This window comes from Dama dama, chromosome 21, assembly GCF_033118175.1.
Source record: "Dama dama isolate Ldn47 chromosome 21, ASM3311817v1, whole genome shotgun sequence".
NCBI classification, from domain to species: domain Eukaryota; kingdom Metazoa; phylum Chordata; class Mammalia; order Artiodactyla; family Cervidae; genus Dama; species Dama dama.
This window is the reverse complement of record NC_083701.1, coordinates 10,023,639-10,167,817: the sequence shown is the minus strand read 5'-3', so window position 1 is coordinate 10,167,817 and position 144,179 is coordinate 10,023,639. Positions and strand designations below refer to the sequence as shown.

The window sequence follows — 144,179 nt, the reverse complement described above, 5'->3', positions numbered from 1 at the left end:
AAGTGATATCTGTAATGTGCCTGGCATGTGGTATTCCCTCAAATGCAGCTTTTCTTTTTGACTAAAGCTCAGAATAGGTCAGTGACTCACCCAAGGTCACCCAAGCAGGAACTCTAAATTTTCCAATTTTTAATGCTGGCTTCCTCTGACTGTGCCAATTATAGCTTTCAGGCAATCATCTATTGTTGGCTGTGGACAGTACCAAAAATAGAACAGGTACTGCATGTTTATCTACATCTATATAGATGCATTTTGCATGTTCTTTGTTTAGTCTCCTTTCATTCAACAACAAAAAAGTTACATAAAAATTGTCAGATGTTTTTCCCAGTAAAAATGTACTGCCCAAATCCTCCTTCACATTCCATGATGTCAACACTAGAGGTGACAATTAGATCAGGGAATTAAAGGGACTCATTACACCTGTGGAAATTTCCATCCTGATTCTACAAAACCTGCTAAGTTATTCTGCTCCCAGGACATGGTCTATTTCCCTTCCAGGCTATGAGTCCACTCTTCCATGGACTGAGCTAGAGGGCCCCCCCAAGACCTCTTAAGATTCTAGTTTAGTATCCATTTCATTTAGTGGGCAACCCATAAGATGCTCAACTTCCTTGGCTCCTTTAAAAAACAAAACAGGGCTGATGTAGAAAACAAAGGGCAGTGAGGAAGAGAAAACTCTCACTGGAGCAGAGAACTGCCTGATGACCATGAGTCAGCAGGGTACCAGTGTTGTGTAACATGAAGATATGATGCTGAAATAAGCCACAGCCTCTGAGAACAACCACAGAATCTGGAGCTGCAAGGGACCTTAAAGCAGCTTTTTTCAAAAAAAAAAAAAAAGCACAATTTTTTTAACATGATCCACAATCAGAAATACCTTTTACAATTGAAACCCAATACATGTATATAAATAAATATATGAATAAAACATCTATGAAATAATTATTGTAACCATGTGATACATTCTAATGCTGCCTATTCTAACCCATTCTGTTCTTTCCTGCTTCCCCCCAAATTAAAATTTCTCCAGATGCTCATGGATCACAACATGTACTTTGGGGGGAAAAATTGATTTGGAGAATATTTCATCCAACCCCCAGTGCAATGCCCATGAAAATTCTGACTCATATCAGTCTGAGGTACTCTTTAATAATGTCAAAGTTGTTCAAGAAACTTGAGTTTACAACAATAATACAGCAATAAGAGTATTCACCTACCATTTTGAGTACTCTCTAGTGATACACACTAGGTCCTATACTTGTACTCCCTATCTGTACACTATTGAATCCTCACAGATGGTTCTTCAAAGAAGTCTATTATCACTTCCATTTTACAGTCAAAGAAATCAAGGGCTCCACCAAAAGCTAGTGACTTCTCCCAAAGGACCATCTAACCCATCTGGAGCTCAGTTGCTGACAGGTGAGAGGATACTGGGCAGTAAAGCTTTTGCAGCATTCACTTTACCCTTGTTGTTCAGTCGCTCAGTCACGTCTGATTCTTTGCAATCCCATGGACTGCAGCACCCTAGGCTTCCATGTTCTTCACTATCTCCCTGAGTTTTCTCAAACTCATGTCCATTGAGTCGGTGATGCCATCCAGCCATCCCATCCTTTGTCATCCCCTTATCCTCCCACCTTCAATCTTTCCCAGAATCAGGGTCTTTTCCAGTGAGTCAGTTCTCTGCACCAGGTGGCCAAAGTATTGGAGCTTCAGCTTCAGCATCAGTGCTTGCAATGAATATTCAGGACTGATTTCCTTTAGGATGGACTGGTTGGATCTCCTTGCAGTCCAAGGGACTCTCAAGAGTGTTCTCCAACTCCACAGTTCAAAATTCTTTGGCGCTCAGCTTTCTTTACAGTCCAACTCTCACATCCAAACATGACTACTGGAAAAACCGTAGCTATGACTATATGGACTTTTGTCAGCAAAATGATGTCTCTGTTTTTTAATATGCTGTCTAGGTTTCTCATAGCTTTTCTTCCAAGGAGCAAGCACCTTTTAATTTCATGGCTTTACCCTTAGATTTCATTTTACCCTGGCACTTAACCCCTTTTGGTCTTGCCCCAGTTTCTGTATCAGAAGTTCATAAGTATGCAGACCCAGGTCTGGTCCTAGATGATAGCCCAGATCCAACCAAACACCTCTGGAACTGTGTCTTCACAGTTCACTCCTCCATTTCTAGCCTGTCAGCTTTTGTTGTCGTCAAAAGCACAACAGATAATCTGACTTACCTTGCATCTGAAGCAGAAAAGAGGAAAGGGAAGGTAAAGGGCTTTCTCGTCACTATTCTTAAGCTGGAAGACTTTGTTCTGAAAGACCTCAGAATTCATCATTGCCTTGCATTGGCCAGATCCTAGTCACCAGCTCACCTGGGACTAGTCAGGTGGACACATTGCCACTTGCCCAAAATCACGATTCTGTTAGTAAGGAAGGGCCCATAGCTGTTGGGGAGGTAGCTAACAATGTCTACTACTGTGGCTTTTGGGGGCATGGATCTTGTTCACTCCATCTATCTCCCCAGTTTCTCCCAAGGTTGAAGTCCCATTCAGATGCTACTAAGCTTTTTTAGTCCTTCCTGGGTACCACATCTTGCTGACTTTAGGTCCTGTACTCTTGTTCTTCCCGTTGTCTGGAACATTCCTTACCTCACACCCATCCTCTTCTGCCTTGCTCATCCCTACTGCCCTTGAGGATTCAGGTCAATATCCTCTTCAACAAGAAACCATGTTTGATCAGGGTCTGGGTGAAGGGTCTCACCTACCTGCCCTCTGCTCAGCTGACATTTACTGAGTTCAGAGGTCTCTGCCTCACCTTTCCTGTGCCCTCAGTCCCTATCAAGGTTCCTGGCTTTTTATAAATATTTATTGAGTAAATGAGCAAAAGTCACATTTATTAAGCAGAAAGGGCACTGCATTTTAATATCATCTATTTTGAGTATGAGTATGAAATATTCATAAACCACATAATGCAATTACCAGAGTATTTATCCCAGTTTTATTCCACTGGAAAACAAGATTGAGAGGGATCAAGTTACATGTTCAAGGCCACACAGCTGTGAAAGATAGAGAGACAGGATTCAAATCCTGGTCTGATTCTAGAACCCAGGGATTATCCAGTCCACCACACTGCTGCCCAGTAAGAGACACATTGACTCTAGACCTAATTCATGGCTGGACCTAGAGTAGGAGTTAATGCATATTTTCTGTAGAGGAGCAGATAATAAATATTTTAGGCTCTGAGTGACATACAGTCTTTGTGGTAACTAACCTACTCTGTCGTTATAGCTTGAAAGCAGTCACGGGCATTATGGATAAGTGTGGTTGCGTCTCAATAAAAATTCATTTGCAAAAACAAGTAACAAGTAAAATTTGATTCCCAGAGTATAGTGTGAAGAGCCCTGATCTAGAGTAATTCAGTTTCCTTGACTTAGCTTTGAATTCTTCATCAATAAATTGGTTTGAATTTGATGCAGCTTAGGTAGTTTTCTACTCTGAAATGCAATTATTAATTATTTTTCTGAAGCCCAGAAACCATCTTGTTTTACTCATTTTATTAGCAATAAGAAGAATAGAATATAAGGCTTGATTTAACTAGAATATAAACACAAAAATTAATATATATGCTCTAAAAAATATTAAAAAGAAATCTGCAGAGTGAAGAGTTTAGCTAAAATAAACTAAAAGCACCAAGAAAGGAAAAGTGTAGCTACATATATATTTTTATGTGAGACTTTTTTGCTTGGGCAATTTTAATCTACTGGATAACCTAATATTTCTTTAAAATACAGTCTTTCTATGTTTAGCTTCTACCATCTCTTAGAATATAATAAGTCCCATAATTCTCATCTATAAACATGGATTCTTGCTTTTAGAAGTTTGCAATTCACATGTGAAGAAATGGTTGTGAATATTCATTATAAATCTTTAGAAATCCATAAATAAATATTTACTCACATCATAGGATTGTTGCAGTAAGTAAGATGACATAGCTGGCACAAAGCCTGACAGAAAGGAGATATCCCATACATTGTGATTTCTGTTGTGGTTATTCATGTTACTAAAGCGACTTTTATTTGATATCTATGGGAGAGGCAAGCTCTTGTTCATTAGAGCCTTAACTGGGGGACTTAACAACAGGCGGACAGCTTTGCTTCTTGGGGATTATTCAGCAATATTTAAATATTTGGTTGTGACAATCAGGAGTGTTTCTGGCGTCCAGTGGATAGACACCAGGTATGCAGCTAAACATTCCCCAATGCTCAGAACTACCCCCACCCCCACAACAAAGAATCACCACCATTTTTTCTAGTGATAGGGAGTAGAAACTTTGCACTACAATAACCCCTGTGCCTGGCACAGTTCCAAACATAACACAGAGTAGGCTGTCAGTAAATGTTTGAGACTGAATGAATGGAAAACTGAATGGATGAAACCAGTCACCATCATGATATTATTTCCCTTCTGCCTTATACTTTGCTAAGGAAAACTGACTCGATTGAATCCAGACTATTTAACTGATAAATATACACTAGACTAATTGCTTCATGTCAGCTGAGACCCTTTATGTATCATTCAAAGCTAAGTCTCCAATGTATGGCATAGTGATGACACATAATAGATGCTCGATAGGGAATGAATAAATGAATAATCAAAGAATCATTGAGGGTAGTTCCCTTTGCCTATTCTACTAAATTCATACATTTCAATATTACTTATTTTTATTTTTTTTAATTTTACATTGGAGCAGAGTTGATTAACAATGTTGTGTTAGCTTCAGGCATAAAGCAATTGACCATTACTTATTGAACTTGGCCATGTCCCATCTCTATACTTAGAGCTGAAATGACAGTATTTCTTTCTCACCCTCCATCCCTGTCCCACCCCCAGCCCCACCCTCCAAAAGTAGATTTGCATGTCCACATAAAATTTCATGTCATTTGCTGTTTTTCCACAAAAGGAAAAAATATCTGTGCAGAAAACCCCAGCAGCAAAGTACAGCGTGGCTTGCTCCACACTGACAGGCTGTGTGCATTTTTATGGGGTAGAAATAAATACAGAGATAATTATGCCGAAGGAGCTGAGGCAGGAGAGGCAGGAATGTCTGCTGAACATGTCAGCACACAAGAACCAGAGAACTGCACTGAGCTCCAGGCAGCAGAGGAGACTTCTGGCCCCTGAGGGATGAAATGAGTGTTGTTTGTTGATGCAAGAGGCGATGACTACACAAGGATTTTTTGTTTTCTGGATTTTGTTTTTGTTTTAAGCCATTGCCTTCAAGGAAGGAAGAGAAACATTTAGAGAAGCATCCATTCTAAAATCTCTCCTCTGAGAGATTCTTTCCCAGGAAATATTATTCTTGGATTTATTAACCCTTGGTTACCTGCAGCTATCCTGGAATCCATAATGGTTATATAAGGCTGTTTTTTCAGATCTCTGTTTTCCTCTGGACATCTGTTATTAGATTCATGACAAAACAAACAAAGAAGAGTTAGTAACCACATAACCACTGCTCTGGAACACTTTAATTATATCAACTAATGTTTTTGACTACTTGCATGCGTGTTCAGTTGCTCAGTCATGTCTGACTCTTTGAGATCCCATGGACTGTAGCCCACTAGGCTCCTCTGTCCATGGGATTTTCCAGCCAAGTATACTGGAGTGGGTTGCCATTTTCTTCTCCAGGGAATCTTCCCGACCCAGGGATTGAACCTGTGTCTCCTGTGTCTCCTGTTCTGACAGGTGGATTCTTTGCTACTGCACCACCTGGGAAGCCCTTTTGATTACTTAATGTGTGTTAAGTACTGTACTTAAGAATTGGGCCTCTATTTTCTCCTTTAATTGGAAAAGCAACCCTATGAGGCAGACATTTTTATTGACCCCATTTTCCAGGTGAAGGACTGAGCCTTCAGGAGGTTATTGGACTTGACTGAGTGTGGAGGCTGGAACGTCAGCAGTTGTAATCTCACCTCCCATTGCTACTTCAACCACAATTCAATGGGACCACTGAAAACATGGGTGCATTTCATCCAGACAACTACCTATGTGGCTTTGGGAGAATTATTAATAGTTAGCTACTCCAGTCCTCAGGCTTCCCAGGTGGTGCTAGTGGTAAAGAATCGGCCTGCAAATGCAGGAGACATAAGATATGCAGGTTTGATCCCTGGGTCGGGAAAATCCCCTGGAGTAGGAAATGGCAACCCACTCCAGTATTCTTGCCTTGGGAATCCCATGCACAGAGGAGCCTGGTGGGATACAGATCATAGGATCACACAGAGTCGGACACTACTGAAGAGACTCCACACACACACATGCACTCCAATCCCCAGATGCTTTGTCTATAAAATGGAGTTAGGAATGATAACCATCCCCTCGAGACACCATGGAGGTTACATATAAAGAGTGTAGCTCAGTGCGTGTCACATGTAGAGTAGGAAATATATGGTCACTCCAATAATGCAATCCCACTACTGAATTTCCTACTATTTCACTTTATAGATGAGAAAACCAAAGTCAGAAGTGGGATGTGACTTTCCCAAGGTCACAGGTCCCAGTAAAGACCATTCAAGGACTGAATCTCAAGTCTCCCACCTAACATTTAGGGGTGCTTTCTGCTGCACTTCATCTCATCCAATTAAGTAGAAATCTTTCTGTCCTCACACGACAGGAGCCACGTGGAGGTAAGCAAATCTAAAAGCAATTGGAAAAAGTGGTCCTCAGCCCAACCATCACTACAGATATTGACAAGCCATTTAAGTGACATTAAGCAGCTACACTCCATTTTTTTTTTAATTCATTCACTGGAGATTGATCTGAGTGCAATAATAAAAGGGGAGAGCAGTTGATAAGGCACAGATTGAATTGGAGTTCTGTCTCTTTATCAGAAAAATTCCAACAATATCACTACCTAAATCATTCTGTTAGTCTCATTGGTGAAAGTGAAAGTCGCTCAGTCGTGTCCTACTCTTTGTGACGCCATGGACTGTACAGTCCTTTGAATTCTCCAGGCCAGAATACTGGAGTGGGTAGCTGTTCCCTTCTCCAGAGGATCTTCCCAACCCAGGGATCAAACTGGGGTCTCCTGCATTGCAGACAGATTCTTTACCAGCTGAGCTACCAAAAAGCTGGCTAAAAATTCATCATTCAAAAAACAAAGATCATGGCCTCCCATCACTTCATGGTAAATAAATGGGGAAACAATGGAAACAGTGAGAGATTTTATTTTCTTGGGCTCCGAAATCTCTGCAGATAGTGACTGCAGCCATGAAATTAAAAGATGCTTGTTCCTTGGAAGAAAAGCTATGACCAACCTAGACAACCTATTAAAAAGGAGAGACGTTACTTTGACAGCAAAGGTCCATCTAGTCAACGCTATGGTTTTTCCAGTATTCATGTATGGATGTGAGAGTTGGACCATAAAAAAAGCTGAGTGCCCAAGATTTGATGCTTTTGAACTGTGGTGTTGGAGAAGAGTATTGAGAGTCTCTTGGACTGCAAGGAGATCAAACAAGCCAATCCTAAAGGAAATCAGTCCTGAATATTCATTGGAAGGACTGATGCTGAAGGTCCAATAATTCGGCCACCTGATGTGAAGAACTGACTCACTGGAAAAGACCCTGGTGTTGGGAAAGATTGAAGGCAGGAGGAGAAGAGAACAACAGAGGATGAGATGGTTGAATGGCATCACCAACTCGATGGACATGAGTTTGAGCAAGCTCCAGGGGTTGGTGATGGACAGGTAAACCTGGCATGCTGCAGTCCACAGGGTCACAAACAGTTGTACACAGCTAAGCGACTGAACTGAACTGAAATCATTCTCTCCACAGGATAACGTGGAAGGATCAAGCAGTCATGAATTTTGAAAGTAGACAAAGCCTTGTAACACACCGAGCAGGTTATGTGACCTTGAGCTAGTGTCCTAGGTCCTCTGACTCTCTACACACCAGTGTAAAATGAGGTGAAATGCCCTAAAATGAGGGGAAATGCCCACTTGACAGTGTTGGCAAGGAGTCAGATGAGAGTCTAAAACACTTTGAGAGCAGTAAAAGTCAGGCTCTGAAGATGAACAGGCATGAGTTTGAATCCTGACTCACCACTTCTTCGCTATGTGACTGAGAAAGGCACTTCATCCCTTAAACCTCTTAACCCTCATCTCTAAATTACCATATTAGTATCCACATCATAGAGTTGTTGTGAAGATCAAGTGCACTGATAGGCATGTAAAGAACTTGATAAGTTGCCAGGCCAAAATTTAGGTGTTTGATTGTCAGGAAGCATTTAACAGGAGGCTTCCTGTGTGCTGTTTTGGATCTGTCATGAATCCTCTGTTCCTTATTAATTCCTGAATATCCAGAAATTAAGAGGAGAGGCAAGCCTCTCCCGCGGCTGAAGAATCCATGCATTTCCTTTGTTAGTTTTTCCATACGGTGAAAAGTAACTATTTATGACCCTCTTTTGATATGGATCGCCTTTTGGACTTATGGCCTCTATTATTCCTTGCTTCCTTGGTAAACTTGTAAAGTCTGGTCTCTTGATCTTTATCTAAAGAAGCTACTAGTATATATACTCTTACAGAATTCAATAAAGCACCCTTGTTCCATCAGAGCTTGGGTCCCTGTGTCTTTCTTTCTCTCTCTCTCTCTCTATTTCTGGCTGATTCCCTGGAGTGTGAAGGCCGGCTGCGTGACCCAGGGAATATTAGCCTCTTTCCTTCTTTCACTTTCTCATCGTTGACTCCAGACCACCAGGTTCTGGTCCATTAAAGGACCCCAACAAGTGGCGCCTGAACCGGGACCTGGTACGCATGGCAGATTCGGAGGGAGTGACCTCAGGGCTTATTGAAGCCGGTAAGTACTAAGACATGGGTCATTTGGCTGGAAAGCCCCCTCACTTTTCTACTTTATTTCATCACTTATTTAAAGTTCAGGGACTTTCAGTTTCGCACCAGCGAATAGAGGCTTGCCTTCAGACAGTGGTTGAATGCAACCCTTGGTTCCCTGATGAAGGTAGTTTTGATTTAGAAATTTGGCATCTAGTCAAACAGAATGTTGAACGAGCTGCCAGACAGGGAAAAAATATTCCGATAGATTTCTGGCCCCTATGGGCTTTCATTAAAGCCACGATTCTGCCATTTCAAGGTAATTCTAGCCCTCCTGATATTCAACAACAGGCAGAACACTTATTATGTGAATACGAATTAGACAATGAAGCCTAACAAAAGGCCCAATTAGAACAACATAAGATATTTCAAAATTTTCCTACTAACCCTGCCCCTGTTTCTCCAAGCGCTCCTCCCCTGCCAGCAGGCACAAATCCCCAAGTCTCTCCCTTGATAGAACCTAATGATTCTGGCAGTGTCTCCCTTTAGTCACCTTTTAACATTAAAACCAACAACACCTTTCTGAATAACAATAATCTACCTCCTTTGTGACAGAGGCTCTCTGAATTGCTGGTTTTGCAATCGCAAGTCTCTGAAGCTGATGGTTTCTCTGCCTTTACAGTTTTAAGAAATGTTGATGCTCAAGGACAAATAATACCTTAATATGACGGTATTAATATTTTTCACATGCAACAAATTAAAAAGGCTGTAACTATGTATGGCCCACATTTGCCTTTTACTAGAGAGATTCTAAATGCTATGGCATCTTCTAGTGGAAACTTTATTCCCTATGATTGGCAAATTTTTAATAAAAGCTCTCCTTAATCCAAGAGAGTATCTTCAGTGGACAATGTGGTTTCAAGATATAGCCAGAGATCATGCTAACAAAAACGCTCAAGCTGGCACTCCCCGAAACCAAATTACTTTTGAAATGTTAACTGACATCGGACAATTTGACGCTATAAAAGCTCAAATACAGTGCCCTCCTTTCTTGCATGGACAATTAAAAACAGTGACCCTTAAACCTTGAGATAAAATTACTCCTCAAAAAAAAGAAAAAAACCTACAGGTAGCTACACTAAAATGTTGCAAGGACCTAGTGAAAATTATGCTGATTTTTTAGCTAGATTAGAAACAGCTATTTCCTGTACTGTAATCGGAGAAAAAGCTAAAAGGCAACTAGAGAAATTACTTGCTTATGAAAATGCAAATCAGGAATGTCAAAAGGCTGTAGCCCCAATTCGTGAGACAGGGACAATTTTTGATTATTTGAAGGCTTGTCGCAATCTAGGATCAGAAACTCAAAAGATGCAAATGCTAGCTAAAACAATGGTTGCTGCTTTGAGAAAGAAAAATGAAAGATGCTTTATATGTGGAAATAAGAACCATTTAGAAAGGGACTGCCCTAAGAAAGCTAAGAAAAAAAAAAAAACCTCCAAAAGTCTGCCCCTACTGCCATAGAGGAATCCATTGGGCCACAGAGTGTAAATCTAAATTTGATATTGAAGGAAAACCTATTCTGGAAAACTCCAAGCAGGGGACCCCCCCACCCTTAGGTCCCCTTCAACAAAAACCAGGGGCAAATTCCATCTTTTCCCTCAAACCCTCAACATCCAGCAGTGCTGCCGTCGATATACCAGCCCTAAATGACTTTCTCCTTTACCCTCAAGCAGTCCCCTCTAGAATACCTACTGGACTTCTTGGGCCCCTGCCCCCACAAACCTTCAGTCTTTTACTTGGCCAATCTAGTTTGACTTCTAAAGGAATTACTGTTCACCCTGAAGTAATTGATTCAGATTGTATAGGGGAAATTCAAATTATGATGTCATCTTAGATTTTACGGCAATTTAAAAAGGGGGGAAGGAGAGGGTAACAGGCAGGAAGGCCAGGGGTCTTCAAATGGAGGAAATAGGCTACAAGTGTCAGACATTTTTATCTCTCTTAAGGGGCAGGAAGAAACAAACTAGCAATTTTTTTTTCCTTCTCTATACAAATGTAAAAGGAGGTTTCTCTTAAAATACTGTGTTTCCATAATGACACCTGGTTTCACTTGAAGTTAACTATTCTCAAACCCTGAGTTAACCAATGCATTTTTCTTTTGGAAATGTTTGTCTTAAGCTATGTCAATGTGCTATACATTTACCCCAGACTCTGTCTTCAAGTCGGTTCTGCCTAATGGCTCAGAACCTACTTGACAAACCAGTATGTTATACTCAGATATTGTTCCCCTAATCTATGTAAACAAAACTATTTGTTTGGTAATCTGCCCTTCTACAAGATTCAAGTCAAACATTTTATGGCCTGGGATGAATGATCTGGTGCCAAGATTATCACAAAATGCAACTTATGGATGAGGGGCCTGGTGCCATTCTGAGTTTTAAGACATTCCTTTCTTTTCATTAACAGACTGCTAGTGACTATATAACATCCACCTGAAGACTAGCAGGGGGCACTCTTTCTGCCTCCTTCTGATGCTGATGTCAGAAGCTTTCTCTATCTCCTTTACACTTTAATAAAACTTTATTACAAATAAATCTCAATTTGAGAACACATTACAAACTTCTACCAATTTCCAAATAGCTTTTCTGAAATATTTTGTAGAAATTTCATTTCATTATCCTTCTGGTAAGCTGTGGAATTTCTCCAAAAATACTAAATGTATTATTTATCGCATTATCATCTCATAGCCTATACCACAAGCTGAGGTTTTTTATACTGATGGGACTAAAAATGCCAAAGCTTCATTCTGGTCTCTTAAAGAATATAAAGTTTTTATACTAAATTTCATTCTACTCAACAAAATGAATTATATGCTCTTATTCAAGTTATTTGTCTACATCCTTACCCCATTAATATAGTCTCTGATTCTATATATTCAGTTTTTGTATTAAAAAATATAGAAACCTCCACCATAAACTCCAATCAACCTATTATTCAACAACTCTTTTTTGAACTACAATCTGTTATTAACGACTGCACTTCTCCCATTTATATTACACATACAATCTTTATCTATTAAACATATTATAGGTATTCCTTATTATCCACAGACACAAGACATTGTCGAACAAGCACATCACACACTAAAGTTGCAAATAAAAAAATTAAAGAAGGGGGAATACACAGTAACACTACTGTCTTCCTTATCTAAAGCAGACTTTACTAGATTCCAACATAAGATATTTTCTAAACCTATAACTATTGTTAATACAGCTTTATTTGTTTTAAATTTTTTAAACTTGCCACAAGGAGATATCTTGACAAGAATAGAAATACATTTCAAGGAACTGAAGGATACTTCTCTTCCTCTGCCCATTTGGTATCAAGACGGGTTCAATAAACAATGGAAATCTGGGAAACTAATCTTACAGGGAAAGGGATATGCTTGTATTTCCCCAGATGGATCCAACAAACTCACGTAGCTTTCTCCTCGGAAAATTCAACCCAAGGGGGCCCCCAGCATTCAAAATGGAGACGAAACAACCAGAACCCCAGGAGGAAGAAATTCCAATACAGGCCATGGCGGCTCTAAAGATCTCCAGGAAGCACCACCCTCGGCGGCATCAGCCTTATGATCTCCCCACTTGAGGACAAATAAAAACCCTTACTAATCAAGTGAAACATCTGATTTCTCAACAGGAAATGCCTCAGTCCTGAAAACCTTCTTATCACTACGCTGGCTCCGTTGGCCTGCACGACCCCCGCTTGAGCTGGATTAACAAATCAGACTTAACTGGGCTTACTAACCCGACCTGCGTTTATTACAGGTCAGAAAATGGACGGAGAAAAGACCGATCATATCAACCAATGACTCCACCCATATGCCCCCTCCCTGGAACCCTCACACCCTGGGGGGGAGGGAAAACTAATTAACATCTCTTTAGGCTATGAAGTCCTTCCATTGTGCCTGGGCTCAGGGAAATTATGCATAAATGTCAGCCGACAAACTTGGGCTTTCGTCCTGCCTCCAAAAGAAGACCTTCGGACATTGCTTAGAACCATGCTTACACTACTGAAACTTTAGGGAAAGAGTTAGGGAAAGAACAAAAAGCATTATGTATTATGCTACTTATGTGGCTTAAAAGGCTACTAACACTACGATGAAACATTACCATGACAAAGGACTTCTTGGCTGGCTTGACATCCCCTCATCCTAGAATCATCATCGATAAACAGAGTGGGCCTAAACAATGGGACATCTGGAAACTTGCTGCCAGCATCGAAGAACTTGGGACTTGGACTGGACATTTCACAGGGAGCAGTCATGGTCACAGTAACTATTTCTTTCACTATAATCAGTCATATTTTATACAGGCCTGTGTCCCGCTTCCTTTTGTTATAGCCAAAGGAAATTTACAGTTTAATAAGACTTTACGTTCTGTAACTTGTATTAATTGCCAATTTTGTGTTACTCCTGTTCATTTCAATCATAGTACCTACAACTAGGAACAAATCAAATTTCATTTACATGATAATGCCTCTCTGAATGTACAATTACTGCAAAAGGAAATCTTTGAAACTTTTTCTAAATGTCTGCCCTCTCCCATTTACTTGGAAACTTCAGTTAAACAACTCACTGATCAATTATCTGGGTCAGACCCACAAAGTTGGTTTCAAAGTATTACCCACAACATCAGGTCTGGGACTGTAACTTTGGTGATTGTCTTGGTGATTATATTTGTTGTTTATTGTTGCCTTTCTATAAGATTGGTTAATACTAACCAAACTCATTTGGTCAGGACCTTTTTTACAAATATAATAAAATAGGGGGAATTGTCAGGAAGCATTTAACAGGAGGCTTCCTGTGTGCTGTTTTGGATCTGTCATGAATCCTCTGTTCCTTATTAATTTCTGAATATTCAGGAATTAAGAGGAGAGGCAAGTCTCTCCGGGGCTGAGGAATCCATGCATTTCCTTTGTTAGTTTTTCCATATGGTGAAAAGTAACTATTTATGACCCTCTTTTGATATGGATCACCTTTTGGCCTTATGGCCTCTATTGCTCCTTGCTTCCTTGGTAAACTTGTAAAGTCTGGTCTCTTGATCTTTATCTATAGAAGCTACTGGTATATATACTCTTACAGAATTCAATAAAGCACCCTTGTTCCATCAGAGCTTGGGTCCCCGTGTCTTTCTCTCTCCCTCTATATACATATATATCTGGCTGATTCCCTGGAGCATAAAGACCAGCTGCATAACCCAGGGAATATTAGCCTCTTTCCTTCTTTCACTTTCTCATCATCAATTCCAGACCACCAGGTTCTGGTTCATTAAAGGACCCCAACATTTGATAAATTCTAACAATTTAGTATTGTAAATTATTTACCATCATAATTTTTTACTGAGCAAAAAGGCTGCTGGCAACCTCTGAATTGATCTGCACATTCATCCATCAAGTGTGCATTGAGTAACTGCTACACACTAGATTTTGGGCAGGATTTTGCACATCACCTTCAAAAAAAAGATTGGCAATCACATTTTTCAAATCACATTTGAAAAAGAAAAGAAATAATATAGAATTCAGGAAGACACAAGAAGTTCTTACATTCTTGAAGAACTGTCAAACAAAGAGTTTAGTTTTCGTTTCCACATTTCCATAGAGAAAATGAAGACCAAATCATGAAAAATTAGAAGATAGAACATTTTCTAGAGATACCAAGGGATACCAGAGGATGAGATGGTTGGGTGACATCACCAACTCAATGGGCATGAGTTTGAGCAAGACCTGGGGAAAAAAAAAAAGAAGATAGAACATTTTCATTCATAGAAGAAAGATTTTTCTACTGATTAGACCCATCTAACAATAGGACTATCAAATCTTGAAAAATAGAGAGGTTCCTATTATTGGAAATAATATATTATTCATAGTATAAATAATAATTTATATTTAATACAAATAATGAAAGTGAAAGTCACTCAGTCATGTCTGACTCTTTGTGACCCCATGGACTACACAGTCCATGAAATTCTCCAGGCCAGAATACTGGAGTGGGTAGCCTTTCCCTTCTCCAAGGGATCTTCCGAACCCAGGGACCAAACCCAGGTCTCCCAAATTGCAGGCAGATTCTTTACCAGCTGAGCCACAAGGGAAGCCCAAGAATACTGGAGTGGGTAGCCTATGTAATTATGATATATTATATAATATATAAATATATAAATAATATAACATAATATTTCATTGTCCTCCATCTCCTGTTGATGGGCATATTGGGTTTCTAAACATGTCATGCCATTTCACAGGCATCCCTGGGACTTACACATGTCCCTCTGCCTGAAAAGATCTTCCCCCACCACATACACCTGGTCACCTCTGAGCCAAGGTTTGAAATTCTTGGGACCCTTCCCCAAAGTTATCCTACTTTCTGTGATTCTGTTAAGAAATTGTACATCCTCAACTAGAGTACTTTCACAGTTTTAATTTTTGCAATCTATGCCATCCTCATTTGATTATTTATGGGGGAGTAGAACTATGTCTCTTTCCATTTTATGTCACTTTAAGTGCCAATACTCTGTACACATAAGATCCTTGATCAGTTAAAGTGCTGAATGATAAATGGTAAATTACTCTACCTTGAGAACATCAGAGAAGAAAGAACATCAGAGAAGAATCATCTTAGATCATTTCTACATGGGATCTATGTCAGTGAAGATAGACTAGCCCTTTGCTGAGAAACAAAGAATCCAAGATCTGGAATATTAACCCTACTATTAGTTTATTTCTCTTTCACCCAGGATTATCTGTAGGTTGGGTACCTGTCCAGGTAACCCCTCTGTGCTGTGACTCCCAAAAGAAGGTCTCCATGGTCTTCATGGCAAGAAAACAAAGATGGGAAAATCTCAAAGGTGTGGTTTTTTTGTTTTTGTTTTTTTTCTGTCTATATTATTTAGAGGTAACAAACTTCACTTCCACTCACATTTCTGTCCAGAACTAGCTTCATGGCCTCATCTAATCCCAAAGGGAACTTGGAAATATACGTTTCCATAGACCTCAAGGGAAGAATAAGACACAGGATTTTTTGAATTCAAAAGTATAATCTCTGCACATGGTCATTGGGAGAGAGTAGAAAATATTTTTAGAGTATTATTAATGTTTGTCGTTCTTCAAAAATAATGCCTCTGAGCATTAAAGTATGTACTGAATTTATTCAAATTTCAGTTTATCCATGTACTAAATATTATGCAATAATTTAAAATTTTTTAATTTTAATACAAAAGTGTTATAAAATAATATATACAGCATGTCTTCAGTTTTCTCAAAGAGTAATATATGTGTGCACATACATCAAAAAGGCAGAAAGGATACATACCAATGACTCAAGTCTGGTTATCTCCAGAAGGTGGTGTTATATGTGTTTCCATTTTCTTCCTTGTGCTTTTCTGTATATCCTATTTTTTTATAAGAATGAATTATTACTTTTGTTATCAAAAAAAAGGAATTTTTCCTCCCAATTTACTAAAATAAGGTACCTGCTGAGCCAAGTAACTATTAAATCACTCAAGAGTGGAATTATCTTTTAGAGCTTTTTGTTTCCATACTTCTGTGGATTCATGAAATCCACACAAAGAGAGCAGGGTTTTTGCCTTCTCCTAAAATGACAGGTCTAAAATAATACCCTCTGGAATTCAGACTTCACATGTGAGAAATGCCAACCCTAAATTTAAGAGGAAAAATCACCAGGTTGCAAAAAACAGTACAAGCACAGGCCAGCTGCTGGACGAGTGACCAGGGACCCAGGGTTCAGTTGCCATCAAACCCACCCAGGAAGGCATTTCTGGAGCCATGCAGAAAGATCAGGATCTCAGGTGTACTTTGAGACAAGGGAAAAGAATACAAAGAAAGGCTGAGTCTATCCTCAACCCCCAGTTGAGGTTCTCCTAAGAGAGAAGAGACTCACAGTCTATCTGCTGCAGCTCCTTCAAAACACAGGTGCAAAATAGCAGACTCAGAGAGGTGCTGTGACCTGCGCAGGGTCACACAGCAAGCTAGTACCTCAACCAGAACTAGAATCTCTGTTTCTTGGCTCCCAGTTTTCAATTTGCCTTGGTTTGTTTGCATTTTCCCATTACGTTTTACTACTTTCAATAGCAGCCAAAAGTTAGATGACCTGGTCCTTGTGCAGACTGCCACAGTCATCTCTGAGACTTTGGACAGAAGTCCAGTTCTCTTGGCCAGTTAGGGAATAATAATATCTGCCCTACTGACCTGAGTTTATTGAAGGTGAATTGAAATAATGGATCAGAAATTACTTCTAAACGTTGAAAGAGAGACAGAAAGAAAGAAAGGAGAGAAAGAGGAAAGGAAAAAATGTCAGGGGAGGAATGAGAAAAGGAGAAACAAAGAGAGTAGGTTATTATTATCAGAAATATGCCTATTTTCTCTTTTTTTTTTTAATTAGTTTAATGCCAGCTGGTCAGGGTGGTATGGATACCTGAAATAACAGAATTAACAGCTTTGTGACCTGAGTATGCTGGTAAGCCAAAGAGTTCAAAGAATTCGACTCAAAGTAATGAGATGCTGCCAAACCGAAATGCTTCCTCACTGTTTCGGACTTAAATTCTCATCACCTCTTGCCTCCTGTCACCACAGGAGTTATTTAGCAAATACAGAGCTCTCCTTCTGAGTGTGTAGTTGTCCTGCGCAAGCTTCCCAGAAACTCTGGTTACCATTCCATCATTCCATTTCTCAGAAAGCCCCACCCACCTTCTGTTCCATGTAAAGTACCCTGTCCTCGTCAGGCATAGCGGGAGCTTAGCTAAGTTCCAATTCACTGGGTAAGGGATAGAACATCATCTTCTCAAATATTTAGGGTCATATAACCTTTTCTTCATTCTAGGCTTAAAAAAAAAAAAAAATCATTTATCTTTGGCTGTACCGGGACTTCATTGCAGTGCCTGGGCTTCTCACTGCAATGGCCTCTCTTGTTGCAGATCAAGGGCTTCAGTAGTTGCATTATAGGGGTTTAGTTGCGCTCCACATGTGGAATCTTCCTGGACCAGGGATTGAAACCATGTCCTGTCCTCTGCATTGGCAGGGAGATTCCTATTCACTGAGCCACCAGGGAAGTCCAAGGTTGTATAAGTTTTATTTTCTGAATTCTAGTCCCAAATATTGTTCCATATACTCCTTCTATAATTTAATTTTCATATGCATGCTTCATACAATTTGTCTTATTTATGATGAAATGATCTCATGCATTTCTTTAGGAATGCAGTTTAAGTGACATTTTGGCAACATAATAGCTACAGGAATGCAGTAGCAGTCTCTTTGGAGCAGTATTACAACACCATGTATAATTTACCTAAAGAATATTATTTTAACCAGCCAATGAATGTTCTTAGGTCCAGAGCCAGAAACCCCACAGTTAAGAAGATTTAAAACTAAGTTTCTAACTTACAGATGTGTTGGTTTGATCCTCCAGGAAACATGATAACCTCAAATCACTGAAGAGAAGAAAATGCCTGGAGAGGTTACTACTGGATCAAGATTTTCAGGCCAAATCCTCACCCAAAACTTGATCTCCAAAGACAGGATCACCTCTAAGAAGAAGATTCAGGACCAGATAACAGGTGACTTCCTGAGAAGAATCCAAGTTTCTTCCCTGATCAGTACACAATTCTGATCTTGTTTCCCTGGAGACTTTATCTAATCTGACTCTTACATTTATCTTTTTCATTTAAAACTGTGGACTGAATGGTGGCCCCAAAACTGATATGTCCTTGCCCTGGTGACTGCAAATGTGACTTTATTTGGGGAAAGGGTCTTTATAGATGTAATTACGTTAAGAATCTTGAGGGCTTCCCTACTGGCTCAGTGGTGAAGAACCTGCCTGCCAACGCAGAGCCCTGGTTGATCCCACAGGTTCAGTCTGATCCCTAGTCTGGGAAGAGCCCACACGCCTCAAAGCAACTAAGCCCATGGGTCACAACTATTTAGCCCGCGCTCTATAGCCTGGGAGCCACAACTATTGGAGCCCGTGGCCCTAAAGCCTGTGCTCTGCAACAAGAGAAGACACTGCAATGAGAAGCCTGTGCACCATGACTAGAGAGCAGTCCCTCACTCGCTGCAACTAGAGAAAGCTCACACTGCAGTGAAGACCCAGTACAGCCAAAAAATAGATAAATAAATAAAAAGAACCTTGAGATGAGCTCTTCCTAGGCTACCCAGGCAGGTCCTAAATCCAGTGACAAGCATCCTTAGAAGAGACAGCAGGTGAGAAGATGCTGAGAGAAAGACGGAGGCCGTGTGAAGACAGAAGAAGAGATTAGAGGGATGCTGTCCCTGGAAAATCCCATGGACGGAGGAGCCTGGTAGGCTGCAGTCCATGGGGTCTCGAAGAGTCGGACATGGCTGAGTGACTTCACTTTCACTTTTCACTTTTATGCATTGGAGAAGGAAATGGCAACCCACTCCAGTGTCCTTGCCTGGAGAATCCCAGGGATGGGGTCGCAGAGTCAGAGAAGTGACTTAGCAGTAGCAGTAGCAGTCCCGAGGAAAGGAACACCTGGGACCACCAGAAGCTGGAAGAAGCAAGGAGGGACCTTTCCGTAGAGCCTTTGGAGGGAGGCTGGCCTGCTGACCCTTTGATTCTGGACTTCTGGCCTCCAGAACTGTGATGGAATGTATTTCTGTTGTCTTAAACCACGCAGTCCGTGGTAACTTGCCATGGCAGCCACAGGAAACGTAACACAACGTGGGGCCCCAGATCCGGCAGAAAACAGGCTGAGTGGTAAAGTCTTGTACTTGAATTAGAAAAACAGAACTGGGTAGCCTCTCTCCAAAAGCTCCCAAAGTATGTCTCAAAGGTTTTTACCTCTGAATCTGGCATCCAGGACTCAGCAAGGAGCATCTAATTCCAAGGTCCTGAGAATGAACATAGTTACTCTGAGTCAAAGTGCCAGACTGTGGTTCCTATCCATCCGGAAAGCAGGCAGAGGAAAATGTCTGCTACCTCTTTGCCTGGGGAGAAGAGATTCCTAGCAGCCAGGAGACGCAGAGATTCATGAAATGTACATTTCTCTCAAGTTCTTGGTGAAGGTAAAATAAAAGCCCCAGATCTGGCTTTGGAATGAGCAGTCAAACAGGCAGTTATATTAGGAGGAATGTGCTTTTTCTCTGAAACAATAGATAAATAAATCCCTTAGCAAGAGCCCCAGGAAAGCTTATTACGTTCATAAAATATTTTTCTTTCCATTTCAGTGCTTGGTAAAGATGAAAAATAGAAGACAAGTGGTACTTCACTGCTTGTTTTTATGTGTGTGAACCCCAAAAAATATTCTGTAAAGATTCAATTTTTAAAAATCTATAAAGTTTCTGAAGGAACTTTGTAGTCTGAAGTTCCCTGGTAAAAAGTCATAATTTGGGGGTGATACAGAGAAGGCTTGCAGAATTGCTAATTAAAGAAATCGGCTAAAAAGGAATCATGCTTCCCTGAAACGGTTCTGAATCATCAAGTCTGGGGGCTGAAGAAGGGACACAAGAGATCATTTTGTCATCTCCCAAATCAAACGGTAAACCAGAAAGATCCTCATCTGTTCTTTTCCATGAGCCTCCAGAAAAGAATTTTCATTCTCCCTTGGTAGTACAGCCAGTCAATGAGTCACTGAGTCAATATTGAGCATTTATTTAGCACCCAGTTCGATATTAATTGGAAAGAATAAAATTGTTCTTGGCATGACTTGGGTAGGCAGGAGAGATGAGACATTCTGGGAATTCAGCTTAGTAAAATTTCTCAAGCTTTAGTCCTCGCCGTTCCCAACTCTCCTCATTTTATTAGCCTCCATTCCTTCATCCATTAAATGCAGATAAAACATTGCTCACTTCACACGGTCAATGAGAAACTTACAAGAAAAACATGGGCTTTGAAATCAGACAGCCTTGACCAGGATTTAGATCCTAGCTTGATTCTTTTGTTATTGGTGTGAAGTGGTCACATCTCTGACTACTTCTCAGCCTGGTTCCCCATGTGGAAAATGCGTGATTGAAGTCCCATGAAGGGCTGTTGTGAAAATCAGAGGTACTTTACACAATATGGAGTATTTACATCTAATACATGAGTTACAGTTGTTAATGAGAATGTTGCTGCCAGATCAGTAAACAAAGGATGTTTCAGCAGATTCTTTACCAGCTGAGCCACCAGGGAAGCCCAAGATTACTGGAGCAGGCAGCCTATCCCTTCTCCAGTGTATCTTCCCAACCCAGGAATTGAACTAGGGTCTCCTGCATTGCAGATGGATTCTTTATCAACTGAGCTAAGAGGGAAGACCAAAACAAAGGATGTTTCAGCCATCAAGGCATGGTGCTGCCCCAAACTGTGCTCCCTGAGGGGACTCAGGATAGAGAAAAGTAGGAAACTGGCTCTAGAGAGTGAAGGTACAATCAAAGGAATGATTCCAGTGAGCCCAGACTCTTTCTTCATGCCTTACCTAGAAAAGTACTAAATTCATTACCCTGAGCTATCTGTTTTCTTTTAGCTAACAGTAATCTTTTGAAGCTCTGACTCCCCCATCTTTGTTGCAAAAGCTCCTATATATCCAGGCTCCTCTTAGAAGCAGTCCCTCAGTGCTCTCTGAGACACTGTGTCCCAGGCTAAGTTCTCAGTTCTGCCTGTCGAGTGAAACAACTCTCAACTTTTAGGTTGTGCCTTTTTTTTTCAGTTGACACAGCTGCTGTTGAACGCACTTCATTAACTGTGCATTCAGAATACATTTTAGGAATAGCTGGCTCCACCCAAAGCCCCCATTGGCATCCCATGCAATTGTTGCAGTGAGAGTCCCAACTTGGTTGGATGTCAGCGTGAGTTTTTTTTCTTCCATCACTGCCCATACCCCTCCTCCTCAGTTCTCAACCCCAGTGGACACCTTGAAGCCTCTTAATGCTGGCCTCCCCCTGCCTACCTGATGAAGCATCAGATGGGACAGTGGCAGTCTGGCTCTGTGCAAAAGAAACTCACACGTCTTTTGAAGCCAAACAGTAGGAGGATAAGTCAGCTGCATCATCAACCCTGCATCACCAAGCCTAGAAGTTCTTTCCTGCTCTCTTTCATCTGGTCTCATAAACTCAGGCCAGATCAACAGGCCCACTGCTTAAGCAGACAGCCAACCAGGGCAAAAGATGCCAGGCTTTTCCTCTCTTGCCAACATCCCTGCTTCTATGAAGATCCTCTGGAGCCCTGTACCACTAGGAGCAGGGAGAAGGGGTGGGGTGCAAACATTCCAGTCCTTTCAAAGCAAAACTTGATTCACCTTTAGCATTGTCTTCTTACAGATGCTGAGGGCTCCTTCCTCTTGCCCACCATTTTTATTTATAAAGTGGGAAAATGGTGGGTGTAGCAAAGACAATGGCAGGTGTGGTAGGTCCAGTTGAGCAACCTCTTACTTTTCTTCTTTTTTATAGTTAATTTACTATGTTGTATGAGCCACTTCTTACTAAGCCTGAAAGAGATGTCCAGGCCCCCAATTCTGCTGGCAACTTAGTGCTTTTCTCTCTTTGTGTTTTTCTTTGTTATCAGCTTTGGGTCTTAGCCACCAATCTTCTCAGAATCCTTTGATGCCTGACTCATTCTTATTGCTGTCAAGAGATGTCACCTATGTAGACTGGACCCAAGCTCAAGTCCTAAACATTGCGGTGATATGGATATTCTGCTCCGGAAATAGAAGAGGGATAAACATGAAGGGAAACTGATCAAAGCAGTTCCTTAGATGTTCTGACATTCCTGTTTTTTTACTAAAGATTCTTACATTTGATATTCCTATTTCTTATAAGGTTAGCATTACAAAGCAATGTTCTTTTTGTCCAGATAAAGAATACATTCAGGGCTAACATATTTGGTCCCAAGTTCACAGAGACACTTGGATTCTTTTCCATTGTCTACTTCTTGGGTCAGTTTTAACAAATTTGGGTTGAGAAGCTATTTGTGGGCAATTCTTTTTACGAGTCAATAGATTGCCTGGTTTACCAAATTTAACTTGCTTACTTTCTCTCCTGACGTTCAAGTCCTTATCTCTCACTCTCTGATCAAACTGCTAACAATTATTCGAACTTTTCCTTATTTGAAGGCACTTTCCTAGACCATCTCAGAAAGTTCTAGAAACCTAGATTTGTGCTACTGTACAGGGAACTTTGCTCAAGGTTACATGGCAGCCTGTTTGGGAGGCAAGTTTGGGGGAGAATGGATACCTGTATATGTAAGGCTGAATCCCTTTTCTGTCCACCTGAAACTATCACAACAATGCTAGTCATCTATATCCCAGTATAAAATAAAAGGTTAAAAAATAGATTTGTGCTACTATAGTACTTTGCACATAATTGAATTAAAGCCTGTTTGCCTTGATTTTTAGTTACCTGCCCATGTAGCTCTCTGCTGCCACAAGAGTGGCGACTGGTTACCAGAATATATACCTGTTACCTAGCATGTGCACTAGGGCTTCTAAAAATATCTGTTGAATGGTCCTCCTTGTTGAAGAGAAATTCTCATCAAGAAAAATCAAAGCCTTAGTTACATCAAAATACATTGAGTTTCAATTTCTCTGTCATGGGAAGAAAATAGAGTACTTTGATGATATCGATTCTCTACAAAGGCCTGCTGTTTTTCACCCAAAACCCTGCACTTTTATGGCTGCTTAGACATTGATTTCTGGTGAGATATTCAGTTTGTTTGTTTGTTTCCCAGCATGACGTGTTGATGGATCCATATTAGGCCACACTGTCCTGGCTCTCCTTTCCTGAGAATGGACTTTCAATTGCTTCTTTCGATCACTTTGACCACCTCTCCCAATCTTCATGAATCATTTACAGTCATTGCTAGTGGTTGTCCCAGCTGGACCTTAGGGAAACTGAACTGTGCTGATTAAAATGCTTCCCACTTAAAATGTACCAAGATTTCCCCAGGCCACACTAACACAGTGATTAAGTCATGGTCATCCTAACACTAGTAGAATATTTCTGCTCCACAAATTCTTATGAGACTCCCATCTGATTCAAATTCCTGCCCACCCAATACTCCTGCGCATCACTTAAGAAGTCTCAGATGTTTGCAAACATACCCTCTGGGTTGCCAGGAGGACCCATCACCTTCCTCCTCTCCTGCTCTGATGTGTCCTATTGCTGCTGGTCATGAAACCATCATGAAGCTGCCTCATGTCCTCTGTGGTTCTGCTAACACCACTAAAGAGGGGCGTGGGGGACCGCTCTTCCATCTAAGAAGAGAGCTAATTTAGCAGGTCCCAGGTGGCTGAGACTGCAGTGTGCTTGAGAGTAACATGTGATGTGAAAATGCCCAGCTCCTGTGCCACTCTGTCACGGCAGCCGCCAAGCCTTAGGGACTCCACATTTTATGATGTTTGATGTTTCATATGATTTTATGATGTTTCAGGTTTTATCCTCCATTCCCTCCCCCTAGGGTCGGGTGAGAGTGTGGTAGCGAGGCCAAGGACAGGCTGAGTGGCAGACATGGGCACTATTCAGAATGACCTTGAACTTCTTTATAAACCATTTATTCCAGGCAAAATCCTTTGTCCAAACTCTGTCTTTGCTTAGAAAGATGTCGGCCCTAAGAGACCTTTAGTCTGTTTGGACAATACAAGGCTCATGGGTCCATTCAAACAGCCTTCAGACATGCCCATATAAATCTGCATCATAGAGCTAGTATAGTCTGAAATCAAGCTGATGTCCTCTTCACATTAAAAAGCAGAGAACTAGCAGCTACACTTCTATGTTGTCTCTTCCTAGTCTCCTATTTCTGTACATTGCCCTGTTCACAGATTATAGATGACATTTAAAAGTGTTCTGTTTCTGGGACCGTCGTCACCTGTTTTACTTCACAGATGAGGAAACTAGATACCAAAGGCAGACTGTGGTCTTCCTTGATGCCTAAGATAAAGGTGAAACAGTTTAGGTTAAATTTGCCATTGTCCAGTTCATAAGTTGTGTCTGACTCTTTGTGACCCCATGGACTGAAGCACGCCAGGCTTCCCTGTCCTTCACTATCTCCCAAAGATTGCTCAAACTCATGTCCATTGAGTCAGTGATGCCATACAACCGTCTCATCCTCTGTCATCCTCTTCTCCTCCTGCCCTCAATCTCTCCCAGCATCAGGGTCTTTTCCAATGAGTCGGCTCTTTGATCAGGTGGCCAAAGTTTTGGAGCTTTAGCTTCAGCATCAGTCCTTCCAATGAATATTCAGAGTTGATTTCCTTTAGGATCGACTGGTTTGATTTCCTTGCAGTCCAAGGGACTCTCAAGAGTCTTCTCCTGTACCACCGTTGGAAAGCATCAACATAAGAACTATTTTGGACACATTAAGGAATGTGTCCTTAATGTGTGTCCTTAAGGAAGAAGGAAAAACTAGGTCTGACCACTGCCTTTCATAAAATTGATTACTGACAGAAGGGAGCGAAGAGAACAATGGAGTTAATTCTGCATTGTATCTTTATGTGGAATACAAGGCCACTTCCACGTGGTAAAATCAGAGGGGACTCACCATCATAGGCATGGAGAACAGTGGATAACAAACTTGTGTACTTTGCGCTTCAGTATTTGTGTGTATGAGCTAAACATCTGAAAGAGATCTTGAAAACTAATACTGGAGAAAACTGGAAAATGGAGTATGAAACTTTCTAAGCTCTAAGAGTTTGTGAGTTTTACTAACAAATGCTATAGGCTAAGAAATGGCCTTTCATGTTTTCCCTTTTGAATCTGTACTTACAAGACTGTTAGCAATTTTTTCCATATAATAAGATGTCAGATTCCTAAGAGCGCTTGACAACACCCATCTCCAAGGACTGTTCCTCATTGACCATGGTTGCAACTTAATCAAATTAAATCTGGGAGGAAAATATACCTTTTTTATCATCTGTGAGCAAACATCTACCTAATGACAGAGCCCATGTAACATTTACACATAGATCTAAAGCACTAGCATCTTGGGGGAAATGATAGAAAATGAAGAAGGTCATTTTGGTTCATTACATCAGATTCTTGCAAAGCTTCAGAGACTTTTGAGCTAATTCTACATTTTTTACATTTACCATTTCACTGCCTAACTGCATTCTGTATAGCCATATGTCTTTACTTTAAGACCCGTTTAAAAATTGCAAAACATCTTCTTATGAAGCATTACACTTTATACAGAAATACAAAGCAATCAAATAGCTTGTGGAAACATAGAAACGCATTATATTTCAAGAAATACCCCTACAATGCTGACTTAAGAGTGCTTCAAAACTCACTTTACGGTAGTCATTTTGTGTAGGAATTTTGAGTCCCAATATTCTTATTTTTTCTGCCCTTCACCTTCCAGCCTTTGATAATATATAATCATTGATATTATTGTTTTGGCAAACAGGTAATACAAGTCACTTTCTTACTGTGATGGCACTAGGGTCAAATGAGATACATATACACATGATCATTTTTGAAGAAGGGAAACATTGCAAGCTTATACTGCTTGGTCTAGGACAGGAAGGAGTGGCCGTCTAACCAGTGTCCTGTGGGCATTTCTCTGGGGCAATCTTATCTTCTGGGCCTGTGATTATCTATCATATAGTCAGGACTTGGTGACTGAAATGTGCTTGTGGTTGGTTAGCAGGTGCAACAGTGATAACAAGGAGGACTTCATGGGAGGTGGGCTAGGCGCCATGCATGCATGCATGCTAAGCTGTTTCAGTCATGTCTGACTCTTTGTGACCCTATGGACTGCAGCCCACAGAACCTTCTGTTCAAGACATTCTCCAGGCAAGAATATCGGAGTGGGTTGCCATGCCCTCCTCCAGGGGATCTTCCCGACCCAGGGGTCCCACCCGAGTCTCTTATGTCTCCTGCATTAGCAGGCGTGTTCTTTACCACTAGCACCAGCTGGGAAGCCCGGGCTAGGCACCAATGTGGCATCAAAACCAACATGTACGCAACCTGGAAATAAAAGAGGAGTCCTCAGTGTTTTCCATTCTTAGACAGGAAGACATTGAACACCTACCAGCCAACCTTCCCATCTAGGTCCATTGGTTGACACTGAGAATTTCGCATCTACCCCAGCTCCAAAAGCATAGAGAGAATACATCTGATCTGGCCTCTCTCTTTACTTGTTACCCACAGGAGGCCGTGAGATTAGAAAGAGCGTAATATGTTTTAGACCATAGCTACCCAGATGGCAATAGTAGCCTCCTAACTCATCTTCTGCTATGCTTGTCTCCCTACAGTCTGTTCTCAACATCCAGAAAGATGTTTTTAAATATTAAGGTATTAAATCTCAGCTCTGTTCAAAATCAGTGATCAGTGCAAAGAAATAGAGGAAAACAATAGATTGGGGAAGACTAGAGATGTCTTTAAGAAAAATTAGAGATACCAAGGGAACATTTCATGCAAAGATGGGCTCAATAAAGGACAGAAATGATATAGACCTAACAGAAGCAGAAGATATTAAGAAGAGGTGGCAAGAATACACAGAAGAACTATACAAAAAAAGATCTTCATGACCCAAATAATCGTGATGGTATAATTACTCACTTAGAGCCAGACATCCTGTAATGCGAAGTCAAGTGGGCCTTAGGAAGCATCATTACAAATAAAGCTAGTGGATGTGATGGAATTCCAGTTGAGGTATTTCAAATCCTAAAAGATCACGCTGTCAAAGTGCTTCACTCAATATGCCAGCAAATCTGGAAAACCCAGCAGTGGCCACAGGACTGGAAAAGATCAGTTTTCATTCCAATCCCAAAGAAAGATAATGCCAAAGAATGTTCAACCTACTGCACAATTGCACTCACCTCACACGCTAGTAAAGTAATGCTCAAAATTCTCCAAGCCAGGTTTCAACAGTACGTGAACTGTGAACTTCCAGATTTTAGAAATTCAAAGCTGAACTAAACTCAGTTCAAGCTGAATTTAGAAAAGGCAGAGGAACCAGAGATCAAATTGCCAACATCTGCTGGATCACTGAAAAAGCAAGAGAGTTGCAGAAAAACATCTATTTCTGCTTTATTGACTATGCCAAAACCTTTAACTATGTGGATCACCACAAACTGGAAAATTCTGAAAGAGATGGGAATACCAGATCACCTGACCTGCCTCTTGAGAAGTCTGTATGCAAGTCAGGAAGCAACAGTTAGAACTGGACAAGGAACAACAGACTGCTTCCAAATTGGGAAAGGAGTATGTCAAGGCTGTATATTGTCACCCTGCTTATTTAAATTATATGCAGAGTACATCATGAGAAACACTGGGCTGGATGAAGTACAAGCTGGAATCAAGATTGCTGGGAGAAATATCAATAACCTCAGATATGCAGATGACACCACCCTGATGGCAGAAAGTGAAGAAGAACTAAAGAGCCTCTTGATGAAAGTGAAAAAAGAGAGTGAAAAAGTTGGCTTAAAGCTCAACATTCAGAAAACTAAGATCATGGCATCTGGTCCCATCACTTCATGGCAAATACTTGGGGAAACAGTGGAAATAGTAACAGACTTTATTTTTCTGGGCTCCAAAATCACTGCAGATGGTGACTGCAGCCATGAAATTAAGATGCTTGCTCCTTGAAAGAAAAGCTATCACCAACCTAGACAGCATATTAAAAAGCAGAGACGTTACTTTGCCAACAAAGGTCCGTCTAGTCAAGGCTATGGCTTTTCCAGTAGTCATGTATGGATGTGAGAGTTGGACCATAAAGAAAACTGAGCGCTGAAAAAATTGATGCTTTTGAACTGTGGTGTTGGAGAAGACTCTTGAGAGTCCCTTGGACTGCAACGAGATCCAACCAGTCCATCCTAAAGGAAATCAGCCCTGAATATTCATTGGAAGGACTGATGTTAAGGCTGAAACTCCAATACTTTGGCCACCTGATGAGAAGAACTGACTCATTTGAAAAGACCCTGATGCTGGGAAAGATTGAAGGTGGGAAAAGAAGGAGATGACAAAGGATGAGATGGTTGGATGGCATCACCGACTCAATGGACATCAGTTTGAGTAAGCTCCGGGAGTTGGTGATGGAAAAGGAGGCATGGCGTGCTGCAATCCATGGGGTCGCAAAGAGTCAGACATGACTGAGTGACTGAACTGAACTGAACTGAATAACATGTGCTCATTGGTAAAGAATCTGCCTGCAATTCAGGGGACCCCGGTTTGATTCCTGGTTGGGAAGATCTGCTGGAGAAGGGATAGGTTACCCAATCCAGTATTCTTGGGTTTCCCTTGTGGCTCAGCTGGTAAAGAATTCACCTGCAATGCAGGAGACCTGGGTTTGATCCCTGGGATGGGAAGATCCCCTGGAGAAGGTAAGGGCTACCCACTCCAGTATTCTGGCCTAGAGAATTCCATGGACTGTATTGTCCACGGGGTCGCAAAGAGTCGGATATGACTGATTGACTTTCACTTCACTTTTATGACATGTAGGATGTTAGTTCCCTGGCCAGGGATTGAAACCACACCCCTGCTTTGGAAGCGCAGAGTCTTCACTGCTGAACCACCAGGGAAGTCCCTAGAGTTCCTCCTAATTTCTTGCAGTAGCCTCTACAAGGCCCTCCATGATCTGGGCCTCTGTTGTTTCCCTGGTTTTATTTACTCTCTCTTTTCCAGTTACCATGACATCCTTGTTCTTTTTTAAATATTACATACCTGGAACTTCCCTTGTGGTCAAGTGGTTAAGACTTTGCCTTCCAATGTAGGAAATGCACATTGAATCCCCGGCCAGGGAGCTAAGATTCCACATGCCATGGGGTCACAAGGGTTGGACATGAGTGAATAACTGAGCACTTGTTAACTTATAATTTTAGAGTCATTTATTCATTGATGTACCCTAAGCACTTGAAACTGCACCTGGCACACTTGTCAACTTTGAGAATGAACTCACGGATGCATGAATGAAAGTAAATAGGAATTTGTGGATAATGGGAATAGCAATGAGGCAGGAAGCAGCCTGGGGAGAGAAGTGTCCAGTGAGAAATGCCTGGGAGTAGAGAAGTCAAAAGATTTAAAAAAAAAAGAAAAAAAAAGGGAGGGGGAGGCACATAAAATTAAATGTCCTATTGACAGAATCACTGAACTACAGCCCTCTGGTGGATGAAAAAAAAAAAAATGATTGAGTCTTGAGAGTTCCTTGGACTGCAAAGAGATCAAACCAGTCAATCATAAAGGAAATCAACCCTGAACATTCATTGGAAGGACTGATGCTGAAGCTGGAGCTCCAATAATTTGGCCCCATGATGCAAAGATCCGACTCCTTGGAAAAGACCCTGATGCTGGGAAAGATTGAAGAGACAAGGAGAAGGGGGCGACAGAGGATGAGATGGTTAGATAGGATCACCGACTCAATGGACGTGAATTTGAGCAAACTCCAGGAGATAGTGGAGGACAGAGGAGACCGGCATGCTACAGTCCACAGGGTCACAAAGAGTCAGACACAACTTGACAACTGAACAACACCAGGAAAGAGTAACTGGAATAGCTTTCAGCTTTCAAAGTCCACCAGTGAAACAGTGTGGCCAGATACACACCTGGGAGATCCAAGTCAGCACAGGCAGAGAATAAAAGGACAAACACAGAAACAAAAACTCTAGTTCAGAGGCCAAGAGTCTTCCAGGAACAAAACCTCAGAGGCAGGAGTGATTGGGCAGATTACAGATCTCTAGAAATCAGCTGAAATCAGTGGGCATGGAGGGAAGCAGAGGAACTGACCACCCGTTGGGAGGTAGGGGCTGGAGATAACTGATGGCAGGGGACCTCACCCTGGGTGTGGGCAGGAAAGTCCAGGGCCTTTGTATATTAATATTGGTTATATTGTAGTTCTCAACTGGGATAGAATGCATAGAATGTTTAGGAAAGTATAGAATGGCATGTGATCGCCGCAGTAATCTAGAACTGGGTCTACCAGTGAACCTTCTGTCCACACTGGGAATCTGGGAATCCTTCCCACCCCTCCCTCTCCTTCTCCCCACATCTAATACTGGGGACAAAAGAGCAGAAACAGCCAAATAAGAAGCTTTGGACCCAGTTTATAGACCTTCCCAGGTAGCTCAGTGGGTAAAGAATCTGCCTGCTAACACAGGAAATGCAGAAGATTCAGGTTCGAACCTGGGTTGCAAAGATCCCCTGGAGGAGGGTACGGCAACCCACTCCAGTATCCTTGTCTGGAGAATTCCAAGGACAGAGGAGTCTGGTGGGCTGCCGTCCATGCGGTCGCAAAGAGTCAGACACGATGAAGGGACTGAGCACCCATGCACAACACTATGGGTCTGAGTCACAGCTGCTCCACTTTGCCCTGTACATCCATGGACAGTTTATTTCACTTTCCTGGAACTCTTTTTCCACATCTGTAAGTGGGGATTATAATAGTGGCTATTTTATAGGATTGTTCTAAGGATAACATGTTAGTATATGGAAGGCACTCTAAGCCAGGGTATACGTAATTCCTTAATAAATAAGAGCTAGTCATCTCATCAGTGACAAAATCCTGCTAGGCATTCCTCCTTTTTTGGATATTTATTCATTCATTTATTTGGCTGTGCCTGGTCTTAGCTGCGGCATGGGCAATCTAGTTCCCCGACTAGGGATCAAGCGAAGGCCCTCTGCACTGGGAACTTGGAGTTCTAGCCACTGGACCACCAGGGAAGTCTCTAAACATGCTTCTCAATAACCTTCTTTTCCAGCTTTATCAAGGTATACTTGACAAATAAAAATTGTATGTGTTAGCACATTCACATGCTTATACTTTATAAAATGATCACAATCAAGTGAACTAACATGTATATCACCTCACATAGTTTTAAGATGAGTAAGTTCTGGGACTCCAATGCAATAATATATATATTAGTTATATTATATTATATTATTATATAATATATATTATATTATATATATTAACTAATATATATATTAGTTATATTAGCATATAGTTAATATATACTAGTATCATAGCTAATAATACTGTGCTGTATATACTTGCAATTTGCTAAAAGAGTAGATCTTTAAGTATTCTCACTATACACATAAAAAAAGATCTCCAGGGGATCTTCCCAACCCAGGGATCGAACCCAGATGTCCTGCATTGCAGGCAGATTCTTTACCATCTGAGCCACCAGGGAAGCCCATGATAACTGGAATGGGTAGCCTATTCTGTCTCCAGGGGATCTTCCCAACCCAGGGACTGAATCGGGGTCTCCTGCATTTCAGGTGGATTCTTTACTAGCTGAGCTACCAGGGAAGCTCAGACACATAAAAAAGATAATTTAATTGTTTTACAGAATGTGTCCCCTCCACTTCATCCAGACTATCTTATTTCCCTTCTCATTCTGTTGCAATTCACCCTTCATAACAACACTGTATCATTTATCTGTAGAACAGGTCCCCAGCCAAATTAAAAACAACCAAGGATTCCATGTTGCCTGAAAAGGCCACAAAGCTTTCGCAATTTCATGGCCCCAAAACTCCCAGTTTTCTCTCCTACCACAGCCTGTCTTCTAAAGATACTGACTTTTTTCCACGTGTTTGTTTTCTGGGCCAGCCATGCCCTCTGCCCCCACTTCCCTCACTCGGTAAGGCAGTCATCTATGAAGGCATGTTCCCAGGAAGGCATGTTCCCGGGAAGGCATGTTCTGGGAAGGCATGCTGAAATCTTAATGAGAACTCACTGGCAAAAACTTCAATTCTAAGAACTGTTTTCTGCTTCATTCTGAAGTAAAAGAGGAGAAAAGGCTGGAAGCAAATGCACATTCAGAAATTGCTTTTAACTGGTGATTTCCAGGCTCTAAGAGCTGTTTACTACCTACGGAAGGGCAGCCCTGACCAACCTCTGTCTTACCTCCCCATCTCTCCTTCACCTGCCAGCCTGCAGCTCCGGAGAAGTAGAAGATGTCCCTCCCGGCTTAGCAACTGCACAGCTGCCTCTGATTCTGAGGGGAGGGGCTAGGCAGGAGCCAGGAAACAGTTGAACAAAATGCATCAGGACAATAAGGAACATGCCGATATCATGATTGTTGGTGCGCGTGCGTGTCTTTCCCACTCTCAGCTCTTTGACAGCTGCCCAGATAAAGCGTGATCGCAGGAGCGCACGCACAGAGTGTACGCGCACAGGCGGGGCGCCGCCACTCCCTGCCCCGCTGTGTGCGGGCTGCTGCTGTCTGCTGTCTGTCCCTGATCTCTCTCTCACTGAAACGGAAATTCCCTGCGACTTGGTCTTTTGTTCTCTATTATATATGGATCCCTGGGTCAGGAAGACCCCCTAGAGGAGGGCATGGACACCCATTCCAGTATTCTTGCCTGGAGAATCCCGCGGAAGGAGGAGCCTGGCGGACTACAGTGCATGGAGTTGCAAAGACCCAACGCAACTGAAGCGACTTAACACACATGCACATTGTACACCGAGTGGACAGCATAGGAGTAACACAGAGTAGGTTCTGGACAAACATTTAATAGATGGATGGATGACTGAACAACTCATTAACATCTAACAGAACTTTCCTACTCCTTAATTGCACTAGCTTAAGTCAGGACTTGGAGAAGGCAATGGCACCCCACTCCAGTACTCTTGCCTGGAAAATCCCATGGACGGAGGAGCCTGGTAGGCTGCAGTCCATGGGGTCGCCAAGAGTCGGACAGGACTGAGTGAATTCACTTTCACTTTTCACTTTCATGCACTGGAGAAAGAAATGGCAACCCACTCCAGTGTTCTTGCCTGGAGAATCCCGGGGACGGGGGAACCTGGTGGGCTGCCGTCTATGGGGTCGCACAGAGTCGGACACGACTGAAACGACTTAGCAGCAGCAGCAGCAAGTCAGGACTTAAATCTTTTAATGAATGAGTGATGAATGGATGGATGGATGGTGGAAGACCTCACTAAACAAAATCAGTAGAAACTGTGCAACTTCCTAACTTCACAGTCTTAAGTCAGGACTTAATACTCTGGATCTCAGTATTCTCATCTGTGAAAACCTCACAAAAGCACCTTAAAAGAAAAAAATTTACAAAAGAAAGAATTAAATCTCTTCATACCTCCATGCCCAGTTCTACACCATCATCTCTCTGGAGACTTGAATTGTTCCTCTGGACAGCATCTGATGGGCCTCCAGTTTCCATTTCCATTTCCTATGTATCATTATCACGAATGATCACTGTGGTCCAAGAGTGTGCTGCGAAGAAGAACAGAATTTAAAGATTGATTGATAGGCAGCCACGTGAGAGACCAATGAGGGCCAGAAGAGAGCAGGAGAAACACATTAAGGGGGCATTAGGGGCACTTTCTGACAAAATCAAGAAAATTCACAGAAAGAAAGGAAAACAAAGAGATAAAAAAAGAAAGTGGTAAATACAGTCAAACCCCCACACTTCTAAGGTGAACAAATTATGCAGGATGCCAGAGGAGGGTCTCAGGACTCAGCACAGTGGAGCAGAGGGATCTCGAGTTGGTCACTCGTATCCTAGTTGAAGGGGAACAGCACCACCCAGTGTTCTAAAGCCTGAACCCACTCAGCTTTTCAACATTTCTCATGACTAGAAGAATTTGAGAATCTCTCAGCTAAAACATATTTGGGGCTGAAATATAAACAGTTGATTCACTGCCAAGTGCAAATGATGCCAACATTCATTTAATTCATTTTATGCTGGAGAGAGGGAGGATGGATTGGGAAATAAAAAAGAAGATAAGAGGGGCTTGAAAGTGAAAAGTGAAGTCAGTCATGTCTGACTCTTTGCGACCCCATGGACTGTAGCCTACCAGGCTCCTCTGAGCATGGGATTTTCCAGACAAGAGTACTGGAGTGGGTTGCCATTTCCTTCTCCAAGGAGAGGGGCTTGAGGGTTCCAGTTAATACAGCCCTGCAGAGATGGCAGAGAAGGCATTCAACACAGACAGCAGGGTTCAGAGGCTTCTAGTTTTGCAGAGGTCTTCCATTCAGCTGGAGGAGGATAAACAGGAAGCATGTACTAATCTACCAATTGTGCTAAGGTGTAGGGGGCAGGGGGGAGACTATGTAGCAATCCTCACATGCTCAGCGCTGAGTGGTGATAGACTCTGTGACCCCATGGACTGTAGCCCACCAGGCTCCTCTGTCCATGGGATTTTCCAGCCAAGAATACAAGAGTGGATTGCCATTCCCTTGTCCAGGGGATCTTCCCCACCCAGGGATGGAACCCACATCTCCTGCATTAGCAGACAGACTCTTTAACACTTAGCCACCTGGCAAGCTGAACAATCTCTGAAACAGAAGCAAATGTGAAGGTCTGTGGGAACAGAGAAGGGAGCAATTAACTAAACACCAGAAGAAGATGCCAGATAGCCGGAGTCCTCATCTCAGCTTGACTATTTCCCTGCGGGTCCAAGACAAGTTACCTTAAACCTGAGCCTCAGTTTCCTCTGTGAAAACAGGGACGGTGATAATGACCATAGCTCACTGCAAGGATTAAACAGCTTGATGTGTCTGAGAGAGCCTAATGTGGTGCCTAATGTCTACAAACATTTCCTACATGTGATTGCCTATTACGGAAGAAAGTGCAGACAGGGTTTCATTGGAAAAGCAACCTCCGCAAAAAGAGAAAGACAAATACCATATGATATCACTTACATGTGGAATCTAAAATATGACACACATGGACTTATCTATGAAACAGAAACATGTTCATAGACACAGAGAACAGACTTGTAGCGGCCAAAGGGAATGAGGGCCGGGGAGGAATGGATTGGTTAGGGATTAACAGAGGCAAACTATTATATATAAGCTGGATAAACAGTAAGGTCTTACTGTATAGCACAGGAAAAAGTATGCAATATCCTATGATAGAAATTATGAAAAAGAATGTATGAGGACTTTTCTGGTGCTCCAGTGGTTAAGACTCTGTGCTTCCAATACAGGGGGCATGGATTCGATCCCTGGCCAGGGAACAAGGATCCCACATACCATGTGTCATGGCTAAAAGAGAAAAAAATAGAGAGGGAATGCATGTATCTGTGTAACTGAATCTACTAGGCTACATGGTAGTCAACATTGTAAATTAACCATACATCAGTAAAATAAATTTTTTTCAAAAGTGACCTTTGGGATACATCCCAAAGAAGCTGATGTTCCATTTTCTAGGGTGAAGAACTCTCATCCTCCTTAATTAAGGGCATAGTTCAAGAACAGTGAGAACCAAAGTGGCCGTTCTTCCAGCTAGCTGGATACAGGACTTTTGCAAGAGGTCAGTGGGTGCCAGCTGTCACAGGCAGGTCACCCAGACTTCCCAAAGAATCAGCAGATTACCCCCAGGTGGAGAGAGCAAACACCCTTCCCTGAAGATCCGCAGATTGAAGCCTCCAGTCTGAGCTTGTGTCCCAGAGGCTGTCTCACAGACTGTGGCCGAAAACTCAGGTCAGAGTGGTACGTATCACAGACAGCAATAAAAACCATCCTTTGGGAGGGCGATCTGCTGCTTTTCGGCCTCTAATAGACTCAGAAAGCATTGTTACTGGAGAAGGGGAGGCTTATCCCGTTCCAGAGATACGGCTTCTCAAAAGCACCGGTGTTTTCCTGGCTGGTGGGCAACACAGAACAGATCTCTCAGCTCTCACACTGGAATTTGCAGATTCTTCTAAGTCCTGATCGACGATCACAGCAGCGCTTCAGGTGAAAGGAAATAGATGTCTGCGGTGAGAATGAAAAGCTTTCTTTCCCTCCGCTCTGCTCAGAGGAAGGAAAAGCCTCGGCTCGTCTCTATACCTCGCTTACAGCGCCACCTAGCGTCCCGAAGGAAGTGCTTTCCTACACGGGCGATATTTTCCCTTTAGGAGTCTTGCGGAGTCCGAGCTCTTCACTTTGCGTGATAATCTCTAGGTCCATCCATGTTGCTACAAATAATATTACTTCCTTTTTATGCCTGAGTAGTATCCTACTGTATATACATACCCCATCTTTATCAGTCATCTGTCCTTGGACATTTGGGTTGCTGCTATGTCTTGGCGGCTATAAATTGTGCTGCTGTGAACACTGGGCTATGTGTATCTTTTCAAATTACGGTTTTCTCCAGACGTACGCCCATTAATGAAATATCAGTATCCTATGGTAGCTCTATTACGTGTGGAATCTAAAAAATGTATACAAATGAACTTATGTACAAAATAGAAATAGATCCACAGATGTAGAAAACAAACATAGTTTCCAAAGGGGAAAGAGGGTAACTGTGGTGAATTGCTAACCCCCAGTACCTCTGATGTGACTGTCTTTGGAGATAGACTCTACAAAGACGTAACTAATGTAAAATGAGGTCACGTGGGTGGACCTTAATCCAGTGTGACTGATGTCCTGATGCACAAGACAGGGTCAGGGCCGGTGCACTGGGATGACCCTGAGGGATGGGATGGGGAGGGAAGGGGGAGGGGAGTTCAGGATGGGGAACACATGTACACCCATGGCTGACTCATGTCAATGTATGGCAAAAACCACTACATTATTGTAAAGTAATTAGCTTCCAATTAAAATAGATTAATTGAATTTTTTTAAAAAAAGAAGAGATTAGGACACAGAGAGGAGACCATGTGAAGACACAGGGAGAAGTCAACCATCTATAAGTTAAGGACAGAGGCCTCAGAAGAAACCGACACTGCTGACACCTTGATCTTGAACTTCTATCCTCCAGAAGGGTGAGATAATAGATTCCTGTTGTTAAGCCATCAAGTCTGTGACACTGGATCGTGGCAGCCCTAGCAGAATCACACACATGTGTATCTTTCCACACCTTTCTCTTTTCTTTCATGTGTACTCCTACCACATATGTACACATAATCGTGAGTTCATCGACCGTTTTTACTGAGTCATACGATGCACGTTATTCTGCAAGATGCTTTTGCCACCAAAAAAAAAAAAAATGCATATTGCAAAAAATCAGTTGATGTCAAGCTATTATTGATATGTTTCCTAATCTTTTAATGCATGTATAACTGACACAAATATAATTTTATATAAATGTGATCGTATGCATACTGGGTTTGGGGAGGCTTATTTGGTTGGTTGGTTGGCTTTTTTAGTGTGTTTTCTTTTCTTCCATTTTTATCTGAGGCTTGTTTCACCTTCTCTTCCTTCATACTCAAGAGAAACCAAATTAACAACCTCAAATGGGTCATTGTTCCCATACTTTTCTCTAAGCCATGTCATCCTTTTAGTGCCTAAGTTTTGTCATGCAGGACTCCTAAGAGTTGATGGCTGTAGCACATAGTTGTGGCTTCATCCCAGTAGACTGATTCCCATCATATGGTTCGCAGTGGATCCTATCTATTCCCATGGCCTCAGGGGTTGAAATGAAAGTCCCCTCCCTGCCTCCCTCACGCATATAGACATGGCCCAAAACCTGGACTGGAAGAAACATGGCTGACAGCACATGGACTGAGATACGATTGCATTTGTGTGCACCCAAGACACCCACTGGAGAGTCTCAGGTTTGACTGGAAAAGTCAAATTATGCAGTGGCTGCTGGACACCCTTAATAGTAAGTTCAACGAAAACCACTTTTATCTCCTTTATTTCAACTCCCTGCCCCACATGTGCATTTAGATGACAATATAAGAACTAGGCAACTAGAATGCCGGTCCTTAAAAACAGCTCAGGCGTGCTGATAGCAATCCGTATTGTCTCCAATGACAGCAAAACTGCAGACCCCAGGGTCTGTGCCCTCATCAATCAGCAAAATATAAAGATAGGAGGAGTGGCTCCCATTTGTCTCCCCTTCAGAGAATCCAGTTACTGAACCACCTCTGTTGACCTTTAAGGTGACCCGCCTTCAGCAGGCAGAGGCAACACGGACCAGAGAGATTCCAGATTCGACTCGAGAAGGGAGCAGGGGCTTCCCGCAGAGGGTGGCCCCAGACGCACGCCATTCAGAAGACGACTCTGTGGTCCCTGGACTCAACGCTCTTTGGAGCCACACGTCAGCATGTCATCAGCATGTCTGTGCCCTATCCTCGGGTTTTATTTTATTTCCAGAAACTCTGATCTCACCTCTTTTCCCAGCTGTTAGACATAGGTTCATCTGGGCTCAGACATGCTAGAAATATCTTTCAAATAGATAAGCCTCAAGGTTTTTATCTTTCAAAGGAGGCTCTTGCAAGGCTTAACTGAAAGCAAGCCCATAAAGTGCTTTGCATAGCGCCTGGCTCTCAGGGGTAAAGGTGCAACAGAAGATCCCTGGGTTTACAGAGGTGGAGACAGACAGGAGAGTAGAGGGTTTCTCGAGCCTGTGGTCAAGGGGCTAATGTCTCCTTCCCCTGGTAAATCAAGAATGTGATGAGATGGCATTCTCATCCAAGCAGTCAAATTCCATTTCTAGTGCATCCTTTTACCTCTTTTTAGCAGAATCTTGATGAATTATAGCCATTCATATCTTACCAGAAAACCTGGATTGCACAAATTTGACAATCTGTTCATCTTTTGCTTCAGTCTCTGCTAAGAGAGACAGTGTGTGTGTGTGTGTGTGTGTGTGTATTCTTTTACAAAGTCCAGGTTCTTTACCTTCATTGCCTCACTGAAGGGGGTAGTAAATCCTCATTCTACAAATGAGGATAAAATGTTACAGTGTTAAGGCAGCGCTTCTTTCTCTCTTTTGCTGTAGTTTATTAGTATCTAAAATTGCCTTATTGGTTTATATGCTTAATTATTCACTATTTTTCTCACCTACTAGACTATGATCTTTTGCATCTCTAGCACCTAGAACAGTGTCCTAGAACCAGGACATAACTGGTGTTCAATAAATACCTATCAAAAGAGAAATGTACAAGGAGAATACACCTTTCTGAAAAGATTTGACCAGCCTGAACCATAGGGAGCAACCCAGGAGTCCCAGGTGATACAAAAAAAAAAAAGTCACTAAGTTATTGGATATCTATTAAAATCTTGAACATGTGCTTTCCTGGAAAATTACTTGACTCCTAGGAAAATATTAAAATCCTAAGTTTTACTGTAATCAGTTGATACCACTTCCAAGTGATGTAGACTCCTTCTTCCTACACATTTTATCCCTACTACCAAGACTCCAACTAGAGAACAGAAATAAATATTTAAAAACCATCCCTGAATCCCAACATACTCAGAAAATTCTCTTTATTCTTTTATTAAATTCTTGGAGTTTTTTTTTCATTGTTGAACTGTAGTCCAATTTCATATTTGTTATTTATGGTGCAATAATATCACAGTAAGATCTACAAATATATGTATGTGTGCGTGTGTGCTCAGTCATGTCTGACTCTTTGTGATCCTATGGACCATAGCCCACCAGGCTCCTCTGTCCATGGGATTTTTCTGGCAAGAATACTGGAGTGGGTTGCCACGCCCTTCTCCAGAGGACCTTCCTGACCCAGGGATGGAACCCATGTCTCTTGCATTTCCTGCATTGGCAGGTGGGTTCTTTACCAGCTGAGCCACCGGGGAAGCCCTACAAATATATATATACACAACCTAAAACTATGCTTGTGTCTGGTTTGGAAAGGTATGTTCAAAAGTATCCTTTGAGATATCTTTCTGAGTAAAGTTGCTGCAGGGCTGTACTCTCATTATTGTGGTTTGAGTCCTTATTCTTACTCACATGATGGTGAGAACATATTGATGATCAAGATGATCTTAGGCCTTTGTGCTTATAGAGAGATGCTCTCATTGAGTGCAACAGCACTCAGGGAATCACTATAAGATATTTGGTTGTTGAACTTCCTGCAGCACACGATGGCAATGAAGGATTTTCGGCATCTTTTAAATATTCTAACCGTCTCTCCTAACACTTGCAAACTACCTTTTAAGGAATACAGGAAAAGATAGCTCTAAAACCAGCTACAGTTTTTAAGAAGAAAAACATAGTTAAATGGGAGTGGTGATAAAAATTACACTAAAGGCTCCCTTTACTTCCTATGACATTTTAATCACACTCAGTTTTGTTGAGCCTGAAATTGGAAGCCTGGTAATTAGCAATTCTCACAATACTGATTTACTGCAAGGCACAAGAAATCCTTGGCCTATGACTGACCAGTCTATAGGGACACAGGCAGAGTTTCTGGTTTTTTCTTTTTTTTCTTTCCTCATCTTTGGTGTTTCCAAAAAATTCTGCTTATTAATACAGTGGGAAAGAATCTCAGAGGACATGCAGTTGATATCCTTCTTTTAACCAATGAGGATGCTGGGGCAAAGAAGGATCTTCTTAAATTCAAGAAGCAGGATGGACTCACAAGATGGCAAGAAATCTTTTTCACTTCTAGTTGTTAAAATGATAAAATAAATTATAATAAAATGACTCATATTCTCCTTCCTACTCAGTAGACTAGTTTCATTCATACTTGCATAAAGATTTGTGTAATCGGCATGAGAGGGATGGTTGTTTTCTCTTTTTATTCATTTTTATTGGAGTATAGTCACTTTACAATGCCGTGTTGGTTTCTGCTGTGCAGTGAAGGGAATCAGCTCTGTGTTTACATATATGCTGTCTTTTGTGGATTTCCGTCCCATTTAGGTCACCATAGAGAGTGAAGAGGACTTCCCTGTGCTCTTCAGTGGGTCCTCATCAGTAGATTATTTTCAAGAGAATTGATATGAGTTGATCTTGAGATTAGATGTGGGGACAGAGGAAGTCAGAGGTTGCAGATTTCTGGGACTCTGGAAGGGTAGCCTGACACAGGTAAACACCTGAAGAGTCCCATCAGCCCAGGAAAGAATGCAGTCTGATTTTCACAGCCTCCGTTTCTGGAAGGCTCAGCCGCATGACTCTGCTCCACCAGTCAGACTCACCAGTACATCATGTCTATTCTAAAGCTGAGCAATGGGCATTTATTGTCTTTAGAAAGCAGTGGTGATATGAATCAATTTTAGTGCCTGGGAGAGAGAGAGCTGTGACTCAGTATAATGGCTCCCTGAAATTTGTAAATTCTTCAGGCAAAATTACTGGAGTGGGAAGCCATTCCCTTCTCCAGGGGATCTTCCTGACCCAGGGACTGAACTTGGGTCTCCTGTATAACAGGCAGATTCTTAGCCATCTGAGCCACCAGGGAAGCCCTACATTACAGACATGAGCATCAATAAAATAATGACCACACCAAAAAAAGAGAGAGAGAGAAAGAAGAGGCCACCATGAAATTTATTTTTCCAGAGAGCTCTGGGAGTCAGGTAGTAGAGTTTCAAGCATGCAGAGGCTAGCATGTTGCATCCGTGCCCAGGCATGACAGTAGGGGGTTCTACTGTACAAGCTTTGCTTTGTGGCTTGAGTGCTCTTCCTCAGTGTATAGCTTCCAAGCCTGATTCTTGTGCTTTCCTGGGGTATCCCAGGGCCACCTGTTACTTTCACACACCTTCCTGCTCACATCTACAGCAGTCGCGTGGCAACTGGCCTCCAAAGGTAACTCCCCTAGGAGCTGGTGTTGACTCTGGTTATCCTTGTGTCTCCCCCAGAACAGTATGACACAAAAAAGAGCATGACTTCTAAATCTAAGTTATGAGAATCCTTGTAGCTCTGCCTACCCCGCTGGGAATGCTCGCACACTAAAAGGTCCGGTTTGGAATGTAGCTGCCATGCTATGAGAAGCTTAAGCCACATGGAGAAGTTCTGTAGAGTAAGGATTGTTGTTTAGTTGCTCAGTCATGTCCGACTCTTTGTGACCCCATGGACTGTACCCACCAGGCTCCTCTGTCCGTGGGATTCTCCAGGCAAGAATACTGGAGTGGGTTGCCATTCCCTCTTCCAGGGATTTTCCCGACCCAGGGATCAAACCCACTTCTCCTTCATTGGCAGGTGGATTCTTTACTGCTGAGCTACCAGGGAAGCCCATAATCAAATTAAAAGGAAGAGACTTCATTGTCCCTGTTGAAAAGAAGAGTAGAGATTTCTGTTTATCCCTTCTTTTCCTTACAACATTTACTTTTTGGAAAACTAAATAAGTCTTTTTGTCAGCTTTACAACAGAAGCATGCTTTTCTTATGGACCTGGGAGCTGTTTTTTTCAACATACACATCAAGATAAATAGCACATCTCCTCCCACGTCCCCAGTTTCTGTGAGAAGGTAGGATCCTGCCTTGACTGGACACCTTGCTCCAAGCTGCAAAACAATCTCCTACCATAAAGATATCAAAAATTTGTTATTTCTGTGGATAAAGCCAACTGGCTAATCCAGATGGTCACCCCAACCACCAAGTAAAGTTAGGATGAACTATGTGTGATAAATGGTGCCTTGAAGTCCTCTGACCTGAGGACTTGTTATAGTTTATAATGAGAACATGTATACACTCGGCTATATCTGCTTGGCTATCTACAAGGGTGAGATTTCTTTGTGTCTCCGCAGTCTCTAGCAGACTGCCTCTGATGTGTCCATCACAATCTGGTCTTTTAATGTTTATTTGATACTGAAACTTTTCTTTCTCTGCTACCTTTGTGGAGCAGTTTTCTGGGTGGGGAGAAGATTCTGGTTTGAATTATATTTCCCAGGAGTAGGCCCTCTGTCAGTCTCTGAGATCCCAGATGACAGCCAGCACCAAGGGTCAACCATGGGAGTGAGCCATCCTCAGCGTCCAGCCCCATAAACCCACGAAGAATTGCAGCCCAGCCGATATCTGACCATGATTACATGACAGACTTCAAGCCAGAGCCTCCTGGCTGAGCTCAGTCAATCGAACCATGAGTGATAACAATAAATTAAGCCACTAAGTTTTGGAATGGTTTCTTAGACAGCAAGAGATAGCCAAAACACTTAACTCCTGCTGTTGTAACTAAGGACTCTAATTGATACATGTAACCTCTTCTCTTCTTGTGAGTGGTGAATATCTTGGGAGAGGGGGATCCATCCATCTCTGAACCCTCCTTCCTTGAAACTGGTGCTATTTTTTGCACAGAGGAGATACCAATACACTTTCCTGCTTAAATTGCTTTTTGGACAGATTGAGGTTTAAATAAAATAAAAACAACAAATTGGATGCAATACGTGTCAGTCAAACTGCACTGAATATTTTGATCTAACAACTGCTTCTAAAATGCATTTGCTTCTGTTTGTTTACACACTCCACTAAATATGTGATGTTGATAATTTCCCTACAGTTTAAAGCCAATACACATGAAATTATGTTTAGGGAATATCAAGCCTTTTTTTTTCCTTCCAAAACCACTTCTGAGCTCTGCCTTTTGTTCACTGTGCATTTTGCTCTTCTGTTCGCTTCAGGCGACACCATTCTGGGCTCTGTGCCTGCTTTTTTCCTGTTTTAATGGTGTGATTAAAATTTATTTGTTGGCCATAGGGGCCTTTCACAAACATCCATAGAACATTGTCAAGATTGAAAGCAAATGATTAGGGACAAAAAAAAATGCCATCTGCAGGGAAACCCATTGTTCTTTTTCTCTGGAGCATCAACTTGTTTGTGCTACAATTATTGGATTATGTGTCTGCAGATGCGTGCGATCTCTTGTGATTTGACTTCCCCACTCTTTTGACTCTCAGGCTTCAAGATAAAGGCAATCCCAGACACTGTCTTAATGCTCTTTCTGGGACTGGTAAGTGCCTGTTAGTTGCGATGTAAACTGAGCTTTAGAAGCTTAAAGATTCTTTCCCTGGTGGTTCTGGATCCGTCCTGACATGATTAGCCCTCGACAGAGAGGTTCAGGCTATGCAGGCTCACAACATCCCCTCCCTGTCCCTTCCCCCATCCATGTGTAAGAACCTCAAATGGCTGGAGCCAGCATTCCATCTACCTGCAGAGAAAGCACTGTCTGTCAGAAAGGAGGGAAAGTGAGGGAAACCAAACAACAAACTGTTCCTAGCAACCACTGCCCGTCTGCTGTGCTGAAATCACCAATTTCCCTGTTTTTCTTAGAACCTGTGACAACCCCTGATGACTGGGGTTGGGATGTCAAAAGGACTTGAACAATTTGGAAAAGTATAGTAAAAGAGGGAGGTCAGGAGGATTCATCCACAGATTCAACAATTTCACCTGTAAAAAGAGAAAAATCTCAGCATGCATCTTCCAGGGTTACTGGGAAGCCTAAAAATGTAAGTCAACCTAAGAACTTAAGCAACTCTCCAAGGACCATGCCAGGCTCCTCAGGCAATCAGCGTCCCCTTGGATGCTGTCACGCCCAGAGCAATGCTGGGGGTGAGGCATCCTGGCTGGGTCACTATGCTTTAACACTGCCAAGTGTCGAGCTACAAGAGAAAAAGGAGGGGGAAAGAAGCAGAAGAGAAGGAAAGGAGAAGGTACAGGAGGGAGAGAGAGGCGGGAGAGGAAGGGGACCAGGACGGGGAAGAGCCTTAGAAACAGCATCCTCTGAGGGACTACAAAGCACCAAATCATGAGAACGGAAGTGCATCCTGATTAAGGAACCAGACTTTGTTCATTCAGCCTCACATAGTTAATGCTTATCTTGTGACCAGCGTGGTCCTTTCCCTCTTAGAATTTACGGTATAGCAGAGATGACAGCTAATTTAAAAGGTCCCTGCTGTACAGTGAGTTACGATACGACAGTGGAAGAAGAAACGGCTCTGATGGAATAGAGCAAGGGGCAGGGAGATAGTCTTCGGTGAGTTAGAGGGAGGGGAGCGCTGTCTGGGAAGGCTTCCACTTACCAGGAACCAGGAATAAGGTACAGGAGAAACTACTTAGAGTTGCCAAGTCTCAGTTGCTCATCTGTCAAACAGGAGTTATGACGCTACTTACGTCACAGGGATGCTATAAAGAAGAAATGTGACAATCTGTAAAGTACTTCATCAGGATGTCCCTTGGGCAAGCAAGGAGTTCAACCTGGTGGCCACGGGGCAAATTTAACCTCCCGCCATGTTTAGTCAGTGATTCAAAAGGAAATGAGGTGGCCATATTTAAAAACTGGGACATTTCCCAGGAATCTGTATCTCCAGCTTCTCATGAAAATCACGGAAGCCCGGCAACTCTGCTCTCGTATTCCGTGTGGCAGAAACTGGCTGGAATTGAGGAACAGCTGCCCTTCTGGGCATGGGGTCTGGCCTCAGGTTGGCCATGCCCCGGGCTCCCTTCTCTCACCTGTGTTCGCTGCCCACCCTGCGCTCTTCTGAAATGACCCCTCAGATTACTAAATACAACGCAGATCCCTCACCCCAGCTTTGCCCCTCTTCCTGCCTTTGCCCTCTTCATTTCAGCAATCCTGAATAACCTACATCTGCCCCATGATCTCTGGGCAAAAGTGCCCTTTCTCCTGCTGTTCTTTCTGCCCAGAAGAAGAAGCATCAGTTAACTCTTACTGAAGTGGATTTGAATTCTGCTTTCAGGCATGAAAAAATTCGCTCAGACAAAGCCACGGGACAAATGGCACACCATCCTTGGGGTAGTTTTAGGCTATACACTCAAAAGAGAAAAATGGGGCTGACCGTATTACAAAAGGGGGAACATTTCTCCCAACACCTGTTGTTTCCTTCCAAGTGAAGGGAGCTCCTTCATGGTGTGACACCTGGATTCTCCCAGCTTTCACTTACTCTTCCCAAGGAAAGAATGAATTTGGGTGAGTTTGGAAGAAAGAACTGGAAAGGCCCCACCCACCCTTTTATCAATCCTTTTCTTCTACTTGCTGGTGTGCCTCCAGAAAGCGTATGTCTTGCTCTGCCTCTGTCCTGCGGGAAAAGAACCTTCCCAGCAAGGATGCGTTCTAACTTCACTGAGTCTAGATGGGTAGGCCTGAATGGTAGATTATTTGCAGAAAATGGCTGTAAGTATTCCTTGTCCTGTGCCCAGCCCTGGTAAGTAGTTCATACAACTTGCAGGATAAAGAGAGCTTGTGTGGCAAGGCGAGAGGACAGCTGGGAGGTGGCAGAGTTGGGACAGGGGTGAGGGCATCCACAAGCTATCTGGACAGCACCTTTCGATTCTAAACTCCTTTACTTCTCTGCCACTTTGAAATTTTAAAGTCCCAATCCTGTAGAGGACAATCTTCAGCCTTTGTTCACCTAGCATTTGACCTCTCCACAGAGGAGACAGAATCTGCCTCCTAGTCTGAAATCTGAAATCCTGGACATGCCCTTTGCCACCCTCGCCTGCAGCAAGAGGACCCTCTCCACTCCAGAAATGCTGTTTCTAGAGAGTCATTGTGGAATCTGAAATTAAAAGATCACCCTAACCACAAAATTTCTATCAGCAGGACTCTCCACTCCAGAAATGCTGCTTCTGGAGATTCAATGTGGAATCTGAAAATAAAAGATCACCCTGACCACAAAGCTTCTGCTAGCAGGACTTCTCAATGACTTATTTATCATCAACATCAATGATAAAATACATTCAACATCGTTTTTTCTTTTCTTTTTTTTTCAACAAGAACCTTTTCTTTTTTTACAGTGAGAGAAGAAGAGCTTAAGCCCTGGGATCCACTGTGCTTATCATATACCCCATCACCTAAGGATTCTTGATCTTCTAGAAGAGTGGGAAGGCTTCTTGAAAAATCAATCTTCATGCCAGTTGGGCTGCCTTGCATGGCCAACTTGCAGTTATACATATAAAATGTAGGATATGCTCTGAGCCAGACAGTAATTCACTGGGTGTTTTTTTCATAGCCCAAATACATTGCACTCCACACCCACAACTCAACTTTAATGGTTTTAGAAAACTCAGTGTCCAAGAGAATGTTTCCTTTAGGAGACACAGAAAGATTTCTTTGGATGGGGCCCTGACCCACTGCCTACACATTCTGGCACCTCTATTAGAGGAATGGGAGGAAATGAGAGGTAAAGTGTTGGTTAGGATGATAAATTCTGATCAGCTGGGGAAGCTAGGGAGGTGGAAGGCTGTGTTTTGATCTCGGGTGGTCTCCTGTGATGGCTTTTAGTAGTCCTGCCCTGTCTAGTGACAAAGATCAGTGGAAGATAATAGCAACCCCAGGCAGGTAGAACACAAAGAACCCCTACTCTGCAGGGATGAACATGTGGGTCAACCCGCCAGGTAGAAGACTTCAAGCATCTGACAAGTCAAAGAAGTCAAAGGCAACCGGAAATGGATAGAAGAGAGGTCTTAAACTGACAAATGCTGACTGTAGCCTTATGAACAATTACTATAGTTAGTTCTCAGTATGTCCTGGCACTTTCTTCCTCCTTGACTTGCACGTACACAGACGTATTGACTAATTTTCTTCTTTCTTCTGTCTCCCGCTATGTCAAGTTCACAATTTATCTTCCTAGAATACAGAAAGCTTGAGATGGGATGGTGACTTTACTAAAATAAAAATGGAAAATAGATGCCCCAGACCTGGAGCTGAAGCTAGAAATGACTTCATGTTGGTTTCTTTGAAGGAGGAGATGCAAAGTATTTTTTATTTTATGAAGGTTATCTGCATTATATGAGATTTTGTTTGGTCATGTGTGTGTGTTGATACTGTAAATTTGGGGGAAACAAAACAAACATGTTAGTGCAGAACATTTAAATGCCAGACATTTGCCTTGATTTTTGGCTGCCCAGCATCTACACCCAGCTTCCTACATGTGGCGTGTCTGCCCCTGGTAAGGCAAAATCCTTGTCCCACTAGAATCTGAAAATGCCTACTATTTGTTTACCCATTTTTCTTCTTGCAATTGGGCATGTGACCTCCACCTTTCCTACTGAGTATACCTGCACAAAACTTTGAACCAGAAGGTAGTGATGGAAAAGAGGCTTCGCTGGTAACTCAGCTGGTAAAGAATCTGCCTGCAATGAGGGAGACCTGGGTTCAATCCTTGGGTTGGGAAGATCTCCTGGAGAAGGGAAAGGCTACCCACTTCAGTGTTCTGGCCTGGAGAATTCTATGGACTGTATAGTCCATGGGGTTGCAAAGAGTTGGACACGACTAAGCGACTAAAACTTTCACTGAATCTATGCTTGGATGGGCGGTGACACCAGAGGCAAAAACAGCAACAGTCAACGTAACGCCAGTGAAGATAATGACCAGTATTGCCAGCAGCAGCCCAGGGATGCTTCAGGCTGGTTCCTGTGCTTTGGGTATTGTCCCTGGCTGTAAATTCTGAGCTGAAACCTCAGGCTTTCCTAACCATTCTGAGAGTTACTCTATTATCCTTAAAAAAAAAAAATTATGCATTTGGATGCTCCGGGTTTTAGTTGCAGCATGTGGGATCTTTAGTTGAAGAATGCAAGATCTAGTTCCCTGACCAGGGATCGAACCTGAGCCCCCTGCATCGGAAGCATGGAGTCTTAGCCACCGGACCACCAGAGAAATCCCTCAATTATCTTTTAAAGAATTTGCTTTATGCTTAAATCAGTCAGAAGCAGTTTCTGTTGATTGAAACTCTAAGCCATAAATTGATAAATATCATTCATCCAGTGACTATTAACTGAACTCTTACCACACACCAGACACTGAAGTGTAGAGAGCAAATGTACTACCCCCCAGTAGAGAGCAAATGTGGATATGGTTCCTGCTTACAGAGAGCTTAGTCTAGAGAGGTAAATATTCATCAAATAATACTGAAGATACATTTGAGTCTGATTCTCAATCAGAATATGTCTTTTCCATATTTATAGTTCCTCAAAGTCCATGACACTATCCTCTCCTCACACTAAAGTGAACTGTTATTTCTGAGTAAGAGGGAGGTGAATGAGAACAACTGGCATTTTCTTCTTTACACTTTTTGGCACTTTTTAGATTCTTTAGAATTGGTAAATATGTCTTTAAAAAATCTATCTTTTCTATTAGACAGACTATACTTCATTTTTCAACTGGAGTCATTAAAATATGCAAAGATTTTTGGTTAATGCAATCAAAACTATTTTCCACTTCTCTGTATCATTATAACAGCATTTAGAACCTGTATTCTGTTTATGGAAAATTACACCAAATGAATTAATTAAATATAGCTTAATGTGATTGGAAAGATGTGCTTTATTTTATTGTGAGCACAGTTACAAACCAAGAAAAGCAGGTCAGGTTATGGTGAGAACAATGTTATTGCACATTAGAATAAATAACCACGGAGGGAAACTATTCTCAAAAAATTTGCAAATAAGTTCGGTAATCTGAAAACTGACTTATTAAATGTCTAAACTGTGGAACCTGCTCAGTTATGTAAAATGGTATCACTTTGCCACCATGGTGAATGAACCGTTATGACAACAGAAATTGACGCCATTTCTCTCTCTCTCCTCCCTCCCCCGCCAGCTCATTCTTCATGCTGTGTTTGTTTATCTGAGTCATCTGATGGTCCCTTGTGTTCAGACTTCTGCATCCCACCAAGCTTTCCCTCTCTGATGCCATTTAAAAGAGTATAAAATTTAGCATGGTTTTGGACGATTAGCTTGAAAGAAAGTTTAATAGCAAAAGGGGAATTCTACTTGCCACATTTCATGAATCACTGGGGTTTTCTTTGGCCAACAAATCCCTTCTTTGGGAAAGTAGATTCCTTCTTCATTTTGTTTCCTCTATTCCTGCAGCCTTCTTTCTTCCCCACCTAATTTCTCCTTCATATGTATGTAAACTGCTCAATCCACTGGAGAAGGGATAGGCTACACACTCCAGACTCTTGGCCTTCTGTGGTGGCTCAGCTGGTAAAAAATCTGCCTGCAATGTGGGAGATCTGGGTTCGATCCTGGGTTGGGAAGATCCGCTGGAAAAGGGAATGGCTGCCAGTATTCTGGCCTGGAGAATTCCATGGACTGTACAGGATTGCAAAGAAACCAACACAACTGAGGGACTTTCACTTTCACTGTTACCAGTGATCAGTCACCCATCATCAAACTCAAGGACCTACTCCTTTCCCTACTGGAGATTTTTATAAATTAGCAAGATTGCCTTCTTCCTTAAAAACGTAAAACCCAAATCCTCTGAGGTCAACAATGTGAGGGAAAATTTTCACATGAAAAGGGAAGCTGGACTTGGAAGCCCTCACCATTTTCCTCTGAAGCTCCCCTTCCTCTTTGTAAGATTCTTGCTCACGACTTCTTGTCAAAACCACCACGAAGCTGGCAGGATTGAGGGAGGGATGTTACTCAGCTCTAAGCTTTAATACTCCTTTCCTCATCTTCCCATGACACCTCATATAGGCTGTTCACTTATGCTTAAGGAGCTAACTTTTGGCTTTTTCCCATTATCAACAGTTAAAATTCTGGATGAAAAGATGGACTGATCTAGGACACAGTGTTCCCAGGGTCCTTGTCTGGATGGAGGCGTTGGACTGCCCACAGATTGACTTTTATTGGACAGATGCCCATCTTCAAGAAACCCAGTGGTACCTCATAAGTTTGTCACCTGAAACAAATCCTTTTAAAACATTCTGTTCCTCTATACATCAAAAACATTTTTAGTAACCATGTCATAATCAACAAAAATTAAATGCAATATTGATTATTTACTTTTACAGCAAATAATTTGAAGGAAAGATTTTTCAAATTATTGTTTGAAACCCATAAACTGGTCTATTTATGAACTAAAATTTGTACTTCTTGGCAATAATATGTATTGCAGCTCACTGTCTTAAAAGTTAAACAAATAAAAACTCCAAGTCACCCCATAAAACTAAAGTAGTTCAACTTTGTTTCCCTTTTTTTTTTTTAACAGTCATGGGAAAACATTGTTAATTTCAATTCAGCTATTTAATTTCAGGGTTATCTTGTGCCAGAGAATCTGGAGACAAGAACTGAAGCAGAAGAGAGCTGGGACAAGTCAGAACTACTTTCATCTGACAGTGAGTTCAGAATGAGTCTGCATTTTTAAAAAATTTAAAACAGCTATATCCATATGCATCAAGGCTCACTTTCATGATTGGGAGGTCTTCAAAGTGACTTTCACAGGGAATATTACACTTGTTAGATGATAAATAATACAAATTACATTACCTGTAAATGATTAGAACTCACAGTAATCACAGAATTTGAATAGAACTTAGACCAACAGAAGACTTTTTCATACCATTTTATCACTGACATTATTTACAATAGTGATAATAGAAATCTTGATTTGATTCTCATCTATATTAACATGGTGATAATGAAAAGCATTTGGCCTTGGAGTACAGAACGAAGCAGGGTAAAGGCTAACAGAGTTTTGCCAAGAGAATGCACTGGTCATAGCAAACACCCTCTACCAACAACACAAGAGAAGCCTCTACATATGGACATCACCAGATGGTCAATACTGAAATCAGATTGATTATATTCTTTGCAGCCAAAGATGGAGAAGCTCTATATGGCCAGCAAAAACAAGACTGGGAGCTGACTGTGGCTCAGATCATGAACTCCTTATTGCCAAATTCAGACTTAAATTGAAGAAAGTAGGGGAAACCACTAGACCATTCAGGTATGACCTAAATCAAATCCCTTACAATTATACAGTGAAAGTGACAAATAGATTAAAGGGATTAGATCTGATTGACGGAGTGCCTGAAGAACTATGGATGGAGGCTCTTGACATTGTACAGGAGGCAGTGATCAAGGCCATCCCCGAGAAAAAGAAATACAAGAAGGCAAAATGGTTGTCAGAGGAGGCCTTACAAGTAGCTATGAAAAGAAGAGAAATGAAAGGCAAGGGAGCAAAGGACAAATATACCCAGTTGAATGCAGAGTTCCAAAGAATAGCAAGGAGAGATAAGAAAGCCTTCCTCAGTGATCAATGCACAGAAATAGAGGAAAACAATAGAACAGGAATGAGTAGAGATCTCTTCAAGAAAATTAGAGATACCAAGGGAATATTTCATGCAAAGATGGGCTCGATAAAGGACAGAAATGGTATGGACCTCACAGAAGCAGAAGATATTAAGAAGAGGTGGCAACAATACACAGAAGAACTATACAAAAAAGATATTCACAACCTAGATAATCACAATGGTGTGATCACTCACCTAGAGCCAGACATCCTGGAACATGAAGTCAAGTGGGCCTTAGGAAGAATCACCATGAACAAAGCTAGTGGATGTGATGGAATTCCAGTTGAGCTATTTCAAGCCCTAAAAGATCATGCTGCACTCAATATGTCAGCAAATTTGGAAAACTCAGCAGTGGCCACAGGACTGGAAAAGGTCAATTTTCATCCCAATCCCAAAGAGGGATGCCAAAGAATGTTCAAACTACCACACAACTGCACTCATGTCACACGCTAGCAAAGTAATGCTCAAAATTCTCCAAACCAGATTTCAACAGTACATGAACTATGAACTTCCAGATGTTCAAACTGGATTTAGAAAAAGCAGAGGAACCAGAGATCAAATTGCCAACATCCTTTGGATCATTGAAAAAGCAAGAGCATTCCAGAAAAATATCTACCTCTGCTTTATTGATTATACCAAAGCCTTTGACTGTGTGAATCACAACACACTGTGGGAAATTCTTCAAGAGGTGGGAAATTCTTCAATAGATGGGAATACCAGATCACCTGACCTGCCTCTTGAGAAATCTCTATGCAGGTGAGGAAGCAACAGTTAGAACTGGACATGGAACAACAGACTGCTTCCAAATCGGGAAAGGAGTATGTCAAGGCTGTATACTGTCACCCTGCTTATTTAACTTATATGCAGAGTACATCATGAGAAATGCCTGGCTGGATGAAGTACAAGCTGGAATCAAGATTGCCAGGAGAAATATCAATAACCTCAGATATGTAGATGACACCACCCTTATGGCAGCAAGTGAAGAAGAACTAAAGAGCTTCTTGATGAAAGTGAAAGAGGAACATGAAAAAGTTGACTTAAAACTCAACATTCAGAAAACTAAGATCATGGCATCTGGTGCCATCTCTTCATGGCAAAAAGATGGGGAAACAGTGGAAACAGTGACAGACTTTATTTTTTTGTGCTCCAAAATCACTGCAGATGCTGATTCCAGCCATGAAATTAAAAGATGCTTGCTCCTTGGAAGAAAAGCTATGACCAACCTAGACAGCATATTAAAAAGTAGAGACATTACTTTACCAACAAAGGTCCATCTAGTCAAAGCTATGGTTTTTCCAGTAGTCATGTATGGATGTGAGAGTTAGACTCTAAAGAAAGCTGAGCACTGAAGAATTGATGCTTTTGACCTGTGGAGTTGGAGAAGACTCTTGAGAGTCCCTTGGACTGCAAGGAGATCCAACCAGTCCATCCTCAAGGAAATCCAGTCCTGAATATTCATTGGAAGGACTGATGCTGAAGCTGAAACTCTAATACTTTGTCCACCGGATGTGAAGATCCAACTCATTGGAAAAGACCCTGATGCTGGGAAAGATTGAAGGTGGGAGAAGGGGACGGCAGAGGATGAGATGATTTGATGGCATCACTGACTCAATGGACATGAGTTTGAGTAGGCTCCGGGAGTTGGTGATGGACAGGGAGGCCTGGCATGCTGCGGTCCATGGGGTTGCAAATAGTCGGACACAACTGAGCGACTGAACTGAACTGAACTGGAAAGTAGGCACACTTTTAATTGGTTTTATTATTGCTGTTAAGTTCTCTGTAAAGAATACATCCCTTGGAGTCTGCATCTGCAATGGAGCACACCCTGCTGCCTGGAGGTATGGTAAACCAATGGAGAGAACTTCTCCAATCCTTCTATCTATTAAGTAAATCTAACCTCTACTCTTATCTACTCTTATCACCAGAATCCTATTCATTTCCTTCACAGCACTTATAATGTGTAATGATGTGGTTTTTGTGTGCACTTATTTACCATCTATCCGACCACATTGCAGTCATCATTACTTAGTGGTCATGTGTCCCAGCACTTTCTGGATATCTGACATATAGTAAGCACTCATATAATAAGTCATTATTCTGAGGTTTAACAGAATCGTGATTTATTTCCCCTTAATGGTTGGGGAAAAGGAGGGAACAAGACAGGGGGACAAAGCCTAAAATGCTGTGCATGCTCAGTCCTTCCAGTCACGTCTGACATTTTGTGACCCCATGGACCATAGCCCGCCAAGCTCCCCTGTCCATGGGATTATCCCAGCAAGAATACTGTAGTGGGTTGTCATTTCCTCCTGCAGGGAATCTTCCCAACCCAGGGAGTGAACCCACGTCTCCTGCAGCTCCTCTATCGGCAGGCGGATTCTTTACTAGTTAGCCACCTGGGAAGCCCTCTAAGATGCTGGGGTAGGTCTAACTCTTCTTCTTTTAAACTAAATGTTGGAGTAGAAAATTCAAGACACAAAGAGACCTAACAGACAATTCAAAGTGTTATCCACAATAGCGCTCCTTTATACTCCAGTAAAAACAACGTCACACGTATGACATTCACAACTTCTGATATTGAAGAGGATAAGTTAAAATTTTATGTAACTTCCTGCTCCTTCGGCCTCTGTAACTCAGCTTGCTCCTTGCAAAGTCTGGATCAGGTAGGTCTCAGAAAGTGGGGACTCACAGTACTAGGAACTGGGGCTTATCTCACTCACCCTTGTCCTGCTCTTTACAATTTTACAATTGTCCTGCTCTTTACAATTGCCCAACCCCTGCAAACCCGAAAACCCACTTAATCATGCCTGTTGGTGTACAAAAACTCTGTAATCCCTTTGTTCAGGGCTCGAAACTTGGAGTGTTAACTCCTCTGGGCCCGCCAGCATAATAAACCTGAGTTCTCCAACTCTCCAAGTGTGATGCTTGGTTTCTCAGGTACTGGTTTCTGCAACAGTATCACTGACACTGGTTTCAGCCCCCTGCTTGTGAGACTGTTTGTTTTTTTGTCCAAGTAGATCTGCTGCTCTCTTCCCTCATTTTGCTGGATATAGTATGTTTGTCTGCAATGGGATTTTTTTCTTTAAAGGCATAAAATATTCTGCCTTTATTTCAGTGACTAATTAACCACACCACACCACACCCCCACCGGCACCCCCTCCCACATTCATGATTTAAGGTAATATTAGCAGTAATATTATTTACTTTATAGTTTTTCCAGTAGTCATGTGTGGATGTGAGAGTTGGACCATAAAGAAGGCTGAACACCAAAGAATTGATGCTTTTGAACTGTGGTGTTGGAGAAGACTCTAGAGAGTCCCTTGGACAGCAAGGAGATCAAACCAGTCTATCCTAAAGGAAATCAGCCCTGAATATTATTCAATATTAATATTATTATTGGATATTAATAATACCCAATATTATTATTGGAAGGACTGATGCTGAAACTGAAACTCCAATACTTTTGTCACCTGATGCAAATAGTTAACTCATTAGAAAAGACTGTGATGCAGGGAAAGACTGAAGGTAGGAGGAGAAGGGGATGACAGAGGACGAGATGGTTGGAGGGCATCACCTATTCAATGGACATAAGTTTGAGCAAGCTCCGGGAGATGAAGAAGGACAGGGAAGCCTAGCATGCTACAGTCGATGGGGTCTCAGAGTCGGACACAACTGAGCAACTGAACAACAATATTATTTAATCATAATGTTATTAGCTTATTTGAAGCAAATTTGAATATGTTATGTATTTATTTGACAGCGCTGGGTCTTAATTATGGCATAACTCTTAGGGGTGGAATGTAGGATCTATCTAGTTCCCTGATCTGGGCTGAACCCTGGCTCCCTGCACTGGCAGCATGGAGTCTTAGCCACTGGACCACCAGGGAAGTCCTTGAGGCAAATTTAATAAGCACCTTTCTCTCTTGTCTGCACAATCCCCCCACAGCCCCACTCAGTTGCTCCCTTAAAAGACCATAATGGCAGTCTATCAATGAAGATTTCTCATAGGAACTTTATATGCATTGCATATACCATCAAATGCAACATTTTAAAACATTTTTCTGAGAAAGATGAACACCGATATCAATTCAGTTCAGTCATTCAGTCGTGTCTGACTCTTTGAGACCCCGTAGACTGTAGCACGCCAGGCTTCCCTGTCTATCAGCAACTCCCGGAGCCTACTCAAACTCATGTTCACCACGTCAGTGGTGCCATCCAACCATCTCATCCTTTGTCATCCCCTTCTCCTTCCGTCTTCAATCTTTCCCAGCATCAGGGTCTTTTCCAATGAGTTGGTTCTTTGCACCAGGTAGCCAAAGGATTGGAGTTTCAGCTTCAGCATCAGTCCTTCCAATGAATATTTAGGACTGATTTCCTTTAGGATGGACTGGTTGGATCTCCTTGCAGTCCAAGGGACTCTCAAGAGTCTTCTCTAACACCATAGTTCAAAAGCATCAATTCTTCAGTGCTCAGCTTTCTTTAGAGCCCAACTCTCACATCTATACATGACTCTTGGAAAAACTATAGCTTTGACTAGACAAACTTTTGTTGGCAAAGTAATGCCTCTGCTTTTTATATGCTGTCTAGGTTGGTCATAGCTTTTCTTCCAGGAAGCAAGTGTCTTTTAATTTCATGGCTGTAGTCACTGTCTGCAGTCATTTTGGAGCCCAAAAAAATAAAGTTTCTCACTGCTTCCATTGTTTCCCCAAGTATTTGCCATGAAGTGATGGGACCAGATGCCATGATCTTAGTTTTCTGAATGTTGAGTTTTAAGCCAACTTTTTCACTCTCCTCTTTCACTTTCATCAAGAGGCTCTTTAGTTCTTCTTCACTTGCTGCCATAAGGGTGGTGTCAGCTACATATCTGAGGTTATTGATATTTCTCCTGGCAATCTTGATTCCAGCTTGTACTTCATCCAGCCAGGCATTTCTCATGATGTGCTCTGCATATAAGTTAAATAAGCAGGGTGACAGTATACAGCCTTGACATACTCCTTTCCCGATTTGGAAGCAGTCTGTTGTTCCATGTCCAGTTCTAACTGTTGCTTCTTAAACTGCATAGAGATTTCTCAGGAGGCAGGTTAGGTGGTCTAGTATTTCCATCTCTTGAAGAATTTCCCACAGTGTGTTGTGATTTACACAGTCAAAGGATTTGGCATAGTCAATAAAGCAGAGGTAGATGTTTTTCTGGAATGCTCTTGCTTTTTCGATGATCCAGCAGATGTTGGCAATTTGATCTCTGGTTCCTCTGCCTTTTCTGAATCCAGCTTGAACACTGATACAGGCAGAACTTATGGGAAAACAATAGTCAATCACATCAGAACTGTTTATCTCTTTCTTAAGAGGAGGGTTTCCCTGGTGGCTCAGATGGTAAAGAATCTAAGTATGAGTAAACTACACCATGACTAGAATTCATCTTCCACCCCATGAAAAAAGAATCGATACGAGATCTTGGCTTCCCTTAAAATTGTTGAAATAGATGGAAAACGTGACTCCTCCCCCAGAGGGCTTAACAATTTTTTCCATAAAACAAACTCTTAACTCCACAGAATCTCCCCTTTACATCTCCTATTGGGGCTCTGAGCTGTTCTTCAGCTGACTCTGTGCTGCCTGTAGTTAAGAGCTTGGGTTTGGTATACATAGACCTGAGTTCAAATTCCAGGGCTATTTAAGTGCCTGTATGAATTTTGAGACCTATTTAATCTCTCCAAGCTTCAGTTTCTTCTATTAAAATCAATGTGGGATATTCATGCTTATCTACTCAGGGGTTTTGTGAGTATTTTGTCTGAAATTACATGTAGCGTACATAGTACAATACTGGGTACATACTAAGATCATGAACAGTTATACCTCCTGTGATTAATTTTATGGTTTTTTTCAGTGGTCATGTACAGATGTGAGAGTTGGACAATAAAGAAGGCTGAGCGCCCAAGAACTGATGCTTTTGAACCGTAGTGCTGGAGAAGACTCTTGAGAGTCCCTTGGGGTGCAAGGAGATCAAATCAGTCAATCCTAAAAGAAATCAACCCTGAATATTCACTGGAAGGACTGATGCTAAAGCTGAAGCTTCAATACTTTGGCCACCTGATAAGAGCCGACCCATGAGAAAAGACCCTGATGCTGGGAAAGACTGAAGGCAGGAGGAGAAGGGGGTGAGAGAGGATGAGATGGTTGGATGGCATTACCGACTCAGTGGACATGAGTTTGAGTAAACTCCAGGAGGTAATGAAGGACAGGGAAGCCAGGTGCGCTACAGTCCACAGGGTAGCAAAGAGTTGGACATGACTTAGTGACTTCACAACATCGAAGGATGTTAGCTATGTGCTTACTCAGTTCACTTCGGCTGAGTTCAGTCGTTCAGTCGTGTCTGACTCTTTGAGACTCCATGAGCCCCAGCATGCCAGGCCTCCCTGTCCATCACCAACTCCCAGAGTTTACTCAGACTCATGTCCACTGAGTCGGTGATGCCATCCAACCATCTCATCCTCTGTCGTCCCCTTCTCCTCCCACCTTCAATCTTTCCCAGCATCAGGATCTTTGTAAATGAGTCAGCTCTTTGCATCAGGTGGCCAAAGGATTGGAGTTTCAGTTTCAGCATCAGTCCCTCCAATGAATACTCAGGACTGATTTCCTTTGGGATGGACTGGTTGGATCTCCTTGCAGTCCAAGGGATGCTCAAGAGTCTTCTCCAACACTACAGTTCAAAAGCATCAATTCTTTGGCGCTCAGCTTTCTTTCTTTTATATGCTAACTAATGCTAGCTAAATGCTAGCTAGTAATAGGGGTTATGGGGCAGATAACTAACCGACCTCAAATTTGCCGGCTTAAAATGAGTTATTTAGCTCATGTCTCTGTGTGTTGACAATTTGGGGTGGTCTCAGCTAGGCGGTTCTTATGCTGGTCTTGGCAAGACTCACTTCTGACTCTTTGTGGAGTTGGAGGGTCAGTTGGGGCAGGCTGACTTACAGTGGGCTCATCTGGAATTGTTGGGATCACTGTGGCCTCTCTCCTCCAATGGAGCCCAGGCTCCATCACATTTTCTAAGTCTCTGCTTGCACAGTGTTTGTCTCGGTCACATTGGCCAAAGCAAGCTGCAAAGCCAGTCCAGAGTCAGGACTGGGGAAACAGAGTCCCAAAGCCAACTGCAAGAGTGTGCACACAGTCAGAGGAAGGAAGAAACTCAGGACTTTTCTCCAAGACACCACAAAGAGCCTCTTCTAATACTTTTATTTATCTGTGTTTGCTTCTTGTCTCTATGTCCTTCATGTTTATTATCCTCCCCACTTCTTCCTTTCTCTGTCTTCCTCTTTCTCCCTCTCTTCTTCAAATATTTATTAAGCATCTAGTGTGTTTCATGTAGAGAGAATACACCAATATATACTGTCTAATTCGAGTTGTCTTATAAAGGATCTCATTGCCTACAGTGCCTCTATGTTTAAAAGAAGCTTTTTTTCTCTGTCTCCTTGTAGCAGTCCCACTCTAACACCCTGTGTTAAACGCTAAAGCTAGCTAGCATTTTAGTAAATAACAATGAGAGATAATGCTTTTCTCTAATTGTTTAAAATGATAGTGTTTCTAAGGAAGGGTTACCAGCTGTTTTGTCTGTTATAATCAAGAACTCAACCTTATTATCTCAGGATTTTGCTCCCTATCCATTTGCAATTCTCTTTATAAAGCACAGATGACGGTGACATTTGGCTCATGGAGTGTGTGCCTCACACGCCGTCCTAGTTGGCGCAGAGACGGGTTGTGAATGGCCTTCTGGATTAGAGGCTCATCCTTCATTTGTTCTCATGTGTTTCCAACCTCTTTGGCAACGACGGAAGTGAGAAAATTACTCTGGCATTCAGGGTGCTGTGTTCTTAAAGGCATGAGCTTAAATGGCAACAGAAATAGCCTGATGACATGTGTGGCACGCATGGGTAGAGCCTCACTGTACTTCAAGTCTTTGCTTTCTTTTTTTCTTTTTGATGTGGACCATTTTAAAGTCTTTATTGAATTTGTTATAATACTGCTTCTATTTTGTTTTGGTCTTTGACCTCGAGGCATGTGGGGTCTTAGCTCCCTGACCAGAGACTGAGCCTGCACTCCCTGCATTGGAAGGTAAAGTCTTAACCATTGGACCATCAGGGAAGTCCCTCACCTCTTTCCTAAGAGAATGGATCTCCACCTTGGTTGTGCATAAAAACATCTGGGGAGCTTTCAAATTAGGCCCACACCCAGGCTCCATCAGACCAAACTACATCAGAATCTGGGAAGTGGGATCTGGGCGTGGCTAGTTTTTAAAAGCTCCCCTGGTGATTCGAAAGTTGGGTCAAGGTTGAGAACTACTGCCTTGAGGGGACTCATAAAATGTTACAACACAGAAATCTCTCTTGATTTTGAAATTGAGGAAAATTACGTCCAAAGAGGTCAAAAATCCTCAAAAGGCCAGGTAAGAGGGAAGGCAGGATTCAAACCCAGGTTTTCCAAGTCCAAAGTCTGTGTTTTGATGCCTCATAAGAACGGGAAAACCCTGAGTCACTATTAGGCGATGGTAGAAATAGAATGGAATGAAACAAAACAAGAAGGGTATATTCCTGATACAAATATTTAGTGATAAAGAAAACTAAGCAATGAGAGCATCAAATTGCATCATTATGACCTTTTGGGAACAAACTTTTGGGAGAAGTAAATAACTTAACATCTATTTCCTATAAACTGTAAATATGCTGGCAAATACCTTTCAATACGCAAATGCATGCTAATTAAAAGTGAATCATCTCAGTGTCTGATTTAGAAATTGGAACAAACACTGGGCTAAACCTAAAGCGGAGCTATTTTGAGCAATTCGGGCTATAAGCAAATATTCTGATAGGATGTCGACAATGATATTTTTAATACCATTTGGATGGATATTATTCTTTCTGGAAGAGCGATCTACGCAGAGGCTCATCTTTGTGTTGGCCCCACACAGTGTGTAAGAATCAGAGCTGGGAGGTGTGGGGACACAGAGATCGATAAATCCCAGTTCTTACCAGTCCAAATTCGGCTTTAAGAGAGAAGCACCGGCACAGAGGGGATGTGAAGGGTATTCACGGGAGGTTCAGGACAGGCAAGCACCCTTAGCTCAAGTACTAAAGAAGGTGGTGGCAGAATCAGTCCTCCAGAAATTGAGGATGAGGGGAGGGGTGATACACAGGCAGAAGCCGACCCAGAAGATTTAATAGGGAAAGAAGGTCTGTTCAGTAACACTGTTACTGGAAGCCCACCTGTACTAACTTGGAAAACACTTCGGCAAACACTTAGGCTTAACACTTAGGTTATGTGATCCGATATCCGTGATATCATTATTCCTGACTTTCAGCTGTCCCTTCCTTAGGATCTTTGGCTGCTGACTTTATTTCTGGCACTGATACAAAACCAAAAGACCAAGAGGGAGTTTTTTAAAAAACCAAAAAAACCAAACTCATTATGGGTCAAACGATTCAGGGCCTCTGGGATTTGTATCTTTTTTTGCACAATGTAAGCAGAGATGTCTGTCATTCAGCAGCGTATCCTCCTTTGCCTTCTGGGGCACTGTGCCCTCTGGATCGCCTCCATCTCTGTCATTCTGGCTCCACTCTCCCTCGGCAGGCTTTCTCTGACTCCTGCCTTCGGCTTCTGTCCCTGGGCCAAAGATTTCCAAATTTCTCTGAGATCCCTCTGCCTGCCTTCCACCTGGTATGTCAGCTGCCTTCAGATCTATTCTCTCGGATGTTTCTCTTGGACATCATCTCAAGCTTAATACGTAAAAGAGAAACTCACATCCTCTCTTCACACCCCCTCCCTAAAGCAGCTTTCCTTCCCAAGCTGTCTCCTGCTCTTCCAGCCCCATCCGTTTCCTTACTCCAACCTTTGAGTTACATAACTAACAGATGCCTCCCTTTTGCTCTCAAGTCAGCAGCCAGCAAATGCCAGGGAGTCTGCTTCTGCAGTAAGATTCAGCCCTTTCCTTTTCCACAGCCACCAATACTTCCTTCTGTATAAAAATCGAGGTCTCCCCTCCATGGTTCCTCTGCCATGCTGTCTGGTCCATAGAAAGCTGTTTCTGATCATGTAATGCTATTGTCCTTATAAAGAACCTAGATTCTTAAAGGACAAGTTCCATGTTTGCATGTAAAGTTGTTCATTAACTAGTTCTATTGTACTTGCTTTATTTTTATATCTGTTGAATAAATATGCATTTTATTTACATAGTTATTAAATTAAAATGCTTTAGATGCTTTCGAACTGAGGTGTTGAAGAAGACTCTTGAAAGTCCCTTGGACTGCAAGGAGATAATCCAGTCAATCCTAAAGGAAATCAATCCTGAATATTCATTGGAAGATTGATAGTGAAGCTGAAGCTCCAATACTTTGGCCACCTGATGTGAACTTACTGGAAAGGACCCTGATGCTGGGAAAGATTGAAGGCGGGAGGAGAAGGGGATGACAGAGGACGAGATGGTTGGATGGGATCACTGACTCAATGGACATGAGTTTGAGCAAGCTCCAGGAGATGGTGAAGGACAGAGAAGCCTGGGTGCTGCAGTCCATGGGGTTGCAAAGAGTTGGACAGGACTGAGCGACTGAACAACAACAAGCCCCCCTACTGCACGCCAGGCTGGAATACAGACATAGAAACCAAGTATGATTTTTGCCATTTTCTGAAATGTGTACAGTCCAGAGGTGGAATATAAGCATGTATAAAAGTTTAATTAGGATTCAGTGAATAAACTGCTGCAGTAAAGGTGTCCTGAAAGTCTGGGCAAGGTATCTGGGAGCAGGAAAGATGTTACAGATGATAAAAATATGCAGCAAGACATTGAAAGAAAACCAAGTACTTGGTAATTTGGCCTTTACTGTTAGCAAGAAACAGTCTCCTACATACGGATTGTACACTCACTCTCCTCTCATCCACTTCCCTGACTCACTTTAAATTGCCCTGTACCCTCCCCCAGTCTCTTTAAGAGCTGTCCAGGTCTTTGCTAATTCAATGTTTTTTTGCTAATTCTGCTTTTTCACAAGTCCACCTCAAGACAAACTTCCCTCAAGCCCTGCCCGCTCTTAGCTTCACCTTCTTTCTCCTTTCCGTACTGCACAACATCATTTCTTAACCAGAATGTTGGCACTACCCTCAAAGACAAAGAATTTCAAAGTTAAATATGTACTTGAATCACTCTCATGTGTGATTCATCGGGTTTAGGTAGGAAGGCAGGAATTCGATTTTTAACAGATTCCCAGGTGATTCAGGCAGAAGAAACAATCCTGAGTCACTTTGAGAAACACCGTTTCAGACCCCTGTGGGCCTCCTATTTCTTTCTCCACATAGGCTGTCCGCAGCTTATGAGGACTAGCAAAGCCAAAGTGGGTTGCTGAAGGTTCTGGGCTCCAAGTACCAGCTCAGGCCGTTGACTATTAGATACATCAATTACCAGTGACATTCAGAGAGTCAGGAAAAATGACTCAGTCGAGTGGACAGAACCTCTGTCTCTGGAGGAAAGTAACTCCGGAGGCAAGAAATCTCTGTGAAAGTCATCCGAGGAGCAAGAGGAAATTATATTTTCTGTCCTCTCAAAACAGACGCAGCCATCGCCCCAGAGGACCTCCGGGCGTCTCAAATAAATCACGCTTCCAGAGAATAAAGGACGCACTGCAAGTTCAAGGGCTTAGAAGAGAAAAAACCTAAGGATAGTAGATGCATTCATTCAAGGCCATCCTGCTTAGCCTCACAACCTCATAAACAGGTGCAACTGTTAAGAAAAAAAAACGATGCTAATGCACCTCGAGTAAGGGTTCGTGAAAACGAATGTGACACAAACCACTCCTTTTCAACAATAAAACGAGGTCCGAGGATGCCCAACGCGCTGCGCAGTCCTGCCGCGCGTCCCCAAGTCCGCCCAAGCCGCCCCTCCCACCTCCGAGTGCCACCGCCCTGCGGGGGGGGGGGGGGGGGGGCGGGGCCGGGACGGCGGCGACGTGCTGACGTCAGGGCGTGGGGACGCCCCGGCGTCGTCCGGCGCGGGGAAGCGGCGGCGGGGCCGGCTGCTGCCCGTTCAGTCTGCGTGGTAGCGGAGGTCCGCGTCGGCTTCCTCGGCCTTTCGCCCTTCCCCTCGTCCCGGCCTCCTTGGCCCGGGCGGCTGGCCCGTCGTGATGTGGTCGGCGCGCCCGGCGCGGCCCCGCTGAGGCTCGGCGAGGCGGCGAGCGCGGCTCGGGGTCACCATGCCTACCCGTGAGTGGCCGTCCGAGGGCCGGGCCGGGCCGGGTCGGGCGGGGAGCGTTGGGCGCGCACTCCGAGTGTCGCTGGGCCGGGGAGTGCCCGCTACCGGCCGAGTTCGTTTCGTTTGGGCTTAGGGTTCCCCGGGAGTGGGCGGGCGGAGGTGGCGGCGGCGCGGGAGGCCGTTGCACGGAGCAGGAGACCGAGGTCCGAGCGCGGAGGGCGCCCGGCTCGGAAGCGGCAGAGCTGCCAGAAGCCAGCCTCACGGGACTTAAGCGCCCAGCTGTTCCTCCAGCAAAGCGCAGGGACTTCCTGCAAAGGCGGAGAAGAGCTCTGCCCCCATCGCCATGGCCTCCTCACTTCCTCGAGGACGGGCGTCGCCGGTGGGGACGCCCCGACCTGGCCCGGAGCGCTTCCCCGCGACGCCCCAGCCCCGGCAAGCCTGGGCTTTTCCTCTGAGACACGTCCCGGTGGTTGAAATAGGCGCGCTCCTTGGGGAACTTTGTCAGGCTCGGGTGCCCCGTGGTGTTGGACCATCGGGCTTAAGATCCACTGGGCAGCAGGTTAGAAAAGGAGGGTTTAAGGTCCCCTTCCCTAGACACGTTGAATGAGACTCCCGGAGCTGGGGCCCCGGAATCTCTGTGTCCTGCGTGTTAAACGGAGGGATTCTGAAGTTTGAAAATCGCTGGACAGTTGGAGGCATTTTGGGCAAACAGGGTGTATATACTACAACACTGCCAAAGACCAATTTTTCAACGACCCCAGAGACTCACCAAGTAGTGATTCTTTAAGCCCAGCGGCCTGGCTTAGGTATGTGCCGACTAGGGTAGTTACAGGTTTAGGATGCAGAGGAAAAGCATTGATGATGATTGATTTGAGAATTTTTTTCGGGTAGGGCTCTTGTGAGCAAGGTGTTTCATAGTGTGGAATCCTGAAACACTTGCCAGCATGTTTCCAGTTAGCTCGTATTTCTTAGAATTCATAACGTTTCCTAATTGTCTTTATTTTTGTAGATACATGGAACACTGGATTTCCAGGTCAGCCTCAAATGCTTATTTTGTCCAGTGGTGGGTAAAGAGGTGTTATCTCCTGATACTAGAAAGGTTTATATATTGCTGTTGCAGATGTTTAAACAGTCTTGATGTAAAGATGACTAACAACTTCTCCTGTATGTGTGGGTAAGGTGGGTCTTGTTCTCTTTAACACACATTTCCTAACCTTGATCTTCTTGGGTTTTGTATCCAGTATGTATGTCAACAGGCTTCCCTGGTGGCTCAGTGATAAAGAATTTGCCTGCCAGTGCAGGAGAGGTGGGTGCCATCCCTGGATGGGGAAGATCCCCTGGAGGAGGAAATGGCAACCCACTCCGGTATTCTTGCTAGGATAATCCTGTGGACAGAGGAGCCTGGTGGGCTGCTGTCCATAGGGTCGCACAGAGTTGGACACGACTGAAGCGACTTAGCATGCATGCATGCATTGGGAAAGGAAATGGCAGCCTGCTCCAGTATTCTTGCTAGGATAATCCTGTGGACAGAGGAGCCTGGCAGGCTGCAGTCTATGGGGGGTTGAAAAGAGTTGGACACGGCTGAGCATGCACAAGTTCCTATGTCAGCAGTTTATATTTTAATTTTATTCGTCTGGACTGGAGGAATATCCTCATCACTGTTATTGTCAATTTATTGTTCCTTAAATTCATGTTCATGTTATTCAGTGAATTAGCGCTATGCTAATCTACACTCCAGTACTCTTGCCTGGAAAATCCCATGGACAGAGGAGCCTGGTGAGCTGTAGTCCATGGGGTGGAAAGAGTGAGACATGACTGAACAACTCAACCACCACTATGAATCTACTTTCTTAGAAAGCAAAGGGTGGGGAGGGGACACCTTTCTTGACAGTTAGGGCTTCAAGTGGAATTTATTGGTAAAGTGGCAGTTACTTTTTTTTATTATGTTTTGGGGTTATCTAGCCTCATAGAATGGACATAGGAAACGTTTGTTTGTTTCCTTAGTCGTGTGCTTTACAGTGCAGAATGACACAAGGATGAGCCACGGTGTACTTTGCATAGTTAAGAATACAATATTCACGACCTGATTGGAAGGAAGTGAACTACTTTAGTTGCCTGTCATTGTTAATATTTATTATGGTACGGTTTCTGTGATTGCTTCAAAGTATGATACTGATTGGTGGTACCCAAGTGAAGTCAGTTGTGTTTGTAATTGCCTTTGTCTCTCTCTCTGTGACCAGAACCACCAAAATCACTGGGGTAGTGCAGTGGACATTAGTACCTCTCAGAAATTCTGCATGTAGAATAAGTAATTTCTGCAAAATCATTATCTTGTTTAGGGATTTTTTTTAGGGAGGAACACCTACCCACCCCAATAAAGGAAAGTTTTTCTTTTTGGTGTCAGGCAAGACATATACATGTCAGAGGCTCATGTATATGCTCAGCTAGGTAATTCTTAAGGGTTTAGTGGGCTTCGCTGATGGCTCAGAGGTTAAAGCGTCTGCCTCCAATGCAGAAGACCTGGGTTTGATCCCTGGGTCGGGAAGATCCCGTGGAGAAGGAAATGGCAACCCGCTCCAGTATTCTTGCCTGGAGAATCCCATGGACGGAGGAGCCTGGTAGGCTACAATCCACGGGGTCACAAAGAGTCGGACATGACTGAGCGACTTCACTCACTCAGTGAAATGTAATGCTTTTCTGTAAAATGAAAAGTGTTGGAGATGATCACTAGGGTCTTTTCAGACTCTATAATTCTGTCATAGAATTTTTCTATTCCTGCTATTTTGTTGCTTACTTGGCATGTTGATTCTCTCAGTCATTGAAACCAGAATTGGTGAGTAGAATCTAGTGGAGCATGGCACACCCATGAAGGCAGAGTGACAGCCTGTCTCATGAATGTTAGCAGTCACGTCATTGCGGTTACTTAGATCCAAAAAGGTCTTTTTCAGAAAGCAGCTACCTGGAAGGATGTCTGACAGGAAGTGACTGCAGCACAGGAACAATTCTGTGGTCTTGTCACTCTGTAGTCAGGCAGTAGTTTGCAATAGTCACTAAGCACAGATTTCAGGACTATCTCACTAAGCGATCTTTTCAAACCTACAACCCTGTAATTTGTCATGTCATTTTTCTAAAGGCCTTTATTTCGTCCTCCTCTGATCCAAGGACCATTAAGAAACATTTTGATTGTGAGGATTCTCCAAATTCTGAATCAGAGTTTGAGTGGAAGACATGTTAAAGCTTCTTAATTCCAGTCGTTTTATTTATTTTATTTTGTGTATTAGGAGACTGAGACTCAGTGAGTTTCAGTAACTTGCCTAGAGTCAGAGGTAGAGTAAAACCAGGACTTGAACACAGATCTGGGGGTTGGGTTGAGGTTAGGGTTCCTATACATAATCACAATGAGCATAGATACTGTTTATTTTTCTGTAGCTAAGCTGATAATAGTTTATCTTTTCAAAAAATGTTCCCTGGAGTTACACTAAGGCAAAAATGGTCTTGGCCAAAATTTGCATCAGATATGTGAACTTATAAAAATATTTAACAGTTTTGTCTTTGCTTCTGTCTTGTCACCGGAATCTGAGGGAAGAATACTGGGGATCCCAGTGGTATGCTAGGTAGATTCTTGGTTATTTAAGTATAGACATAAAGTTTTTAGTAAACTACTTATATGAAAGGGACCCCTCAGCTGACAGATAACTTGTCTTGAAACAGTTCAGTAAAATGTCCAATTGAATGTGCTCTTTTTTTTATATATGAAAACCTATTGTATATTGGCTAAGGGAAATTGCAGTCTTAATCATTCTTTGCTGTTAACTGTACTTTCAGTGATTATTTGTGGTTAATGTGTTCTTTTCTCATTTAGATTGGCTTTGATATTTGGCTGCATATGTTAGGCTGTGGTAATGTGGTCCATCAATGTTTGGTTTTTTCCTATTGATGAGGTTAATTATATTTGACTTATTTTTCAATCTGTTCTTATGAAATAACTGCAGAATATAGATGAATTGTGACATGAGGGATGAATGCCGTTTGAAGTGTTTTTGTTTAGAAACATAAGCAGACTTGACCTGCCCCTGGAGTGTGAGCATTCTGTCTGTTCCTTCTCTCTCCCTCCCTGCCCCTCACCCCCTCCTCTCTCTCCCACCCAGCACCTGTATATCCTGCCGGAGTTACAGCTGAAGCGTTCTCTCTCTCACAGCAACCTCTGGCCTGACACTGTGTGGCTTACTACCAGAAGTCATCTGTCCCCACTCCTGGGGACGTGGGGCTGCGTTGAAAATGAAATAGGTGGTGGGAGATGAGACTGGACAGGGAGGAAGGAGCCAGAATTTGCAAGATTTAATATGCTGTGCAACTAACGTGACTAAAATTGTCTTCCAGCTGTCACACTCACAGGTAGTGGCTGTTTTGTAGGCATGTTAGCAGTTTCCAACTTACTGGCTACTTTACAAAAACTTAAAATTTGCTCTTGGTAATAGAAGTTATTTATGGAGTGTTGATTGTATACCAGACAGTATACTTTGTGCTTTACAGGAATGATCTTAAATTTAACTGTCTCCCACATTGAGGAACGTCCTATGTGACCAGTTACAGAAACTAAGAGATTGGTTCAGGGAAGTCAAGTAACAGCCTAATGGCAGGAAGTGTGGAGCTGGGCTTGGAGCCGGATGCCTGTGACTTTGCAGCGCTCTGCTCCAGCGCAGCAGGGGTGGAACCTGCCGTCAGAGCCTGTCAGTTTCTTTTAACATGGTCTCCTCTGCTTAGCACTCTGCCTGATCACGTCACAGGTACCTGGTCGGTATTAACTTAAAGAAGGAACTTGAACTGGAGTCAGAGAAGTGCTTCTTTAGATATGATAACTTGAAATAACTTTTTTCCCCATAAAAACTGTTCTGAAAGGTTTTATAGCTTATGAGTAGATTCTTAGCAGACCTGTCTGAAATATTTGCCAGGCCTGAGACAAAGAGTACCAGTGAAGGCCTGCAGACATAACCTAAGTTGGGGTTTCTCAGTTTCTGCTCTGTTGACGCCTTGGGCTGGATCATACTTTGTGGGGCAGTCTCGGTCTGTCCTTGCACTGTGGTTTGTGTAGCCGTGTCTCTGGCCTCTCCCCACTAGAAGCTAGTTGTAGTCCCGCTGTCCTGAAGTGTGACAGCCGGAAATGTCCTCACACACTGCCATGTGTCCCCCAGTGTATGGGGGCTCTGTCCCCGGGTTGAGAATCTCCGGTCTAAATACTGAGTGTCACTGACGACGCTGTGCCCACAGCCTGGCCTGCTTTCCCATGCAGGGCCCTGCAGTCTCCTCCCCAGAGATGACCTCAGGCTGTAGGCGCAGGCGGTCTACAGGCCCCATCCAGGCAGCTGTGACCTCTTGGGTTAGGGGAGGCTCTTTCCTGACCCTGAAGTGAGACTGGCGTGTCACACTTTCTGGGGAGCCAAAGTGAGCAGATTCCCTCTGCCCCAACCCACCCTGCCCCATCCCTCACGGTTCATCTCAGGAGTTTGGTCCAGTTCTGAGCCCCTCCCAAAGCTAACCCACCAGAGTAGGGGGCAGGTAGGAGGAGGAAGCCCAGCTTCCTGGGGAGACTTGATCTGCCTAGACTCCCACTTGGGGTGATTTGGAAGGGACAACTTGACAGAAAAACAGCTGCTGCTATCTCTCTGGTTTTTTAGGATGTAATTTTCAGTATAGTCTCTGTCCCCTCTGCTGCCCACATGTGCTCCTCTGAAAGAAAAGAATGCTCTGTCTTTTGGGAAGCAGAGGTCCTTGATCCCTGAGTCAAATGAAGGCACTAATTCTTAGCAGAAAGCACCTTTTACCTATTGTATAGCCCAACTTTGGTATGGAATGATCTGAATACTGGGTGGGTGTTGACAACTACATAAGTTCATGATTTCTTTATGGGGGATGGAGAGATATAGGATAGAAGTATTATAAAAATCTGGCTAAAGATTTGAAGAAGGATTCAAAGTTAATATCAATTATAAGAGATCAGTATTTGCAGTATTTACACAAATCAGAGAGCAAAATATCACCAGCCTTCCATGGTTAAGGCACACACCTATGCTTGTCAATGTCTGAGTAGAAATGATTGATCAAGGCTTGGGGAAAGACGATTCATTTTCACTAATAAAGAAATGCTAATTAAAAACTGAAATCATTTGGAGTTTATCGCATTACCAAAGATAAAAGTTTAATCACTTCTTTGGCAATAATAGGCAAAGGTGGTGGTGAGGTACAATAGAAAAGGCAGAACTTTAAATTAGTACAACTCTTGAAAAGTAATTTGTCAGTATTTTATCAAGTGCTCTGATAATGCATTTACTCATTGACCCAGTAATTTCACTGTTGGGAATCTATCCTTAAGAAATGATGAAAAACATAAACTGCACCAGGATTTCTGCACTGAGATGTCTATCACAGTAATATTGGTAAAATAGTAAAAACCCAGAAAATTTAATATTCAATAATAGGGAAGTGGTACAAATTGAATATAGAACATCCTTGCAAAAAAGTTACCATACAGCCATTAAAAATGATACTTGTAGAAGCACTGGGTTTATAAATTGTTTTTATTTTGTGTAATTTATGTTTTCCAGATTTTCCACAGTTGGCATATAATCCACAACCAGAAAAAAGAATGCTTAAGATTTTTATAACTTTAGCATAATTTTTTACAAAACCTAAATGAAACAAAATATTGCCATGAACTGGTTCTTCCTTTAGCCCATAGAAAAGAATTTGGGTAACTGATGAGATAGTGTCCATTGTGTGTGTATGTACATTTATGGCTTAGAAAATAGCATGTTTACTGTCTGATTGCTCTTGCTGTCAGGTGATAGCAAATGCTTGTCATGCTGTTTTATTCTGAAAGGAAGAAAATTAATTTCTGATCTATTAGGTGGTGTTTTCAGTTGTGAAAACCTGAAAGGTTGAGATGAACCACTTTGTATGACTTCAGTTTATCAGCAATTTGTAGTTTTTTTTTTTTTTTCTTCCCTCTGAATGATTGTGTGTTGTAGAATGAACACAGTCCTGGGGAAGTATCATCACAGAATGAATGTTGGCAGTCCCTCCTATGATTAATATGTCAGACCTGTCAAAATTCTTTCGTCATTTCTATCTGCCAGGTTCGCTCCACTCTTGAAATGAGCCTGTTCTCACATATTCTTGAAATTCAGCAGGAGCTACTGTCGGTACTAATACTCCTCTTTCTGTGTAGGCTGTCATATTCTCCCTTCTGCATATTATTAGACAGCATGATTCTAATTTCTATTAAAGAAGGAATCACTACTCAGGTTTTTTTCATTGTACCTCTACATGAAGAGTTTGCTCTGTTCTAAAAATAAGCATTAAGTCTTTGCTCTGTAGTCTTCAGGAGGACTTTGATTCTCCCCAATGCTATTATTTTGGGTTTTTTTCTTAGTTGGTGAGTTACTCAGCTGTATCTTTTTGTTTTCATTACCTGAGCTCCAGGGTATTTTTGCTGCACTAGTTTGCTGGCTAATTCTAAGTGTTCTTCACACCCCTGCTATTTAATTGGCTTTTTGAACAGCTGTCTTGGCTATTTCGCTACAAAGTTTTCTGTGTTATGGTTGCACTGAACTTTAAATGGATCTCACTCCTGCCAGGCAGAGAAAATGAAATGTAAGCTGTTCGAGTTTGCCATAGTCAGTTCCTGGGGCCTTATAAACTTTGCAGCAGGTGCCAGCGTGGAAGCCAAAAGGAGTAGTCTGTTTATGACATCTGACATACATTGATTTATAAACTTAGTTATAATAAGTATTTTTATTAACTCTTTGATCCATTAAATGGGACAGGATAATTCCTCTCAGGGAGATTTAGATGCAGTTGAATTTATGTCATTGTGCTTTAGAGGTAGAAATGCCTTATGACCATGTGATTGGAATCAGAATCAGAATTGCTACATGGATTGTCAGCCTTTATTGCACCTGATTCCAGAAGGGCATCTGCAGTGGCGGGTGCTCCAGGCACATGTGTAATAACTGAAATTTGGGGTCTGAGTCCCTGTGGGTTTTTCCCATTCTCTTAGCTGGCTGCATTGCGTGAGCTTCAGGGGCTCACTTTCCTTTTCAGTTCACAGCCCGGAACAGAAACAGACTTAAAGGATCTGTTCCCTGCTACCTTTTCCCTTGGTTCTGTCCTGCTGCTTTGCGTGCTCTTCCAAGGATGGGAGTGCCTTTGGCAAACTGCCACAGGTTTGTCTTAGAGCACCGTCTTTTTGAAATGGAAGAGCTCAGGTCCAGGAGTCTGGGGGAAGAAACATGGGCGTCTGCCCCAGGTGGGTTCTGTCTGTATTCCCTTTACTACAGTGCCATCCCTGGCACAGGATTCGCGTGTTAGCTCCTGAGCGTTACGTGTTGCTCTTGATCTGTATTGGAGGCTGGCGCAGGGGAAGTTTGAGCTACCGTAAGAGTTAGTCTCCCCAGTGTCTTCCATGGAAGCATAAGAGGGCCTGTTGTGTGGAGCGGGTGCGGAGGGGACTCAGCAGGTGGCCTCGCTACCTGACCCCGCCTCAGCTGGACCAGCTCCATTTTTGTCTTGTTGGTGAAATTCTGCATTCTGTTTCAGGAGGTAAATAATACTACTTACTTTTTTAAAAGTTTGGAATTTATGGGTCTTAGATATTAGAATATGTCCTCTGACAAGAACGTGAGATATTTTAGAATCAAAAGCTTAGGAACCTAGAAGCAAAAACAGAGGCATTGAGTGATGATGTCTGACCCGCTTTTGCTCTCATGCACTCCAGGAGTGGAGCTGTCTTATCTCTCCTTGTAGTCACTTCAGTCATAGGCACTGTCAGTATACTCTAAAGAGTCACAAATGTTCTCTTTCAACCTTTCTTATTTTCCTGTTGGATTTCTCTTAGGGGTTGATTCATTCAGCAGATTACTGTAGTGCCTACATGTGCGAGGCTGGGGGAACATAGAGGTGAATAAAGCAGCCCCTAGCTGTAAAAAGTTGATCCAGTTTATAGAACCTTGTGTAAATGGCTCTGACACAAAGAAGGAAATGACAAGCCCCCTGAGAACAGTGCTGTAGAGTTCAGAGAGCCCGAAAGAAGGTGAGTGGCAGATGGCGTCCTCGTCCTGAGTTGTTTCAGAGGAGTGTGGGTTTGGGGAAGACATTTGGGTTGAGTCACACAGTTGGAAACAACCAGCAGCCAGTTGGAGTAAGTCATTGGTGCTGGGGATGTGACAGCTTTGAGGCCATCTATATAATTGGTAATTTTGTCTTTTAAGTAACACCTGCTTATCAACACCTGATGTGTGTCGGTTACTGTGGGCACCAAGGACATAGCAGCACCTCTCTCTAGACACCAGGGCATCTTCCTGGACATCATCTCTGTCCTCGTGAAGCTCAGTCTGGTGAGGAAGACAAGTGCTGAGCAGACAGAGAGCTTTACAGGCACTGAATCCTGGTTTTCTTTGACACTGTACATGTAGTTTTTGGTATAGCCGGTGGCTCATGGTACACCTCCAGTGTATATTCATAGAGTGACTCAAATTACTGAAAGAAGCAGAGGTTGCTATGGGAACATGAGTGCGGTAGCAGGGAGAGCAGCGAGAGGTTATTAAAGAACAGCGGACGGAGTGGCGGGGTTTGAACTTCGGTCATAGGCTTACCCGGCAGTGCAGTGGTGAAGAAGCCGCCTGCGAGTGCAGGAGACACAGGAGACACTGGTTCCATCCCTGGGTCAGGAAGGTCCCCTGGGGGAGGAAATGGCCACCCAGTCCAGTATTCTTGCCTGGAGAGTCCCAGGGACAGAGGAGCCTGGCGGGCTGTAGTCTGTGGTGTCGGAACGAGTAGGACGCACCTGAGCACACACACAGTAGGATGAATTGCAGTATAAAATTTGAATATTGTTGAGAAAGTACAATTCATAGGATTAGTTGGGTGAGGGGTGGAGGGAGGAGTCAGGATTGATGCCCAGATTTCAGGCTTGGCCATTTGGGTGAAGTGCTCCGGTGTGATACGGGGACTTTTTGGAGGACGAGCAGTTTGGGAGGATCGAGATGGAAGGTGAGTCCTTTTTAGGGTATGATAGGTGTGGTGCCGTACAGGACTTTCGGGGTACATTTGTAGAAATAACTGTGGATGAAATTACTAAAGGATAGGTTGTAAAGAGTAAAAACAAAATGCCATTGAACAAATACTTGCATGCAAGAACTGGGTAAAACTCAGGACAGTCCATCTGGTTGTAGAAGCATTGGAAACATTTCAGTGTAGCAAGAAAAATAAGCTAGACCGCCTCTTACTGTTTGATCTGCTGCTTTGACAATGATAATTTATGGAATGTTAGGAAAAAAATCTTACTTTAAAGCTTTGGGCCTTAAAGATGATCCTGTGTCTTAACCGTAGTATGTACTACCTATCCTGTACTTACGCCATTCACTTGCCTTGTCACTGCTTCCTAGCTAGGGGAAGAAATTGTCAAATTATACTAGGCTGAGAGTATGTAAACTGTTCTGTAATTCCTGGGCAGACAAGCTAAATTGTGCAATTTAAGAGTAGAAATTAGGGAAGCCCCACATGTGTAACCTAAAAATTTCATCTCGATCTCTAATATCAGTAGCTTCTCATCCCATTCTGTTTTGTTCGAGTCTCACTGTCATGTGAATTTATGCAAGAGCTGAATTTGCTTGCGGCAGATACAATGCTCGTGTAAACTTGCTGAGGAACTGCTTTATTTCAAAGAAGAAAAAGAAGTGAGGGGGCATTTGGTTTGGAGAGGAGCAGAGCGCCTCAGACAGCTCTTGAGTGTGGATCACCACCTTCTCCTCCACACAAACGGCGCTCCTCTTTGTTCCCTTCCCTGCCCGTTGCTCTCTGCACATTTACTCAGTGTCCTGGAGTCAACAGGCTCTGTTCTCTTTTCAGCAACAAAGAAATACTGCAGCTCTTTTTGTTGCCTACCCTGATAGGGAATACAGCAACTTACTGGTTAAGGGCTGAACAATTGTAAAAGCTTTGTATCCAGTGGTTTCAAGAACATGACTGAAGGGTGATTGTAATTAAATGTGGTTTGGCTGCTGCCCTTTTGCTGGAACAATAGTTGATTCCACCAGTTCTTTATGTTTTTCCTTCTAAAATTGCATTGGATTCAACTTTGATAAAGAATCTGAGTATTTCCATCAAAGTGGGATGATTTTCTGTTGTTCCCTTTTAATTTTCAGGGGCTTCCCAGGTGGCTCAGCTGGTAAAGAATGTGCCTGCAATGTGGGAGACCTGGGTTCGATCCCTGGGTTGGGAAGATCCCCTGGAGAAGGGAAAGACTACCGACTCCAGTATTCTGGCCTGGAGAATTCCATGGACTGTAGTGGCTTTCATTTTTAGTTTTCAAGAGTGAATAGTTTCTGTTTGTAGTTGCAGTAATAAAATGAATACTCCAAGTGTGTACAGATTTCCAGATTCTCCCTTTGTGTCTGATGCCACAGAAAGTTGCTGTATTTTTTATATCTTCCATGCACTCATTGTTAAAAGTCTTACCTTTGAACTCGAGGAAAATATGATAATAGATTGAAATCTTGGGTAGCATCAAATTTTGGTTTATGAGTCATTAAAAAATTATTAGAAAAGATTATATGGCCTTCTTAGAGTTTGGATTAACATAAAACATGTAACCATTGCATGTATAATAAAGTATAAGAATACCTAAGTTAAAGAGGTTTAGGCTTTTGATGTTGTGTTACCAAAGTCTCTCCTGGAGTAAATGCAAAATGTTTAGAGTCTCTGTGGTTTCTTTGGCAGCTTTGGCAGCTTTGAGGAGACTCTGTCAAGCGCTGAACCTTGAAGGTTTAACTTAGTAGCTTAGTTTTTTGAAAATTAACTTTGTGCTTGGCTCAGCCCCATTAGCAAATCTTGTTACGTTTTGCTGTCTTCAGACTTCAGATAGTGTGTATATTCTGTTCAGGTATATAACTAGAGTGCTCGCAGTTTTTTCCTTTACTGTTTAATCAAAAAAACTGATCATCTCAATTGGAATGAAAATCTTCAGCATATGGCATAGACACTGTGGGTGTTGTGAACTCTGTAAGAAGAATCAAGGCTGTTGGTATATTGAATGTATTTGTTCTAAAAATAATTTTGGAAGCTACAAACAGCACCTCGCCCTCCTGCTGCATGCAGCCAGATTTAACACTTCTGTTACTCTCTGACTAATGAGGAAATAAAAATATGTTAATATTTAAGCAGTTGAGGGATTTTAATGCTGTTTTGGATTTTGCCTGAAATAACTCATATCCTACTTTTGAAATATTCAGAGGATTTTTAATTAAAAATAACTCAAATGAATGTGGTCCACTGAGAAAGATCCTAGTCATTGCCTATGGTGGATTCTTTGTATTTGTAATGGTGACAAGTGAATATCTTTTTGATTTAGGATTTGAGGGTTTATTTTCCTGGACTACAGTGCCTTAACTCAGTTAGGTGGAAATTGGATTTGGTGGTTTGTGTATGTGTGTTTAAGAGCTTAGCTAAAAATCTGCAGAAAGCCCTACCTTTATCTTTTTTTTTTTTTTTTTATATCCAGGTTTTTGTTGTGGACAGTAGTATAGCAAATACTTATTAAGGTCACAGCAAGTATACTGATGGAAATAACTGACTTTTTAAAAAGCTTTATTAAGATGTATGACTTGCATACCATTAAATTTACCTACATTAAATATATGGTAAGACTTGATCGCTATGTGAAACAAAAATGGCCCAGATGACCCAAGCAGTGGTTATGAACGTCCGCTCCTGGATGCCCGGCCTTTCTTTTCTCCCAGGTCTCGATTCAGTAGGACTCATAATCTGATAAATTGCACTGTGTTAGGAGACATGCTAAAATTAAAGGTACTGAGTGGCAAGATTCTGAAATTCTAGTTCTTTTTAACCTCTTTATTTTAGGTGAGAAATTAAAGCGTACACATCTATTTTAAGTTTAAAAGTCTGAACTCATCCAGTATCAGATTGCCATAATCCCAAAATGAATGCTTTAATCTGTCGAGGGGAGAATTAGCTGGACTTCCCTCTGTATACCCACATTGTAATAAGGCAAAGGATTCCCACCTTATTTTTATAAAATAAAAATGGGCTGTAGCTTCAAAACTGGGACTTAGTTTACATATAGATTTGCTGCTGGAATTTTGTGAAAGTTTATATATAAATGTTTTTGTTATTTTCTTTGGTAATTTTGGGAGTATTTTGTTGTCACAGTAGGTAAGAAAACTTTAAGACAGTGATTGGTTGTGATTTTGTAAAGTGATGAGGTTCTGTCTCCCTTTTTCCAGTGGCTGAGCTCCATATAGTTCTTGTTCACTCTCTGGTATGCTGGGAACTCACCAGTAACTTCTCGTGGGGGCAATCTAATAGCCTAATAAAAGTTTCTCATTCTTCCTTTCATGATGTTCTTGTACCCTTAGGGACATTTTAGAGCTCAAAGTAACCTTTAATAGAAAAAGAAGATAATTTCTGGAAGTGGGAAAAATGAAAGTGAAAGTCGCTCAGTTATGTCCGACTCTTTGCAACCCCATGGACTAAACAGTTCATGGAATTCTCCAGGCCGTGATACTGGAGTGGGTAGCCGTTCCCTTCTCCAGGGGATCTTCCTGACCCAGGGATCAAACCCAGGTCTCCCACATTGCAGGCACATTCTGTCCCAGCTGAGCCACCAGGGAAGCCCATACGTGGGAATATGACATTTTGTAATAGGACAGGTTCTCAGGCAGGATGTCTCTTCTCCATTCTCTACTACCTGACTTGATTTTTATACCCCTGGAGAGCTGTGGTGACAGTAGTGTCATCTTTGGGTAGCTGCATAATATAGTCAATATTAAACAGTGCATATTATTTAAAAAATTAAAGAGAAAGCCACCTCAGGAAGACAGTACAGTTTAGAAACTGTCAAGAGCACAGACTCTTAAGGGGGTCCACCACTTCTAGTTGTGTGACCTCAGACAGATTGCTTTATCTTTGTGATTTCCTATTTGTAACCTGTAAATGTTGATGCCTACCTCATACGGTTATAAGCATTAAGGAAGATAAAATTTGGAATGTAGTAGATGAATATTTGTTGAGTGTGTTCTGAAGGAATCAGACTGACAGATAGGGAGTAAATAAGAACAGCATATTCCTGAGTTGGCTTGGGTTGGGTCTTTGGGTTTTCTACTGCGTTTTGCACTGTATCCCTGCAGCCAGAATTTGTGCCCTAGGGAACATGCATTTTGTGTTTGATGTTCTATTAGTTGACCAGGACTGCTGTAATAAAATACCACAAACTGAGTGACTTTGAACAGAGAATTTATTAGCGTACAGTTCTGGAGATCAGCAGTCTGAAATCAAGGTTGGTTCCTTCTGAGGGCTGTGAGGGAAGGTGTGTTCCAGGTCTCTTTACCTGGCTTGTGTTAATAGATGGCCAATTTCACGTGCATGTGGAACTCCCCCTGCATGCACGTCTGTCTAAAATTTCCCCTTTTATGAGGATACCAGGTATGTTGGATTAGGGCCTCCACTAATGACATCATCCTAACTGAATTACCTCTTATTCTAAATAAGGTCCCATTCTGAGACCCTGAGAGAACTTCAGCATATGAGTTTTGCAGGGGATACAGTGCAATTTGTAATAGCTATATAAGACTTGAAGGTGAAATGATTTCTTTTACTTAGAGTATTTTCATGTTTTAAAGCATGCTTATTTATTAAACTTTGATGTAAACTGATGGCATAGTCACTTTTTCTTCTACTGAAGCCAAACATTCATTTACTTAAAGAGAAGTATATCTAGTGCAAGAAGAAAATTGGTAGAAATGAATAAAAATTCTTTTCATGCTTCAGTTATTTGGTATGCTACCAAGTCTCTTGGAGAAGGAAAATGGCAACCCACTCCTATATTCTTGTGTAGGAAATTGCTTGGACAGAGGAACCTGGCAGGCTACGGTCCATGGGGTCGCGAGAGTTGGACACAACTTAGTAACTAAACCACCACCGCCACTAAATTCTCTGCAGCCTGGCTTCACGTCATTTTAGCATTTGAACTGATTGCAGGAATGGTACATACCTAATATTTAAGCACATACAGAATTTACTGATCTACACATTCTGTGAAATTTTATTTGTTTTAGTTTCTCTAAGCTGCAATAACAAGATACCATAACCTGAATGGCTTAAGGCAGCAAAGTATTGTCACAGTTCCCGGCAGCTAGAAGTCTGAAATCAAGGTGTGGGCAGGGCCACGCTCCCCACAAGGTTCTAGGGAAGGAGCCTTGCTTGCCTCTTCCGGCACTAGTAGTGCTGGCAAGCCTTAGAGTGCCTTGGTTTGTAGCAGCAGAACTTGTCTTTCTTATCTTCACGTGGCCTTCTTCCTTGTGTCTCCCATATCTTTCTCTTTTGAGGGACCAGTCTCTGGATTAAGGGTCCACCCTAATCCAGGATGAGCTCCTTTTAATTTGATGACATGTGCAAAAACTCTGTTTCCAAGTAAGACCACCATCACAGGTACTGAGGCTAGGACTTCAGCACATCTTTTTTGGGGACACAATTCAACCTGCAGCATTTGTCTGTTGCTTTCAAAAATTAGCTTCATTTGATTTCTCTAATCTTCCAAGTATTCCTGACTAGCAAATGGACAACTTTGTTATCATAAATTAATATTCTTGAGCCTCATTATTCTGAACGCTCCCACTGCCTTCTCAGGCCACTGCCTTGGTTTTCCAGGCACAGAGTTCTGCTCCACTGTCAACTCTGTCCTGTTTCTGTAGTTTGTTGCAAAGATGCCTTTCTTTCTTTCTTCTCATACTTTCTTGACCGTCTCAGTGTTATGAGTTATGTTTGAAATTGTTGAACCTACTGTTTTAGAATTTACAGTGGATTTCAAGTCCAGGAGCCTTTTGTAGTTGGAACATCTATTATCTTACTACTGAATGCACCTGATCTGTACTACTTTTTGTGAAGGTAGGATATTCTGTATAGATTAGAATGGTATAAGCAAATGCGTGGAAATGAAGTTTGGGCCTTGATTTTAAGAACTGTAAATAGTCACAGTTTTTATTTGCGAAACAAGGCTGAAAAGGTAGAGATTGTATCCAGGTTCACCTCCAAGACCATCCTGTCAATGAAGTATAAGTAAATTGGGGAGATGTTTATTTTGGTAAAGTAACTGACTTCACTTTTTAAAATCTTTAAATGTGTGTGTGTAGCTAAAATAAACTATTAGATTTATAGTATATATTTTGTAAAATAAGTAATTTGGGTTTTTGTAGGTATGCTCTGAATGAACTATCTTATAATTGGCCTAATGTGGAAAAGTTTATTTCCATTATATTCTCAATATGTTTCTGACATACAATGAAATGTCTTGTAGTCATATTCTTGCTATGTTAATTTTGCTTTATATGAGCTGCACAGCCTTTCAAAGGCATCTGGAAATGTCAGGTTTTTTGTGTTTTTTTTTTAAATTTTTTTTAAACTTTCACAAATTGGAAATGTCACATTCAGACAGCTTCTGAGGAGAAATAAAAGGCTTTTACTGTGAGTCAAGGTTCGAACTTTCAACATTGATCTGGTTTTGGTTCATGGTGTTTTGTTGACCACAACTTCAGTAGACTTTCTTGTTACCTGCATGGCACGTTAATTTAGAAGGGAAGTATCAAAGCATATGTGTCCTTGTTAAATAATAGTTTACATTGCTGGTCTTTTCTATACCTTCCACAATACCTTGTATAGTACTTTCCACATAATTAGTATTCATAAATATTTGTTTTGCAGTTGAGTTGGAGTGTCATGTGCTTTTAGAATCAGAAGGAATCTTTGGTTACTTAGCGAAGTCGCTCAGTCGTGTCCAACTCTTTGCAACCCCATGGACTGTAGCCTGCCAGGCTCTTCCATGCATGGGATTTTCCAGGCAACAATGCTGAAGTGGGTTGCCATTTCCTTCTCCAGGGGATCTTCCTGACCCAGGGATCGAACCCAGATCTCCCACATTGCAGGCAGACTCTTTACCATCTGAGCCACCTAATCTAACCTCTAGTTTGAATCTGGACAGCAGCTGACAGATAATCCTATCTGAAAGCGCTCAGGGAGTTCTAAAATATTTTGACTACTTCTGTCCAACTTCTGTCCTCTGAGGGCATCACAGACCAGTCCTTTTTTACATGATGTCCTTTAAATGTTTGGGTAATGCCTGATACTTTGACATTTACTACTGGATACAGTCTGTGCTAAACATTTTTTTAAACTAAAAGAATGAAGATTGTTAAGCATTATGAGTTGCATTTAGTAGCCTTCAAACATACCATATTACAATCTGTCTACAGTTAAGTCAAATCCAACAGCACTTCTTTTTTTTGCAGAATCCATGAAATAGGACAAAATTCCTTTTGGTTAACAGTTAGATACTTAGCTCTTGTAGACTGATGATGTACTATACTCCACTTCTGACCACTGATACGTGATGAAGAGCATCCAGAGAATTATATAGAAGTGATTTGCTTTCAAAGGATATTAAATATGAAAGCAGCAAATAAAAATGATACACATTTATACAAATACAGTGTGACAACTAGAATTTTTGAATTGTATCTTTCTCTGGAAAACACACATCTTGTATTTCTGGCACTTAACATATAGTAGAGGCTTTATAAATCTCTTTTGATTGGTTGACTAGACATGAAACAGTTACAGTGTTTTTTGAATGTCTATCTTGGAAGACTTCCTTAGATGTGAAACTTCTGTTAAATTGTATCTATTACTAGAATAAAACCAGTGCTCAATTGATGATTTTTTAGAAGAAATCTTGCTTTTTTATCCTATTTTCAACACCACATGCCAAACGAAGTTTGGGTTTTCTTCAGGAATAGTTTTTTTCTTCCAATCTTTAGTAGAATTTTCATTTTGCCATTATTTCACTCTAATCAATTATTTTTATCCTTCATTATTTACTCAACATTGTAGAACATAGTCTAGTTATGTATTTCAGATAGAAGACTTGTATCTTATTAAAAACTAATTAAGATAGTAATGAAATGTATTACTAGGTCCTTTTAAGGGATATTTCATATTATCCATCATTTTATTTTTAAGAAGAACCTTTAATCTTTGTAAACTATGTGATTAGTCTCTATTTTTTCCCACATCAAATGTAGAGTCTGTAGAATTGTGTTTTTCATTCTGGATATTCTGAAACTGCCACTGCTTTATTTTTGGTTAAAATATTTAACACATCTTGAAATTTTAATTTATATTACTGTAAAATATGAAAATTTTCACTTTCATGTGTTTTTTAAAAATACTCTTAATTTCTGTTTCTACTCTTCCCTAGTTCTTAGAGTATTTCTTTTTTTCCTGTTTTTTGGAGTTCTTATTTCTTTTATCTATGTAAATTGGTACTTTTATAGATAAGGCATACAATTTGGAAAACGCTCCTTTGTTTTCTCTATCACTATTCTTTTTATAGTTTTCTTCCTATCTCTTTAAATGTCTCCCTTTCACTTCCTTCTCTGCTAGTCATTCCTTAAATGCTTGCTTTCCCCAGAATTCTCCTAATTCCACCCTATGTTTCTTTGTTGACTTCAGCTAGTTAAACTAGTTGCTTTCGCTATCATGTATATGCTTTTGGCTCTTAAGTTTTTCTTTCTGGTCTAAATCATTTGCCTACTACAAGATGTCTCACTTTTAGGTTTGTAACCTCAAATTTAACATGTGCAGAATAAAATTTATTCTCTTTCTGATACCCTCCTCCCACCGCCAAATTTATCTTCCTCTGTTCCTTATTGGACACCACCATCCAGTCACTTGTTCAGACTATCCTGTCTGTTACTTTTGACTCCTCTCTCTCTGTACCTTCTACTTTGAGTTGGTTTCCACATCAGCTTCCTACAAGTTTGTCTAGCCATTTCTCTCATGCTGCAGAACTTTATGATTTGTTTGGAAATTAAAACTACACGCTTGTTCTTGTCATGTGGCTTTCCCCACCTGGAATGATCTTCCCTTTTTTGCTGAATTTTTGCTGCTTCCTTAAGACTTGGTTTAGTCATTACTTGTTGCAGGAAGGTTAGGGTTGCACTGCTGTTCTCCGATAGCAGTCTCTTCTGTCATGTCTGTTACCCCATCGAGTTACAGTTCTTTTTGTGTATGATTATCTTGTCCTGTCAGACTGTGAGCTACTGAAAGCCAGGGAGAGAGAATTTATCTTTGACCATTAGATAATTCTCTCTTCCCCCAAAGCATGTTAGTTGTGCAGAGTAATTGCCAACATAATTAGTCAAGAACATGGTGTGGATTCAAGAGGAAAGTCATTTCTCACATGCTTTTTTTTTTTTTAATTACACATGGAGAAAATGTGATTCCTTTTGTAATTCTTAACAGTACTACTGGCATTATCACAGAGGACATTTAGTCAGTATTCTGTCTGTTAAACAAAAGGAAAATCACCTACTATTTCAGTTTCAGTTCTGCCTCATCTAGTTTCTTACCTCGGGAGACCAGGACACTGGAGTGCTGTGTGCTCCCGCCCGGGACCACCCCAGGTGCGCTGAAGGAAGGTCTGTGGCTCGCAGAGTCCAGTCATGCAGTCTGGTCCTAGAAGCAGACGTGAGCCCGGGTTGTGTCCTGATGGTGGTGGAGACAGAGGTGTCAGGACTTTGCTTTCCTGCCTGCAGCTCTAGTTTCTGTGTCACCCAGTGGATCCTTTCTTGTTTGCTTTGCCAGCTAAGCCAACGTCAGATGAAATGAGTACAGCATTATATTTCCTTATTTTAATTTTTGTGGAGTTTTTTTCCCCCTGTATGATGATTCCAAAAGGTTTTCAAATGCAGTCTTAACAGAATTACATTTTCTTAAAACCATATCTATTGTATATTTTATTTTTCAGGTTAACTCTGCTGAGTAATATTTTTTTTTTTCAGTTAAGTATGGTAGAATACAGTAAAATCTAGGTATAAATCTATAAAATGACTATTTGTAAGTAAACAGTACCTTTTTTTTTTTCTTTAAAATTGTGATAGTGGGGGAAAATATGTTAAGTATAGACTGATCGATCACGAGTTGACTCAGAAGAAAAGCTGGTTTTTTTTTTTTCCCTACAGACAGTATTTCAGAATAGTTTTGTGATAACAGACTTTTGTCTACGTTATGCCTTTTGCAGAGGCAAGTATTGCAATGCAGTGGAAAGACCATCTTTTAAAAAAAGAATTGGAGCTTTAATTCCAGTTAATGCCTTTGTTGTCCTCTTTTCCATGAAGTTTATGTGCCTGGGAATAAAAAACAAGTAGTGAAATCGAGAATGAGAAGAAAGATGGTATAGAATTACTTACGGAAAGAGTCATGTAATAAAATACTCCTCTAATGGATTAGAAACCTTTTAAAAGGAACACTTTCCTGAAGATAAGAGTGTTTTGTCCCCATTTTTCTTTGACTCCTGTCTAATTATTCAGCAGACCTTTTCGATGCTTCCTTTGTGCCATCTCCTAGGTTCCTTCCTTTCTGAGCTCTGGGTCATTGGAACACGCATTTGGGGTTTTCCATGTGCCGTCCCCCATAGGGAAACTTGCACTGTTCCATCTGCCTGTAATTGTCCTCGGTGTCTCCAGTTTCCTTATAGTTCTACTCGTTCTTCAGGAGGAGCCCTCAGCTCAGCTCCCATGTCCTTCATAAAACCTTTCACGTGAGCTAGGAGTGCTTTCTCTCTTCTCTCAACTTCTGTGGCCCTGTAGCCATGTGGTCCATTTGACATTAGATTGCTCTTGTCCTCCAGTATTGTCCAAATCTTGTTTTCAATTTCAATTTTTATTTATTTTCTAATTGGAGGAAAATTGCTTTACAATATTGTGCTGGTTTCTGCCGTACAGCGACGTGAATCAGTCATAATTATATACGGGACCCCTCCCTCTTGAGCCTCTCTAAATTTCAGTTTTTAAACCTTTGTCTCTTCAAGTGGTTAGTTACCTTTTGGACTCTATAGTTCTTACCACAATACCTTGTACCCAAGTTGAAGTGCAGGAGTGACACCCATATTACAGGCTTTATAAGTAGTGTATGTGTGTGTGAATGGTCAATGTAAATTTACATGTTAAGTGTTAGTTACTTGGGAGGGATGTGTGAGTACGACTGTAATATTACTAAGTCTTTTAATGGTATGAAGTAAGTGTCTTGTTCTGACATTAACTGAATGAGTAGTTTTTAATTTCAACCTTGAAGAGAATATATGTGATGCAGAGTCTTTTGCGTTTTGGATACTACAGAGCTAGAGGTCTTGAAGTAATGAATTTTTAAAATCTTCTAATAGAAAAACATGCTCTCTCTTTTCAACTTGATTACTGATAGCTTCTGCCAGGTCTAAAAAGAAAACATGAATTGTTTAAAGTGATTCAGTTGACATTGTCAGCTATTCATTGGAGAAATTATATGATTCTGGCATTTATTTACTATTTTGTGATGGACAGTTTTCTTATCATTTTGATTTGTGTAGTATATATCAACAGATACTAAATTTGTTTTATCAGTGAACCTTGGGTCCACATTCCTTAAGTGAAGGAGCGTTTTTTGTGAATGTCTGTTATATTCCAGACATACAACAATGAACAAAATATATGGACTTTATATTGATGTGACTCATTCTGGTGGGAAAGACAAATGTGTGTATAACTAAGTACAATAATTTGTTTTAGGTGCAATGATAGAAATATCATAAGGACCAGAATCCAGTAATCATAGCTATTCCCATTTAAAAATATGAGATTTAGTAAGCCCTAAGTATACCAGCAAATTCCTAATGTATTACACAGAAGAATTATAAACCAAGGTAATATAACTGCTGTGTAGAAGGTATAGATACTGTGATTTTTTTCCTTTAATAAAGCGCAAGACAAACCTAATACAGTTGGTTTCCACCAGAAGATCTAAGCGTTCTTCAACTTCAGTGACAGTGATTGTAACTTACTATTTTTGTTTTAGAGGATAGCTTTATCCCAGGTATCCAGTGCTATGGTGATGTTTAATAATAAACACTAATTGTTTAATTATTAGTAATTTAGTAATGGAGACATTAATAATTCCAGTTAGATTTAAATTATCATTGGGTAATATGGTTAGTTGAAAGTATAGCTTATTTTAAAAGGAGTCTTAGTTATCCAAACCCCCAGACTTAACAGAGCTGCATTAGGAAAGCGGATGTCATTACAAAACAGCAGTATTCAGTGCTGGACAACCACGTGGAATGTTGGCCCATGAAGCAGAATTCTCCCAGCACCCCAGAGTGCTCCTGCACCTGGTCCATGCTTCTGTCAGCTCAGCTGTGAGGCTTTCTGTGCAGTTGCTGAAGGCCTGTTGGCTCAGAATGGGTTAGAAATTATTCATAACACCTCACCATCAGAGGAGGAGGATTCTAGAGGCCAATATATCTCACACCTGTCCGCGGGGAGAACTAGGAGACTCTGATGAATTCACGTGTCTTGGGTGTCTCTAAAGAAGAAATGGTTAATTTAGGAGTATGCAAATTTTACTAAAATAAATGTGTGGGTGTAGTGTTTTTAAAGTGGCTTCTACATTCCAGGCATTTTTTGTTGTTGTTGTTGTTAGTACTCCTAACCCTGAGAGATTGGTAGAAGGACTTTTCTGTTCCCTGACTAAGGCTCAGAGAGCATTATTGAACAGATTGCCCCATGGGCCTGCCTGCACACCACTATAATACACAGCTTGGCACCCTTCTTGGTCATAAGTTTTCCTTCCAGCTATGCCCCAATTCAGTTTTTCCATAGTTCAGTTACCCACTTGAGATTTCCTATTTCTCCTACTGTATCGTAAGTCAGGTTCTGAATTCCGTATGCTACAGGAGGAGAATAGTGAATTACCTTCTCCTTTGTGTGTTAGAATTAAATTTAAAGAAAGTGATTGCTCAGACTTCCCAGTTGCTTGAGCCTCTCTATGCTATGCTTAGCCCCCTTTTTTCCTTTGGAAAAGAGAAAGTTGGGACCAGTTGAGAAGTGAGGAGTTTGTTGGACGGGATCGGAAGCTAGGATGAGGAAGAATTAAAGGGAAAAAATAGAAAATAGGTTTATTTTCTTATTCGAACTGTATAAAAATCTATCTTTAGTAAACTAGCAGTGCAGTGTTTTAATCATATCTGTTTAAGCTGTTTGGCCTCGCTAGCAGAATTCGATACGGATATTATCAGGTTCTTGATAGCTTTATGTTTGATGTCAACAAGTAGATACTTTACAGTATACTAGTACCCTCCGCTAATTAATTACAAGTAAAGTGAACTAGGCACTTCCTGAACAGGAGGTAAAAGGATCTAAGAGCTGGAAGAGCGACTAGAAACTCGCCTCTTACAACATGAAGGACTATGTTCAGGTACCTGCAGCTGAACTCGAAAAGCCTTATGAACTGACGTCGACGGGGGAGTCCCCCACACTTCTGTGCCTGAGTAGGTCCAATGCTTTCATTTTGCTTGTTCTTGTGATGTTGATAAGCACCGTATTCTCTTATCTAAAATAGCCGGTGGAGTTCTCTCTTTTGTGGTTACAATTACCACTCACTTTCACCTTCAGCATTATCATTTTCTAGAAACCCAAGTATATTGAAGCTTTTAAACCTCGGTTCGGCTGTCTCTCTTGATTGGTCGGTTTCCATGTACAGTAAGAGGTCAGGAAGTTGTTTTGTTTGGACTTCCTGGAGAAACGCGCTGTGGCCGTGTATTCCCTCCATGGCAGGGCACTCCTCGTCTCAGGCTCGTTTCTGCGGTCGTGTCCATTGGGCAAGGTTTGTGGAGAGCTCAAATGTTTAAAGGGGTTCAGAAAGCGTCCAGGCCTTGCGTTCTGCTGTTGTTGTTTAGCCGCTCAGTCGTGTCTGACTCTGTGACCCAGTGGGCTGCAGGTTAGCGTAACAGTCACCCTTGAAAGTCATCACGTCTGTTGGAGTCTCTGCTCCTCTGTGTGGACCAGCTGTGCCATACGGGATATGGGGCAAACGAGCCTCCCGTAGCTCCTTGGCCAAACAGAGCCGCTCCTGGCCCTCTCAGAGTTGCTGTGGGAGCGCGTGGATAATGCGGCCAAGTGCTTGGTATAGTGCTGCGCACAGCATGTCAGAAAAAAGCAGTCATCCCCTTGGACTCGGATCTTGTTATTGAAAGCTTGTTGTGAACCATGTAGAGAATTTGTTGGATGTTTAGATGATTAATTCTCAGCAAAGGTTTTCACACTGTCGGGAATACTGTCTCAAGGACCCTCACGCATCTCGGTTACTCTGATTGTAGTTCTTATCTTATTTGTTTTTGTTTAGTCACTCAGTCTTGTCCGACTCTTTTGCAACCCCGTGGGCTATAATTTGCCAAGTTCCTCTGTCCTCCACTTACATATAGCATTAGTAATAGTAACTACCAATCTGTTGGATGCTTACCAAATGTTACACGCTTAATAAGAACTTTATGTATAATTTTATTTCATTTTCCCAATAAATATGAAGAAGGTGTTACTACACTGATGAGGAAACAGGTAAGATAAGAGAAAATACTGTGCCTGCCTCACTGGACAGTAAAAGATACTGGGTTCACCTCAGATCTGTCTGACTCCAGAGCGTCTGCCCTTAACCCCCTATTGGGCATTTTGTCGTTTTTCTCATCTGTCTCTTCCAGTAGACCCTATGCTTCTTCAAAGTGAGAATTGGGTATTATGTGTATTCCGAAGTCCACATTTTTTGGAAGCTTTTTTAAAACTAAAAGCAGTGTATAATATCAGAAAGTGTCAATGTAAATGAGACTTAATACCTTATTAAGAATTATTAGCCCTTTGAACATTACATAATTTATCCTTCTAACAGGAAGGATATCCTTCTAACCCTAACAGGAAACTTGAAGCTTGGGGAGTTTTTCAGTTGCATTGCTAGTCTCTTTGCCGTAATAGCAATTTGAATTTTCTATATTTGGCTTTGCATTAGTGTAGCAAAGTATTCCTCCTAATCTTCTTATCAGGTTATAAGCTTCTTTCATCATTGCAATACCCAGCTCAGTGCCCTGTGTAAGTTAATCACTTGATACATATTTGATTTTAATTTATTTCTGTGTATTAATATTCATCTGAAGTATTTTTATATTAGATATAATTGACACAGGAATGTGACTTTCGCTTACTTTGCTTTTACCCTTGCTCTTCTTTCTAATAATCAGGCCTGTGTTTTGCTTTTGGGCTTTAAAAATAGTTCAGGTATTTTGGAGTTAGTCTGAAAAAAAAAATCCCCTAATGGACTCGGGAATTTTTTTCTCCTTTTGACGTAGAAAACATCCTGAACAGTAGGCAGCATTTTATATTATCTACATGTGGTGCCTAAATATATGCTGTTGAATTATTCACTATGTTTATGACAGTTTATGAACTCAAGGGCAGAGATCTTGGCTCTTATCCTTTCCTGTGTCTGTGGCATCTGATGTGTCCGGGAAGTAGTATGTGCACATAAACATCTGTGTGTTGATTGATTTGACCTCTGGAATCAGTGGTTCCGTGGAAAGAGCATGAGGTTTCAGAGTCAGGTGTTGGATTCTCACCTAGGCGTTGCTGCTGAGTAAATTACTTGGTTGGTTCTTCTACAGTTTCTTGTAAAGTGGTAGTGATAACAACATCTCACTAATTTGCTGGAAATTTTAAATAATGTATGTCCATTACTTTATCATCACCAAAATTGCTGTACATGTCTTAATTCTGTCTTGTTTTTATCAGCATAATGACTCCATTCTACTGCAAATCTGGACTCAGTCTTAACATGTTTTGGCATGTTGGGCACTCACTTGACATGTTACTGCTGCCTGCATGAATTATGTATGCTTCATGAGCAAAGTGAGACCCGGAGTTGTCTGTTGAATAACATTCCTCCATGAGATGGTAGACGTCTGCTTAGGTCTGAGCTCCCTTGGCTTCTGGCTGGTGTTCTCTCATGCCATCATTTGGTTTCTAAGCACATACACATGCACACTTAGCCACAGACACACATACCCCAGTTTCATAAATCATGGGAATGCTTGTATAGTGGCTCAAGACCAACATTCCCACTAAGTTATTAGTTTGTAGGACAAGAAAACGGATCCCTCCTCCTCCTCACAGAGTTCTTTCCAGTGAGATGATGTGCTCTCCCTCAAGGGCATGCGACCCCTTAAGTGAAAGAATTGGAGTGAACCTAGGTCTTCTCATCCAAATGCATGATGGAAAATGTACAGAGCAGTCTTTGAGGAGTTTTTGAAATTCCCGGACTTACCCTTGAGGTTCATTCTCTCTGTATTGCAGCTTCTTTATATAATTCATCATGTAGATAGAGGTGTTAACTGTTTTCACCAGCTATACTTCCTAGTGTAGCGAACTACCATTTTGAGACCATTGTAGCTGGAACTGAGTGGATTGGGCCAGGCAGAAGTGGGATTTGGGGGGAGGTAAGTAGGGGATGATGCAGAGAATAGTAGAAGATGAGATCAGAAAGGAAATGAGGTGGGGGTACCAATGTGTACACACACACACACACACACACACACACACACACACACACACCATGCTCCAGTACCAATGTACACACACACACACACACACACACACACACACACACACACCCCATGCTCCAGTACCAATGTACACACACACACACACACACACACACACACACACACACACACACACACACCATGCTCCAGTACCAATGTACACACACACACACACACACACACACACCATGCTCCAGAGCAGTTTGGGGGATGATGCACAGGGTACCAATTACATATATACTTTATAGGGTGAATTTGGTAGTCATACACACACACACACACACACACACACACACACACACACACACACACACACACACACACACACACACACACACACACACACACACACACACACACACACACACACCATGCTCCAGAGCAGTTTGGGTCGAAACTCTGGAATAATTTATTAGCATGTTCATTTTGGCCTGGTGTCTTTGGGGAGGGGAGGAGAAATTTGAGTTTTTCATTTCTTACTTAATAACTGAATTTGCATACCCATTTCTGTTTCTGGCTGTTTGAACTTTTCCTCTTTATTTTTAATAACCCATAAATACTCAGAACTTGAACTTTTAGATCAGTTTACAATATGATTAATTGCCGTACTTTGTGATTTTGTTCTTTTTTGAACAGGAGTGTGTTGCTGCTGTTCTGCTCTGCGTCCTCGCTACAAACGCCTGGTGGACAACATATTCCCTGAAGATCCAAAAGTAATTTGATCTACATCTACTGATCCTTCTATTTGCTGACCCATCCTTCCCCCCTGCTGATCTCCCTAAGGTTTCCCTAATTTCATTTCTCTACTTTTACTCCCAAATCTCATCATGTACACTACTATTTTTATACTTCTCTTTTTTTTAACCTTTAAATTATCCATGCTTGCTTGCCTGGTTTTCAGATTCTTTTCTTAGATTAGGCATGTATTCAGAATGATGGATAGGTGATGTTCTTAAGTATGTACAGTTCCTAGATTTATGAACTAGTCTCAGATTATTTACAAAATGCCAAGAACACAGCTGTGAATACAGACACAGTCTTCTGCTCCCACCAAGCTCATAGACAAGTAAATTGGCAACTGCAATATTAGTGAAAGAATGCTGTGATAGAGAAGTGAAGTACAGCGTACTGCTGGAGTAGGTGGGAATGATACCCGATTTGGACTTGGAAGAAGGAATACCTGAAGGAATGAAATCCAGGCTAAGAGCCAGAGAATAAATAGGGTTGGCCACACAGTTTTCAGAAGATAATTGAAAAGTAAAGGGAGAATATTCCAGGCAGCGTTTGTTCTCTTTTTACTTAAGTGCTTTTTAATTTTTTATAAAAATTACTTTTTTATGGAAGACTGCTGGCTTCAAAGCAGCTGTGTTTGATTGATTTTATTTAACACTGTCTTTCTAAGACTCCTTTAATCTAGTGTTAAATAGATAGGAACAAAAAAATGTTACATGGGTTTGAGTTCCAGAGGTTGCTTTATTTTAAACGGTAGCCAACTGTAGAAACTTTTCGGTTATCTTAACATTAATTTATGAGCTATATCTTGTTTTTAATTAAATCGGATTTAAGGAACTGTATAAAGGCTAATCTGTTTAACTGAGGCTAATCAGTTAAATATATTGGCTACCAGATATCCTGGATAATTCATAACATATAAGTAACTCTGAGATATGGTACCTGGCTTAAGCTTTCCATCCATTGATATAAAGTGGAAGCATACTAAATATTAAATCACAGTGCATAAATCAGAAAGTAAAATGTTAGGTAAAACAGGGGTAAAGTTTCTGCCTTTAAATCAGGAAGGTATCACTCACTCTGAGTTGGCAATCTCTGCGAAGATTCACAGAAGAAATAAACTTGGAAGGATATATACCATCTGGAGAAGCAGAGATTAGTTTCTTTGTACCTAAGAGAAAAGGTGTGATAAAGTAAGAGGTAACATTTGGGACAAGGGCCTTCAAGTGGAGGTTCTTGTAACCTAATCGTAGTATAGTGAGTGGTAATAGTGCACAATTCCTGAATTCCTGATTGGAAATTTCAAAAGTATCATTTAATAGACTGCATATTCAGATCACTTCTTTAAGGAATCTGAAACATGCAGCTAATGAAGATAAGGTGGAGGCAAGATTATGGAGGAATGTGTAACAGATAAGAAATCTACTTATCTTACTGGCAGTGAGGGAGCTTTGAACACTTTTGATATGGGAGTGGTGGCAGGTCAATTGGAGAATGGTTACAGAAAGAATCTTTATTTGTGCCAAACATTTAGAAAAAATCTACTTGAAGAGAAATCTGTAAAATAAGATGTAAGAAAAAGAAAAGATTTACATGAACCTTGCATACATATGGCAACCATGAACCCAGCTGACAACATTTCTTATCTTTAATTTGTTAAACAAAAATATCTCCTATGTCCAAAATGCACCCAGCAGTAGGTGCCCAAAGTGCAGATGTCTGCCTGCCATAGTCCCTGCCTTCAAAGGGTGCTGTAATGAGGAGAGCAAATAACTGAACCTTTTCTGATAAGTACTACAGTATACTGTATAATTCAGCTGTGTTTTTGTTTTTTTTTATTTTACTATATAAAGGAAGGTGTTAGAATAATCCGTTGCTTGTGAAGGTGTATGCTTTCCTAAATGGGGCAGTGCTTTAACTTTCTGAAAGCTCTACGTATCCAGAATGGTGATTAGCACTCAAGAGACTCTCTCAGGCAGGCTCAGGGTAAATATGGATTAATTTCCAATCCATAAAGGGGGGATGAGGAGCAAGCAGCACTTAGAAATACAAACACTAAGCATGGAAATACAGGCATAAGTAGAACCTATTTCTCTCGTTGTTGTTTTTATTTTTAGGATGGTCTTGTTAAAGCCGACATGGAGAAATTGACATTTTATGCTGTATCTGCTCCAGAGAAACTGGATCGAATTGGTTCTTACCTGGCAGAAAGGTTGAGCAGGGATGTTGTCAGACATCGTACTGGGTAAGGAAACTAATGTAGTATCTTTGGAAAATTCTTCCTAGGCTAAATCATCCTATAAATTATTTTGCCATCTAGGCAGGCAAAGATAATGGATGGAGAATAAAGTGTTGTAATGTATGAGGATATGTATTATACCAAATAGATGCTGTGGCTTTTATTACTTTGCTCGTGGTCAGGTTTAAGAATAAACTCATGTTAGTTAACAGAGTTGTTTGTTTAAGCATCCACTGATTTTTAAACTTCCCTAATGGGAATAGTAGAAATTGATTCCCTTAAAGGTTTGTCAGTGCAGTACTGTAATTTAAAAATCAGTTTCAAAATTGAAAACTTATCAAAAATTGTGTTAGCAAACTAATTTTTAGCCCAGCTCCAGTTTTGCCTGTCAGACGAATAATAAAAGAAAGCTACGTTTAGGCTTAGATATTATAATAGATTCAGAATACGTAAATTCTGAACAAGCGTGCTGATGTGAACTATGCTAGCTATACATCGACCTTTAAATAAAGGACTACCATCTTAATCCATTCTCTGTGCTTGAACAGTAATTACTTTGCAATTTGGTATAGAAATACTTTTCCATATTATCATTTTGTGATCCTAGTTTCTTAGTGTATTCCATTTTCCACATGATATGCTGGCTTTCTCTACTTTTACACTGTTACCATTTAGAGCATTTGCTACAATTGTGAGTCTTGATACAAATAGTTCTTATGGTCATTTGTTAAGCAAAGTTATCTAAATCCTGAGTTTTAACTTTTAGTAGAAGCTTTAAAGTCTGATGAATTGGAAGGTAAAATCTATACCTTTCCTTATAATATTGCTGATACTGCTTTATATACTCATATTTACAAATACAAATAGAGTGTGTGAGAAGTTTAAGCTCATTTCTTACAATAACTGTTTTGGGTCAGATGCAGAGAAATATGGTTAAAAAGCTGGAAAATGGAGAATATTTGTGTTTATAAAAACATTCACAGGAAGTTAACGTGGAAGCAGCTTTGGGAGAGGTTTTGCTGAGGAGAAGGGTGGAGGAGTACAGTCTGGTCTCTGAGTCCTCCCACCTGAAGGTCATTTTAGGACCCCAACATCCTTAGTGTTGTGAGAAGATTAGGCTCTCACGCAGATGCTGCTAAATTAGCCTTTCTGTGTTCTATGCATTTAAATAAATTTACTCTAATTATTCCTGTGAGTGCGCTGAGGAGAATCTGGAGAGCTAGAGATGCTTTGATATTATTTTTCTCTTATGTTTAGGTATGTTTTAATTGCTATGGAGGCATTAGACCAACTTCTTATGGCCTGCCATTCTCAAAGCATCAAGCCGTTTGTAGAAAGCTTTCTTCATATGGTAGCAAAACTGCTGGAATCAGGGGAACCAAAGCTTCAAGTTCTCGGAACAAATTCTGTAAGTAAACGATTCTAATTTTAAGAGTAATTAGTGTAACTTGGATTAAGTCTTCTTCGAGTGTCCTTATCTGGTAAAGGCAGATACTCTGGTCAGGGTATTTGGGCAATCAGTAGAGTTGTAGATTAGAACATTTTGTCTCAAAGTTTTATTGTTGTTCTGTGTGAAATCCAGGACATTAACGAATCATAAGAAGTGGTAGAAACTCACTTGGCCATAAGTGGAAGGTGTCCATGTCCCCTCACAACCTCCTCCTGCCCCTACCCCTGGCCTTCTAACACTGCTTCTAAACTGTTTCTGCTAACGACATTCATTTTCTTTTATCTGGAACTGTAGCTGATGGAAACGTGTGTAGTTGGGGAAGGCATATCTAATGAAGAAAATAAAATACAGTGATAACCTTTCTCCTCATCTTTAGTTTCATTGTATTGCCTTCAGCCTCAGTCTCTCAGTTCCAGCTTCATCTCTGAGGAAGCTTTCAGGCATTCAACCAATCGGCATGTTCCCATCCAGATTCTAAGCAACAAAAGAGTCATCTGTTACCTGCTGTTCCTTGCAGACAGCTGTTTGACGGTTAGGAACTGTGGGTGCTGACTGACAGCACGGCCTCTAGGGCTTGAGCGCCTTGCTCTGAATCAGGCCCACAGCACTTCCTGGCTGTGTGTCTTGGGCAGGTTACTTAGCCGCTCCCTGCCTCAGTTTCTCACCTGTGAAGCGAGGATGACACTAGTGCCAGTCTTACAGGGTTGTTGAGTGGCGTGAGCTAATGTAAAGCTCTTACAGCATGTAAGTGTATGGCCCAGTTATTATTGTTGGTAGTAATAACAGTATTCTCCTTTTTTTCACCAAGATTATGTAAATAAAATCCTCATTTGAAAACCTTTAATATGATTTTGTCCGTTAGTTCCAGAGGGAAAATATTGGGTATTTCCAAATACAATTAGGTGGTGTGACAGCCTCCATTTCAGTCAGTGTAGCTACTTAGGCTTCTCCTACTTCCTTTGCAGTTAGGTGAGGAAAGTCTAGGAGAATTTTTTTTTAATTTATTGAAGTATAATTGGTTTACAACATTGTGTTAATTTCTGCTGCACAGCAGACTGACTCAGTTATATATACATGTATACTTTTTCATTTTCTCCTCCGTTACAGTAGGTCACAGGACACTGAATGTAGTTCCCCGTACTGCCGTACAGTAGGACCTGCTCATTCATCCATCCTGTATATTTAGGGGAAATGTGTTAATGGCTGTGGGGCAAGGGAGTTTTAGTGTAAATCTCCAGAAGTTTCTTTACTGGAAGTCAGCCATGCCATTAGAATTCCTTTAATGACTTATTTGAGAAAAAGACAAACATCTCCAGGTACCTACTTTTGATTTGAGTGGATTGTATTCAGTGAAATGCTATATTATCTTGACCAACATTATTTATGCAGTATTTCCTGGAAGTCTGATTTCAACTTCTTTGGGGTGCTAAGCCGTCAGGCGTGACTGATTCAGTCCTTTGTGTTTATCAGCCGTCTTTGTGCACTTTTTTGGTTGTGCTGGGTTTCTGTTGCTGCCTGGGGCTTCTCTGCTTGCTGAAGTGGGGACTTCTAGCTGCTCTGCGGGCTTCTTGCTGTGGCTTCTCACCGCGGGGCACAGACTCTGGAGTGCGCAGGCTCAGTAGTTGGGTGCACGGACTTAGTTGCCCTGCTGCAAGTGGAATCTTCCCAGACCCGGGATGGAACCCAGGTGTGGTATTTGTGGCCTTTTTCTAGATCATCTGAGTCATATGAAATTATTTAAAACAGATAACTTGGCTCTGGCTGAATTAATTTAAAATACTTTTAGTATCATAATTTTATTTTTTCAAGTTTATGCGTACTTTAGTTTTGTTCCCAGGACATCTTTAGGTTATTTTAGAAGCAATAAGCCACCAAATAAATGAGAGAGCAAATAAGAAAAAAAGGATGCATATTAAGGGATCATATGGTTGGGTTTGTGACTCATGTAGGATACTTAAATTTCCTAAACATATGCATATCTCTCTCTTTCTTTTTTTTAAATCTTTTAAAAAGAGTAGAATAAATTTTACTGTCTGAGTCTTTTTCTTCTCTACTGTGTTGGTGATGTTTTCTTCATCTTAGGGCCCTTTTTCTTGTCCCATCTTGTTTGTATAAATATTCATTCATGTGTTATACAACAGCTGTCAAGATTTCCTACTTATGATTTAAGAAATAGAACTCCCTGAAGGTTTGGGCCTGAGTGCAGTTATCACGAAAATATTGCCAGCATCCGGGAAATGCAGAAGAGTGTCAGAGCAAGCACTCACTCACTCCAAAGAAACTACGTCAGAAAGTTATAGTTAACACTTACAATGCTATATTCTTGATTTTGTGAAGTTTGTTATTAAAAAATTCCTTTCGTATATATGTGACATTTATGATATTTCATATTTCATTTGCTTTTTTATTTGGATATTTCTTGTCAATGTAACAAATAATGAATGAAAATAAATGTATTTTTTCTACACTTTGAAAAAGGTGATAATACACTTTATTGTTATTCTTTTTAGTTTGTCAAATTTGCAAATATTGAAGAAGACACACCATCGTATCATAGACGTTACGATTTTTTTGTATCTCGCTTCAGTGCCATGTGTCACTCCTATCATAGTGATCCAGAAACACGAACAGAGTATGTATTGTTTTATAATTTATAGTCATGGAGTAATTTATTCAATATTGTGTTTGTATCTTACATAATGATTACCAAAGAAGATGGGAAATGTATGCTTTATTCCTAAAATGCAGTTTTTCATTGCTGTTGGAAGAACTGACTGAAGAAGCAAAATTGAGAGTGGTTTCCTAACTGGATCAGAATAAAATGCAGTCTCCACTGTAGCCCAGAACGCCCCTTTAATGCTCCCCTCATCGATGTTAGATCCTGTCATCCTGTCATTTCTTCCCCCTTCCACACTGATCCAGCGCGTAGGTCTCCTCGCTTGTGTGAGCACCTCAGGGGCAGTTCCCCCCGGGGCCTTTGGACTGAGTGGCCTCCTGGCTTAGAACAGCTCCCCAGATACCTGCCTTATGGCATCTTCCCTCACTTTGTTCAGATTTCTGCTCAGGTGTCATTTTACCATGAGAATCCTCCCTTGGCCACCTTTTATTTATTAAATATCAATGCCTCCATTCCACCCCCAGTCAAGCTTTATTTTCTTCTCATATCTCATTCCCTGGTGGCTCAGATGGTAAAGAATCTTCCTGCAGTGCAGGAGACCTGGGTTCAATCCCTAGGCCAGGAAAATCCTCTGGAAAAGGAAATGGCTACCCACTCAAGTATTCTTTCCTGGAGAATTCCGTGGTCAGAGGAGCCCCGCAGGCTACAGTCCATGGGGTCACAAAGAGTTGGACACAGCTGAGCGACTAGCACTTTCTCTTTCACTTTTCATGGAATATGTTCATGGCTTTGTTTTATTATTAGAAATCCCCCCCCCCCTTTTTTTTTTAAGCAATACACTGTCAAATAAAATTAGAGGTCATGGCCAGTAGGAAATGCGACTGTTACTTTAAGATTTTCTTAAAATACTTGGCTAACTTTGTAGTAAAGTTAGTCTTATCACTTTGTGATTGCAGAAGAATCTCTCAAGACTTTGTTTTAAGAGAACTGCATGAACAGATCCAGCTTTGTACGAGAGGCAGAATGTCTTGTCTCCATGTTCACTTCCTCACCTGTTCAGTGCCATATTACTGCCACATCCCATTCTCCACCCGCTACTCCTGTAGGCGTGCATTATTTCCCCGTGGGCTTGTGAGGCAACGTCACCCACTTCCCCTCATCCTCCAGTCTCTAAACCTACGTCACCCACTTCCCCTCATCCTCCAGTCTCTAAACCTATTTTATAGCTTGTGGACACAGTCCTGGATAAGCTGAGTAAACTTCTAATGGTGAATATTTCAGGTAGTAGCTAAGTGAAGTCGCTCAGTTGTGTCCGACTCTTTGCGACCCCATGGACTGTAGCCTACCAGGCTCCTCTGTCCATGGAATTTTCCAGGCAAGAATACTGGAGTGGGTTGCCATTTCCTTCTCCAGGGGATCTTCCCAACCCAGGGATCAAACCCGGGTCTCCTGCATTGTAGGCAGATGCTTTTACCATCTGAGCCACTAGGGAAGTCTAGTAGCTAAAAAGGAGGGTAAGTAATAGTCACATTTGGTCAGAATGAAGATGTTTCAGGGAAGGTGGGTTACCAGCTTAGCTCTGCTTGCGAGCTTGTTCCCCAGATTTTACATGCTGTTTTCTGGTTACTTTTCTTCTTATCCTTGAACCAATAGATTAGATTTTATTTTTAAAGAAGAATGAGTAAAGAGCTGGAGGAACTTGAGGCCTATGAATTGACAAGGGAGGAGAGGGCAGCTTTCTCTCAAAATGTTACCTGTCTACGTACAGTAATGTGTGTGTGTCAGGACACACAGGCGTGTATTGTGTACATGGCTTGGATCATATGTACTCCATTTTGTTAGTTCACATTTGTCATCCCTCTCAAGGAACCAGCCTAGTGTTCCATCTAGGTAGACTCAGAGGGGAGAGGTTCTAGGGAGAAGCCATGAAGGGACCGTCTGAGGACACATTAAGGGTGTTCAGGACGGTAAAATCCTGTTCTCACTCAGCTGCTGAGACTTCTGGGCAAGAACTAGGAGAGAATCTGATCCTCATTAATTTGAATTATTATCATCCTCTCAGAAAAATTAATTCTTTTTTAAACTTTATTGAAGTATAGTTGATTTACAGTGTTGTATTAATTTCTGCAATATATCACAGTGATTTAGTCACACATATATAATTTTTCATATTCTTTTCTGTGATGGTTTATTACAGGTTATTGAGTATAGTTCCCTGTGCTATATAGAAGGACCTTGTTTATTCATTCTGTGTATAATGGTTTGCATCTGCTAATATCAGACTCACAGTCCATTCTACCCCCATCCCTCTTGGCAGTCACAAATTCTGTTCTTTATACCTGTGAGTTTGTTTCTGTTTCATAGAGGAGTTCATTTATGTCATATTTTAGATTCCTCCTGTAAGTGATATATGGTATTTGTCTTTCTCTTTCTGACTTACTTAGTATGATAATCTCTAGGTCCAGCCATGTTGCTGCAAATACTGTTATTTCATTCTTCTTTATGGCTGAGTAACATTCCAGTGTTTGTGTGTGTGTGTGTGTTTTATATATATGTGTATGTATGTATTATATATCTGTATATCTCACATCTTCTTTTATCTGTTCATCTGTCAGTGAACACCTAAACAGCATTTAGGTTGTTTCCATGTCTTGGCTGTTGTACATACTGCTGCAGTCAACATCAGGGTGCATGTATCTTTTCAAATTCTATTTTTCTCTAGATATATGCTCAGAAGTAGGGTTGCTGGATCATATGGCAACCCTGTTTTTAGTTTTTTGAGGAGCCTCCATAGAGTTTTCCATAGCTGCCACACCAATTTATATTCCCACCAACAATATTAGAAGGCTTCTCTTTCCTTCACACCCTCTCCCCTCAACATTTGTTATTTGTGTACTTTTTAATGATGGCCATTCTAGCTGGTGTGAGGTGATATCTTGCAGTTTTGATTTGCATTTCTCTAATAATTAGTGATGATGAGCATCTTGTCATGTGCCTGTTGACCATTTGTGTGTCTTCTTTGGAGGAGAGTCTATTTCGGTCTGCTCATCTTTTGAGTTGTTTGTTTTTTCTTTATTGAGTTGTATAAGCTGTTAGTATGTTTTGGGAATTAAGCCCTTGTCAGTTACATCATTTGCAAATATTTCCTCCCAGTCTGTAGGTTGTCTTTTTGTTTTATTTATGGTTTACTTTGCTGTGCAAAAGCTTACAAGTTTGATTAGTTCCCATTTGTTTATCTTTGTTTTTATTTCTTTTGCCTTGGGAGACCTAAGAAAACTTTGGTACGCTTTATGTGAGAGAATATAGGAGAATCTATTTCTTTTGATTAGGTTATTTTTATTGAAAACTGACATAGACTAACCCTATATTTTACAGCCCTTTTTAACTTTAAATGCTGATTACAAAAAGATGATATTAAAAGTCAGTTTCTTTTGGAACTGCCATATCTGTCCATCTTAGATTTTTGAGATTTTAATTTCTTAGACTTATTGTGTATTATTTTTGTTTTATTGACTTGAGATAATAGTATTTATTTAATATCCATTCCCTTAACTAAGCTAGCAAACTTATTTAAATAACTTTTTTCATGACTGAATATTTTTTTTTTTCTTTTTTTATAGAATCCGAATTGCTGGAATCAGAGGTATTCAAGGTGTGGTTCGTAAAACAGTAAATGATGAACTTCGGGCTACCATTTGGGAGCCTCAGCATATGGATAAAATTGTTCCATCCCTGCTGTTCAACATGCAAAAGATAGAAGAGGTTGACAGGTATTGAATAAAGATGGTAGGGTGGGGCTGTGTTATTTTGTATGGGTGTATGTGTGCTTGCTTGTTGGATAAGAATGTTTTATCTTTAGTATTATGTATATAGTAGTCTCCTAAACTTGAGTGAGTTTAAATATATGTCCTTTCTGAAAAAATTATCATCTTCAGTCATCACATTAGGCTGAGTAGACCACAGATTCTTACACACTTAAGGCTTTATTTCTTTTGGAATAAATTATTACTTGCTGCTTATTATTAGACAGTCTATTTGAATTAGTCCTATTTAAGCTGCAAGTTCTTAGATTATAAACCAAACTTCTATTATTTAGAGATCCAAGGTACTTTTTCATAGGGAATTACTGCTACTAATAATAATAGCAGCTACTATTCACTCTATATGCTTTTTCAACATAAATACTAGACTATTTATTTATTGTTTATTCTTCTAAGATATTTTGGCATGGAATATTGTTTTGGGGCATATGCTGACCCCTCCACTCCCTGCACACCAATATCCTGTTGAACTTAGAATTCTGTACCTCATTCTCCTTTTTCAAATGCCACGAGCATGATTTCCGGGCAGATTTCTGTTGCCTTACACAGAGGTACTATACAACCAAGTTTTAGAAGCAGTGTTTTCCAGTTCGGCTTATTTCCTGATTTCCCTTTTCTTGCAGTTTAAAGAGGGAAAGTCTGAATCAAATTTAAAAGATATTTATCTCTGTAGTTCTAAAAGTTTAACTTTATTTTGTAGTTTTGATGATTATGTGTGCAATGCCAAAATAAACATGGTTTAGAAGTGAAAGGATGAAGTTGGTAACTCTGTAAGCACTTAATATGTTTATCGAAATTTATGGCAATTACAGAAAGTATTTACACTAGATTTCTTAGTTGTGACTGTCTGCAGCTTTAGAAACCTAAAGTGTGAAACTTGATATATTTTAACACCTTCTTTATTTTTCCTAGTCTTGGCATTGTAGCTGAGGTTAGTTTTTCTGAAGGTACTTAGCTGGTTGAGAACTGATTCCCCATGGTTGTGGCTTTTGAGGTACAGGATTAAATTTAATTGGTTGACAAATTTTAAGAAGTTGTATTTTCTCATGGTTTTATCCCAGTGCCACAGATACGCTTTTTTTTGGTTATTATTGTACATGAAATAAAGTGTTAAAATATAAACAAGTAGTGTCCACTGAGGAGATTTACAGGTGTTGTAATTAGCTTTCATTTATACTGGGTCATAGTTTTCTGCTTGATTTTACTTTTGCTCTCTTACACTTAATCTGTGTGATCTTTGGGCACTTTTTTCTTACTGAGACTGTGCTCTAAATGTACAGAAGTTATAGGAATTTTACAAAATAGCAACTGTTGAGTATTTTGTCTTTGGAAAATATATTCTGTTAGAAACAAATTAATACAATTGAATTTAATTCTCCAGTCTTGAAAGATTATATGATCAGCTTCAGGGTGTTGAATTCATGAAGTAAAATTAAGCTCTAAAGTTATTTTGAGATAAAAAGAAAATGTCATGTTAGAAATTCCGAGAAGTCAAATCTCTTCTGTTTAATTGTTAGAACTGGTATCAGAAGTCTTGCATTTGTTTGGTTGTCTTCATTTCTCTTTCTTTTCCAGTCGCATAGGCCCTCCTCCTTCTCCTTCAGCAGCAGACAAAGAAGAGAATCCCGCTGTGCTGGCTGAAAACTGCTTCAGAGAACTGCTGGGCCGGGCGAGCTTTGGGAATATGAATAACGCTGTGAGACCAGTTTTTGCGTAAGTCGGTGTGCTGTATGCATTCTGTTTTGAGTTTATTTGAAATCCTCTTACCTGTATGAGAGAGTTATTCATGGAGCCAGTGGAGTCGGTGTGGGAAGAGTACGGGGTTGAGTCAGACAATGTCCCTTTGAGCACTGGTTCAACCACCTAACCGCTTTGCCCCCTTAAGTAGGAAATGCAGTCATGTTCTTGGTATCATGTGCGTTGTTCCACTAGAATTTCTGCTAACACCTTGGAATGCATATATCCGTTAAAATATCAAAGCAGAGTGTCCAAGTATGATGTATCTTGTTTTATTAACTTCTGGTCAGTTCCTCATATTTGGCTTCTCTTTCTTTGCTTTCTTTTTTGTGTGACTGGGCTGCCTTAGATTACATTCTCTTTTCTGAGTAAATTTTATTGTATACCGAGTGACTAATCGCAGGAATATTAAATATCTTGTTGGTACTTACATGCTGCCTTCCAAGCAAAATACATTTGTAAGCTTTGAGTTTCTCCACATAGACGTGGAGACTCTTGTCAAGCCTCTAACTCAGTTGTCAGATATAGACTTATATAATATTCTGTGTAATTTCTGGATATTTTTGCTAGTCTTTCTTTTTAATCATTTGCCTTGTTCTTTCCCCTTCCTGATTCCATCTTTATAGCATGTGTAAAGTAGCCTAAATGTAATATCCAGAAGTCTTTTTTTTAGGGAAAATATTTTGGTGCAAAGTGGATCTTTAGTTATAAGAATCTATAAACCACAAATTAAAAATCAGAGAGTTTTTATATTTTCAGAGACATTCCCCCTTACTGCTACCACCACCAAAAAATGATGTTTATTATTTAAAGATTTTCTGGGCTTATGAAGATGCTGCTAAAAGCTAATCAAATTATGTCAGATACAACTAAGGGCAGATTTATTTTTTAATGTCTAGACCTACTGATTTAATATCAAAATTCTAGTTTTTATCTTGTGCTTGTGCTTAGTCATTCAGTTGTGTCCAACTCTTTGTGACCCCATGGACTGTAGCCCACTAGGCTCCTCTGTCCATGGGGATTCTCCAGGCAAGACTACTGGAGTGGGTTGCCATACCCTTCTCCAAGTTTTTATCTTAATCCTGTTATTAATTAAGAGGTAGTCTGTAAGCCTTAAAAATCTAGAGAGCTGGTGTGGAAGAAAGAAGTTACCATGTTAACTATAAGAGATTGCTTGAGTAACTTGAAAGTGGGCTCTATTTTTCTCTGTGTATAACTTAATGGACTTACATCCTGATCATGTGTTAGTTAATTAGTCTAATTAAATGTTAAATTGTTAATTACATATTGGCTAAATAATTAGTTATTTAAATGTTAAATGCCCTCTGCAAATAAGATACCAGGCATTTAGGGGGAATATAGTCATGAATAAAAGTCCTTAAAAACTTGTCCTGGTCCCTTAAAAACTTGAGAGATCATTGACATTCATAGTGGCTTTTTACCTTGTGTGTTCTGTGAATTTGAATTTTGAGCTCATATTCATTGTCATTTTCTTTGGATATGAGGCTTGGATTAATGATGTGCAGTCCATAAAAGGCTTTATTTTGCTTCTGCTGAAGACATGGGTGCAGTGTTATCCAGGATACAACCTTAGGTTCTGTTTTTTTTCAACCACACAGATACTTATGAATTCTGTCAAAACTACTCTCTGGGTGCTGGGAAGGACTTTCCAGAGAGACTTTGATTTTTTGTGGTTCCTCTCAGAGTCAAGGCCAACACAGACAAACTTGTACATGAAACATTTCTACACATTTCACTGAAGGTGTCTTGGATTGATTTAATGGTCTTGGATTGATGCATATATTTCTGATCTGATAGCCATCTTTCTCAGGTGGACCCTCAGCTTTGTCTCCAGTTTTCTGTGTATCCCATTAAACCACTAGCTGTCAACTACTGGAAATCTGAAGATATACCTAAGATGGCTAGCTGCTGGCTTCAGTGTATACTTATTTCTTCAGATTCCACCTTCTTGTGGAGTCTAGACTGAGGGACTTTTCTTTCTTGCCAGCTCATGTAGGTATTAAAAATCACACATATATGGTAGCTTTTATTGTGGTTTTATGAAAAGATCTGCCAATGAAGGGAAATAAATATCATAGTTCTTGAAATGGAAACCTTGTTTCTCTTTTAGATAATATTCTTTTGATTGTTTAAGCTTTGCATATTGTTGAGAGTTCTAGAGGAGAAAGTATAATAAAAATAAGGAACTCTTAATTTTCTTACTGTTAATTTCAGGCATTTGGATCATCACAAGCTATGGGATCCCAATGAGTTTGCAGTTCACTGCTTTAAAATTATAATGTATTCCATTCAGGTAAGGATTGGATATATTATATAAGTATATATAAGGATTATGTAAGTATATATATAAGGATTATATATTATATAAGTAATTTTGGTTCTCTGTCAGTACGGATGTCCTCAGAGATAGAAAACACTATAGGAGATAAGACATGTTCTTAATTTAGTTCTTTGGCTCATTTATTTTTTGTTTATACTTATATTCTTATTTGCCAAGATGAGAAGGTGTCTAATAAAAAGAACTAAATGATTTTATGATAACCTTTATTGTACATTTATTAAATACATTATTGTGTACTTGTGTTTTACTGATAAACTAGTATTAGAATTGATTATTATAGCAGCATGTGACTGATACATTTATAGGGTATTTGCTATGTGATAGTGCATGTATTAATGTATTAACTCCTCTGGTCTTGATAGAACCTTGATGAGGCACTGTCATTTACTGCAGAAGACAACCTTGGTTTTCTAAAAACTTGGGTAGACCCAGCTAGCTCTTAATTCAGTTGGAATTTTAGGTCTTTTTTTAAGCATCGTCTACATTTTTAATACCCTAAAAAGTCATCGTTAATTTAAAGGAGATAAGGTTGTAAGAAGCAACACAGCTTTTAGTACCGGTCATAACAGGATTTGCATCCTCAATGGTCTGTTTCCTAGTTGCATAGAACTTAGGCAAATTATTTATCCTCTCTGAGCTTTAGTTTCCTCATTTCTGAAAAGAAAATTTTAGTGCATGCACTGAATGCTTCATTTTTATACTAAAATAGAAGCTGACATTTATCAAGTGCTGGCTATGCCTCTGACTATGCTAATAACCTTACATGCTTTATTTCATTTGATCCTCCTTATTTTATGAAGTGAAAGTGAAGTGTGAAAGTATTAGTTGCTCAGTTGTGTCCGACTCTTTGCGACCACATGGACTGTATCCTGCCAGGCTCTTCTGTCCATGGAATTTTGCAGGCAAGAATTCTGGATTGGGTTGCCATTTCCTTTTCCATGAAGTAGATGTTGTTATCCCCCTGTTATAGATCAGAAAACTGACCTTTAGAGAGATCAGGTACCTCACTCAGGGGCACACAGGTAGAAAGTCAGGATTTGAATTCTGTTCATCCTATTCTAAAACTTTTTGTCTAAATAAAATACTAATTATAGATTAGCATAATGTAGGTTTTCAATACTTGGTAGCTAGTATAAAGCTGGTTTATATGTGGAAGGATAATTTTTTTTTTTTTTTAGTTTTCCCAGTTTATTGAAATATAATTGACATATAATGTTATGTAAGTTTAAGGTGTACAACATGATTGGTACATGTATGTGTTGCAAAATGATTCTGATAGTAAGTTTTCTCAAGATCCATCACTTCACATAGCTACACATTTTTTTTCTTCTGATAAGAACTTTTTAAGATCTTTTAATGTTAGTTTAGTAGGTGAGAAGTTGATCTGGCAATCTGTAGACATAATTAAGGCTCTTCCCCTACTCTTCATAGCCTTGTATTTCTTCGTTTGCCCTCCTCATTCAGATTCAGTTACTAGATGAAATTATTTTTTGCAAGAAGTAAATGCTAAAGTTGAAGAAACTGAAGGAATCAATAAATATTTGTTGATTAAATGTTTAAGAAGTTATTCTGGTCCATAGCATTGCTTTAGAAGAAGCTTTAAGTGCACTATAAGTTTTATGAAGTCCATTCATTAAAAATTGCATGTTAGTACCCATCAGGATGGGAATTTCAATTTAATAAGGCTGTGCTAATACAATCAGGATAATGTTTATTATGAGAATAAAATTTTCTAATAAATCTCCTTCTCAGAGATGGCCAGTGTTAATATTTAGACATACATAATTCTAGTTTTATATGCTTTTTTAAAAAAACAGGTTGAATTTTATTTAACATAGTATTTTACCACTGGGCTTCCCTGGTGGCTCAGATGGTAAAGAATCCGCCTCCAGTGCGGGAGACCTGGGTTTGATCTCTGGGTTGGGAAGATCCCCTGGAGGAGGGCATGGCAACCCACTGCGGTATTCTTGCCTGGAGAATCCCCACAGACAGTCCACGGGATTGCAAAGAGTTGGACAGGACTGAGCAGCTTAGCACAGCACACATTTTACAACTTGCTTTTTTTCACTCAGGATATCATGAGTATTTCCCATTACCCTTATTATTCTTAAAAAGAATGGTTTTTAATGGCTATATATTGTTCCATGACTTAAGTACCAGTCTCCTGTAATTGGATGTTTTAATGTCATGTGATCTGTCATTCTTATGAATTCCAGGATGTATATAATTGTTCATATATTTTTACACCACTCTGTTTCTCTTAGGCTCAGTATTCTCACCATGTAATCCAGGAGATTCTTGGACACCTTGATGCTTGTAAAAAAGATTCTCCACGAGTTCGAGCAGGTATTATTCAGGTTCTATTAGAGGCTGTTGCCATTGCTGCTAAAGGTTCCATAGGTAAGTGCCAGCCAAAAAAAAACAAACCATTAATCTTTTACAGAGTGTTTTTTCGAGCAGGTATAGCACTGTGTGGGACACTTTGAAAATATTTCTGACATTTTTGAATGTGCTATAATTTCTCTTGAAATTTTGGATTTACATGACTATTGTCAGGCCTCTTTAATGTACAGTTAAACATTTTCTCCAAATCAGCCTCTCCTTCCCTTCCTCTTTTCCAGTAAAGATTTTTGAAGCCAGTTATATGCTAAACATTTGGGAAGGGTACAGATAAACAAGAAACTTAGAGTGTACTGAGTTAGACAACTCTCCCTGATGCCATAATATAAGGCAGATTTTGATCAAGTATCATAAGAAAGCAAGGTCCAGAGAAGGGGGAAAATGGATTAGTAGGAGCAGAGTATTATGTAGCCCATTTGACTGGGACATGTGGTGGTGGTGTGGAGGAAGCTAGGGAGATGGCTTCAGGTTCAAGTTGTGGCCAGATCATGGGTGTAATTCTTCAGTTGACTGACAACGCTTTGAAGATTTAGTATAATCTTCATCAGAGATAATGTTATATGATGCTGACCTTGATGGCAGCAGTAAAAGTGGGAATGTGCAGTCAGCAGGATTTGATTAACTGACTGACTGTGGGGGTAACACGGAGAAGGGACAGGTCAGACATCATGATTCTTCACTCGTGTGATTAGAAGGATGAAAGGGTCCCTCATAAAATTTCTGAAGTCAGGAAAATCTGGTTATGTTTTCTTTGCTTCAGAATCAAAGTGGAACTATGTATTACCTACTGAAATATTGTAATGCTCTCTCAGTGTCAAATGAGAGTGGACATTTTGTATATGGACTTATCATTACTCATAATTTACCTCAAAGAGACGGAAACAGGTTATTTTTTGGAGAGCTACTTCATTTGATGTATTAATATGAAGTGAATCACAGATGATACAATGATTGAGTCATCTCACTACTGATGTCTCTTACGTGTGAGTAACTGTGTGTTAGGTTCTGTACATTCAGAGAAAGGATTTACACAAGGCTGCCTGTCCTGGAGAAGGTTATAATCTAGAGTAGAAGGCAGAAGTAAAAAGCACTGATTAGACTGTACTGTGATAGATGCACTGACAGAAACACACAGTGTTCACAGAATTAAAAGCAGAGAGTAAATGTAGTTTATCCAAATTGGAGAAATTGGCTAGCTTCATTCTAATAATTGAGGCAAAATTCTTTCTTCTTCAGCCTTAAAAGATGCAAAATAAATTTCTTATGCCACAGCAGACTGTATTATCGTAATTCTGTGGATTCTGACCCAGCAGGTTGCCACAATATGCATTCTTTTGAGTAGACAAGATTAAATAGATGGGAAGTTTTGGGTAACTTTTATAAGAATATGCACGTTTTGTGTGTTTGTACCAAAGATTCCAACAGCGAGTTGTTCCGAGATGCCCAGTAGATGTTTACTGGAATAACTAGGAGACTTTCTTACTTACGGATTTCTCATTTACTTTTTTAATGAATGGTTGGTTCATAAATTACGAAGTATTGCCAGCTACTTAGAAAATATCTAGAAGTCTCTGTTGCGAAACATGAGTATTGGCTTTGAGTCTGTGATGCTACAAGAATGTACTCGCTCACATTGGGGCTCATTTGCAGGACCCACAGTGCTGGAAGTCTTCAACACCCTGTTGAAGCATCTGCGTCTCAGTGTTGAATTTGAAGCAAATGATTTACAGGGAGGCTCTATAGGCAGCGCCAACTTAAACACAAGTTCCAAAGACAGTGATGAGAAGATTGTGCAGAACGCCATTATCCAAACAATAGGTGAGTACACTTCCCTTTTCAGATTATTGTGGAAAACAGTGATTCAGAAAGCCCTCATGGAAGGTACTTGACTGTTATGCTGCATTAGTTAAAGGTGAATGATAGGTTAGACTTTTTAAAAAATTTTTGTGTTTGAAAACTAAGCAAACATGAGAATACAGCAAATTGCCACCAAGAATACCGTATGTACCTTTCACCTAGATTCATCTCTTAATATCTTATGCGTTTACTATATCATTTCCTTTCTCTCTGTCTGTCTGCCTCTCTCCCTCCCTTTCTGCATTTCTCTGGTGCGTATGCATGCGTGTATATATCTGTATATCTACATATATGTGCATATATAAATCTATACATATAGAGAGATGCATGCTTGTGTCCATCTACCTTTCTTTCCTAACCACTGCATATTAAGTGCATATATATCATGGATCTTTACTACAGAGTATTTTTTCCAAAGAATAAAGATATTTTCTTACATACCCAGAATACAGTTATCAACATCAGTAAATTTAACTTGATATAGTACTTTAATCAAACTTGCATGTTTCAGTTTTGTCATTTGACCTGATAATGTCCTTTATAGCATGTTTCCGTTAGGTCCAGGATCCAGTCTAGGATCGTATATTGTGTTTAGTTGTGATGTTTCTTTGGTTCCTGTAGTTTGGAACATTTCTCTTATGACCCAGACATTTTGTAAGAGGATAGGTCCCACTTGCTGCTGCTGGCAAGTCACTTCAGTCGTGTCCGACTCTTTGTGACTGTAGCCTGCCAGGCTTCTCTGTCCATGGGATTCTCCAGGCAAGATATTGGAGTGGGTTGCCATTCCCCTGTCCAGGATAGGTCCCCCTTACCCCTCAATTAAAAAAAATATCCTTACATGGGTTTGTCTGATGTTTACTCATGATTAGATTCAGCTTATGCATTTCTGGCTGAATACTATTTAAGTGATAATGTTCTTCTCAGATTATCACAAACAGAGGTACACAGTGTATATCCGCTTTTTGCTGGTAATGTTAGTTTTGATCACTCAAAGTGTTGTTCTACTCTGCTGCACAGTTTCCATTTTCCCGCTCGTAAATAATAAGCAGTCTCTGAGAAGATACTTTAAGACCATGCAGATCCTCTGCTCTCCCTACATCTAGCAAACATTCAAAAGACATTAGAGACCAGGATCTGGATACAGATACTTAGGGTTTAAAATCACATGCTTCCCTGCTACTCCACTCCACACACACACACACGTGTGCACAAGGGTACAAGGATAAAGAGCGTGGTGTAATGTTGATTGTTCTCAATTAATGTCTTGATTTGGTCACTGTCAACTTTCAAGTGGTCAGTCTGACCGCAGAGTATTATCCAGCGAGAAATGTGCAGCATAAAATTTACAAACCACTTTTGATACATTCATTCAGTCACAGCACCTTCTCGATACACTGTACAAATCGTTTTTTGCATTTCAGTTGCATTTTTACCTTTCTTCAAATAATAAAGCATAACATGCTGTAAATGTTGCTTTTTTTGCATCTTCAGTATTAAAATGGCTGTACAAAAAATTCAACTTTGGTAAGTGTTTTTTCTTAATGCACTACTGATATGACAGCTGTCACAATACAGTCTAACAAAATTGTTTCAAATGACGTTAAAGACAACTGAGCACTACTAGAGCCATCTTATTGAAAAAAACCAAAGGAACCTGTTGACTAACCTAATATTACGATTTTTTTATTATATGGAAAAATAAGGCTTTCAATTTGAAAAATGCATCTTAAATTTATCTTGATATTTTTATAGGATTTTTTGGAAGTAACCTACCAGATTATCAGAGGTCAGAAATCATGATGTTCATTATGGGGAAAGTACCTGTTTTTGGAACATCCACACATACTTTGGATATCAGTCAATTAGGGTATGTTTTTGTGGTTGTCCTGTGTTCTCAAACTGAAAATTTCTCAAACTGTAAATTTCTCAAACTGTAAAGTTGAATACTCCAGGCCAGAATACTGGAGTGGGTAGCCATTCCCTTCTCCAGGGAATTTTCCCAACCCAGGGATCAAACCCAGGTCTCCCACATTGCAGCAAATTCTTTACCGGATGCACCTCCAGGGAAGCCCTAATTTGATTTTACAACATGCTAACGCTTTAGTTTGTAAGTCATTTAATAAGGAAATGATAGTCTTATTTAAGATATTTATTTGTTTGACCATGAATAACCATTTTTTCATTTGTTAATTCTTTTTTGAAAGAATTATTTATATAAGAATTATTTAGGCACAGCCTTGCCTTCTTATTAATATATATTACATAGATATTGTGTTTGTCAACTATATTTGCATTAGATATATTCTCCAGTTTATAGTATCTTTTAATTATTCTGGATCTTTTGTTGTGATTTCATACAGTTGACTTTCCATGTCGTTACATGCATAGGTCTGTTTCCTTTGCGAACCAGTAGCTTTTTACTTTTTTTTTGTTTGAATTTAATTTTTTTGCATATAACCCTGTAATTCATTTGAAGTTTACTTTAAAATATAAAATTAAAATATAAAATGAGCCATGACTTTAGCTACTATGAAAGCAAAATCTGTTTGGCTAATATGAATAGAGTTTTAAAATCAAAAATAATAATTTAAATAAATAAGGTTAATTACTTTTAATAAGATAATGCCACTATTTTGTGTATTTTAGGGATTTGGGAACCAGGCGGATTCAAATAATGTTGTTGCGATCTTTGCTTATGGTAAGGAATTTAAGACAGATAAAGAACACCCTTAACCTTAAATTATTAAAGAGGTTAAAAGAATAGCTTCACATTATCAGCTTCTTTTTCTTATAATATTTATGGTAAGTTTTCTTTCTGTGGTTTATATACTGTACTTGAATGTACTGGAATTTTGCTTTTACTGTTTATTCCTCACTTTCCCATCATCTTATTTGGTTTTCATAATGATGAAAGATACAGAAGACAGAAAGCATTACCATTTTATAGAAGAAGATGCCTGGGTCCAGCTATCGCCAGATTTCTCAGTTCTTTCCTATATGTTTTTTACTTTTTTATTTGTATCTTGTTTAAGAGCTCTTTGCCTACTCTGATGATATAAATACATTTATTTGTATCTTTTTCCAAAAGGTTTATAGTTTGGCTTTCCACATATAGAACTTTGATCTGAAGTTTATCTATTTTTGTATGTGGTATAAAATATAGATATATTTTCAGTTTTTTTAGGTAAGTAGTAATTGTCCCACCAATTTCTACTCATGTATAAAATCACCTTTATCCTATAATGAATGCCCAAATATAAATGGTAGATGTTCCCTATATGCTTGTAATCCTGAATATAAATAGAGATTACCCACCTGAAATTTCATTTGGTCCTAAGCTTTTTTTTTATTAAATAAATTCCCTGAGCAAATAACCTTGTCTCTAATCCTAATTGTACTACATACTCTACTGAATGAATGTCTGTGTGTTATGCTTAAACTGTTTAATAGCATTTACGTATAGGCTGATTAAAAGCTCCAACTTTAGATATAGGAATATACTCAGAAATGTCACATCAAATAATGAAAACAGCTTTCCAAAATGAAAATGCATTCCTATTAAACTGAACTGCTTAACTTAAAATAAAATAATTATTTGCCAGTTTAAAATTTTCAGATCTTACCTGTGTTATTTGTTACCTAATCTCCCTATATCCATTTAGTACTGACTTCCTGCCCCATATATTCTTAACCTCTCTGAGCCTCAGTTTTCTTTTACAAAATGGGGAAGCAGTAATAATTTCTAGCCTCACAAGAACATGGTAATGATGAAGTTAGTACACATATACTGCTTAGAGTCATGCCTGGCATATGGTAAATGTGTGCTGATACTGATTTTATTAACTTTATGAATGATGTTTTTGTAAAATCCTCATCATCTCACAAATTTTCTTTTAGTTTTTCCTTCAGACTTACGTTTGTACTTGCTGTTTTCTCTAAGCTAATGATTCTTAGAAAACAACTTGAGAGTTTTACCAAAGAAGTAAGGACTCATGACAAAGGTTTTTTGTTTGTTCTTCCTCCCTGTAATCAGGTAACTTCTGGATACAAAGCAAAGACAATAGTTACTGCACTGCCAGGGTCTTTTCTGGATCCCTTACTATCACCATCACTCATGGAAGACTATGAACTGAGACAGTTAGTCTTGGAAGTAATGCATAATCTCATGGATCGCCATGACAACAGGGCAAAGCTTCGAGGGATCAGGTATGTGCTGTTTGAAAATAGGCTTAATGATGAAATTTTCAGGTTTCTACATTAATGCCTTTAAGTACAGTGTTTTTTTTTTTTACCCTTTTAAAGTATTTAATTCAGTGGTTTTCAGTACATTCACAGTTACAGAACCATCACCATTACCATTATGCAGTATTGTACTTTTTTTCATCTAGGATTTTTAGGTTTTATTAATCCAGAATTTTCTTTAATTTGTTTAACAATTACTAATATATTTTAAGTTAGTAAATGTTAAAGGTCTTTTAATGTACTTTCAGAGATCTCATCTACTATTAATCATTAGTTACATAAATTTTGTTTTGGTTTTGCCTCAAGGACTACTTTGTGTAGTGTTACTTAATTAAACTTGTTTATTCAGTAGAATCATTACATATAAGCTTATTTAAAATGCTCATTGAAATGAGTAGTAAATAGCTGAGATTTCTAAGTATAGCTATGATTTGTCATATAAGGTATGATATAATAACTGTCATTCCTTTAAAAATGATGCATTGGTTCTCTCTAGAATAATACCAGATGTGGCTGACCTAAAAATAAAAAGAGAAAAAATTTGTAGACAAGACACAAGTTTCATGAAAAAGGTGAGATCATCTCTGAAAAACAGTGCATGACTTAAGTTATTGCCATTTGAATTCTCGGGTAGGTTTGTATTGATCTGTAACCTTAAAATGAAATGAAGGGGAATCTATTAGAAGAGCATACACAGTTCTGTATCTGTAGCCAGAAAACCCCCACTTACTAGCACTGAACCTCAGACCTGCACAGGCTTAACCAGTCAGGCACTGGCACAGCAGGACGGGCCCCTCTTACCTACATGGGTCCATGTGCATGTTAAATAGATTACAGAGCAAAATGCACAACCTTACAGACAGACTGGCTTCAGAAGACTGCTCTTGTGGCCTGTGACCCTGGCCACACATTACAGTCACCTGGGGAGCTTTGTGCTTTTAAAAACACTGATGCTCACGCTTCCTCACTGATGAGTTAAATCCAATCGGGGGTGGGCAGTGGGGCCTAGTGGAGAGGAAGCATGGTGGTCATTCAGTTTCCCAGTTGTAACTTACAGTTTTGTGTTGCAAACCAGTGTAACATGTTGAGTTAATTACCACATGGTACTTTGAAGTGGGAAAAACTCATATTTCTGTTTGTTGTCACTTGACAGTTGGGCCTGTACTCTAGGATGCTTTAGACAACAGGCTTTTCTGTTCTTGACGAACATGTTAGATCAGTTTTTTTTAGAGGGAAACCTCTTACAGTCCTGGGGGTGTATCTGTGACCTCTCCTCGTGGGTGGGCTTTAGACGTGCCTGTGTCACTTCAGACCAAAGTGTGGCAGAGCCTGGAGATGCTCTTCCCTGGACTGCTCCTAACCCACCTCTCAGGAGGTTGTTCCCTTAGGCAAGAAAACCTGAGTTCATTTCTCCTCAGCCAGGTGTTTCTTATCATTGCCAAGGCTCCCATAATTCTGCTGTTCGTTTCAGGTTTTCTCAAATCAGTCTATAATTTGCTTGTCTTTTCAAATTATTACTAAAGACATTTTCATTCTTTACACTGGAACTATTTCTGACTTGCTGTTTTTATTTAATTTTGTCTTCAACTCCAATGTTAGTGTATAGTTACATATCGATATATTTATTGATGTTAATTATTGGAATACAATTTGACCCTCCAATTATCAGTTTAAATCTCTCCCATGTTACGTGATAAGATAGCTACTTTGTAAGAGGTTATATAGGCCTGTGAAATCTGCCTTGCTACATTTTAAAGCAAGACTTTTTTCTGTATCATTTCCCTTTTCAGAATGGGCAGCAGCTATATCGGCACATATATTTGGGCTGTAAAGAGGAAGACAATGTTCAGAAAAACTATGAGCTGCTTTATACTTCTCTTGCTCTTATAACTATTGAATTGGCCAACGAAGAAGTAGTTATTGATCTCATTCGATTAGCCATTGCTTTACAGGTATGCTTTCATAACCTTTCATTGACGAAAACATTTTTTTATGAATTAGACACCATCTTTAAGGTATTATCATCTTTATTCAGGGACATGGATTTTTTAAGTGAGTTGTCTAGTTTTAAATCTAAAATACTCAAACTATGATCACATTCATTTATTCTTTTTACAAATGTTGAGTAAGTATTGACCATGTGCTAAATATTGTTCAAGGCCATAGGATTACCATGATGAAAAAGACAGCATGGGCCCTGCGCCCATGCTTTCAGTGGGGAGGATAGTCGTTAAGTAATAAGAATAACATAGATGGAGTTGTTTAATTAGAGTTTAAATATTATGTAATAATAGAACTGCGTGCAATGAGAATACATGCATTTATTTTTATATATCTGATATACATTTCACCAGTCCCTGAGTACCCCTGTCTTTAGGAAAGGCTTTCCTAAAGAAGACGTATTTGAATTGAGAGATTTAAGTCTCTCATAAATGGGCATTTATTCTCCTTTTAGAATTTTTTTTAAAAGAAAGCTTCTTCTAAGGTGACATTTTTGTTATCATTCCAACCTACCTGCAGTTTTTTTAGTATAATCATAGAAAAAACACTAATGGAGCATGAGACCTTGATCTATCAGTGTTTGTTTATTTGTTTGTTTAATTAAAGGACAGTGCAATTATCAATGAAGATAATTTGTCAATGTTCCATCGTTGTGGAATCATGGCGCTGGTTGCTGCATACCTCAACTTTGTAAGTCAGATGATAGCTGTTCCTGCGTTTTGCCAGCATGTTAGCAAGGTAATATATTTAGATAAGTCCTTGCATTTGAACTGTGCAAAAATGGCAGATTTTCTACCATTGATAATTATTTTTAATTTTGATGATTATGTATCAAATTATTAAGATAATGCTATGTTTATATTTTCTTTAATGCCTGTCGTTGTATTAGAATTTTTCTGTGTTACGGTTTTCTTCTAGAATACTTCATACAATTTCTTATATAATTGTTTTCCTTTTAAAACATTGTGAATCTTAGTATCTCATATTTCCTTAATTATACTGTTTTTATTGTCATTATGTTTTAAACTAGTCTTTGAGTTACATCTCAAAAGTTAAATAAATAATACATCTCTCAGAGATTTGTCCTATGTCATTTAACTGTATTTAGCTTTTTCAGCAGTAACTCATTAAATAGTTACTGCATGGTTTAGCATACATTTCAGAGCCCCTGACTTACCTGCAGAGAAAGTCCACTGTAATTTTTATTCTTTAAAGACATCTTTCAAGGAGAGCCTCATTTTTATGAAACTGGAAGCACATTTCTCAGTCCTTCCTAAAATGTAAGGGTTTTTTAGTGCATTCTAAGAAATAAAACTCATTCATTCATTCAGCAAACGTTTGAGTGACATCTGCTGTTAAAGATCCAAGTTCTGTGAAAGCAGGGTTTCCCTTTAGGCGGCTCCCAGGTGAGAGGGGGAGCTAGACCTCAGAAGAGCGCAGAGACCACAGGCGTGGGCGGCAGAAGGCCCCGAGGAGCAGGGGCCCCACGCGGGCCTGCTGTCTGTGGGGGCGGTCCCCGCACAGGGTGTTTGAGAAAGTTCAGGTTCTGACTGCCTCTGTGCCAGGTTTGATCGGATGTGATGTAGCATCTTTTTTCACAGCTTGTATTACTTTATCATTGTGATTTTGTTACCTGCTGAGTTCATAAACGTGAAAACAAAACGAACTCTTCATTTGGGTTCTAAACTGTAGCTTAAATTCCAAAATAAAGTGATGATATTTCTTATAAATGTTTAGTTTTTGTTTCTGTGTTTTTAGTTTTCCAAATTTTTGTGGCAGCATCCTGAAGGGTAAGGCTTTTGATCTTTACTTTATTTTGTTTTTGAATATTTTTCAGGTTATTGAAATTCGAACTATGGAAGCCCCTTATTTTCTACCAGAGCATATTTTCAGAGATAAGTGCATGTATGTCAATGCTTTACGTTTCAAGGAAGGGGCATTGACTTGAGAAACTAGTAAATGATGATTGCAAAGGAATGAACTAGTGTTAGAATAATTTTCTGATGTTTTATAATCCTCGTTGTTTTATGTTTCTGTCACTTAACTCATCTAACTTGTTTCTCTTGTTATAAAAATATAAATGTGGACTCATACACACATGGACTCAGTCTTTGATGAAAAAAATTTTAGCTTACCTTTTTTTAAAACATGAAGATGCAACTCTTAAATGTAGCGTATTCTGATAATATAGGTGAATACTCCTTGAAGAGACCGTAATATCTTGTTCAAGACTTTAAATAATAGATAACAATATTAATAAAACTATGGGAGGAAGAATGCTTTCCAAAAAATGATGGTTATACCCTGAATTTTTTTCTTGCTGTCCAAACAAAAAAATATATATATGAAAAATACTTCATTCAAACTTTTGGACTCTAAAGCAGTTTGATACTGAAAGCATCAGCATAGTATCATACCAAGCAGTTTGAAAGGACAGTGAAGCTGTATGTCTTGGATGAGAGCTTCCTTTCACTTAGTTGGCTAGTGTATTCTTGATTAATAGTCAGTGAGCTTCATTTTTATTTTCTTCTCACAGTAGATTTTTAATTAGCATGATAGTTAAAGCTGAATTTAGTCCTCTTCATCATTTAATGTGTGAATACCAGCAGGATAAGATAAGACTGACCTCACCCTTGGGACGTTACTGGGGAAGAATAACATCAGAATGCTTCCTGACTGGGTCCACACTCCATATGTTTTTAAAGAGCTCAAATTAGTCACCTAAAATATACTGATTTTCCTGTGACTAATTACAGTTTAAGTTGCATTTATATTTAGACCTTGATCTAGAATGTTTATATGTTAATTTATTTTAAATAATACTAAATGACTTTTGTTTTGATCAACTTGACAGGCTTCCAAAATCTTTAGAGAAGCATGACAAAAATCTGTACTTTTTGACCAACAAGATTGCAGAGTCACTAGGGGGCAGTGGCTATAGTGTTGAGAGATTGTCAGTCCCATACGTACCGCAGGTGACAGGTAAGGGGGGTGATTAAAACTTCCTATATCGAGTACGTATCAGCAATTGTTCTGCGGGTTCAGTTAGCAATGAGAATTAATTCTGTTTGTGTACTTACTATATCACAGCTGTTTCAGATTTAAGAAAGCTTCTATTTTAAAATTTTGTTCTTGAAAACCTTTAGTAAAAGACATATACATGATTTTATCATGAGCAAATTGAATCCTCAAGTGATAACTATTATACTTCATGTATTATTATACTGAATAATGTTATTCTTTAAACAGAGAAGCAAGGTAAGATCTTTGCTTTTTAAGCAATATTGTGTTTAACTTCAGGAAATTGGTAAAAATCATTTGGTTAGTAGTTTGTGACTGTTGAGCTTAATGAATTAGGTAATTTTTGTCATTTGAAAGAGTACAGACTGTGTAAAGAAACGTGCAAACTTTTTAAGTTAAGAATATGTTTTCCTCTGTGTATAATGTATCTTCTTCTGTTCTTTTCATTGCCTGAGATAATTGTTGTGTTTCAAAGCAAACTGCATCATATCTTGCATTCACTTTTTACTTTGAAAACGAAAATCAAAGATTTTTATCTTAGGACACCTTCATTTTCTTTTGATGATTGTATAAATGTTAAATTTGTTAGAAAAACTAGTTCTTCCTTTAGGGATGCATCTGTTCTATAAGAGAGCTGTTTGATTTCATTTAGGTAGTTTTCCGAATTAATCGCTAGAAGTAGCATGGTCTTTGAAAATAACTTTTTTATAATATGGATCCAAAATATGTATATTTATTACAGATAGTTATTCATAATAGTCTGAGATGTTAATGAAAGCTTTTGCATTTTCTTTTAAATTCCATAGTATAGAAAATTATGTTCCTCAGGAATTCCTTGGGAAAATAAAAGTGCTAAAAATAAAACATTAGTAGAGCTTTGTAATTTAAAAGAATTTTTTAAATAGGTTTTTAAAATATTTCATTCTTATAATTTGGATTTAGCTCTCTTTCCTTCAGGCAAAAAACCTCATAAACCCAGGCACAAGTGCAAAGGTAAATCCAGTGTCAGTTGGCCTGCTCTTTCCCTCCCCCATCCTTTAGGAAAATAGCTTAATACAACTGCCTTCTAGAAAATGAAGGCAGTGGCCTGTGTATTTTATGTAGTTGTAAATTCAGTTATTGTTTTGCTCTACCTTCCCCATAGCTGTAGTTTACTTTCCATCCCTTGTTATTTCCTTCTACCCTCTTCCTTTAACTCTAAACAGTTCTTAATGAAAATTATGGTACATTTATTTTTTTTAACAAATGGTTTGTATTTCCCATTTCTTCCCACCCCTGAAAAGGATGTATTCTCTTTTTTAATGCCTGTCTATCACTGACTAGAAGAATTCTGAGCATTTCAGCATATACTTAGTTATGTAACTGCACAGAAATCCCTCAGTATGAATAAGGTTTTTCTGATTTATAAAGATTTTGGCAGTTTAGAACCAGTCTGTGGCATGTGTGTCCTGCCTTAATGCAGAGAGAGTCAGAAGACATAGTAAGATTTTGTGACATAATCAATCAATTATTAAATTTTCCTTTTGCTGTATAACCATCAGATATTCATTTTTTTTTAATAAGGGATTTAAGATTTAAGGTATCTTTCTTCTTAAAAAAAAAAAAAAGTTTAAAAATTTAGGTTGTTGTGTATCATGCATGTGTATCCTTCATCGTCAAAATAGTAGCTACCATTTATTATGTACTGAGTGTTTGCCAGTCACAGTGATACTCTGTATTCGTGTTCTCAGCTAATCTGAGAATGTAGTTTGGTGAGGAAAGTAGCATTAATTTTGTTTACAAATGAGGATAGTGAGGCTGAAATTAAATAATTTGATTAGGTAAGGCCACTAGAATTAACTGCCTTGCCTGTTCAGTTAGGTGCTTAATAAATTGATTTTGCCAACTGTGTGCTCAAAGATTGTTCAGTCATCCGTATTGATCCAGATTTATTTTTTCTTGTATTCCACAAACCTTTACTGAGTGTCTCCTATATCAAACATTCTTCTGACATTCGGGGTAGAAAGATGTTAAGATTCAGTCCCTATCCTCAAGGATTAAAGTTTGGTGGAGAAGACAGACAGACAGTTGAAATATAATGGTAACTGGTTCTAAAGAAAGAAGAATGGTCTGCCTAAAGCTTACTGAACAGTTAATGACTGGCATAAAGTAAGTGATCAATAAATGTTAGCTAATTATTGCAAATCAGCCTAGAATTTGAGTTAATAGTGTATGTCTAGGTGTGTGTTACATGCTCCTCTATGAAGGGGTACAGTATTTAATGAGTTTTTACAGTGTGGCAGCTGCTGTGCAGACAAAAGCAGGAATAAGCAAGACAGGTAGAGGTTCTTGCTTTAACAAAGCATACAGTCTTTCCTATTGGGATTCCTCATCTGGACCAAGAAACACAGAAGATGATTTTGAATGACATTTTTCTCAGTTCTCTCAAAATGGCACATCAGCAGTTTTATTCTAGATGCATAGGAAAGAAGTTAATTCATTATACAGTTTGTCTAACAAGACAACTAACTAGATGACTGCAGTACGCCTTAAAGACTATCATCAGAGGTTTGGGGTCCTCAGGCAGCACCTGGAAGAGTCTTCTGTCCAGGTTTTGTGAAACCAGGGGTGTTTTCCCCTAAGCTGAGCCTAAAGCAAGTGTTAGGCTAATGAGCTGTTTCATGCCAAAGTAACAGCATGTGTGGAAGAATGGAGGCGAGCAAGAAGATGATTTTTCAAGGAACTGCTATAAAGTTAGTCTACTTTGGAGTGACTTGGAAGAGTAGGATTGGGAATTGTAAAACCGGATTAAATAGTTCGAACTGTTCTGAAAGCAATGGGGAGTCATTAAATGATTTTAAATAGGGAATGGCTTGATAAGAATTCATAGAACCTAAAACAGTGTCACTATAAATAAACATGCGTTAGCTCTAGATGGAATTTTGTGTTTTTCTATAAAACCAAAAAAGTCTATCTGTATAAGTAGTATCAGTGTTAAAATGAAGTTTTGTACAGATAAGTTACCTCTGAGATTTCATTTTGCCGGTTAGCTTTTTAATTGAATCAGAGCAGCATTGTGGCCCTAATTATATTTCATGGTTTATTAATACACAGTTAAGTAAGTTCTTCTGCCTTTTTTTATACAACCATAGGCAATTATATTGAGTAATTTAATGTAGTTCTGTGTTATACTTGTGTTCAGAGTATTGTGTATACTTGTGTTTCTTTATTCTTTAGCCGTCTGAATGCAGTTCCATACATTATACACCGACACTCCAGGTGGCAGCAGAATATCACTGAAGGAAGTTAGGCCTCACTGTCTCCAAGTATTGCTCTAAAACCCAGGTTGCAATTAAAAACAGAAGGAAGAAACAGTGATTACCACAGCAAACAGCAGATTATAGGAAGTGGAGAAGGAGGTGGGGTGGGAAAACGGAGGGGGTGTAGAAAGTAGCGTCTGAGACTGCCCAGGCCAGCCTGAGGAAGGGAAGCAAGGGTCTGCCCCGGGGGTGCACACACGAGGCGCTGAGACTCTGACAGGCGGTTCTCGAGCCGGCAGGACAGGGCCGTCCACAGCAGCCGCAGTGATGTTGCGTCTCAGCCGACCTTGAAGGGCAGGTCAGGAGCAGACGTGAACGGCCCATGAAAACAGGGGCATTATCTTCTGTAAGCTGTGTTGTGAAGAGCTTACTCATGTGTAGATGTGCACGATACTTAGTTGTGACTGGGCTTTTTCTATCACCTTCAAGCAGGTTAGTCTATTGATGAAAAGAAAGAACTTTCTGAGAGTAGAGTGTTAAGAGTTTCCCATTGAGTTTCATGTTCTTCCTTTGAAAAATTCCTTGTCTGTCTTAAATCTCTGCCCCTATATGTCCCTCCCGTTCTGACTCCTTTTTGCCACTCAGTGATCCCTCTCCTGCCTCTGTACTTCTCCTTTCCTTTTTATTTTTATCTTAAGCTTCAATTTGTCTCTTTTCTGCAACCCATCAGGTTTCATATATTAACCTAGAAATTCTTGTATGGGTTTTTTTGAGAAGCAGGCTGTTATTTATTCCTCATTTTGAGTTCTGGTAAAGCCTTGAAAGTTGAAAAGCAAGTCAGCAGTGATGACCATACTGTTTGTAGCAGTTCCATTGATGTTGATTTTTATGTTTGGTGATTTATATTAGCATATGATCATGAGGAAAAATTAGAAAAAGTACAGTGTCTTGGTTACCTCAGTAATAATCATATGCAGGAGATAAGATATTTTCAACCTGAAAACTGTAGTGAAACAATATGTAGTAACTTGTCACAGATGGGTATGTATTCATTCTGTACCTCCAGCCTTTATACAGCGGAACCTGAGTAACTGCTAGATGATAGATGCAAAACACAGTCTGCCACTAAATTCTTGTACAGTTGCGGAGATAAGGCACTGATTTACATGTTGGTAGTTCAAGGCCCAGTTAATGACTTACCGGTGAGAATGATTGAATAGTGATAAGGAAAGATCAGTCATAACCGATAGGAAATTTCTGTAGCTAGAAGAAAGACAAGTAAGTAAAAACAATTAAGTAATATTTATGATTTAAAGGATGCGATGCAGTGTGTAAGTAGAGCTTGAAAGGTAAGAGTCTTTATGGTGGAGGGGACATAAGAAAGGGCAGGTAACAGGTGTTTCCCGAAGGAGTTCCTGTTTGTAGAAAAGCATGTGAGGCAGATGCTCAGAGACTGGAGAATAGGCGCATTTGCCTTAATACATCAGGGAACAGCCGATGTTCCTGTTTGTAGGATCTGACTAGAGAATGCAGATTGCCTTTTTACTTCCTCAGGCAATGGGTAGAATTGCTTGGAGGAGTGATGTGGTTAGTGTTCAAGAAACTTATAATAAGATGGTGGCATACAGGGAAAATTCTCGAAAGGTCTATTATCAGGATGGGATGGGTCAGTGGTCCTCAACTGTGAGTGATTTTTCCCACTCTAGGAACCATTTGTCAACCCTAGAGACATTCTTAGTTATCGCCAGTGGGGCAGGCCTATTGGTGTCTAGCAGGCAGAAATTAGGGATGCTGCTAATATTCTGCAGTACACAGAATAACTCCCACGGCAAGAATTATCTGGCCCAAAATGCCGGTAGTGCCAAGGTTAAGAACCCTGGCTAAGTTGTGCTGTGAGAAGAAACAGACACAGATTCTTAGTGATTTAAAACTGTAAAGACTTATTCGTTGCTCCAGCTAGCCGTGCATAACTTCACATCCTCCATGTTCTGGAGCCCATTCTGATGGAATAGCCATAGTCTAGAACGTTGCTCACTCTTCATTGGCCAGAACTAGTTGCAGAGTCCCTCCTAACCACCGAGAGGCCAGGAATTGCAATCCTTCTGTGTCCCAGAAAGAAAGCAAATTGCCATATTTGATTAACAGCATTAATTTATTGCCATGGAAGGCTACCTTGAAGTAGAGGAGTAGTCAGTAAGAAAGAAACCAGTGGTTTTCTTAGGCCATGCCACACAGCTTTTGGGATCTTAGTTCCCCAACCAGGGAGCACGCCCACGCCCAGAGCACAGAGTCTTAACCACTGGACCACCAGGAAAGTCCCAAGAAACCAGTTTCTTTATGTTTGCCCTCTTTTAGTTCATTCTTCATCCCTTCGGAAGAATAAAATCACAGTACAGTTGACCCTTGAACAACACTGGTTTGAACTGCATAGTTCCACTTAAAATGCAGATACTTTTCAATAAATATGTACCACGGTATTATGTGGTCTCCAGTTGGTTGAATCTGCAGATGCAGAACCATGGATCTGGAGGGCCAGTTAAAGTTGTAATGCAGATTTTTGACTGCAGAGGAGTTAGTGCCCCGAACTCCCAGGTTGTTCATAAGGTGAAGTTGCTCAGTCGTGTCCGACTCTTTGCAACCCCATTGACTGACAGTAGCCTACCAGGCTCCTCCGTCCATGGCATTTTCTAGGCAGGAATACTGGAGTGGGTTGCCATTTCCTTTGGTCAACTGCATATACAAAATGAAATTAGAAAGATAGAGTGTTGCCAGATTATGACGTGACTGACTGTGCCGTTAGGCTAATTCTAGACCTGAGCTCCCTGTTATTGGGAACCTTACAGGTGTGTCTGAATACTGATCTCCTTAGCTCTTCAGGTAGCTGGGTCTGGTCTTGGGCAGTCAGCTTACAGTGCAGGCAGCCTCTTCCACTGAGCTCTGTGTGCCTTACATGTACTATAATTTTGTGTATGCTTCGATGTGCAAAATCTTGGGAAGCTCAGCATTAGTCAGTAGGCTGGATTTGTTTTAAAATTGTAAGTTAGTCTGAAAAAGATTCATTTTAGAAGCAGCTCTACTGGCGGTATAAGAGGGAGTGCTGTTTTAGACCACTTCAGAAGCCATCCTCAAGTCTACATAAGACAAGATAAAAAATTCTGAAGGATGGCTCTCTTGAAAAATAAATGTGACAGTGTACAGATGAGGAAGGTTTTCTTAGAGACATTAAAATTGAGTTTAGAACATTTTTTTTAATTAATTGAAATTTTAATTGAAGCATAATTGCTTTACAGAATTTTGTTGTTTTCTGTCAAACCTCAACATGATAGAACATATTGAATAGAATTGATTAATACAAAATTGGAAAATTTCGACTGGACATGGAACTGGGGGTATGGAGGGCCAGCTTTGAAGTTCTGTACTGATTTTTGGCTCTTCAGGTGTCAGCGCCCCTACCTCCATGTCATTCAGGGGTCAACTGCATGAAACTGAGTCCATCAATTTTATTTTTTAAATCTATTAAAGTCTGAGAGCACACTGCTTTATATATTTAGTAAAAGCAAAAAAAGACAAACTCTCTTAATTTTCTGAAATTTTTTGAAATCTGAAATAACTGGAATTTATACATGGTACACCATTTCTAACTAGGAAATAATGGGGGAATTTTTTTTTTTTTAATTGTAGATGAAGATCGACTTTCTAGAAGGAAGAGTATTGTGGACACCGTATCCATTCAGGTGGATATTTTACCCAACAGCATTCCTTCTGATGATGTGGTAAGTTGCTGAAAGTTTATGACCAAGTACTGTCTTGAGATAGACATCAGTCAATTTGAAAGAGCTTTTTGCCCCTCTGCACTTTTAAGAGCAAATACAACTCTGAATTATTCCTAAATAAGCAAAATTGTTAATAGATGTTAATTTGATTTAGCTTTGAACTTGTAATTTACAATTTATTTTGCTGAATTCATTTCAGACACTTACAAAGATACATAAATTTAATATTAAGTGTTATGGTGTCACTCACATTGTAGTAAAAGAAACCATAGAACTAAGCTTTTTTAATAAGTAAGAACTTCTATAAGGCCTTTTATTAAATAAATAAGCCCTCTAATCCTATTTATTTTAGTGAGAATAAATGGGATTATATACTCTCAAGTGAAGCCAAATACCCACTACTTTTAGAAAGTTTAAAAATTTCACCTATGAGAGAATTTTTTTAATCATTTTGGAAAGTAAATATAACATTTAATTAAACTGTTAAACTGTATCAGTGACCTGTGTACTCTTGAAGGAGTTATTTGAAATATCATAGATTTAATGTTCTCCTCCTGTTTCAATAGAGCACAAGAGTGTACCCTCCTGAGTTATAGGAAGAAAAAGCAGCCAGTATTCTCTAGGACTTATCCACACAAATCAGCAGAGAATTTTTTGATAGTCAAGTAAAAGTGCCGATGTGCCAGCATGTCAAGTCAGCCTCCTCCTTGTGGTTTATCCATTGTTTGCTTCCTAGGTATTTCATTATTTCTCTTGGTACAGTATAAATGATTAAAAGAATATCCATATAAGAAAAGGGGAAGGAAATTGTCTGAATTTATGCTTTCTCAGCCTCCTCTCTCCCTCCTGCTTCCATTCCCTGTCAGTTAATTTGTCTGCAGGAATTAAAACTATTTGGTGGCCAGGGTACAGCCAATTAATTTATATCTTTCAAGCTTTTTAGCTCCCTCTTACGTAGAATTAATCAGTTTTATAAAGAAATTAACTTCAGAATATTGGAGTAGTTTGAATAAACTGTTGGTGTTCATTTTGGAACTTGGGGCCTCAAGGTTGGTTTAAGTTTTCTTACCAGTTTAAGACTCAAGAAAAATCATCTTCCCTAAATTTCACCTCTCCAAAGACATTTTAATTTTTACATGTTATTAGCAAGGAAGATGCCTTGCTAAGTCTATCTTTAATGATTATGAATTTGCTGATAATACCTTTTGAGGAAAGAAATTCATCCAAAGCCTTAATTTATATGTGTCAAGAGTGCAGTCTGTTATATTGACTGTAATTTTTCCCTTTGCCCTTTGTTAGCCATCTTTATTTCTCCTAAAAATACATATTTAGCACTTGAAACTGTTGCAGAGAGTCAGTTTATTTTAGTAAAATGAATTGAAAAGACATTTGCATGAAGACTTAGTATAGGAGGAAGATTCTTGAGCATGAATTTTACATTAAAAGTTCATTAATACATATGTTAAATTACTAAAGATCCTTTTGTTTTATCTTTGCTCTAAGTATAAATCCTAAGTCAAATACACCTCACCCTGAGTATTTGAAAAATTAAGTACAGTTTTTAGTTGAGCACATTGGAGTTTCAAACTCATTGTGGTACCTAATTTTGTGTGTTAGGAATGGTGGTTCAGATACCAGAAGACAGAATAACGGTACCTTTTAGGCTAAAACCAAGTAATTTCATTGTGTGGACAGGAGAGATTTTCATCAGTTAGGTATTCTCCAGTTAATGGTGTAACAAAATATCAAACTGAGAATACATATATTTGCTAACAGTGAATCAAATTAAAAACTGCTCATTTGAAAAATCATTATTTCATCAAAATTATGTGAAATTATATATACATAATCTCATATAGTCCTCAAATTATATTTGATACCTGCTTTTAGAGCTTGTAACTTTTTTATTGTTGTTTAGATGGAGATCATAGCAAAACTGTTGTTTTTCCCTAGTTATGGCTCAGCTTATTATTGATCTATTAAAATAAACTGGTCCATTGCGGTATGTCAGTTCTAACATTTGCAGTTCAAGGTTTAACCCATTGTGAATCCTTAGTGAACTTCTCCTAAAAATTGCCCTATATATGTATAAAGATACCTAAATTAAATTAAAGAATTAAAGAAGATAAGTGACTAAAATAGAATAGAGGCATATCTGCTTCCTGAAATTAAACGATCAGCTTGACTAATAGAATAAGACACCACAGACAAGACTGTGATCTCTGGAGCTTGCTGAGCCCCATCAGCATGACTGATACACATAAAGAATATAAGTAAAACCTGAAACCATGACTCAGTTCTTCTCTCAAAAAGATAATAGTCAGTGCTTGATTATTTGGGGGAACGGATGGGAAGTTAGACATGTTAAATTTGGAGTACAAATTAAATTTTTTATACAATATTAAGTCACTGATTGGCTGAGAAGGATTGTCACTTTTTCTAGGACAAATAGCAGATCTTTTATACATACATGCCTACTCCTGCCTTTCCCCCAAGTACAACTGAAGGAACCTCTGTGTGTGCTAACAGAACAAGAAGGCACTCATCAGTGAAAGTGATGTGACAGCCAGTCTGGTTGGGAAAGGCGTAGCAGATTTTACACAGGCTCAAGGGCACTGTACAGTCTAAGCGAGAGTTACAGGTCATACGTGAGGCCAAAGTCATAACGAGTAAAGGAATGTTGGAACTCCTCCAAGAGCCTACCTTTGTACCATTTCCCAATAACTGTAGCACAACCAGTGTTTTCTGTAGACTTGGAACAGACTGTGGTTTGCTTGAGCACCAAATGAAGTAGGTGGCTTGTATTTAGCAGCTACTTTGTATGAAAAATATGAATCATTAAACATTAGTATAAAGAAATTCCTCTTTTTTAAAAAAAAGAAAATTCACAAAAGGCAAAAGTGGGAGACAGAATTGAAGCCAAGTTATGGAACATTTCATCCCCAGGCGGAGGGCTTCATGTGTACTCCGATAGGAAATGGCAACACGTTGAGAGTTGGGCAGTGTCGTTGTCAGAGCTGGGCTTTCGTAAAAAGAATCTCAAACGTGTGACTAAGCTACATTGGAAAGAAGAGACTGGAGGTAGAGAGGCCAGACAGGAGACACACCTGTGGTAGTTTGCACTGAGGGTGAAGCGGGTCTGGGGTAGCCAGGCTGGAGACGAGGGAGAGGTCAGGGGAGCAGGAGGTGCCTCTCTTAGAGGCATGATGGAGAGTTATTAGATCAAGTCCTTTAGCTTTTCTCTTACCCATAATCAAACAGCTAATAGGTAAAGTTCTGTGTAACAAGGATCCTGGCCTTCTGGCTTCTCCTGTGTTCTTTCACCTGTGCTCTAATTGTTTCTCAAAAGTTGAAAAGTCTTAACCAGTTGTAAGAACAACTTTGAAGTGCTAGATTGCTTCTAGATCCAAATAATTAACCAGCCAGAGCCTAATCTTGTATATCTGCTCCAAATATCTAGAACAAAGCAACTGAAGATTTCCAAGTTTAATCTGACTTCAACTAGAAATATGAACCTTCAGTAGAAAAACTGAGGTAGTGAAACTTGCTGCTTGAATTCCACCCAAAGCCTTTGTGTTTCAGAAAAGCTAAGGTGCAAAGCATGAAGTCTTTTGCTTTCATTAATCTTTCTGCCTTAGACTTAGCAAAAGGAAGCTCATGAGCTAAAATTAGGGATAACCAGAGTCCAAGGCAAGTACTCATATATCATTTCTTAACTTTTATTGAGATACTATAGTAACTGGATATATTATTACTCCTGAAAATGTGTTAGTGCCACAAAAAGTATTCCTGACTTTTTATATAGCACAAACATGGCTCAAAACAGGAGAGATTTGAAAACTTAAAGGGTGTTTTCTGGAGAATCAGACTTGGTGGTTGACCTTAAAAGATCCAGAATATGATTATTTTAAGATGTTGGTTAACTGTACTCATTGAACACTTCCCAAAGTAGTGATTCTTGCTTTTAAACCATTCAGAGTTTCTGATTATTTCGTTTTTGATTTGTAAACATATATGTGATACCAAAATTATAGAGAGTATAGAATACTTAGTTCTCCTTTATTACACAGCAGAAGCTGTATTTATACATAATCTCTGCCTTGAATATTAGTTGGGTTGCCTTAAAGGGTGCTAGTTCTGCCAGCCCAGCATCAGCCTGCAACCTTGTTTGGGGAACCACTGTGGTGTGTGTGTGTTAGTCGCTCAGTCGTGTCCGACTCTTTGCAACCCCATGGACTGTAGCCCACCAAGCTCCTTTGTCCCTGGGATTCTCCAGGCAAGAATACTGGAGTGGGTTGCCATTGCCTTCTCCAAAAAGGCTGATGAAAGTGTGTAAAATCAAGATGATAACCGTACTTAGCAGCACGGTCGCAATAAAGCATCACCACTGTGGTAGCCTATTGTTAAAACCAAGGAAAACGTGATGATTATTTGATACTGTGGAGTATAATCATGAATCCTTCCAACACAAAGAAGAGAAAATATTTGTAAAAGGTCTTAGATGACTTGTAACTAGGTAAGGGTGTCATTTATATTGACCTTTCTTAACCCTTTATTTTACTTAAAATCACTTTTCTCTAGGTTAGTAACACTGAAGAAATCACCTTTGAAGCACTGAAGAAAGCAATTGGTAAGATTTTTGCTTGTTCAGTTCAGTTGCTCAGTCATGTCCGACTCTTTGAGACCCCATGAATCTTAGCATGCCAGGCCTCCCTGTCCATCACCAACTCCGGAGTCCACTCAAACTCAAGTTCATCGAGTCAGTGATGCCATCCAGCCATCTCATCCTCTGTCGTCCCCTTCTCCTCCTGCCCCCAATCCCTCCCAGCATCAGGGTCTTTTCCAGTGAGTCAACTCTTCGCATGAGGTGCCCAAAGTATTAGAGTTTCAGCTTCAGCATCAGTCCTGGGTGTGACCTTCCAATGAACACCCAGGACTGAACTCCTTTAGGATGGACTGGTTGGATCTCCTTGCAGTCCAAGGGACTCTCAAGAGTCTTCTCCACCACCACAGTTCAAAAGCATCAATTTTTCGGCGCTCAGCTTTCTTCACAGCCTGACTCTCACATCCATACATGACCACTGGAAAAACCATAGCCTTGACTAGACAGACCTTTGTTGGCAAAGTAATGTCTCTGCTTTTTAATATGCTATCTAGGTTGGTCATAACTTTCCTTCCAAGGAGTAAGCGTCTTTTAATTTCATGGCTGCAGTCACCATCTGCAGTGATTTTGGAGCCCAAAAAAATAAAGGCTGACACTGTTTCCACTGTTTCCCCATCTATTTGACATGAAGTGATGGGACCAGATGCCATGATCTTAGTATTCTGAATAATAAGCCAACTTTTTCACTCTCCTCTTTCACTTTCATCAAGAGGCTCTTTAGTTCTTCTTCCCTTTCTTCCATAAGGGTGGTGTCATCTGCATATCTGAGGTTATTGATATTTCTCCCGGCAGTCTTGATTCCAGCTTGTGCTTCCTCCAGCCCAGCGTTTCTCATGATGTACTCTGCATATAAGTTAAATAAGCAGGGTGACAATATACAGCCTTGATGTACTCCTTTTCCTTTTTGGAACCAGTCTGTTGTTCCATTTCCAGTTCTAAGTGTTGCTTCCTGACCTGCATATAGGCATATTTTGCTTGTTAACTTTCCTAGTATTTTACTAGCTTATCTTTATCTCGGTACTTGTTTAGATGCCAGAATTACCAGAGGCAACATGGCAAATGTATATACTGTTGATTTCTCTATAAATATAGTATCAGTTTATTAGGTTACATTCTTTAGCTTTTTGTGATTGTCCTGTCTTGTCCTGGATAATTATTTTCCTTTGTACAGACTGACTTTTCTAGAACTATGAAAGCGCATCACTGTTTATTTGAATGTCACCCTTATTTGGTGGCCAGCATTCAGGCTGCATGAATTTGTGAGAAGCAGTCAGTGTATTTCCTTTTATAAGAAATGGGCAGATGAAAATTCTGAAAATTATGTAGAGTTGTTTTTAGTAGGCATATAGCAGTGTAGTTAGAGGTATGTTTCCAATGGGGTAAGAGAAAGGACCTGGCAGAAGTTGTCAGTAGGCATTATCACGTTAGTTCTTGCTATTTCATCAGTGAGAACACTGAGGCAGAGAAGTTAACAACTCTCCTGAGACCACATAGCTAGTAAATACCAGAGCCAAATCTCATACCCATGTCTGGCTGACTCTGATCTTTACACTTATCTTTGCATAAAATAATATTCTTGATTTTTCTCCTTTCGCCTTTCTGGAAATAAATTTTATCTCATACACTTCGCCTCATCTAAAATTTTTTTGAATGATTCCTTCAATTAATTATTAATATAAATTCCTGGTGGCTAATTATGCTCTTATCTGAATTTATTTCTAATTGGTAAAGCAATAGAGTGTGGAAATTGACTTTCACTATAGAGAGTGGAAATTGGCTCTGATTTTAAGAAATATTAGAATAAGAACATCATTATCAAGGGACATGAAACACTCTGGTACCCATCATACGTGAAATAAAATCTGACCTTTTTCAGCTTAATCTTTTAGAGGATTTTTTTTCTTATTGTATTATGATATCAGATTTGTCAAAATAAAATTGAATTTACTAAGCAATTTTGAACACCTATTATGTACGAGATACTTGGAGACATTTAAATATTGATAAGGCATGTTGAGGAATTTACAGTTTGGCAGTGTTGTCAGAGTATCTTTGGTCCCTTGGAGCCCTAGGGGAGACTCTTTCAAGAGATCCTCAAGTCTAAAAGTATTTTCTGCGTAACAGTAGGACATAGTTTGCTTCTCTGCTACATGTACTAACATGAATGAAGGCAGTGGCCTCAGACTGGTCTGGTGGTCATCGCATTCTTTGATGCCACGCATTCCCAGTTATTTAGAGGATCTGCAGAAATCAGTGGAGCAGTATTCCAGATGACCATTGCATGATGTTACAGAATCATGCATGAGTAGAACTCTATTCAAAGTGTAAAACAGACCAATAAATGTTAATATAACCAATTGTAAAAAGTTCATTAATAAAGCTTCAGATTCCATATTGCAACTAACTTTTAAGAAACTACCACTTGTCATATTTTATTGTAGAAGAAATAGCTACAATTCTGTAAAAAGGCTATTGAATTACTCTTTCCCAACATATCAGTACATGCTTGTGTGAGTTTAGTTTTTTCTTTATATACTTCAACCAAAATAACATATTGCAATGCATTGAATGTTTGCAAATAGAATACAGCTGACTGCTATTAAGTCAGACATTAAAGGAATTTGCAAAAATATAAAACAGTGCCATTCTCTTCACTAAATTTTCACTTTAGAAAATATGGTTATTTTTTCATTAAACGTTTATGTTAATGTATAGTGGTTTGAATTTTTGATGAATTTAATGAATATTTTTAAAGTCTCATTTTTATATTATAATACAGAAATTATCAAGTAATGTAACACATAAAGGAGTCTTGAAAGCAGAAAGTTTGAGAACTGCTGGACAGATTTGCTGCCTGCAGGCCAAATTGGGTGGAAGCATTATTTTCAGAAATTGAATTTGAATAAAGACCAGAAATATATGCTCAGCTTGCCCAAGTCTGTTTTTCTTACTGCTTTTACTGAGCTAATTTAAAACATTTATGTCTCCTGCCTGACCTCTGGCACATTTAAGCTTGTGGCCCTGGGCCAATGAACGCCTGAGATGTAATCATAATTCTGTATTACATTCACTCAGAAGAAGTACATAAATTCTACAACTTTGTTAGCCTGGCACAATTTCAGAGGGGGGAAAAAAAAAAAAACTATTTCCTTTCTATATGCTACTTCCCATTTTTTAAACTAGCTAATTGTTACCTAGTCTGTGTACCTGAAGAGCAGCTTTGTTTTAAGAACCTTGAACAGAGTGTGTTTTGCCTTATGAAGTTGTTGACCCACTGGGTTGTTAAAGTAGACCATCAATAACTAAACCATTAATTAGCCTTCTTTCAAATTGTTAAGCAAATAGACACGGTTATTATATCAGTAGTATCAAAAAGACAGACCACTTATTGTTTTATTATCTTTGACCAGACCACACATCATTTTAAGATAAAAACAGTCCCTTTTCAAATTGTGGAAGATAAATGGAAAAGACTAAACCAATATGGTTCCACCATATCTATATTTCAGTCATGCCATTCATTATCAGATTTAGCAGACTTTTTATTTGGTACCTCATATGTGCAAGGGCATGGTTATAAATAAAATAATCATCCTTCAGGAAGGGCCTTGAAGTTGCTTGACTTGTAGGAAGTTGTGCTTCTGCTTTTTTTGGTAAGAGAGACAAAAGATAGTCTATGAATAAAAGGGTTTTGTGCGGTGTAATTTTGAAGTCTTTTGTGTGTGTGCTCTCTGGCCTCAACTAAGACATTTCAGGGGTGTTACACATTTTGCTTTTTTCCCTGAACAAGTAGTCCTGTAAATTATCCTTATTTTTTATGTATAGATCATTTGTTCTTAGGGTCGTTGGCAATGTTCTGTGAAATTCTGTATTCCTTTTAATGGTTTTTTTTTTTAAACATTTATATAGATACCAGTGGAATGGAAGAACAGGAAAAGGAAAAGAGGCGTCTAGTGATAGAGAAATTCCAGAAAGCACCTTTTGAAGAAATAGCAGCACAGTGTGAATCCAAAGTAAGTGAACACATAGTGAAGGCGGTGGGGATGGAGTTTGATTTTTGTTGAAGCTTTTCGTGGTAATTGATGGGTAGATTCCAAGCTTTAGGCAAGTCAGTAGAATCCACAAGGTAGTGGATTGGCTAGGGACCAAAAACTGAAGATGTAGCTATGAAGCCTTAAATAATTTCTTTGTGTGGTACAAGCTGATTGAAATGACAGATCCCAAATTAAACGTTAATGATTTTTGTTGCTTTGAAATTTTTTTTTGCAGTGGTTTTCAATGATTTTGCTGTAGGTATTTTGTTCTGTATGTGTATCAATTTATTTTTACCAGTGAGACTAGGAAAGGAATGAAGAAAAACTTTACATTAAATTCCAGTGTCTGAGAGAAAGCCAAGACAGTAAGCATTCTGCACCATCAGGTTAACAGTTGCAGTCGTGCTGCGTCCTTGTGTTCTTACATATGGGCACTGCGAGAGTAGTGGATCCATGGTTAACATTTGCTTTCTCTCCTTCGTAGGCAAATCTGCTTCATGATAGACTTGCTCAAATATTGGAACTAACCATACGGTAAGGGTTTTGGTACTACAAGATGAATAAAACAACAAACAGAAACTATTAGACCCCTATAAATTTCTAGCTTTTAAGTAATTCTGCTTTTCATTGAGAGTAAACCCAAGATCATATAGATATCTTTGCCTTAATAGTTTTTCTGTTTACTGGATAGTCTGATACCATTTCTTAACGTTTTTCTAGCTTTCCTTTTTAGATCACTTAATTCCTTTTAAAATGGTTCCAGAAAGACAGGGCTTTCCTGTTGGTTCAGTCGGTAAAGACTCCGCCTGCAATGCAGGAGACCTCAGTTCAGTCCCTGGATTGGAAAGATCCCCTGGAGAAGGAAATGGCAACCCACTCCAGTATTCTTGCCTGGAAAATCACATGGACAGAGGAGCCTGGCAGGCTACAGTCCATGGGTCGCAAAGAGTCAGACACGACTTAGCCACTAAACCACCTTATGGACATTTGAGTAATTGGAAGACTTATTCTAGTGATATGTTTAACAAGGTAGTTTCTCTCAGATTTAATCATTCTGACCAAAAAAACTACTGTTTTGTATGGTTCAACCTCATCGTTCTTCTGGGACCATAACAATTCTGCCTCTGCAGGTGGCTCACTTGAATGATCAAATGTCAGTTGAATTTTCCTAGGTTATGTCTGTTTGAGTCCTGTTACTAATTATAGTTGGCCCTCCATATCCATGGGTTCTGCATATTCAAATTCAACCAACAGTGGGGGGAAAAAATCCCAGGAAATTCCAAAAAGCAAAACTTGAATTTACTAAATGCCGACAACCACTTATGTAACATTTGCATGGTATTAGATATTATAAATAATCTAGATATGATGTAAACTATAAGGGAAGATGTGTTGTATAGGTCCCATGCCAATACTGCTCCATTTTATATAAGGGACTTGAGCACCAAGGTTTTGCTCTCTGTGGGTGGTCCTGAAACCAAAGCCCTGTGTACACCATTAAGCAATTGTATTTTATGCTCTGCAAACATAAGGTATTTAACACTGGTTATTCTGTGTCTGTTGTTAAGTAGTGAAGCCCATGAGAGAGGGAGGGAAAAACTCCAGGTTCTGTCTGAGGAGTGAGTTTGCACCTGTTCTTATGTTGACTCCGTGTGGAGACTGCTCTGTGTACACAGTGGCACAGTGAATGAGCCATGCATAGAAGCTACGCTTCTGAGATTTTTTTCCCTGCATGTTTCACATTTTCAGCTTGATTAAATTAGTTTTGTGTCAAACCTTGTAGCCTATAAATAGAATAAACGGGTAGATGCTCAGTTGACTTGCTTTTTTTCCCCCAGCCTTTTTACTGCCTTCCTATACAAGGCACCTTTTCATCAGTAGAACATCTCATTCCAGGCACTTACCGCCACGCCACCCCCTGCTAAACTGAGAATCGCTCCTGTAGAAAAGTTCAGAACAGAGACTCAGACTGAACTGTGCAGTGTGCTCCATACCTTAGACTCGGTGAAAATCGCTAGATGTGGGCACTTACACAGCCTACAAGTTTTCGTGCTTTTCTGTCTATAGGAAGGTGCGAGGGTCTGGGCTCATTGAAACTGCTCCTGGAATGTGCACCTTGGCCGTGGGGCCAGTGTCTAAAGAGCAGAATGCTTTGCATTTCTCCCCGTCCTGAATCCCCCTCAGGGCGCACAGCTGTGGGAAACAGCAGTGGCTGATGGCTTGACCTTGTAGAATGGGAATGGCAGGCAGCATTCCCTGTCTGCAACGCTTTTGTTGCCTCTTAGTTGTCATAGTAAATATCTACCTGCTTTGTATCTGTTGTTTTTGCTAATCCTCACCACAGTCCTGAAAAGTTAGGTAGATGCTGTGTTTTTTTATTTTCCAGGTAAAGACACTGAGGCTTAGAGAAGTAAAGTAACTTGCTGAAGTTTATCCAGCTAGTGAGTGGAAATAATCGAAATTCAAATCTATAACTCGTGTTCTTGACAAGAAATATTGCTAGAGACCTCTATGTTACATTTAATCCCACTATCATAACTCTGTGGATTTAGTATTTTAGAATAAGTATTATGACTAACTCTCTTTCATTGGTACTGCAACTAATAATTTGCATTTATTAAATCTTATTGCTACTAGTTATTTATTGAAAACTTGTGGTATTCTAGGCACTCTGCTGAGTACATTCTTCTATGTAGTATTTACAGCACATTTAAAAAATATATAATGATTATTTTTACTTTACACATGTAGAAGCAGATTCAGGTAGATGTTCGGTAATTATCCAAGGTCACCTAGTTAGGAAGTAGCAGTCCTGCGTAGTTTACATGATGCAGAGAAATGAAGCAGGCTTCTTAGTGTATCTTCAGGTTTTCCGTTTCTATCTGATACGTTTCCTCCTGTTAATTTGCCTCACTCTAACTACCAGATAGGCTGCCCTGGTGGCTCAGTGGTAAAGAATCCACCTGCTAATGCAGGAGACATGCGATCGACCCCTGGGTTGGGACGATCCCCTGGAGAAGGAAATGACAACCCACTCCAGTATTCTTGCCTGAGAAATCCCAGGGGAGCCTGGCGAGCTACAGTCCATGGGCTCACAAAGAGTCAGACACAACTTAGCACTAAACAACAACAACCAACTACCAGATAGAAAAGTGAGTTTGTGTTCGTGAGAAAAGAAACAGAATAAGCAATATTATACCTCAGTTTCCCGTGTTCCTTCATTCATTTTGACCTTAGTACAGTAAGGAAAAGAAATGACAAGAAATGCAAAGAAGCAGAAAAATACAGTAAGAATAAGCAGCCCCACAGATCAGTTATTGGAATGAGTAGATAATGATCTTAAAAGAACACACACATATCAAAGAATTTAAAGGAAAAAAATAATGTATATTTTAGGAGAGAACTGGAAACTCTGAAAAAGAAACAAATTGTAGTTCAAGAACTGGGTGATAACAGTATCTGGAAGAAGAAAAAATGTCATTGGATGAACTTAATAGTATATTGGACATTATATAGAAGAGTCTGCATATATTGCTCATAGGAGTATAAAATGGTACAAACACTTCGCAAAACTTACAAAGAAGTTTCAGTGTCTTATGAAGTTAAACATATACCTGCTTTTGATCCTGTAATCCCATTTCTCAATATTTCCCAGAGAAATTAAAATGTTAGAATGTTTTAGCAGCTTTTTTCTTAATTACGAGATATCCGTGAACAGGAGAATGGAGAGATAGTAGACAAATAGTGGTGCTCTTGACACAGTGAAATATTATTCAGCAGTAAAAAGGAACACATTTGGGGGGTAAACTTTAAAAATACATCAAGCAAAATAAATCAGACATAAAAGAATATATCTTGTATTGACCCTTTCTGTGGCTATATGGACCATTTGTATGCAATTCAAGAATGCGGGACCCCAATCTTCAGCGATAGAGATCAGAACACAGTCAGTGTTGGAGATGTGTGAGCATGTGGAGTAAAGAGAAATAGATTGGAGACACCAGGGAACGTCTTTGAATGGTGAAAAGTGTCATCTTTATCTGTGGTAGAGATAAGAGTTAAGTAACAAATCGAGGAAAAGTGTTTGTATCATATGGCAAAAGATCAGTTTCCCAAATTGATAAGAGAAAAATGAATAGAAATACAGGCAGTAGACTCAAATAGACAATTCATTTTCAAAGAAACACAAAATGAATACTAAGTATGTCCCATTAGTAGTAACCCAAAATGTGAAAATAAAAATAGAATGAATTCCCTTTTGCCTACCAGAGTGCCAAAGATGAGAACAAGAAAGAACGATTATACCCAATATTTATAGTGGTGTAAGAGAATGGTGCAGCCAGATGTTGAAAGTATGAATTGTGGGGATTCTGACAGTGTGTACCCATCTCAAAATTGTGAATCTACTTTGATCCAGAAACTCTATGTGTAAGACTGTAAACCAAGAAGGCAGGATAAAATTATGTATATGTAAGAATAGACCTGTCAGCCTTATTTATAATAATGAAAAATGGAAATGAATGTACTATCTGCCCATGGAAATAAATTAATCATAATATATCTATATATTGAAATACCATGCTGTGGTCATCAAAAAAGGTTAATATATATATATATTAATACTAAAAGAATTTTTACTACTGAAACAAAGCAAGCTTACATGAATGGATATGATGTAATCCCATTGTTTAAATTACATATATTCAGAGGAGAAGGTCTAGTTCAGGCTTAGAAACAGCTTAGTTCCACTGTGATCTTTGCGCCATGCCCCCTTGCAGCTGGCCCGCACCTCCGTCACACTGGTCCCGGTGATGACAGAGCCTTACCCTGCTGTTGGCAGGTGGTGATGGGGATGCTGTGTGGAGTGAACAGCTTTTCCACGGACCTGTTGACAGAGCCTCGTTCTTCTCTTACAGTCCTCCTCCCAGTCCGTCGGGAACGCTGACCATTACTTCTGGGCACGCCCAATACCAGTCTGTCCCAGTCTACGAGATGAAGTTTCCAGATCTGTGTGTGTACTGAGTGGCTCATGAAAGACCTCAGCAAAAAGCCTAAAAACTCAGGCCAAGCTGATGTTTCAGGGTTTACTTTACTGAAAATTATCATGGAATTTATCTTTAACCAAATGCTTGGCATACCAGGTTAGAAATTTTGTAGCTATTATGATTTAGAGTACTTCTGAAGATGGGTTTATGCCATGTTAATTTTTTATTTTTAGTACCTGTTGGCTTTTAAAATTGAACATATATTGGTCTCACATTAATTCATTGTTAAATAGTATATTTAAAGCCTTTCACAAACATATAGTTAAAAAGTTAAGCCTTCCAGAGTTGAAGATGTATGAAGTGTCTAGTGTATTTCTTAAACATCTAGGCAACTGCTTAAAATTAGAACTGCTTTTGTTTTTGTCTGCAAAAGCGAAAACATACAAATATATTAATCTTGGGGCTGTAAAACTGTCCTGTGGCTTTTTGTCCCCATGTTTTGGATGTTGTGATCGGCATCCTTCTGTTCGTTCACTTCAATAGTATGTGACTGTCATTCCTCAACTTGTCTATGGTAATAACATTTGCTGAGTAATAGTCCTAGAATATGACCCCAAAATCTCCATACGTCTAAGTGTCTGGTTCTTGTAATACTGTGTTTTCTGCCAAAAGTTTGATCATTCTACTTGAGAGTCTTAGAACTTAACCTTGGAGTACCAAATTGTGCAATATTTTTTACATCATAAGATGTATTTAGTTTACAGACTATACTTTGAAATTATAGTAGTATTTTTGCTGTGGCTCCATTAATTAAATGAGCTATATATTTAGTATAGGAAAAAAAGACATTTAAAACAGCTACTAGTTCACCTGTGAAGAGTGTGTACATTTTAATTTCTCCTGAGAAAATTTACATTTTTATATGGTGCATTGTTTTAAATCCTACAGTCAAAAAAATGCCCCAAATGGAGTTTTAGCTTGTAAGATTTGAACTGTAGCTTATATGCATTTCTGTTTAGGATTCATGATATTACATTTGAAAAGAGTGCCTATGGGTTTAGCCATTAAGTGTGCTAAAAGGTTGTCAGTTTAAGCTCGTGTTGATTTAATAAGCTACCAGGATTACATGTGCTGACAAACACACAGTGTTTTCTTAAAATTATGTACATTTTAGTGAATTCCATCACACAGCAAAAATGAACAACTTTCTTTGCAGCTCTTATACAATTATTTTAGGACATTTTTATAAAATAGTCTGTTTATAATTCTACCTTTTCAGGTTTTTGATTCCTTTTTACATCAAACAATATACATATCACAGATTATGACCCAAAAAACAATTGAATTTTAGCTTTAGCTTTTGTTTAAAAAATCGCAGTGAAGAATGACTTTGTGTTTACGATTATTTGGGCACTTTCAGTAGAAACAAGATAGAACAAGTATACTCGAAATTTTTTTGAATATTTAAACCAAAGTACAGCATTCTTGAAACATCTTGCAAAAGATTCTAGTCTTTGAAACCTGTCAAGCATCCTTGGTGGTTTTTTCAATGTAGAGAAACAAGACATTGTTTTCCAAATAATAGTGCGGTCACCACTGGGCTTAAATGGCCCTATTGCAGCTATCACTATAACTTTAGCTCCTGACCAGGTAAAAACGTTTCAGCATTTAATAGGCCAATTTTTATGTTTTTCTTCATTTTTCCTTTTTTTTTTCTGTATTTTTAAAGAAAGATATTAACTTGATTGTGAAAAATCTAAGCAGGGGGACATGCAAAAACAATCATCATCCACTTGGATGTCATTTTATAGATTAACACTGTGTGCTTTTGTATGAAAAATATATATAATTTAATAGTATAAGAAAAGAAGATATATATTCATTTGCACTCATGCAAAACAAACTTTGCTGGACAAAATTTCACGTTTCTCTGTGATTTAAAAATGCATGTATAGCATGTGAAGGAAAATCATTTCAGTTAATGTTTATCACATTTTTCTTGTGGTCTGTTTGTAAACAGTTGATTTGGGTTGGGGGCGGATTTTCTTGTTGTAGTTGTTTTTAAATCACAGTAGACTTCTCTATATGCTAGATTACTGAACTGCTCTCATTAACGATTCGTAAGAAATGTGGGTTCTTGTCCTTGGCTTGCTGTCCCTTCCAGGAGATTGCAGGAGATCATGCAAGTCATAGGTATGCGTGCTATTTTAGTATAGCCGGTTTGGGTACTGAACGTTTAGGATGTATTGAAGTTCACTGTATTGCTATATTTTTGTAGATATTTAAAACTCAATAAAAACAGTTCATCGTTCTCTCTCTGCTGTATACTGTTGCTTATTTCATTCATTTTTTCCCTTGACATTGAATAGTTAACATTTAAATGTTCCTTCTAGACTTGTATTGTCTGCTTTATATATAGAGTCATTGGAATTGACCTGAATACACACACGCAGGCACACACGTGCACACACACACACGCGTGCACACACACACTCTTCCTTAATGGTTCTGAATTCATTTTCTTTAAGAATCTTAATTCTGTACTTTACCAGTAGTTAACTTCCTCACAGCATTTTTTCTTCTGCCTGTCTGAAAAGGGGACTAATTTGTTTTATTTGTGCCAATGTATGTACTAAATGTAATTGAGTACAAATGTAAATTAACTGAGTTTTTTGTAATGTAAAAATTCACTGTGCAATTCATACGTAAGCAATAAAACAAAATCTAATAACTTCTGTATAATAGCCATTCTTATAATAGCTATCCCATTTATTAAACTTATCCACTGTTTGGATTCTGTTAAGAATGAAGTGCTTTAGTAAAAAATCAAGTTGCCAGATGGAGTCCTCCTCACATACTGGGAAGAATCAGCTTCGTAGCTGCAGTCGTGAACAGACGTGGCTGAGATGAAGCTCTCAGCGTGTGCCCGGAGAGCACCGTCGCCGCGTCTGCATCAGTCTTCGTGTCTGTATTTCCAGCCCCACCCTCTGCTGTATAAACCCCACAAGCCTTTCTCTCAAAAAGCATAGCTCCTCTCCAGCACCCTCCGCCATCTGACCTGCTCTCCTGCCCCCGTGGAGCCGTGCACCACAGCCCGTGGGCTTCAGGGTCTTCCTGAGGGGTGCGGTGCAGCGGCAGGAAGCCCAGGCTCTGGGTTCAGATCCCACACTGCCACTTCCTAGCCGAGCGGCCTTCGGGAAGTGGCTCAGCTTTGAGCTTTGAAGTTTGTAAAATGCAGCTCTTAGAGTTCTGCCCCTCAGAGCTTATCTGTTGAGGGGTAAGTGAATCACTAAGAAGAAGTTTGTCATGTCACGCCAACATGGCACAGAGTAGTCACTGAGTCTGTTTATCATGAGTGATCCTTGCATTCGCTGTGCAGAGGGTCTTATTCACTATTCAGGGATAAATTGATCTGGAATAAAAAGGAACTATTTATAGGAATCAAGCCCCGGAAAAGGCAATAGGGTAACTGAACCCAGAACAGAGGAGAGATGGAGGGATTGACCTTTGATATGGATAAGGAACCCTGTTTTTCATCGTAACAAGAAGGAAGACAAAGACCACCAATAATTCTGTAGCTTTGGTGGCAGGAAGATCAAGGCTTCCCACTGGAAAACTTCAATTTTCTCAACGGAGTATTAGGTGAGGCCCTTGTTAAGACAACTGGCCATACACCTTGCATTCCTGCATGTCTTGTGAACCAGGACACTAACCACCTTTATTCTGGACTACCTCTCTGAGATTGTATACAGCATACAGACTTATAACAGAGATGGCAGGCACCCATCCGGTGATCTCCCTGGAAGGCAGGAGAGGATATCAACTGTCGGCTTGGCACCGCGATTTCCTAAGGTGTTCTACCC

At 40.0% G+C, this 144,179-nt stretch overlaps 1 protein-coding gene across 2 annotated transcripts; it reads left to right on the top strand.

Moving 5' to 3' along the window:
• The first annotated feature begins 64,438 nt into the window (after window positions 1–64,438).
• Window positions 64,439–142,641, top strand: EFR3A (EFR3 homolog A). 2 transcript variants are annotated; one of them, XM_061123180.1, is made up of 23 exons: window positions 64,439–64,636; window positions 91,780–91,856; window positions 93,993–94,120; window positions 95,372–95,522; window positions 98,075–98,196; window positions 101,802–101,951; window positions 103,578–103,715; window positions 105,975–106,053; window positions 108,366–108,501; window positions 110,152–110,319; window positions 112,111–112,225; window positions 113,005–113,056; window positions 114,392–114,564; window positions 115,097–115,172; window positions 116,391–116,552; window positions 117,208–117,339; window positions 118,439–118,506; window positions 119,456–119,583; window positions 126,543–126,634; window positions 131,216–131,264; window positions 135,207–135,310; window positions 135,816–135,865; window positions 140,248–142,641. In XM_061123180.1, exons 1-23 carry the CDS (start codon window positions 64,627–64,629, stop codon window positions 140,351–140,353), a joined length of 2,466 nt encoding a protein of 821 aa, XP_060979163.1. In that variant the 5' UTR covers window positions 64,439–64,626; the 3' UTR covers window positions 140,354–142,641. The 2 variants fall into 2 exon arrangements, with proteins under 2 accessions (XP_060979163.1, XP_060979164.1); XM_061123181.1 differs by lacking the exon at window positions 64,439–64,636 and having other exon boundaries at window positions 91,793–91,926.
• Window positions 142,642–144,179: the final 1,538 nt, after the last annotated feature.

Coding starts and splice junctions, on each gene's coding strand:
- EFR3A (XM_061123180.1), top strand. Junction 119,584..126,542: donor ATACGTACCGCAGGTGACAG/GTAAGGGGGGTG, acceptor TTTTAATTGTAG/ATGAAGATCGACTTTCTAGA. Junction 135,311..135,815: donor CAGCACAGTGTGAATCCAAA/GTAAGTGAACAC, acceptor TCTCCTTCGTAG/GCAAATCTGCTTCATGATAG.